At 43.3% G+C, this 144,179-nt stretch overlaps 2 protein-coding genes across 4 annotated transcripts; both read left to right on the top strand.

The window, feature by feature from the left end:
- Window positions 1–49,367: 49,367 nt before the first annotated feature.
- On the top strand, window positions 49,368–101,842 carry ankfn1b (ankyrin repeat and fibronectin type III domain containing 1b). Of its 3 annotated transcripts, XM_085360664.1 has the most exons (21): window positions 49,368–49,408; window positions 67,173–67,295; window positions 81,961–82,180; window positions 82,417–82,624; window positions 85,822–86,019; window positions 86,778–86,891; window positions 87,437–87,534; window positions 88,241–88,331; window positions 91,872–91,979; window positions 94,070–94,169; window positions 94,697–94,829; window positions 94,924–95,043; window positions 95,142–95,357; window positions 97,721–97,887; window positions 98,015–98,165; window positions 99,760–99,928; window positions 100,064–100,230; window positions 100,381–100,588; window positions 100,725–101,013; window positions 101,059–101,449; window positions 101,534–101,842. In XM_085360664.1, exons 3-21 carry the CDS (start codon window positions 81,977–81,979, stop codon window positions 101,840–101,842), a joined length of 3,441 nt encoding a protein of 1,146 aa, XP_085216790.1. In that variant the 5' UTR covers window positions 49,368–49,408; window positions 67,173–67,295; window positions 81,961–81,976. The 3 variants fall into 3 exon arrangements, with proteins under 3 accessions (XP_085216790.1, XP_085216789.1, XP_085216787.1); XM_085360663.1 differs by having other exon boundaries at window positions 100,725–101,449; XM_085360661.1 differs by having other exon boundaries at window positions 100,725–101,454; window positions 101,533–101,842.
- Window positions 101,843–125,002: 23,160 nt separating this feature from the next.
- On the top strand, window positions 125,003–126,997 carry nog2 (noggin 2). Its single transcript, XM_085360660.1, has one exon. It carries the CDS (start codon window positions 126,328–126,330, stop codon window positions 126,985–126,987), a length of 660 nt encoding a protein of 219 aa, XP_085216786.1. The 5' UTR covers window positions 125,003–126,327; the 3' UTR covers window positions 126,988–126,997.
- Window positions 126,998–144,179: the final 17,182 nt, after the last annotated feature.

Genomic DNA, 144,179 nt, shown 5'->3' with positions numbered 1-144,179 from the left:
AGTCGACATTCAAACAAGAGCTTTGAATGTCCTTCAAGAAGCCTGGAGACCTATTCCTGAAGACTACTTAAAGAAATGACAAAAAATGTTACATAAGAGATTTTAGGCTCTGTAATAATAAAGGTGGTCATACCAAATATTGATGTTCAAGCATGTTTGAATTATTTTTGCCTTATATACTGTGTGCATACAGTGTAAATTTGCACGTTTTAATAAATCAGTGCACCTATTTCCCATTTTCCTTGCAGAATATACAGAAACAAGGTGTAGCTCAACAGTTTTTGCACACTGCTCTATTTAATACTAGTCTCATTGATAACATTCCCCAATGTTTGTGTCTCTGTGCGTCTGCCTTCTGTGTTCATTCTTCTGGAGACCACAAGGTGGCATCACGATCCCACAGAATAGAGTTCCTGCCTGACAGGCTGTCTCTCCTTCATCTCGCTGCTGTGTTCACTGCCTGTGTGACTGAACTGTTACCTGGGTGGTGCTTGAGGTTTCTCTCTGGTGACTCATTCATCCTGAGATGACTAACACACAGACACCACAGTGGACTGCCATCGGGGCCAAGCTTTGGCTGCGGACAGTCTACTAGCATTCATTATCTATGGAGACTTTTATTGGAATGCACAGCAGCAGGCAGAAAGGGGGAAGGAGAAGCCAAGCTCTTGGCCACTTTGTGTCAATGAAACAGTGCTGTTTTTGTGTGCTCAGCATTCCCGCGCTGAGCGCCGATTTGACAATCAGGGGCGCTTACCGGTGTCTCACCGAGCCGAGCCCCACAAAGCGACTGTCTGGCTCATGAGCTTGTGCTTGCACGGCGAGCCTCTCTCACCCTCCGTCTTTCCTGTCACTCTCCCCCGCAATGCAGATGTGGGACGGGTTAAAGCAGTAAAACGATTAATGACTGCAAACAAACAACGGCAGCCGCAGCAAAATGGGTTTTGTGGAGTGTCTCTTAATGTAAACTGATTTCAACACATCATTTTTAATTACCTGCATTAGTGGCTGGAGTCTGGAACATTCGTAGTCTGCTTGGTTACACTTGGCTTTTTATTTTGGTACACACTCATACGCTATTACTCAGATGCCCGTGCACACTCACGTCTACACATATAATTCATCCCCATTTTCAGGCATACCCTCCTCTTTACAGCATCAACTGTTGCTCTTTCCATCCACTTTCATGCACTTGAGCATGGCCAAAGATCAGAACCACAGTATGGCTGTTTTACCTACAAACATAAGCAAAAAACATCCTGTTATTTGAATATGCCGGACTTCTTTTTGGTGAAATACCTGTGTAAAGAACCTCTCTCATCCCCATCTCCATCTCTCTTTGGTTCTTTTTGCACTCAGACCCGGGATTTCGGTTCCTTATTGACATCGGAGCTCTTGCAGCGGATTACTGTGGAGTCTGTAGTTCACTAATGATGATGTATGATAATCTCCTTTGTCCCCCCCCCCCCCATTTTTTTCCCTTCCTTTCTCCCATGCGCCTATTTAAACCCTCTAAGCTATCAAACATCCTAACCACTGGCTGTATTTTAGGCATTGTGCTTACCAGATTTGAAATCTCTTGTTCTGTTTTCCCCGGCCTTCACCGCTGCAGAAACAGACACTGAAGTTTGTGTCTTTCCTTAATCCCCAACCTCCCGCAGCCCTACAGCAGGATGGTGGCGTGATGTTGCCCAGCCTTTAACTCTGCATCAGGTTAACCTGTGGCCTGACTCTCCAGTTGCCAGTAGGTATCAATGACCTGGATGCAGGGAATGGGGTGTGGTCTTGAACACCTCCCGACTTACTACCACTTGATTATGTTCTCCTTAAACATTTTACACTGAGAGATTTTCCCCTTAAAATCCCCCTTAGCCTACCATGCACAGCATTAAATACCGTATGCTCTGTATATTTTTATTCTAACACTTCCATGCTTACGTTGTGTAAAATATTATAACCATGGACACTGCGCTCTGGGAAGTTTTTTGGATTTCCCCCTCACTCAGCTTGACATTTAAACATTTTCTGACTCCCCGAACGTGTAGCCGTGCTTACTGGATGGTAAAACATAATTCAAGAGATTATGCCCGCTCCCACCCAAGTTGTTTATTATTACTGCAGGATACGAGTAGTTCTGCAGTCGTGCCCTCTCGTTCAATACCTTTTCCATTCAGAGCGAGAAGAGAAATTGCATCAGGTTTTTTTTTTTTTGGGGGGGGGGGCGTGTGTTCTCACAGGGCTATATGGAAAAGCCTCTCAGCAGCTGTTCATCTGTTATGGTGATGGGGCTCTTGGCAAACCCTTTTCCAAACAGAGGCCCACACACTGGCTGTGTAAAGGCATTTCACATGCCTGCGAGCTTGCAGACTTAGACCCCCTGGAGCCATCTGAGCGCACTCCACCCAGCTTTGGAGGCTTTGTTCAGTAAAGCATCAATCGAGGATACCTGTTTTGATGTCGACCGGGTCTCTGCCTTGTCTTTCTAGATTATTCTCAAAAGTCAGTCAGTACTCTTCATATGCTTTGGGCATTAAGAGCCTGTACTATTTGGGTACTGTTTGAGCAGGTCATGTGAGGACCATGAAATCAGCGTATAAGAGATTTGCTGCTGTGTCGATCTATCTTTCCTATACACAGGTCATAGGGCTGTCTTGTGTTTTCTAGCTGGCCGTTGTGAAAAACTAGTGTTTGCACTAGTGTTTTGTTATAGGGGGAGAATGGACAGACTTAAATAAAGCAAACACATGAAGGATGCCTGGCAGCCCCTACAGGAACTAACATATATGTATGCATATGCATGGGCGAGGATGACATGCATCAAGATAGCTAATCAGCTCAGAAATTTGTCAAACACACAAACTTCTAAACTGGTTCGTTGCTCTGCAAGAAACCTTTCACCATACAGCGCCTGCCGTCACACATTCCTCTGTCAGTGTCAGTGTACAGCTCTCCAGCTCTCGTAATTAAACTCAAAAAGATAAAAAAAAAAGGTGGTACGACCTCGAGTCCTGATCAGCGATTGCACTTTACAAGTTAAAAAGAATCCCAGTGGACACAACAACTGGCTGTGGACCCAACCAGCCGCTCGTAGCTGTTATAATCGCCTAATTGCCCGACCCTATAAGGTAATCTACCACATCTACTCCAGCCTGACTCTCAGTATGGTCGTATTGGCTCTCTTGCTGCTTTTGAATGTCTTGTTTGAAGTTGTTTTTAATGGTCAGCTAATTTTCTGTATGTGTTTGCAACAATTTTGCCTGCGTCTTCCTCTTCCCCCCGCAATGTTTATTTGCACTGTGCCCACTGTATTTTTCAAGTAATCCTGCACAAAACAAACTACCCCTTCACCTCCACCCCTCCCCCCGCTCCTCCTTTGCATATTCCATCTCATCTGACCTCCTTAATAACTGACATCGGTCTTCTTCCCTCTGTCGCTCCTTTTCCGCACCTATCACTTATACCACACTTGTCTTAGTTTTGCCTTCTTCCCCTCTGACTCTCTTTTCCATCTGTGTCTCTGTGACCTGCTCTTTCCTCGCCTTGACCCCTCCTTTTTATTGGTCTCCCGCTGTTGCACCTACCGAGAGCCAACCACCTGTCAAGCTGATCCCTGCCTGATGAGGTCAACCTTAAGTGGGCCTGAGCCAGGGCCAGAACCCAGGTTTTGAGTGGTTCTCAGGGTCTAGGGCCCTCCGGCACAAAAGCGGGGCCAAAAGCATTTCTTTGAGAGCACCAAAAAAAAATCTCCTGTCTCCTCGTCTCCCTTTCTCTGGGCCTCCCTCGCTCCCTTCATCTCCTCCTTCCCTCCCCTCTGCCCCCGTCCAGACTCTCTGTCTGCACTGACACCGCCTTTAATAAGGGGGAGCGGGGCGCACTGTTTATTTGTGTGGTGCGAGGTTAAAAACTTCCCCCTTAATTGACATTCCGGTAACACTTTCCAATAATGGGGCGAGCAATTTCCTTGAAATTGATGTGTGTCCACCGCAAGGAAAAACACCGCTTCTAGCTTTCACTCACCCATGGATGACCTACACTTGCGCCACATCTTTGTCCCTGTGTGTGTGTGTCTATGTGTGTGCGTGTGCTTGTGTCAGCGTGAGAAATTGCACGAATGGCCTTTGGCTGGCAACGGCAACGTGTTTGTGTTTGTAAAAAAAAAAAAGAAAGAAAGAAAAAGGGAAAAGAAGGCGAGTACCATCATAGCACGCCTGTCTTCTGCTGGTATGTGCTTGTCGGGGTGTTCATGAATATGAATGGCTGCATATTTTGCCTGCGTAATATGCGCATGTAAGAATATGCATATCTGTGTTCTGTTTGTTTTTCCTGTTTATTGCGTCTTTGCTTTTTATTTCTCTGCCCGGCGAGATGGCTGTAAATCAGATATTTTTATTTAACCCGCACACTGATGAAAACAAAAACACATTTACGGTAGATGGCCTATTTTCCTCTCCGCTCTGTTAATGCCCGTCTATGAGTATGCAAACATAAACATCTCCCTCTATTGCATCCTTGGCCTAAACGGTGACCACTGGTTAGGACTTGTGGTCTAATGACGGTTGGTGTTAAATGTGTTTGCGTGCATGTGTGTGTGTGTGTGTTAGGCGGCGAAATAGAGCGCGTAAGGGACAGTATGTGTCAATAAGTTGATGTGTAAGTGCGAGTGTATGTGTGTGTGTGTGTCTGTGTGTGGCTTCAGGCAGACGCTGGCTGGTTCCTGGCCTTGTCATTCTGTCTCCCACACACTCTCTGATGTGGTTTGAGGCTGCGGCTTTCACTGTGGAGGGGGATCGCCACCGCACACACTCACACTGTTCTCACATGTCTGTGGAAACACACATTGCGCACTGGTATGCAGTCACATTCTCAGAAATGCCGACACACATACCGAGCAAACGCACCAGCGTACGCACACATGCGTGCGGCTCGGCCCTTAAACGATGTAACAAAACGACGCCGGGCCTGCCAAAGCGTCTGAATGGACACCGGAGCGCATTCATAGATTAACACACACACACACACACACAGCTCTAGACGCCATCCGTGGTGCTGGTGGGCTCTCACAATAAGCGGTTGGTTAAATAATATCAAAGACAGATGTTGGCTCTGGTCCCATCATACTTTGTGTGTGTGTTTTTATCGTGTGTCTGTGATTGAGAAACAGGAGGGGAAGCGCTGATCTGCAGATCCCTGGGAACACGTTTCTTTTTGCGTATGTAGGTATTCATTGGTGGCATTAAAAAATGTTTGGGAAAATACAGACATAGAATTCATCTGGACAGTTCTTCTTGTTGAGGGACTGGGGTGCATGAGGGTTGCAAAGTGGTTTGCAGATACTCAGCAACTGTGGGCAAGCTAAATTGAACTTTACTGTATCACATTTTTTCCCCTGGTGTATTTGGCTAGCTAGATATGAAGGATTTCGCACAGAATGCTTTCATTTCTCCAATAAAAGGTGCGCTGCGTGGGTAAAATGGTAAGAATCGGTTAAAGAAAATACACCTTAACAGGAAAGGGTGTGACAGCAGAGTGCACTGTGAAGGGAAAGAATCCATCCGTCCATCCATCCCTCCGACTTCTTTCGCTTATCCAATTCAGGGACGGGAGGGGGGGGGGGGTACCAAGTGCCTTGGGGTGAGAGGTGGGGTAAACGTCACTGTTATGGCGAGCGATGTCAGTGATGTCACACAGTGACGTGACACCATCGCTTTTCTCAGATTTGTACAGCTTTATTTAAGGACAAATTGTTTTCCGCAGCAAGTCATTTTTAATTTTAGTTAAAGTGAAATCTAAAGTTTCAAACCAGAAATCTTTCAATTTTTTCAGTGTACACAGCTACAACATGTAAAGCACAGTCTGCAATACTGTGCACAGGACCGACGCAGAAAACCATAAAGCAGCTTAAACTCTCACAGTCTCACATTCTCCTCTCGAAATGTTCTCCTTGAACTCTGTGTTTTGGCTCGTGTCATCACATCGCATCAGTTTTTCTCGAGTGTTTGCCTTAAACTGTGTCTCAGAATGAAGGATGATAGATTGAGTTGTCAAGTTAGGTTGACAAAAAAAACCACACAAAAAGTTGCTGCCTGCCAAGGTTGGGACCAGCAGTTGGAGCTGCTGACCTTAGTGTTGAAAACGTGTGTTTTACCTCCTAACCCACCCCTGCACCAGTGAGTCTTTGCACTCAGTGTTTCTATGTTAAAGTCTATTTTATTTTACTCACAATGAGAGCAAAACAGTGTGAAATGGCAAGAACAAAAACGCAGAAATGTGTTAATGTGATGCACAAAAGATTCTTAAAAGTGGCAAGGTATGGTTTACAGTAACCAGTAATGCACAGGTTTAAAGTCAAAGAATTATATCAGCTGTTTTTCTAAGAAAAAAAATCTGCACACACGTACTGCAGAAAGGAAGTTCTGCTTTCCCCTCACTCTCACATTTAAACACACTCTCACCTTCACTTACACACACATATATAGATAGTGAGCCTGAATATAAACTCTGTTACTGACCCCTCCTGGTTGCGTGATGAATTGGATATTTGGATTGACCCGTATACATCTGTACTAATCTTAAACAAATATCTCCTCGACAAGTGAAATATGTCGTGTATCATTTGAAGGGAGGGCGAGGAGCAGTGCAGGGATCCCAAAAAAAGATCCTCGGTTCTGTGTAGTTTGACAGAACAGTTTATATTTCTTTATTTTTTTATGCATGGTAATAGTTCCTTGGCTTCAAAAGCAGAAACCCGTGGATTGAACATGCCTTGTGTCAACAAACCAGTCGCAATGGTACAAAAGGCAGGTTGGATTTACGGATTTATGCTTTTAATAACAAATTGTGACCCTTGTACCAGTTCTGGTGAGCCTGTACCTACTGCTACCCCAGATTAGTGCTCTTGGTTGGCAGGTGTGGATGTTCTCTGGAACTGAAACTTACTGAATCACTGGTACTCTCCTAAAACAATTGAGTTCCCTCAAATCCTAACAGGCTTTTTCCCATAGCCCTCTTCTGTTCTTCCACCCTTCACCTTGTCTCTCTAAGGGGATTCCTGGTTATCAATAATGGCCTCTGCCACTCCCACAGCTGTTTCTGTCTCTTAGAGGGCCTCTTGAGGGGCCCTGCCGTCCCTTATTTTCTGCAAGCCTGTCTCTTTAAGGTGGTGTTTGTTTATGCCGAGGCTTAGCTCAGTGAGACCTGTGCAGGCTCAGTGCTGGGCTCCTTTCATAGGGGCTCCATTTTGTTCTTAATAAAATGGCACTCAGTGGCCGGGGGACTGGCAGGCACCCAGCTCCCTAGGAAACCAAAGAATGCTGGCCTTCATTTAGCGACAAACAGCCACTGCCTGAGGAGGGTAGTTCTCCACTCTTGCTCCTCAATACTACTGCTGCTGAGGCCTGTGTATGTGTGTGAGTGTGTGTCAATATGGAATGGGGTCACGGTTGAAGGAGTCAGGTATGGCGACTCCTCTCATAGCTCGTCTCCTGTTGACGTTTGCTTATACCATTCTGTCCTTTCTGTCCCTGTCTTGGCTGGCCACTTGAAAACACACAGCACCTCTTCTCCACGTCCGCCGCTCCTCTCGCCCCCACGCTCTCTCTCCATCACTTGTGTGAATGTGAATGGTGGGAACAGAGCAGCCATTAAGATGCATATTTAGAAGGGTTTACCCCTCCCCCCCCCCCCCATCTCCCATACGCTCTCATAACACACACATACACATACTGTAAGTCACTAAGAGCGCCTGTCATCGGAGACACACACACATATCACTGCACACATGGACTCGTACACACTGAGGCATGTTTTTTTGGGCAACTTGGCTGGAGTTTTCATCCACTTCTACTGTCAGTGGTTTTCTTAAACATGTCAGAGATACTGATAATTTTGCCAAGAAGCAGCAAACCATCGCGAGAGTAGCAAAAGCTGCAGTTCCCCGAGTGGCCGCTAGAGGCTGGGCCCCAAAATGCGAGTCATTGACTGTGATGTTACGCTGCCATCTTTCTCCACAGCGGTTGTGACCTCATTCCTGATGCACCCCACCCCAAGCTTGCAACTGGCACTCGGGGCTACCGTGGTTCAGGGGTTGGGAAGCTCGTCTTAACCGGAAGGTTGCTGGTTCAATCCCCAGCTCTGTCTGTCCTGGTCATTGTGTGCTTGGGCAAGACACTTCACCTACTGCTTACTGGTGATGGCCAGAGGGGCCCTGTCAGTCTGCCCCAGAGCAGCTGTGGCTACAACTGTGGTTTGCCTCCACCAGTGTGTGAATGTTCCGCTGATATATCTGCCAACATTAGCTGTTTGCTAATATATCGATATAACATTTGTAACAGCCAGTAAGTGAAATTTTTAAAAAGTAAAGAAGAGAGCAGAGAAACACCCTTCTACCATCCTATGAATGTTAATGTTCCATAGTGTGTCCACCAGAGGACACTCTTTTGGCAGCACACTGTTGCAACGCCACAAACAGCATAAACAGCATAAACAAGTAATCCATGACTAATTTTGATATATTTATGATCACTAAATACTGGTGTCAGTATTAGCCTTAACAATACAAAATCAGTCAGGCTTGCTTTGATATTAATTGCACTGTTATCATGAATTAGTTGCTAGTACAGTGGAACCCCGACTTATGAAATGAATTCGTTCCCGAGGCTCTTTCGTAAGTCGAAAATTTTCGTAAGTCCAAGCACCCATCGCGCCTTTTGAGTGAACAATAGGCTATAGGCTAATTGCTAACTGCAACAACAATACGTCGTTCAAGTGGAACAGCAAAGCGCAAGTACGAAAGCCAAGGGTTTCTCACATGATTCGGAAGGCATTGTGGGCATTCTGGGCATTCTGGGCTCAGCCAATCAGAGCCAGCGGATTTCGTTACGCGGGCATTTTGCCATAACACGGGCAGAAATATTGCCGTTAAGTGCCTTCGTAACTTGAATTTTTCGTTAAATGGGGTATTCGTAAGTCGGGGTTCCACTGTATTTGATTTATATGGTACATATAAAGCGGTGTCCATGTGATGCATCTATAAGATGTTGGGATGCACCTTGCACGCTGATAATGGGGCATTCCTCTGTATTTGGACACTTGTGACTCCAAAGAAAACAACAAAATAGAGACAGTCAAAATGCTACAGCTGAAGCTTTCAGTCTGACTACAATCATCTTTTATATACAGTGTATATTTCTTAACTTTACTGGACTTGAACGGAAAAGGGAAAACCCAGATTATGATCACAGGCCAGTAGAAATACTGGCTTGTCAGTAGCAAGGTTTTAAGTACTAAACGATATCTTGGCACAGAAAAAGAGGTTAAAAAAATCAATAACCTAACATGTGACATATACATGTGTGTCTGGCAGATTGGGTGCCTTTTAGTGATCTGATAACCAAGTTCTCTGAGCCACACTATCAACTAGACAGGTGAAGAAATACCAGACGAAAAACAGTTGGCTCCTGAAATGGTAACAAAACACTGAGTGAGCGAAGCTAAGGAAATATGTCGAAAAATATATAAAACTGATTGACAAGCACAGTAACTGGTGCGTTTGACATTTCTTACCGACTCCTTTTTCGTTTCATTAAGTGAAATGAAAAAGGAGCAGACTGGCATTTATAGAAGCAGAAGAAACAAAGTGGGAAACATGATGAAGAGCGAGGTGAAGATGATGCATGCGACTGCCTGAGTGCCGAATCAAAATAAGAGCAGGAGAATGCTGAGAAAGAACAGAGGATGAGATAGAAGCCTGGGAAAAAGGAGCGAGGAAGGCAGCAGAGGACTCTGTTTTGTGTTTTGTCTCCTAATGCGATGCATATGAAACGCCTCGGAAACAATGAGTCACCCCAGAAAGGGACTGTCGCCTCTATCGGGCCCTGGCAGGCTCTCTGTACAAGATTATGCCGAAGCTCGCCATTTAACCTCTGACTTTTCCTTGTCGTGTATTTTCACTGTATTGCCTGCCTATCTTTGCTGATGTTCGGCAGAGTGATTTAATGTAAAAGTATTTTTTCTTGCACACATGCAAGAAAAACTTGCACATTATCAAGATGTAGATTAAGAGTGTGAGGAAAGATGGAGGGAACAACAATGACGTGTAGGTGAGCGAGGGGAAGTCGGACAAAGAGAAAGATACTTGTAAACCCATCGTATGGAGCTTTCTGTTCGATCTCCCTCCTTCAGCTGCTGTGTTCTTTCAAAATAAACCCTTTCAAATCAAATCCTCTCTCCCCCTTATTGTCCCACCCATGCATCCACATAGAGATACAAAGAGACACAGTCGATCCCTGTCAAGTTTTCACTCCTTGTCCCCCAGTCTGGCAGTGTTTTCATCCATCAGACTGGCTGATAGACAGTGAAATCCTTGTTTTTCCCCCCTTTCTCATCTAAAACTGACACACAGTGTTCCAGCATTACAAATTAATCGCTTACTGTTAGCCCTGTGTGATGTCTTTATTGGTACACAGGGCTAGCTGTCGCTGTGCTGATTGATTGGAAGGCCTAGCTGCTGCTGGTGTAGTCGGTTATGTAGGGAGGTGCAGCAATCAAGAGCAAGCAGCAGTGCGCAGGCAGTTGCCTTTTCCATGGGGCCAATTAGAGGGGAGATTTCCTAGCAGATTGCTGTAGCTCTGTCTGTGTCTGGGGCTGTGCTTTGGTTTGATCCCATGAAATTAGCCTGAAACAATAGGCCGAGCTATCCACTCTGCCTTTAGCTGCACTCTGTCAGATCTGTATATTGCTCAGTGTCTTTTTATTTCCACCCCTTAGTTCAGTATTTTTTATTTAATTCTTTTTTTTTACCTGTACCTTTTTGTTTTTCTTTTTTTTTTTTTTTACAGCCACCTTTCTGTTTTCTCCATTTGCCATTCACACTTTATCTCCACTCTCCTCTCCTTCACTCTTTTATCCCCCTTTTTGATAAGATCATCTTTGACTAAAGGGAGGCATGGAGAGGTAGTAAAGAGAGTCAACAGTTTTTATTAAAGGTCACATCTCCTCCTCCGTTTAGAGCGCAAAAATAATGATTATAATGAAGTATTCATGAAATATGCTACAGCTAGTGCAAGGGACACAAGACAGAGAAAACAGGACCCAAAGTGAAGTGAATTTGCAGAGACATTGATACCAAAGACCAGGGTAGCCTGTTTTTACAGACTTGGAAAGACCTTTTGTAATCAATGAACTATAGAATTCATGCCCATGGTTGCTTCTGTATAAGCAGATATCTTCACGTAGTAATACAGTACTGTACAAAAGCCTTGAACCAGATTTTTTTAAGCTTCCTTTCATGGTACCCAAATTTCTGGTTATTTTTCAAGTGTCCTAAATCAGTAGTTCTCCAGCCTTTCTTAAGGTCTTTCATGGATTGGCCTCCCCAGTGTCAAGGTCTGCGGAGGCAGACCGTGCGGAAAGGTGTGTGGTGGACCCAGGTGCGAACACAAACGAGGATGCGGGAGTGGATTCCAACCAAAACGAGCCTTTTATTATGGCTGAAAAACTCATGGAAAAGAACAACAAAGTAACTGAGGGAAAACCTGAACATAGACTGGGAAACTATGACTCTAATGAGATTTAGACTGCAAAATACAAACTATGGCTGGGATACTATGACAAGGGGTAGGGGAGATAACACAGACAACGCGAGACAGACTGTATGAAACACAGAGACTAAATACACATGAGGGATGATCAGGGGAAGTGGCCACACATGGGAACACAGCTGACACACATGAACTTAACGACAGGACAGAAGGAGTGAAACTGAATACACTGACCGTGAATACAGACTTTCAAAGTAAAACAGGAAACATGGAGATTAGACAAGACACATGAACCGGGGAGACGTAGTACAGGGGAGATGACATAACCACACGAAGGGCAAGGGAGACTTAATACACGGGTAGTATGTACAAATGGCTGGACTGCCTTAGTGACCCTAAACAAAGAATAAACATCAAAATAGGCTAAAACACAAAACACTGGGTCGCACGACCCAGGACCATGACAATACCCCCCCCTCAAGGGCTGGCTCCTGACAGCCCAAAACCGAGAAACCAAACAAAAACAGAAAAACCCCACCCAGGGCGGGAGGCGGGGGACCAGGACGGAGGGACCAGAACAGGAAAAAAAAACGAACAACAGAACACACAGGAGCACAAGACCAAAGTCAAAACAAAGTTCAGGGGGCCGACCCAGAGCCCACAGGCACAAGAGTACACGGGTCACATGGTCGGGGGGCCGACCAGGCGGGCGGCACAGGTGACAGAGCCGGTCCGGAGGCCGGCCGCGCGGAAGGCAGCGGCGGCGACGAAGGCGATGACGGAGCAGTTCAGGAGGCCGGCCGCGCGGAAGGCAGCGGCGGCGACGAAGGCGATGACGGAGCAGTTCAGGGGGCCGGCCGCGTGGAAGGCAGCGGCGGCTCCCAAGTGTCAGGCGTACCGGCCGAGGCTTGGAGGGCACAGGACCAGGCGACGCTGAAGCGGAGGCTGGCCCAGGCGACGCTGAAGCAGAGGCTGGCCCAGGCGACGCTGAAGCAGAGGCTGGCCCAGGCGACGCTGAAGCAGAGGCTGGCCCAGGCGACGCTGAAGCAGAGGCTGGCCCAGGCGACGCAGAAGCACCGGCTGGCCCAGGCGTAGCAGAAGCACCGGCTGGCCCAGGCGTAGCAGAAGCACCGGCTGGCCCAGGCGTAGCAGAAGCACCGGCTGGACCAGGCGTAGCAGAAGCACCGGCTGGACCAGGCGTAGCAGAAGCACCGGCTGGACCAGGCGTAGCAGAAGCACCGGCTGGACCAGGCGTAGCAGAAGCACCGGCTGGACCAGGCGAGGACGAAGACTCGGATGAAGCTGGACCAGACGAAGCACAGGCTGAAGCAGGACCAGGCGACGACGAGGCGGCCGCAGGTGGCAGCTGGACAGGCTCCTCGGGCCCTCCAGCTGACGAGGCATGAGGCTGAACGGGCCCCTCGGACCCTCCAGCGGAGACAGGAGGCTGAACGGGCCCCTCGGACCCTCCAGCGGAGACAGGAGGCTGGATGGGCTCCTCGGGCCCTCCAGCTGACGAGGCATGAGGCTGAACGGGCCCCTCGGACCCTCCAGCGGAGACGGGAGGCTGAACGGGCCCCTCGGACCCTCCAGCGGAGACAGGAGGCTGGATGGGCTCCTCGGGCCCTCCAGCTGACGAGGCATGAGGCTGAACGGGCCCCTCGGACCCTCCAGCGGAGACAGGAGGCTGGATGGGCTCCTCGGGCCCTCCAGCTGACGAGGCATGAGGCTGAACGGGCCCCTCGGACCCTCCAGCGGAGACGGGTGGCTGAACGGGCCCCTCGGACCCTCCAGCTAACGTGACGTGAAGCGATGGTGTCGCCGCAGGGTGCCGGATAGGCACACCTGGGAGTCCAACAGCAGATGCAGGACAAACAGTTATGTAGGCCCCTGGCTGGACTAGGAGCTGAGGAAACACAGGCTGCTGAGGCACAAACCCAGAGAGAGAGAAAACAGGTAGAAAACAGTCTATAGGGCTTAACATCTTGGCATGAAAAACCGTGAAGTGAACAGTGGTAGGGACCACCAGTTCAGAGCCAGCAATCATTAGGTTCCCAGAGTCTGCATCAGTCCAAGGTGGCTCGCAGGTTACTGGCCCAGTCTCAGTAATCCTAGGAGAGGCCAACATAAGCTGGTTGGACTTAACCGATGGTAGTGTGCGGCTCAGAGGAGCTGGTTCAACCATACGGAAAACAAGAATTGCCACTCGATCCACAAAAACAAGGCTTAGATCATCAGGAGCTAACTCCTGAAAAAACAGTAAACACACAGGTATGGACCTAACCAATGTCACCGTGGTAGCATGACTGTGGTGTGTTGGATGGATGTGTTTGTTGGAACCTGCACCCGCAGTGATCTGTGGCGTCAGAGTGATGACTATATTGAGTGGAGAGACAGATACAGGCAAAACGGTACGTAAACCATTAACTGAAGCAGGTGACACTTCAGGCTGAGAGTGAGTGGTTACAACATTGTTCGAGGCTAAAATCTTATCCAGTGATGAGTTCACAGAGACAGGAGAAAACGGTGTCACATTAACCCTGATCTCAGCCTCCATCTCCTGAGTGGAGGTACTGGTGCTGGAGCAAAACAGTTCAGAATCACCCTGTGTATGACCTTCAGGAAGACAGAATTCATATTGTGACGTTACACAGTCCAGGTTACCATGATCAGCATTTATGTTTTCATCTTGACAGGTTAGAGTGAGTTCATGATCGGCGTTCACCGTTTTCAGTTCATTAAACACAAGAGTAGCAGGGAAAACAGGATCACTAGTCATGTTACACTTTAATCCATGATTTGCCAACTCTGCAATATCCTTGCTTACTGTGGCTTCAGAGGGCCCCGGAGTTGAGAAAACACAGTTCTTGAGGTCAGGCTCAGAAACAGATAGCTCAGACTTGGATGGAACCTTAGACATGGTAAAAGACACAAAAGGAAACACCTTCACCCCACTACTCACACTATTACCCTGAGAATCAGTGGAAGTCTCTTTCAGTCTATGTGTAGATTTTGTGGTCCCTGCAGGATTGAGTGAAGCAGTCATGATCGGCTGAGAAGGACTGTCCCTAGCCTGTGGCTTGGTGAATAGCTCATTGCTAGCCATATCACCGGCTAAGTCTGTAGTTACTTCACATGCCGCCCGCTCAGAGGAAACTTGGCTTGACAGAACAGGTTCACTCACCTCCGAGCATCGGGTGATGCGGTGACGACGCGAACGCCGTTTTTTCTTGGCCGTGGGCCCCGTTAACGTGGAAAGTGGGGCCTCCTGCGGTGACGCAGAGGCTGAGGAGGCGAGTGTTGGCGGAGCGTCAGGCGGGAGCTCCTGGCAACTCCGGGGGCCCCCAAAGGCCAGGCGTGTCCCGCGGAAAATCTCACCGTAGTGAGGAGCGAGCCCTGGCTTCCCCCGTAGCTCCTCCTCCAGTTGCGCGCATGCGGCGCTCTGCCGCTCCTCGAGGTCGAAATCCATTACCTCCACAGCCTCCTCGTGTCGTTCAGTGGAGGGCGAGACATGCCGTAGCGATGAGCGACGGCGACGTGAACGCCGCTTCCGTCTTGAAGTGGACGCGGATGGAACTTGGTTTTCTGTGGCGACTGGCTCCTCGTCTTCCGACCACATCCGCGCCAGAAAGGAAGCGGGAGAAGAGTAGTCCGATCGAGGCAGCGAGGACGGGCGGCCGGTCCGAGGCGGGGCGGCTGGCGGAAGCTCCTCCTCGGAGATAAGCCAGGGCTTCCAGCGTAGCTCATCCTCCCGATACGCTCGCAACACCTGCTGCCGCTCCTCCTCACCGAAGTCAACAGCCTCGGGCATCTCCGTGCAGGCAGGCGGTGGCGAAGATGCGGAAGCTGATGAAGTGTGAGCCAATGGTGTGTCCGTGGTGAGCCTCACCGTTCCGACTCTGACCGCCACTGGCTCATGAGGCGGCGGGGCAACGGCGCGATGGCACGGCTCTGGTGAAGGTGCACGCCCACCGGGCCGCTGCTGCTGCGGACGGAGTCGGAGAGCGGAGACGAGAAGGTCGCTGACGAGGGGGTGCAGCGTCTCCCATAACCAGGGGAACACAGACACGCACACCCCTACCTGGCGGGCGAACTCCTCCCGTTCCTCCTCACTGGAACAGTGCAGCCACTTGTCGCATAGCGACTCCACTGTCCGGACAATCTCCAGTCTTTGTGTCGCTGGGTCCGGCATGCTCGCGTCGTACTGTCAAGGTCTGCGGAGGCAGACCGTGCGGAAAGGTGTGTGGTGGACCCAGGTGCGAACACAAACGAGGATGCGGGAGTGGATTCCAACCAAAACGAGCCTTTTATTATGGCTGAAAAACTCATGGAAAAGAACAACAAAGTAACTGAGGGAAAACCTGAACATAGACTGGGAAACTATGACTCTAATGAGATTTAGACTGCAAAATACAAACTATGGCTGGGATACTATGACAAGGGGTAGGGGAGATAACACAGACAACGCGAGACAGACTGTATGAAACACAGAGACTAAATACACATGAGGGATGATCAGGGGAAGTGGCCACACATGGGAACACAGCTGACACACATGAACTTAACGACAGGACAGAAGGAGTGAAACTGAATACACTGACCGTGAATACAGACTTTCAAAGTAAAACAGGAAACATGGAGATTAGACAAGACACATGAACCGGGGAGACGTAGTACAGGGGAGATGACATAACCACACGAAGGGCAAGGGAGACTTAATACACGGGTAGTATGTACAAATGGCTGGACTGCCTTAGTGACCCTAAACAAAGAATAAACATCAAAATAGGCTAAAACACAAAACACTGGGTCGCACGACCCAGGACCATGACACCCAGAGTCCAGACTTCAACTTTAGTGAGGGCTCATCTTTACAGAGAACAAAACAAAGTTCATTAAGCATCCAAATAAGAACTTTCAAAGTTTGCTAAGAAGCCTGGAGAACTGTTCCTGAAGACTACTTAAAGAAATTACAACAAAGCTGCCTAAGAGAGTTCAGACTCTGTTGAAGATTAAAGGCGGCCATACCAAATGTTGACTCTCAAGTTCATTAAAAGGCAATATTTTTGCCGTATGTACTTTATTTCCATTAATGTTTGTACAAGTTTCAATAAATTGCTGCACCTACTTCCCATTTTTCTAGGGTTGGTTTGAACCTTTTGCACAATACTATAACCAGGCATAGCATATAAATCAGATGGATAAACATGCTAGATAGAGTCTTCTGTTGTTGTCCCCTTCACTCCAGATTCATCTGGAGCTGTAAAGTGGGCCCTACTATGACTGTTGACTGCTCCCAGCGCTTTGTAAGAATGAAGTGCAGAGAAAACGTTTCCCTATGGAGATCAATTAATGCCATCTTACCCCTCTTACCCCTTAATGGGTAGCATGTGTACTCTACATATGTACTACCCGACACAACACTGCTTGTTTTACTCTTACTTAATGTGAGTCTGCACAGAAAGTTGCATTTAAGTTCTTTATTTATATGAATTGCAATTTTTCTTAATCCATAGAGTACCTGGACATCTCCTAGATATGGTGCACTGAAGCTGCCACTTCATATGGCACCCATGGTTTTCCTTCTTTGGTAGCTCATTCAGGCTGCAGACAGTACGCAGCTCAAGAGGGCAGATGGATGTGCAGTAAACAACGAAAAAACAACAGGGAGAGGAGGTGAGAAAAAAATCTGTGACAGGCAAGACAGAGAAGAGCACTGGGATGAAGGAGGATATGGACAGGATGAAGTGAAAAGGAAAGAGGGATTTGGGCTGTGAAATGAAAGATGGGGTGGGATGAACCAGGGTGGTCCGTGCGAGCATGTGAGACCCAGAAAATAAGATGCCGTAAGAATATCTGAGATGTGAAGAGTTCTTTCCTGAGTGGAAACAGTATTCTCTGTTGATTTGTTCGGAGGGGTGGTACAGAATAAATTTCCACACTTTGCACCTCTTGTAGACGGCCCCCAATGGAAAGGTTAAATTGACGGAGACCTGGCTATTTTCTGACGACTGACTTGGTGGCAAACTCTTGAATATCGCCTGTACAATCAGTGAAAGCATTTATGCTGAATATGCTGAAAAAATAATAATAATAGTAATTCTGTAGTAAGGTTGACCACTCTGTGAAGCTGCATGAAACAAAAAGTGGCTTTTGGGGGGGTTGGATGCTTAAAAACCCCCCGTCATCTAGATGATGAATTAGCTGTTAAATCTTTTTTTTCCTCGATGACCTTGTGAGTTGTTGAATTCCTCTGGTTTATTGCGCATTTCAGTGGCGATGCCAAGCCTTTAAAGTCCTACTAATGACCTAACACACACATTTAATGTATGCTGGACACTGAAACACACACACTTTTTTTCTGTGCACCCACATATGTCCTCATTATATTTCTTCACACTAACTCACAGGCTACCAAGTCAGGCGCATTTCCCCATCAAAGGAGTTCCTACATATACACATTACATTATACCCACACATGCTCTCCCCCTCCCTCTGGTTTTTCCTTTATCTTTTTTTTCACCGGGGGCTTTTATAGAAGATCAGAGTAACAGCAGATACCTACATCCATTAGGGCTTTCCAGTCACTCAACAGCAGTATTGTGATACAGGAGGGCAGGGAAAGGGACACACTTGTCGCTCAGTGGCAGCCTAAGGGAGCACCGCTTCCATCTTGACAGATATCTTTCTCTCTAATGTCCCCAGGGGAGGCCTACCTACCCCCTCAGTGACTGATGCACAGAGAGGCAACAGGGGTGATCTCTTGAGAGACTGTATCCAAAAATAAAGATGTAGGTGTATGGCTGCGTCTTTGTGCGTGTCTTTCTTGTGTGCGAGCACTGCACGGATCGGTGACTCGCGTTTGGAATTTTGTTGATGCCACACTCAGCTTGGTCCCTGAGAAACATTCACGCTTAGTTTATTTTTCCAACACAACAAACTAAATAACCTGTTTGTGATGATTGGATGATAGAAGAGATGAAATTCTTGTGTTTTTCCAGGAGCAACAACAACAACAACAAAAAAGACATAATAGTTACATCCTGCGGAATGTTCCTTTATGATGTTTCGTTTTTCTTTTCAACGTTGTGGTTTTTTTGCTCAGTGCTGTGCAAAAATCCGAAGTTCTTCTTATTTCATTATATTTTGGTAGGAACACGGGAAATAGAATCCAGAGATTTATTGAAACCTCTGCAAACATGCATGGAAAAACATCAAATAAGGCAAAAACAGAGTTTGTTAAATTCTCATTTGCTTGAAATTCTGTATTTGTGTTGACCTCCTTTATTCTTCAACACATCCTGAACCCTCTTAGGCAGATCTATAGTCCTCAACGCTCCAGAAGGATGTTAAAAGCTCTTCTTTGGATGTTGGCAGCCTTTAGTTCTGTTCTCTGAAGGTAGTGCGTTTGGGATCATTTTCATATAGAAAAATAACCTGTTACAAGTCAGAAGCTTTTCACATGGTATCACATGGTGGATCAAAATCTGATGGAACTCTTGATCAAGACCCCCAACACTACTGGATCACTTGTAATCCCAACCCTTGACAGAGCCTCCACCATGTTTTACACATGGTTGTAGACGATCCATGCCACCTGCTGCCACAGATTTTCCATCCAGTTCTTGTTCACTGTGGCATACCTCAGCATTTTCTCCGTGTTTGCCTTCCTTAAGAAGGGATTTTTGACAACCAATCTTGCACTGAGAACATTTCTGATGAGGCTTTAGTGGACAATAAATTTCTCAGCTGAAGACCCAGGCGTTGTTCACCTGCTGTAGATAGATTTGTAAGCCTGCCACTTCTTGTTTTTGGACACGATTCATATCATACTGAGATGTTATGCGTTGACACAACACAGATTCATCCCTTGAGTTATTTGACTTTTTATGCTTGAGGGATTCATGTGATAAGTGACGAGGCTTAACAAACAAAAAACATTCTTCTGAAAATGATCAAGTACAGGGACTGGACTGAAAATGTGTCAAATATTAAGAGGGATAATGAGGGACGGGAAAAAGTTTTGCACGCTAATGTGTCAATAGGTCTGTACTAATCAAGAGTCAGCAAGTGTAATGTAAAAACAACCTGTTTCACCTGAAAAATGCACCTCTGCTACTTTATGAAGAACCTTTTTACTGGCTATAATTCTGATGTGGTAGCAGTGTCATGGGTCATGAAATGCCATGTAGAAGAGTTTAGTGATATCTTTCTCGTTGCCCCACCCCAGGTTTACCTCATTTATACAGTTAGTTACATATAGGTGGTACACTGTGTTTAAAAAAAAGGAGTGGGTCGAGGAGGAGAGGTGAGACGTATGGGGGAAAAATTCTTTAAAATGCACCTTGCAGCCATGCAGTGATATTTCTCACAGAGATTCCGATGACAATACAACAGGATGCAACCCCAGTCTGAACAAACAGAGCAGGAGAAGATTCTCTGGCCTCTTGTGCTCCAATTTGCTGGCTGACTGCAGAAAGACAACACTGTCTCTTTAATGTGGGGAGGGTCAGAGGTCACTGTATTGCATTTGTAAGGTCAGCAGTTGAGGTCACGCTCAGCTCTGGGCCTTCCTGCTGCAGACAGCTGGGTCATGCCACCTACATAGAGCCCAATTATCCCTGCCAGCTAATAACTCTTCAGCTCGTTCCATTGCACCGCACACACACACACACACACACACACACACACACAAAATTGCCTGTTATACAATGAATGTCTTTCGATGTTCCAGTGTATGTGTATGTATACACAGAAATCCCTAAACAAAAGGGAGAGCGAAAAAACAAACCAGTTGAAGACAATTAAAAGCAGAACAACACGCTTCAAAACAATTTGAGGCAAAAGGGGAAAAAACTATCTTGGCACGGACATAATCATCAGAGAAACAGCACTGATGTGAGAGAGCCAAGCACTGTAAAGCACATTGCAGAGAGAGCCAGTGTCAAATATAATTTAATTGCTCCGTCTGAAGTGAATGATGTGCTTCTTTTAAATTATACTCAGCGACACAGTAAGTGACAGTGGCCCTCAGTTTGACCCAGCTCCAGTGAAATGTATGTGCACTTTGCAGGAGTGTCAAGAGGTTTTCATCACAGGCCTGGAAAGTCCATCTCACCCTGTGCCAGAGGGACCAAACATCATGTCATATCCATAACCGGAGAGCAAAAGCAAACTTCCAGATAGACACAGTATATCACTATTACCTAAATTTTCTGCAGGTGGAAAAAAAGCCCAAGCCTCATTGCATTATAGATCCATTCTGTCTGAGAAGCCTGCCTACCTTTCTATTTATGTCTTAAGTGATGTGACTGTCCTGCCAAACCACTTTTATGGCAAGCAGATGACATTCTTATTTAGTTTACCCAGGGCTTTATATGCAGTGAATAGAAATTGCTGAGTTTTAGACAGAGCAGTCTACTGAACAGACACAGACTTAGCGTAACCGACCGCGCTGCCAAACCCACATGTAAGGAAAAATACAGAATGCAAGAGAGACAGAGTGGGCCAGAGAGATGAGATATTTTGAGGTGTATCCTGGCTGTCTGGCTCTAGCTAATGCCCTCTTCAGTGAGGTGGAATGGCACATAAGCTCCCATTAATACGGGAATGAGTTGAATTTAGCTCCGTCTGCCTGCATGGCTGGTCTGGCCAGCCCCCCTGGCTTTCCATGAAGTGTGGGGTGCAACACTTACTGAAAAGCTCTATGCTGTGCTCCGGCATGCCACACCCTCCTGACACCCCCAGCGCTTTCCTTTGTTCTCTAACTATAGCCGTAGCCACGCCAAGGCCCCCTGACTTAAATATTCCACTATAAAACAAGTGATAATGAACATTAAAGCGCCGAGCGCTGGTAGTTGACTGAGCCACTAAGCGCATACTGCCTTGTGCACATACGTACACACGCAAAGAGTTGCAGGCATGGGCGCACATACGGCTATGTTACATTAGATGCAAAATGCACACGTGTAACCCCACTCCCTCCTTCTTCTTTTTTTTTTTTTTTTTCGCATGTGCGCTCCGACAGTAGAATCAAAAAGGAAAGTGAAGAGAGAGTGGATGAGAGGTGTAGAGACCTGGGAGTGGAAAATGATTGATCCGTTTTAAAGGTCCTATAAATCCACTAGCAGATGCGGGTATAAATGGGGGGTGTGCATGTCTTTCCTACCTGGCAACCCATCTCAGCATCACAACAGGGATATTTATACTGTCCATCCTACAGTAAGACCTTGACAAAGCCTCTTAGCATACACTCGTGTGAGGCTTGCTTGGTTTTGTTAGCTGGTGTGAAGTCGCTGGTAAAAAAAAAAAAAAATGAACGTGCAGATTCATGAATGTTACTATTATGGTCTGTGCATGTCTGAGCGTGTGTATGGCTATTGATGAGCAGTGAGAGCTTTTACAGTAAACTGCATGTAACTGACTGTGGAGCGTCTGTACTAATGGAGGCTCCATGTAAAGGTTGCCTGTCTCTGGAGCTCCCTGGAGTGCCCAGGCAGCCAGGCACCTTTGACCAGGGCTAGGCCCCCTCAGGCCTTCACATACACACACACACACACCTCTCTGTGCCCCCCCACCCCCCTCCTACTCTCCCTTGGGTGAGATGAGCCCACCAAGGCCTCTCTCCTGGAGCAGTTCCCCCCATGAAGCCTAGGCTCTCCACCTCTCTCACCAACCACTCCACACAGACGTGGCCAAAAGCCAGGGGACGCCACTGTCTGGATCAGGGGGTTGAGGCCGGTGGAAGATATGTGTGTGTAAGTGTGCACATGCCTGTATATGCGCCCGTGTGAGTGTGTTTTTGTGCGTTTGTGTATATCTGCAGAGGGTGGTGGTAGTGGTGTTGGTGGTGTTGGGGAGGGGGGGTCTATCCCCAGACACAAGTTGCTCAGTTTTTTGGAGAGTCTCTGGCCCACCCAAGAGGAAAGAGTAGGAGGAGAAGGTGGTGGGGGGAGGGGACCGCGGCCTTGGGGGAACAAAGCCTTATTTCAAACTTGCCGAAAACAGGGGTCTTTATGCTGTGATGCTGGGGCCCCCCTCCTATGTAGGGAGATGTTATCGCAAAGATGCAATATCCACCTCGGCATAGGGCCGGGGGGGTGGGTGCATAGGCCTCCAGTGTTACACTAAGTACCCTGGGGCACTGACCTCACTAATGAAGTCTCCCTTGGCTGCTGCCTGCTGCTACCCACTACTGTACCCTCCTTTGTCTTTCACATGGAGATCTCTCACTCTATTTGTCTGTCTGCCTTTCTGTCAGCCTCCCTGGCTGGCTGTTAACAACAGCTGCATGTGTGCGTGTGTGTATGTGTGTGTGTATGTGTGTGTGTGTGTGAGAAAGAGAGAGAGACCAATGATCATACTTTTTCTACATTGATAGTTCTAGTTCATATGCAGCTTATTGTTAGGGTGTTCTGTTGGTGGTGTTGGTTTTGTGTGCTCTCTCTGAATCATTTTGTGATCCTTCTCTTTCTTCTTTCTGCCATCCCTGCATCCATCCATCCCTGCATCCATCCATCCCTGCATCCATCCATCCCTGCATCCATCCATCCATCTGCACGACTGTTTCCATAGCTTACTTTGAAGTGTCTCCCTGATTTACTGTCCGACTGTCTCTTATAGTCCTTTTGACTTTGAAGTTTTCGGTTATCTAACTATCGAAACCTCCTCTTTTTAAGCTCTCTCTGACTTTTATATGTGGCCTCGAGTTAGCGTTTAAATATGTTACACCAGGCTCCTCAGGGAATGCACAAGTGGGAAAAGGGAAATTTGATTTTGCAAGATGGGGATCGGGAGAAAAGCACAATTAAAGTGGACAACCCGCATTCCTGTGTGGAGCCAGTGGCCTGGGGATAGGATTTGCTGAGTTTTCCTGACAGCTTGGAAATCCCACCACTCCACGGCTTGATCCTCGTCTTAGCTTGCATCTTCTGCCCCAACCCAAAATTTAAAGAGGGAAAATGATAATAATTTAGATGGGAGAAAGAAGAAGGCTGTGAGGAGTGTGTGTGTGTGTGTGAGTGAGCTGACACTGAGGGCTTGTGAGCTATAAAAGCAGATGACAAATTGATTTTACTGTAAAAACATGTCGCTTATATTTGCAAGCAAAGTCTTTATTTAACACCAGGGGAATAGAGACAGTACACATTCATGTCCTGCCCACAGTGGAAGAAAAAACAATTCATGGCTTTCCACTGACTTTGTGTTTCATGATGGTGCCTTCTTGTCATTTCTGTCTCCTAGCAAAAAGCTGATGATGTATTGCCAACAGACTAAGTGACCCACACTAAGTTTTTCTAAACGTCTGAAATGAAAAACTGAGCTGTCAAGGAGATAAAAGGGGATAGTGGCAAAAAAGACATGAAGTGGCTAGAATAGAAACACAGGGATCCCCACACTTAGTATGCCTAGCTGTGCAGCACTGCTTCTGCTGAAAAGTGTAATACTGATAAATATGCAGTATTGTCCATCCCATCCATCTTCTTCCACTTCTCCAATTTCTGTGAATAGAGTAATGTTTTCGCAGTACGACACACCGTCCACTGTCTGTATAGTTTGAGGCCCTGACTTTTTCTGCGAATAGTGTTCTAGAGCTCAACCAGCAGCTTCTTTCGGTTGCTCCCTAATTTACAGCAGATGCTTCCACAGATTTGATTTTGCAAAATTGTGCCCGTCCTTGGTGCACCCCCTAAGGGGCGCGTTATACCCGACATGCGGCGTCTCGCGAATGGCACCGACGACATAGTTGACGGCCACTTCTGCAGGTCGTGCAGCTCTTGAGTTTTGTAATCTGCCGTGTTGTGCTGCTGTAGCCGCAGTTGAGTTTACGGCATTATTGTGCGTTTGTGTCTGATTTTTTCCACCATTAAGCTCAGAGATTCAGAGACTACAGAGAGGGTGATGTTGCAACACTATGAAAAGATGAAACTTTGTGGAAAGGACTGTGGAAAAAAAACAACAACAAAAGCTCGGCAATGTCTTTGCCTCTGATTTTGACTTCTCATTTATCAGCACTGATGTAGAGGTTTGGTCTGAGTGCAGCTGAAACCAGGGTAGTAATGGTGACACAAATGGAAGCGTCTATGCGATGAAGTTACAAAGCCGGTGCTTGAGGGATTTGTGTCTCTTTCTGGTGTCAAACATGGGATTTTTCCTGTTTAAACACTACATTGTAGTGCCATGTTTTTAGAGCTCAAGGAACTTAACCTGTTTGGTGAAAGGTAAACACAATGCAGTTTTTTAAAATTAATTGGATCTTTTACTCTGGTGAATTTCATGCAGTTATTGCCCGTTTAAAACGGTGTCTGCATCATTCACACCCGTTGAATGACTCCATCACTGAAGGAGTGCGGCACTCCTTTGAGGCACTGAGAAAAGAGAGCATATCTTTTTGCAATTCCATAATGCCCAGACCCTGGAGAGCCAATGTGGAAAGTTTGCTTTAGCACCCGCTGGGTTAGAAGATGAAAGAGATTTGGAATGACAAGGGTCTATGTTCGGGGGATGGGGGGGAGCTCTGAGCATGGTGGGGCTTATATCTCTTTATCCCGTCTGGCGTGCTGCGGATGGGCTCGACCTACATCAGCTGTCCACTTTTCTCCAGCTGCCCGTCACCGTGCAATCCAAAGCTGGCCTGTCTGCCCATGGATTACCTGGGCGAACAAGTGTACCCCTTCATCCCCCTTGTGCTCTGAATATACATCTCACCCTACCCTGCTTAAAAAGCCCTCACCTGAGCACCCCTGCATGGCCACTTGGGTTCAGTTATAAAAAGATGAAGGGGAGCTTGGGAGTGGTGGAGCAGGGCTAAGGCATTGGCAGAGAGGGACTGCTGCAGTGGTGTTTATGGGGGCTAGCCAGGATTAGTTGGCGGCTGGTGGTTATTGATTCAATTTGAGATGCTTTTTTATCTGCAAGCCGCTTAAGGCCGGTGCACATGCTAGCTTCCTCCATTGGGCCCTAATCCCTGCTGGTTATAAAAGGAATATGCCTTTGGTGTTGGAGGAGATGCTCTGAATGCCTGCGTTGCAGCAGAGTAGGCATCTGTCATGTGTGTGCTTGGTTGAGCCGGCACTGGGATCAGGGGGGCTCGGCATCTTGGCTACAGGTTTTAGCTAGTGCTGAGAGCTAGAGTAGAGCGCGAGCTGGTGTACTGTTGGTATGCACTCATAAGTTGTACTGCTGTAGAATAACTTTCAGTGTTTTGTGATTAAAATCAAACTGAGACTTTTCAGGTATAACTCCGTACAAGATGAAATGTGCCAAACTTGTCAGTCTAGCTGCAAAAGGACAAATTGCCCGATATGATTACAAGAGTGAGAGAATGAGAGAAAATGAGTGACAGGCACCAGAAGAGAGTCATGGGCAGAGACCAGAGGTTAATGAGTAGACCAACAGAGACTGATGGATGATGAAAGAGTGATTCAGCTCTATTTCTCATCCCCTCCCTCTCCGGCGTGTTTATTCTGAGATTGTCATTTGTCATTGGTGGAGGTCCTTTCTTTCCTTCCTGCGACAGCCAGCTCCAAATCATGCGCAGACAGATGGAGGGGCCAGCAAACTCAAATAGAGGTGGAGACAGGGAGGGCGGGGGGAGAAAACCAAGGCCAGCATCCAACGTTTGATGTGTCTCCCCCGGGCCTCATCCGCTCTGTCACCCCTCCTGGATGGTGCTGACAGATGGAACTTCGAGGCACTAACCCGCTGGGGACAGTGACACAGAAGTATGAAACAGAAGGAGAGATGAGTGTGAAAGATGAATGACTTAATGAATGGAAGCTGGTGTATGAAATGATGTAAAAGGCGAGAGAATCTCACCGTTTCAGCCTTTCAGCGCACAGGAAGTATGACTCAGATTTCATAAACGGAAGTGAACATTGTGTTAATCGGCAACACGTCGTCACTTTTAGGAGACGCTGACAAGAAAAATATAATCAAACACATAGGAGTCATGTTGCTATTGACGACCCCATAGTCATCTAATGAAAATGCACACTTAAAATGTTGTTACACTTTTTAATAAAGACTCAGTTTTAGTAAAGGATAAGGAATCACTGGACTAACTAGTTGGGCTTTGCCTTCTCAGTTGTTCAGTCTTATTGCAGACAGTGTAAGTAGCCAAAGAGGAGCTCCAGCAGCTGAAATCTGCTACTACAGTGTCAGCTGAAAGTTCTACAGGTAACCACTAGAGGCTGACAAACTGCTGTGAACAGCCACAGCTTTACCGCAACTGCTGTGCTGCAGTACCACACAAATTAACTGCAAACAATAAACTAATACACACAGTATCAATTAACTGCAGTGTATTGTAAACCACACACCAGCAGGATATAACGAAGAAAGCCAGAGTGCTTTCTTTTATCTCCACTCTAAATGAACTGTATCTGTCTGCTTGCTGCTCTCCTCTACACCTGCCACATTTACTAAAAGTCAAGAGCTGAGATACATTCACACATACAGCACAAGTGTATGTTACATACAGTATGTGCAGCTTTATAATGTTAAAGGTATGCTGTTAATGACTTGATATCATGGATGTCTCAATAGTGATGATGTAGCGTTTCCTCGGTAGCGACCTGAAGATAGAACTCACTCAGTTTTCTCCTTCTATTCAAGTCTGTGCTGCCAAACTCTGAATGAAGCCTGGATGAGAGAAGTCTGAAAGGATAGGGCCGGCTACATGGAAGACACTCTCTCATTTCCAGTTACCTGGGTTAAGGAAACTTTTGCATTTTCTCTGTAGCTTAAAGTAGTCAAGCCAGCAAGATGTGAAACTGATCATCATCAAGTGTGAGCACCTCTATAAAAACTACACATACATTTTGGCAGTTTGCTGGTCTGAAGCATTCAGGTGTTTGTTAACACAATGCCAAGGGGGAAAGACGTCAGCAAACAGTTCTAAAATAATTTCCCAAAGATTTGAAGTCCAGCATTCTGCAGCAATAGAAATTATGGAGCTCTGTGCCAATCTTCCCAGGAGTCGACGTCCCAACACATTCACTGTGCAGTGCTCAGAAAAAGTGCAAAAAACACAAAAAGCCCAAGATCTGCATCTCAGACTCTACAGACCTGAGTCGTCATGTTAAATGATGAGACTGAACAAGTATGGCTTGTTTGGAAGGGTTGCCAGGAGAAAGCCTCTTGTCTCTAAAAATAACATTGCAGCACACCTCAAGTTTGCGAAGTTGCATTTGAGCAACTTGAGTTCTGGAATAATGTCCTTTGGAGAGACGAGATCAATGTGACTGATGGATAAAGTCAAGCATTACTTCAAGCTATTACTGTTAAAGGTGGTTCTACAAGCTATTGAATCATAGGGCGTACTTAACCATTCATCCACCGCTTCTGTATTTTGGTGTAGTCCTAATAAGAAGTACATTTGTCTTTATTAGGTCCTGATTTGTAAAAGAAGGTGTAGTGTCTTTCTTTTATTATAGCTCCATCAAATAAGGTCTGTGATTCATGTCAGGTTAGCTCGTTTTCATGTCTGTTCAAATCATCATTTTTCTTTTACTTTGTGTAAATTTGATCTGTGAGACAAAATTCTGTTTCATCACATGTTTTCTCTTTGTTGCTGGTTACAATTTGCACATTTGGGAATCAGATAATAAGATGAGCTGAGCTTAACTTGCGAGTATTACGACATTCCAAAGTTTAGCAGTTGCAAAAGTTTTGGGGCGATGTGTTTAACCAAGAAAGCGAGATTGTAAAATCTGAATTCCTGAATGTTGTATACATAGTGTGGTCAAGTTTAGCCCTGTGTTAGAGTTCATTCTCCCACATTTGTGTTATATTGGTCTGGACATGATTGCTGCTGCTGCGAGCACTGTAAAATGTGGAGCACTTATAACACTTGTCATTGCAACCTCATTTCACAAGTTGCGTGCGATGGAGACACACATGTTTGTGTGTCACATCCACTGTGACACGCTTGACAATAAGCACAAGTGTTCTGCATGCTTGCAAGCTGGAGTCCAGGAGCAGTGTTTTTTTGTACTATACAGTATGATTTGCATCTGTTTTTCTTCTTTCCCGTTTGTCTCATTGACCTAGTAGTATGTTCTTATATGACCTCAGGGTTTTCACTGGCTTTCATCTTTCACACATTCTCTCTCATGTCTCCCCTATGCCTTCTTTCTTTCTATTAAGCCATGCATGTTTAAAACAGGACAATTTTCCATATTCATACTCAGCTAGACCCTTCTCTAGCCTATAAACATTCTTTGTTTTGGAAGTAATGGACCAGACCTGAAATCTCTGACATCCCTTGTAATGGGAAAATCTCCCACCCAGTGTATTAAGTCTTTTTGGTATATTTTCATTTTCAAAAATGCACGCACGCACATGTATGCTATACTCAGCCTTACAAATGGCTCCAGATTATTCAAGTAAGACAAATTTATTTGTATAGTACATTTTAACAAAGCAATTAAATGTGCTTTATATAAAGAATGTCAAAGTCAAATCTAAAAGCAACGTAAAACTTGGAATATAGTACAATGCAGAGCAAGGAGTAACTAAACAATGGAATTTATTGCAAACAGTGAGGTCTTCTACCTTGATTAAGCTGCATAAGCCTTGTTTCAAATATGTGGCACATAAAACACTGAGGTGCCACTTCTCCATCTTTACTTTTAATTCAAGTCATCTACAGGTGGCAGTAATGTGCCAAGATATGTAGCAATATGCCATTAAAGGTTGGAAAGAAGAAGACTGGACGCAGGTAAACCCTACAAAGATTTGTTATGGTGTGAGAAAAAGTGTGTGTTGAGTGGTTCATTTTGGTGGGAAAACACTGTGCTGCTGGGTTAGCTGTGACAATAAGTCCTTGTAATTGCTGTAAGGATTAACGATGTCTGTACTGAAACATTAGTTTCTGTTTAGAAAGCATGCAGAGAAGAATTTTTCCATGTTTTTCTCAAAGCGTGCTCAAGAATTTGGGATGTAATCAAGCAAACGTTGTTGATTGACTCTAAAAACGTGTGACAAAAGAGTGAAAGAGGGACTAGTGCCTGTTCAGTTCCTTGACTTATATGCATGTAGCCTGCTCTCTTACCCAGGCAGCATTTGATAAGTAGTGCTAAAACGATGATGCAAGAGCAGGCCCGGATACCCCTCTACCTCCTCCCCTCTTTCACCCTCCTTTCCTCGCCTCAGTCTTTCCTCTTCCAACAGCCACCCCCACTCCCTCCTCTTGAACTGACATGGTACCCATCAGGCCAGGGACCAGGCTGGGATTCTGAGGTGGCGCCCAGACTCGGATTATTTACAAGAGCTGTAGCTCTGCAGAGACTGTGGTAATTTGTTTTTTCTTTCAAACGATTCAAAGGCATGTTATGGAGAACACAGAATATCTCAGGCCCAATTGTCTCTCCAAGTGCTTCTCTTCAGTTTTTCTGTTGCTCTCTTGATCTGTTTTTGCAAAGCAGGAAGACTCGTAACACTGACACACTGGATCACTCTCGTGCTCATAATCATAGATACTTTTAAACCACACTCAAACACCTAAGAGGATTAGGATTGCACTTTTTGGAAGTTTACTTGGAATAGGTTGATGAGACTGCCAGGGCTTGTCTGGCCACCCTGGGCCACCCTTGTGGTGCACCAGAAAAGCTTCTGGCCTTTTGTGACAAAGCAAAATGTTTTCCAGACTCTGCGACTACTGGGCAAGACACCTGAGCCAGGCTGTATAAATGCTTTAGCAGGGGATGGTAAGCGTGGTATGGTAGTTGAGATCTCATGGATGTGATCCGGCACATGCCATGTTCCACATGCCCAGAATAGCTGGCCATTCACGGATGTCTCCGTACACACAGATACTGTATAGTAGAGGCCATCAGATGGCAAGAAAAACAAATAACTGAAGGGAAGGGGATAAGTAGATCAGACTTAGGAGGGAGATGGTTGTTGCGATTTCAGGCTAAACTGTTAGCTGGGGGTTGTTTCTGGGGATATGTGGCTGTGTGGAGTCAGCAGGGGTCGGGTTTGCTGTCTTAGGTATCAGCATCCGGACACTAATGCCAAACCAGCACAAACTGCAGAAACGATTAGATGTAAGAGATGGGAGGGGGGTGGGGGTGGGGTTGGACAGATCTCCAGTAAGGTTCCTGATCTTGCACGGTTACTGTTGCCCCTCGGAGTGATGAAGGCTTTCCCAAAATGGATGCGATAAGGGGGGAGCTGGAGTATGAAACAGCAAAGAGGAAATGGAAAAGATTAGTGTCAGTCATTGGTGGGAAAGGGGGGAGGTTGTGACGACATGGAAATCCCAGCTTGTTGTTATTCTGGCCCATGTGGCCCACTGATTGGCAGAAAGACCTCAGAGTCCAGGCTGACTGCCTCCTGCCTGGCATCGGGCTGGGATACAAGGAATGAACCTGTCACTGACTCCTGCTTGTAAACAAACCAAATACTGTGGGAAAGATGAGGTGTGAAGCAGAGGATGCTGCTGTCTCCATGCCCTGTCTCTCCCTCTCGCTCCCCCTTTTGGTCTCGCTCATCAACCCCCCGACCTTTTCCTCTTGTGTCAGCGAGAAATCAAACACCACCCCCTTCCTTCGTTGATGTCCTGAGCCTCTGAACTTCCTGAAAACCGTGTGCCATTTTATTTGTTTGCCACGTGTACACGGTCACAGACCCACTTATGGACACAAAAGAGCCCAGTCGCTGGCTGCCAGTTGTTGTCATACATGTTGTGGATATTAATAACCAACAAAGTTTCTATAGTTACAACATTTCTTGGGGTGGGGTGGGGGTGTTTGCACGTTTTCTTCCCTGGTGGGGATAAATATAGACTTCAGCCCTGGTTTAGCGTGTTTGACTTTCTGCTGGTTTACTCTCTTAACATCCAGCTAGTGTCCCAGAATAGGCGATATTGCGGGTCTCTATGGCAACCACCGGGATTGCACATGAGAGATAGAGAACATGGCCGTCAGCAACTAGGGAGGCAGACAGGCAGACATTTTTAACCTTGACATTTTTGGAGCGATATCATTACATCTTAGTCCAAGACTTCCCATTGCCAGCTGAGCCGTGAAACCCGCTCTCAATGTTCTTTCCAGTTTTTGAATACTTGACTCCCCCCCCCCTCCCCCTCCCCCCGCCCTCCCTCTCCCCCTCCTCATCCTCTTCTTCTCAACAGGTCTCACAATCGCAGTCTGTCACTCTTAATAAATGCTGGAAACCAAGTGCTGATTGTGTGCTGGAGAATCTCGAAATGACTAAGCAGTGGCTGGGTCGCAAAGGCTCTCTGGAGAGGCCCCGGGGTGAGGGAATGGAGCTGGAAGGAGGAGCTGGCCCCCGAGACGCCTGCAAGCCGTCGGGATACACACTTGCCCGGCCACAAAAATGAGCCTCTGGCCAGTGTTGGCCGCCCGTCTGGCTCTGCGCAAACACACACTCACTGACGCGCGCGCAGTGGAAAAGTGCGACTCGAGATATCAGCATGTAGAGAGGAAGAACGCTGATGGGAGAATTTGGGAATAAAAGGGTAGAAATAGAGTACTGGAGTAAATTCATTCATATTTCTTCCCCCCCCTCCCCGCCTCACACTTCGGGTACGAGCAAGCCAAACCTCACGGGTGAATCAGTGTTCCTCGTAAACAAGCCGCAAGCACACAATGGCGCCGCTCACTCTAGAGAGTCGGAGAGAAAGAAAGGAGCGCAATGAGAAAATGAAAGGAGAAACAGAAAGAAGGCATGCCAACCTCCAGACGGAGGGGAACATACAACTCCAAACAAACAGCAACTCAGAGCATGCAAGTCCAGGACGTTATCTTGCCTTGTTAAAAAAACATAACTAAAGTGGATGCAGACTACAATTTAAATGGGTTCTTCCTCTGACTGTCCTGTACTTACCCTCCGAGTTTTAAGAAATGCTGGCAGGTTGTTTTTGTGTTTTTGTTTTTATTTTTTTGCATAACTGCGTACCAACAGAAAAACAGCAGTGCAACCATCCATCATTGGAAAACACCAACTAAGTAAAGAAGTCATGTGGGATAATAAAGTCAAGGCTTGAATGCATATCATGTCAAATGCGATCTGTCTTTTGTCCGTGGCAGTCAGCTTCAATTTCACATTGTCTCTCGTGTCTCGGCAAAACCCCAGTTCTTCTTCTTCTTTTTTTAATTTGCAGCCTGGTTAATCTGCAGCAACATTTCCAAAACGATTGGAAGGCTTTGTAAAATGCTATTAGAAATGTAATGCAACACCTTGCAAAGGCTCATTTGGACAAGAGCGGGTTTGCCGCTGTGCTGCATTATCCCTTCCTTTATCAGCACTCTAAGCATTAGGGAACTGACTAATTGCTGCAGTTTTGAAATAATTTTAGCTGCTTCGGAGATAAGGAAGAGCAGTTTAGCACCTGTTCTGCTCTATAGCCATGCTGTTGTAATATTTATTGATCACAATGTGCCATTGCTAGTAGAAGCAAGGCTTTTCCATGGGGGCTTTCTGTACTCCCATCCAAGTTTCATGTGGATGGCAGTATATGATCTCCACACTCTGTATATATGGTACATAATCAGTGAGGTCTTTACACATATTATCACAGATGTTGACTTTTGATGTTTGACTTTATTTTTTCTTCAGACATTATGGATTATTAATATTGATATTGTAAGGTAATACAGAGAAAACCTCCAACAATCAAATTAACCCCTATGAGCTGTCGTTGCATTTGGCAACAAAACATCCTTTTAACAGGACGAAACATCAGGCTGAACCAGGCTCAGGGAGGGGTGGTTATCTGCTGTGACCGCTTGGGGTGAGAGAAGGAAGACAGGATAAAAGACATGCTGTGGAAGAGAGCCAGAGATTAATAATAACTAATTATTAAATGCAGAGAGGTGTATAAACCGTGTTAGTGAAAAGAGGTGAGTGGAGAAGAAACACTCTGGGAAACTTGCAGCGGCCTAGGCTTTTTGCAGCATAATTAATGGAGGACTTCAGGGTCACCTGATCCATCCTAACTATGTGCTTTCTCAAAATGGAACACTTCAAGCCAAATCCAAAGCAGAGGGGGGTGTCTGTTTCCTGAATCCAAGCTGGGTGCGGGTTCCACAGAAAGCTGAAGGCTTTGCCTCCCATTCTGGATTCACCATGGAGGCAATAAAGTAAAACATTAAGTTCAATATAAGTGAGCTCAGGTCCGAAGAGGCTGACAATGATGTGTTTTTTTAGTTTTTTCTTTGATTGGTAAATCTTTAACTTACAGAAAGTGTAAAATCTTTGTGGGTTTTTTCTCTGGAAAGGTTCTATGTGCAAGCTAATCTCGTTGGTTAATGAAACATGCAACATATAATTGATGAGGCAGACCAAAATCAGACCCCTTCTTGCCTGCAGACAAAGATACATGTTTCTTATCATCGTATTTTAGTGCTCAAGCTCTACCATGATTGCACACAAAAGCAACAGGACCCTCTTAGAACTAATGTATTCAGATTACAGGCAATTATGGCTTATTACCATTTTGTGGGGGAAGTGGGGCTCATTTGCAGTATTTGTTCGGTGGTTGTCTAATACCGGGAAAGGGAGGGGAGCCGGGCATTTCCCCTCCGTGCAAGCTGTGATGCTGCAAGAGAAGCATGTAGCATGGCTCAGATATTAATGACTCATTTCCCCCTCACCTGGAAGACGAAAGTAGAGCTAATCCAGATACTTCAGTGCTAATAGCCCCACTAAATCACTTTTGCATTCACTTTGTGGCTTGTTGTCTTTTTGGAGGATATGGAAAAATCAATCCATGGTGCCGTGCTCAGACATTTTCTCACGTTTGAACCTATTTTCGATCCTATCTCTTTGTTGCTAGTCTGTTGACACTCTGGTTACACATCTACATTTTTGTTCTGGTTGGTAATGACAGGAGTATTCACTTCTCGTCACCAAACACAACACCGGGACCTTTTGCACCACTTTCATGTTGCACGGCTTGCATTCCATGTTTCCCCGCTCCAATTATACACACAGGCTCAAAGAGACCCCCTTTTCTTTCGCGCTCTCCCATTTGATCATTTTTTCTTTTTTTTTGTTTAACACCACGATCCTGCAAGCAATCATAATGCAGTTTGTCTCTGAAGTGGCAACTGGTGGAGCTAAAGGAGGCAAATATTTAGATTCGAAGCTGTCACGGCTGAGTGCTGTTTACAAGAAATGCTGTCATCTCAGATACTCCGACTTGTGAAATCGTCAAAACTGCTGAACGAGCAAATGTGAAATTGTCGTGCTTTTGGGGATGAGCTTTATTACTCGCTGGGCTAAGGAGAAACAGATTCTAATCAATGCCACTGTAATGCAATTGACTGAAGAGCCAAAACAGCCTAAGCTTGGGTGGCTTTTGGAAAAAACTGGGTATCGAGAGGTTTCGCCTCAACTGTCTTCTTCTGGTGAGAGAATGGTTGTTAATGGTCGCCTCGCTGACTTGCCAGAAAAAAAGGTGCCAAATGACAGCCACTTACTGGCTAATACACCATGCTGTCAAACTTAGCATCCTTCCTGTGAAACCATTCGCCACAAGAAATGTGAAGCATGAAAGGGTCACTGTGCAGAGCGCTGGTCCTTTCCTCTGGACTCGCCGTTTCTGCCTCTACGCGATGGAGTCCACCGCGGTATATTTAGGCGTACGGTTTGGGACAGGAAGAGGGGGAAGCGCTGAGGTTATTTGATTGCTTCATTATGGTCATATATATGGCCATATATTTATGTATACTTTGTTATGTATGTTATTACATGTACACCAGTGAGTGTTTGTTTGTTTGTTTGTCTGCGTATGTTTGTGCATGCACGTCTGTGTGTGTGCGTGTGCGTGCGTGTGTGACTCAGTCAAAAAGGCTCAGTGTTTAGACCACCCTGAGAGCTGGGCTGAGTGACAGCATGGGCCTCAAGACTCTTGCAACACACACACACACTCACAAAGGCGCACACACTCCGGCACATACAGTGCTCAAACACACACGTCAGCGAGCTCATTTTTCAACGTGTTTTCTAGTCTATTAATGGTCTCATGACCAAATACATATCGCGCTCCAAAGCAAACATGCTGTATTAAAATTGAATAAATCACTCTGGGGTCAGGAGGGAACACAAACTTACTGCTGTTAGCACTGTGCCACCTAGCAGCATCGCAGCAGATGCTGCCCGTTAGGCTGTGCCTGCAGTTTATAGTGTAATGCTGGACAGCACATTTCTGAATCGGTGATTATAAAGAAGAAAGCCAGGTTCTTTCCATCTGTGAATTTGAATGATTACATAAATACAACGATGACATGAATGCTAAATGAAAACTAATTGTTAGTTATTTTCAGACCATTTTGACCAAAATTTCCCATTAGTCACCTGCCCTTTCTCTCTCTTTTTTTTTTTCTTTTTTTTTTGCATATCAGAGATGGAGGCATGAGTCCAAGTACGCACCACAATGAAGTGCCCTTTTTGCTCACAGTGTGTGTTTAGGCCTCCAGTCAAAATCGGGTCCTGCTGTGATGTTGTCATTCATATCAAAGCCTTTTTTATCCTTCTTAACAGCTAATTAGTAGCTGTTGGACCTGGTGTCTGTGGGCCAACCCCCTGCTATGCTGAATACAAACACTACATAGACTGGTGATGTCACAAGGGGGGGTGTAAATTCATTTTACAATGCATCAACATGGATAAAGTACATTTAATTAAATGTACAGTGGGAGAAATTATTATTTAAAACCCTGCCTGTGAATTTCTAAGTTTGCAAACTTAGACTTCTATAATTTTTTTTCAGTAGTTTCATTTTAATGAGCACTTTCTGCCGAGACCACTTTGGTTCAATGGTAAACTTAATACAGGCTGCCTTCTTGAGATTTCAATCCATTACAGTGTAGTGGGTGTCTGAAGGCAGCTGGGACTGTGGTCATCCCGTGTAGTTTTGGGCTGGCCCACCAACTTTCTCATAGTCATCATCATCCCATAAGGAAAGATCTTGGAGGGCCGCTGATGGGCATTTGATATTTCTTCCCTCTCTGAATAATCACACCAACAGTTGTCACTTTCTCACTAAGCTTCTTCCTGATGGTGTTGTAGCTCATTCCAGCCTTGTGCAGGTGGTGGAGGTTGGAATGGAAGAAACTGGTTCTGTGGACAGGTGTACTTTGTACACATTGTTGTGATCAGGAGTATCTGTAATTATTGATTGATTGCAATCAGCCAATCTGCGGGAGGCATAATTCTGGCTGGGTTGCAGAGGATTAAATGTTCATTTCACTCAATGACATGAAAATCAGCTTATTATGTTTATCTAATGTGCTTTTTCTGTCTCTCTGCATTAACATGAAACTACCATAAAAATAAGCAACCGTTCATTTCTTTGAGAGCAAATTCACAGATTCAGCAAGGGGTCCAATAATTATTTCTCCCCTTGTTGGTGAAAGCAGTGAGTTTCTTTTCCTTCTATCAAAATCTAAGAAGTCTTTTTGTCCACTTAAGCAAAGACCACTAAAGAATATGCCTCCTTTGTATTCGCAGTGAGCCTTCAAGTTGGAACACACATATTCAAGAGTATCAGCATGTTTTCATATGTCATGTTTAATGCAGGTGGCACAGTGGTTTGGACTTTTGTCTCACGGCAAAAAGGTTCCACATTGTCACCTGCTGGCCAGCTGGAGTTCTTCTGTGTGGAGTTTGCATCCTCTGCATAGTCCCTGGATTCTCCAGCTTCCTCCCCCAGTCCAAAGACATGCTTGTTAGATTAACTGATAGTCTCAGATTGGCTGTATGTTTAAACGTGAGTAAGCGTGGCTGTCTGTCTCTATGTGTTAGCCCTGCAATGGTTGACCATTCTGATCAGGGTGTACCCCACCTCTCATGCAGTGATTCATAGTGATAGCCCTCCCCCATAACCATAAACTGGATAGTTAAGAAAATGCTTTCTCCTGATCTTTGCATTGATGATATGAAGTCTTGTGCTCATTATAGAAACTGCCAGCAACCTAAACCGCATTCATTTGTACGCAGTGTAATCTTACCCACAACTTATCCCATACAGCTTTCATCCATTTACTCTATGTTAGCATGCATGCTTTGACAACGCTCAAATGTCATATCAGATGTAACAAACTAAAATCAAACTTGTCAGGCAGAGTTGCAAGTTGTCCAAATTTCTATGAGACTTGTTGCTGTGAGGTGGTGACTTCAGGACACTGTACCCTCGTGATGCCTTATCCTTTGAATTTCTGAAAGGAATGTGGAAAAAGGCTGGAAATGTCGATGAACTTACTGGAATAAGTATAGTCCCTGTATGCCTGAATCATCAACTGTCATGGATCTCTGATAACTACAAATTGTCAAGAGAAAGTTTAGTTAAAAACATTTGATCAGTCAAATCGTCCACGATTGCCGTAAAATTACAGTAGAGGTTAGCCTTCTGCTAAGCAGTGAGTGTTTATATTACATTGACCAGTAAAGCTGTACTTAAACTGTCCTGTAATTTTCATCAGTGCATCAATGCTTTAGATTATTTTTGATTGATGTGTGATTCAGTCTAAGAAAGAACTAAGAAGAGTTCAGCAGAATTTGCAGTTTGCGGTAGCAGAAAAGGAAGGCAGTAGATACGTTGGCTTGCTGGTTGGCCAGCAGACTGAATAAGGACATCAAAGAGGACGACGCCAGCATTCATGATTAAAAGCAGGGGCCACAGTAATGTCTGGATGGGCCATTTAAAACTAATGAGGGAAAATAAATAGAGCCATTGCCATTGGCATGAGTAAGTGGAATGTGCGAAGTGCATGTGTGTGACCATGCAGTGTGTTTTCTGTATATACATACGGATGGATGACAAAGAAAAACTGACTCCACAGTGTTGTGCTTGAGCGAGTTGGGTCCTGCTGTCCCCTTACAACAAAGGGTCAAATTTGTTTGGAGTGATTACTTTTATCCTTTGATGAAGTTTTTCCGTCATAAAGGAAGTGGACTTGTTTGGGATGGCCTTATCACAGTCCATTGGGCACACAGGAGGGTCCCTGAATGGTTTGATAAGTATGGAAATGATGTGAATCATTTGTTCGGGCCTTTGGAGTCACATCTATCATATCTTAGCCAGAAATGAACACAGATAGGAAAAATCGTGACCAGTGTTAGAGCGCACTCTCCATCTCTATCATTGAGGACCACGTAAGAGTATTTTTCTGTTCCGGTGGCTTCGCTAAGACACAGACTGTTGTTTCTTCTTTTCATTTGTCACCCATTTGTGTGAGCACCAAGGTTTGAAGGACAAGTTTGTGGATGTTAAATCACAGATGTGACCAAGCGCTTCACTTTGGGCTAAAGTTTCTGTGGCACGGCTTCCCAACAACTTCAAAGGAATCGCCTAGAATCTGAGACGAAATGCTGACAACTAATGTCGGCCCGACTGATGCGTGTCATTGCCTGTAAGATCTGTTTTTCACCTCAGAGATGATCCGTGCAGATTGTTATCGTCACAATAGTTTAATCAGAATTGACTCACCCCTTATTGCTGCGCCTGCTTTGCTACTGTGTGTGGTACGCTCGGAGCGACGTAGGCAGGAGGCATTTCGTTTTTGTGAATGAGTCATTGTACTTTGGATCATTTGTCCTATCTTCATGTTCCTGTGATGCATCCAACCAGAGCACGCGCACAGAGTGAGGCGTATGACAGTAAGTGGAAGTGAAGCACTGATATGGGCACATCAGGGTAGGGAGAATACGTGGGTCCGACAACAAAGCTGGTTCATCAAAGGTGAAGGCTATTGTTACCAGTGTCTACGTCAGGGGTGACGTCAGTGCTCAACGTGTTGCGGACATTTATTAGTCATCATAATTGGTTATATTTACTTTCAAGAAGCAAAGAAATAACTAGGAACTCCTGCGCTTTGTTCATATTTTTCTTTGATTTGAAAATACTTCATTTTTCTCTGCTGCTTGTGTTTCTTTGACTGCATTTTTCGCTTTCTTCTACAATAATTTATATTTGCCTTTCTTCTCATTTTCTAATTTGCAGTCCTCTTCATCTTTGTCTCCTTTTTTTTCCCCTTGTTGTCATCTTTTCCATGTTCAAAGGCATAGGCACAGGCTCCTAAAACAAGCCATAATTTTCTTTGTTGATAATCCAAGTGCTTGGCTGGGTGATAGTACAAAAAAAGCCAACCCATCTTAACGGATTCCAGGCCGCTTTCACAATGTGACTTCTTTTTTTTTTTTTATTATTACAAGTTGCATTTAGCGTCAGAGTTGAGTTATTTCTCAATGCAATGCTCTTCCAACATCTAATGGACAATTATCTATGGAGGAGAAGTTAATGGGTGTCTCATTTCACAAAGTCCTCAGTTATTTATGTCAATGAGCACCATTGTGTGGAAACGTGGCAGACCCGTGCTAACCGCTCGACTTGTTTAGATTTTCTCTATGGAATCCCACACCCATTGTAAGCCAGCAATAACCACAAGACTAATGTGTGTGTGTGTGTGTGTGTGTCTGCATGTCAGTGTTTGAGTGCTTTTCAATGTGCGAGTTGAGCGTGTGCATATGACAGTGTAAAGATCGGTGTAACACAAATGCATGCACATGATGAAAGTGTGTACTGACAGACAAATCTTCATACACGTGCTCACACACACACACATTGGCCACCCCAGTACACACAAACCCATATAAACAGACATCCTGCCTCCCACATACACCACACACACACTCACCACAGACACTTACATAAGCAGAACTGTAGACCTACCACCACATACTCAGACACCCCCCCCCCCCCCCCATCCCCCACCCTCAGCATCTCCCCCCCATACACACACACACAGTACCAACGACCCACTACCAACATCAACACCATAAGGCTCGGGCTTGATGACATCATGGCCTGGATGACAGCACGTCTTCCAGCCCTATTAGTCTGATTGTAGGTGGCTCCGCCGCAATGATTTATGGGTAAATATCCATAGTCTCTGCTGTGTTGATTTATGAGCCATGTTTTGGTCCCTTTGGTCCCCCGACCACAAGATCTGGGAGGGGGAATCCTATACAAATAATGACATTATAAAACTGGAGACAGTGAGGTAAAAGGGGGAGAAGACCCAGCCTGTCACTCGCTCATCACCCGGTATGGCTGACGTGCTCTGATTGGTCAGGGAAATCAGAAATCACAACACCCATGTGCAACAACAGCAGTGATTTTGCACCATGTTTCCCCATCTGCACATGCGTACCTTTCCAACTAGCTTTTCATGTCAGTTCTGTCCATTTGTTCTGCTGTTAATACATCTGCCTGTCCGGTGACATCTGTTTCCCTTCCCTTTTTATTTCTGTCATAGAAGTGTCTGAGTTTTTTAAGAGCCCTAATAATTCTGTCTAACAGCACAGTGGAAAATGATTAGCACAAGAAGGAACGCACTCTCTGCATCCTCACCCTTGCATTCGACTGAGTATATTTTTCTTTGTATTTTGTTAACAGACCTGTAAATTATTTGAACTGTTTTGGTTTATGAGACGCTTATTTAAACCTCAAAACACCTGTCGAGTGTTGCAGAACAGAAAGTGTATTTTTGTACCCTTGTCTGGTTATAATGAGACCAAAAATTTTGACCTTTTTTTCTCAGTTTTACCGCACATTGCTTCTTTTTCCTACCTGACAATTTCTATCTAAGCTGTTTCCTTTCGTTTTAAACTCAACCTCTTTTTCACCTTCTTGACCTTTTTTCCCCCCTAGCCAAACACAATGTGTAGGAGGCTCCCGGCTGCTAATGGACTGGGAGCCTCTAATTGGGTTGCGCTTTGTTGCCATAGCATGCAGAATTTTTATCCTCCGAATCTGCCAACTGATCACGCACAAAAAGCACAGCAGTTACAGCTCTACATGTCCTAAAAGTCACAGCTTGGCTAATTTGAAGGCCAATTATTGGTTGTTGGACACAGCGTTGGAAGTGAAACTGTTTGTGCATTTTTTTTATTCATTTGGCACTGTGAAATGTTCCAAGTGATAAAGCTGCAGTAATGAATGTCTTTCTACTTTCTCTAGACAGATTAGAGTGCTTTTATCACTCCATCAGCAGCAAAATATATCGTACAGCAAATCGAATCAACTTTTAAACACACATTTCAACAAATCCAGCAGAAATACTCCAAATTTAGGTCTGACTAATTACTATTTGACGTATTTTCTTCAAACTGTCACTGGGAGGCTTGCGGGGGCATGTAGTGTGTCGCCAAGTCAGCTGTCACACTTTCTCCCACAAGGTTGCACAGGAGTGATTTACTAAAGGGCTACCAGGAACCCACTGAGAGCCCTTAAAGGATGTTGCTAAATGTGAGTTTGGAGGCGTAGAAGTATGACAGCGAGAGGTGTGCACATTTGCATTTGCGTGTATTGTGTGTGTGAGCTATTGTTAGAAAAGCCTCACTTGACTGGCAGGTGTTTGGACAACCTGCTACGGCCCCCTCAGTTTTGCGAGCGGGTTGCTTGCCTCTCCTCTAGTCTCAGAGGCTGAAATTGGCAGGTGGATTTTATTTTTTGGAGTAAAACAAGATGGGGTGGAGGGGGTGGAGGGACACAATGGGAAATGGAAGGATAAAAAAAGAAAGTGTGACAGTATTTCCTGCGTGGCCTTTCAGAACATTGGCAATATGGTTGACTTTTCCAACAGCTATGAGTAATGTCCACTATTCAGCTCGGGTGGCAGAATGCTTACATTGCTCACCTAGACAATGAGGTGGCAGAGATTTGTGTGTGCCCACAGCCACAGGCACTGAAAACACACAGTGAGTCAGAGTACACCATGCACACACGCACATATATGCTCTGTCTCCTACATTTACATTTATATGGCGTTTAATTTCTCTCATGAGCGAGGCAAACAATAAAAAATTATCATGAGCAAATATCACGAACACACGAGCAAGGATTTACTGCCACTTGCACAACCCTCGCACACATGTAGAGATTAGCAGCCAAGCTCACAAGTTTTCTGCTGGGTGAATGCAAAAAGCCATGCAGGGTCTGTAACCAAGTCCACTCTTTTTGAAGGTATACTGTGCTTGCACAAATTGGGGGTGAGAAAACTCACCCCCTTTGTGTTGTCCTGTCATACATGATCTCATATTTGTTATGATAAATTTATCTTAAAGCTAGAATTATTAATGAGAGTGTGCATCTGGAATTAGAAGTGTAAATGTGGGTAAACAAGCTGCTTAAGCAGAAATGTCTTAGAATTTCCCAGAGAATCCTCCAGCTTTTGACAATTATTCATGATCAGTAATCCACAGGTAGCTGCCGCTTAATGCTTCACAAGAAACAACAAAAGAAAAAGTCCCAACTGATATCTAATCTTTAAGACCGAAATGGATATTTGATGATTTAAGAATGCACGCTTGTGGCGTTCCAACAGGTTAATTTGTAGAGTGCCCTCTAGTGGTCAAACTATACATTATCAACATTCATAACATAGTTGAAGGGTGTTTCTCCTGTCCTTTTATTACTCTTTGAATTTTTGTAAAAATAGATAGCTCAGCAAATGGATAAAAGTTGTCTGATAATATGGACAAACTGATACTCTGAATGGATAATTTGGGATATATCCATCAATTTTTCTATCACTCATCCATTCAGGGTTGCATGGGGCCTGGAATTTGCCCCAGATGGGGTGCAGGCTGGGTACAGCCAATTCTGAATCACAAATTAACTTAGCATGGATGTCATTGGACTGTACACGGTCGACAACAAGCCACCAGGTTTAAACCCAGGACTTTGTTGCTATGAGGAAACAGTACTGAGCCACTGAACCATCTTGTCCTCAAGTCCCCATCTTCCAAAATTATTTTAAATTTTTGTAGCTAAAGTTATAAATCAATGCTGTATGACCATTCTGGCATTGAAAGCAACCATTCATTGTTTTCAGTCTAATAACTGTCTAAAGTCAGACTGATGTGGAGGCAGAGGTTTATCCCATCCAACACTCACCAAGCAAAAAATCTTGTGAGTCTGGTTGGTGCTTTACAGATTCATCCAGCCTATTTTGCAAATAGTGGCGAATAACACTTGCATGCACCTTTACGTACACACAAAAACTTAACCAAAACAGCTAAGGACAAGGTAGATTTTATTACTGTACTGACTTATATTAACATCAACCAGAGATAAGTCTTAAGCATGGTGGGGGCGTTTGCTATAGTATTTTGTTTAGACATGCAGGTTTCCATGTCTCTAAAGCCATTTCCATGCAAGATCTTTGGACAATGTCGAGTTTAAGACATAGCAGGAAATGGTTTACTTCCATGTGATTGGTCCTAGGGACCTGCCCGGAGGAGCACAGAACACATGATGCCCGCTTGCTCACTGTGACTCCATTGGGTTATTATCTTCGCCATTCTCGCATCAGTGCAAATTAGTGCCATGGGCAATCACTTTGTATTTTGTACCAGAGAGCTGGTAAAGATTCCATCAGACGTCTGTTCTCACATTCACCCACATCCGGTGGGTAATTTCTGAAAGTTCAGGCCTGTAATGCATGTTTAAAGATGGCTAAATAGTCTTGAACAATTCCTTTGAACTCTGGGTCAAGAAGTCACCACTGTGTGTCCTGCAGACGTCATACATGATGCATTGCCAGACACATTTCCCCCCAAAATCTGAAGAAAAAAACAAAAATCCAATCTAACAACAGAAGAACGTCATCATTATTTAAGGAATACTATATATGTTCTTTTAGAGAATAACCTACATCTGTAATAGAGACCAAACAAATAACTTAATATTTAAGTTATACGTGCTTTTCTGTAGTCCTGCTGGTTACGGTGAGTGACTTACAATTGATTCTTTAGAATAAAAGCCAAAGGACTCATTTTAAATCAATAATGATAATGTAACAGTGATGACACACAGTAAATGAGGCTTTCCAGTTAGTGGGGTTCGGTGAGTTACTAGAGTATCATCCCTGCAGGGAATGCCTTGAGAGTATTACAAGCCAGTAAGTTCAGTGTGAGTCAGTGGCATGTGGGAAACACCAGTTCTTAGTTTAAGCAATAAAGGAAGCTATGATTCTCAACCCTGACTCAGAAACATTATTTGTCAGAAACATGATTAAATATATTTTTAATCATGTGTAGTGGTGACAAACTACGATAGATAGATAGATAGATAGATAGATAGATTAAAAGACAGGTCCTGATTTTTGTTAACAAGGCAGAACAGTAGCACCACGCTGTGATAGAGATAGGCTAGATAACATATTGCAAACAGAAAAACAATTGATTTAAATAGTTTATCAGCTTTAGAAACCTGTGTACTTCAAAAGCAAGATTTAGGTTGGGTTGGGGTAAAGTACTCAGACAGATAACAAACTAATTGCTGTTGACCTGAGCTCTCAGTTGTCCTTTCAAACATAATGCAGTGCTATATGAAAAGAACAATGTCTTAATAAAACAGAAAAAAAGGGTGAGGAAATGTGCACACAGGAATTCTCTAAAATCCGTTGTCCATGTAGAGTATTTACAGCAAATCCTCTGAGTGCGCTGCTGCTCCAGGTTGCACTCAGTGGCCGCTAAAAGAAAACAAGGAAGTGCACCTGCTATGTGAGATCTCCTCTCCTTGTGCATATCTCTCAACTACCTCCCGTCCTGCAAATCGTCCATCCTTCTCTTTAGGCTACGCTGTGTCATGAGCATTTACCCCCCCAACCACCACCACCTATTCTCTCACTCCCCCCCCCCCTCCCTTCCATCCTCCCCTTCACACTGTGTGCCGAATTGGAGAAGCTTATCGCCTAGCAACTACAATTAAAGTACAACAAGTCAGTGGTGGTAGCAGCCACCACTGGAGCAAGCTTCGCAAACCTTACGTGTGACCAAAAGCTTCAGACAGCAAGACAGGAAAACAGAGAGAGTTGAACACCGAGGGGGAGAAACAGAGCTAAAGAGTTGAAGTTGAACAGGTGAACAGCAATCGGAGTCGGCGCAGTGAGGACCTCGGGTTTTGTAGAAGAAGTGAGAAGCAACACAGGGAGAGAGTGGGAATAGCGTTCTCCGACTGGGTTTACTGGGTTGGACTCAGCAGGTATGTCAGTGTCTCTGTGTGTGTTTGCAAATAGTGCATACAGATTTTGCAAATATAGTTTGCCAGCTGCCTGTGCATTTTTACTTTATGTGTAGTTCATGTTTCACTCTTTTTTTTGTTTTGCTAATGAGGAAATATTTAGAGATAAACATGTCTGTGCTTTTAAAACATTTAGAATATGGTGTGAATGTGATTTACCAGCAGAAACCAGGGGGTGCTGGGTACTGTAAAGGTATGTGCTCACACACCTTCCTATTCAAACACGCTGCTGAGATATTGATTTTTTTTTTTAACTGGTTGCTTGTTTTGTATTTATTGCTATCAGACTCCTGACCGCTCCGTGTGGTCTCTTTCATATCAGTAATTACAGCACCTTTATGCACAGCTGACAGGAAAAGCCAGATGAATTTTTTCCATACATTCCAGAAATAGTCAGCAGTTGTCAGGTGCGATGCACGCTGCTCATGTTGATGTAGGCTGAAGGTTTGGTAAAGGAGTGGTGATTATAACTCATCCTGTATTTTACCTCAGCTGACTGCTGGTGATGCTTTCTGTGGCTACAGGGAGAAAGAGGTGAGCAGGTGCAGACTGAGCGACTGATTGTTTGACTGATTTTATTTGTTCGGTTTTTTTTCTTATGCTAGATTTCAGGTACTGAAAGTAAAACTAATGAGCAGCCAAGATAAAACAATAAAAGTGTAATAGGGACAGATGCTGTAATGGCTCAAATACGAGGGATGATCCTTCTTCTCTTACTTTCGGTGTGCTTGAAAATTGATTTGAAGATTTAAAAGAGGCAATCTAATGTTAAAAATAGGAATATGAGTGTAAAATACTAATATTGTGTAATGCTGTAGTGATATTCGTGTGCAGACAATTTAGCTGCGAGTCATTAATGTTCTAAGGTTCTAAAATAGCCCTCCTTCACCCCCTGCAGAGCTGTCTTTCAAATGATGCACACCCACCTGCCCTCATCCCTCTTGGGAGAGTGGTACTACCTGAAGGCACTGTGGGCGAGCTGGCAGGTGAAAGGTTAATCACTCTGTGTGGTGTATCCTGTCCCCTCCATCAGGATGAAACTTGTATGCAAACATGTATGCACAGAGAGGCTGGTCAAAATGTCATAGCAGTGAGCACATAAAAGCACACACACTCATATCCACACACTCTGAGCGCCAGAGTAGAAAAGTCACTGGCTGGTCAAAATGTCATCTCACACTGCTTACATGAAAGCACACACTCACACACTCACTCACACACTCACACACTCACACACACACACACACACACACACACACACACACACACACACACACACACACACACACACACACACACACACACTCCAAAAAAGAAAGAGAAAAACACTTCTGTGATGTTCAGGTTGAGATTAAAAGGAAGGGGATGCTTTTTTCAAACGTTTGCATCTTTTTGAGCTTCAAAAAGCAAACTGATTGTTTGTGTTGTTTGCATTTAAGACAGTTCAGATAAAATGTAAAATGACCATTATTTTTCGGCACAGCCTCTGAAAGCTCCTAGCTTTCTTTTAATGTCTTTAAGTAGTCTTCAGGAATAGTTCTCCAGGCTTCTTGAAGGCTCTTCTTTGGATGTTTCTGCCTTTTGTTCTGTTCTGTGTGAAGATGATCTCACACTGCTTCAATAATGTGGAGGTCCGGGCTCTGGGGAGGCTAATCCATGACTGATGGTGTTTGTGTTGCATTAGGAGTGTGTCTGAAACCACTGTAATGCTGAAAAATGAAGCCGCTGCCAATCAGACACTCCAGATTGTATTGCAGGGTGGATTGCTGATTCAAACCAAAAATATGATTTGGATTCATCACTTCATAAGACCTGAGTTTCAGAGGAGTTTTTGTTTGGAATATGTGAGCCTTTTCTCCCTCTATCCTGTCCTTAAGAATGTCTTCTTAACAGCCATCTTTACTATTTCTGATGAGGCTTTGACTAATAGTAGATTGCTCAACTGAAGGGCCAGATGTCTTAGGTTTCTGTGTGCATTTTATTCCCTATTTAATAATAACATGACTTTCAGATACTGGTTATCTGCTGTAGATGTCAGACTGTTACTGAGTTTATGTAGATTCGACTAAAGATGTGTCAAATGTGTAGACGCAACACTTATTTGTCCATTTGATTTGGTGCTTTTTTATGCCCAGGTGATTCATAAGTCAGTGTTGAGTGGATTAACAAACAATAAGTCCTGAGAAAATGGTCAGGTACAAAGACCAGACTGAAAATGAGTGAAAAAACAGCCAAATTTCAAAGTAAATCTTTGGTAAAACTTCAAAAAGCCTGGAGAACTGTTGCTCAAGACCACCTTAAAAAATTGCAAGAAAGTCTGGCTCTTTAAAAGCAAAACATAAAGAACTGACAAGTGTCTCAAGATGCACAGTAAAATGTTCTTCCTATAGGTGAACTTACACACTTACAGTCTTTTGGTATTCTTGAAAATGTTAGAGTGAGCCTTGTACCCATTGTTATGTTTAATATTGTAGTGTATTAACCTGCTAGCATTAGCTTTAAGTGGATCTTGGATATTAGAGCAATTTTAAAGCTCATGGTCTTGTAATCCATTGAGCATCGGAGGGTTTTTTTTTAATTCCCAGAAGACAGAAACATTTCCTTGTAGTCCCCTGTGATTATACCACAGAGAATAGATGGGTCAAATTGAAATGCAGTGGGTTTAAGTGTGTTGACTGACAGTATTTGTTTGGTCGGCTCCCTCAGGGCGTTCAGATTCCCCACTTTTTTCTCCACAGTGCTTTTAACATTTAAGAGTCCAGATTAGTATCTTTCCCAAAGGTAAATATGCAAAATAGCAACAAAATTTCACTCCAAAATTGTCTACAGCTTAAGGCCAGTTGTTTGTGTTTGTGTGCCGGTATTTCTGTGTATGCGCTGTCTCAGCATGCATCTCCTTTGAGCGCAATACACCTCAGAAGGATGCAGACAGCAGGGTTTATAGACGTCCGCTATAGATGTGTTTTGTGTCATTGTGTGTGGCTTTGCCAGAGGGATGCATTCAAACATCCCCCGTTGAGGCAAGCCGGCGGGGTGTATTCGTTTTGCCGTTCGAGTTTCTAAACTCGGTTGACTTCATCATCGGGAAAATGGCTTTTAAACTCGCTCCCTCTACGTTTATTCTCCCTCGCTTCCTTTAAAACGACCGTGCGCGCCACCTTGCATGAAGACGCCACGGTTTGATGAATGCGTGCAAATAAAGCAAATCCATGGGATAAGTGTTTGTAATTTTATCCAGAGAGCTTATTGTTTTTCATTGGAGGCCAGGTCGTTACTGACGTAATTGGCACTTACTGGATGTTGATGATCATTTGATTGGTGTTGCCTAGAAGGTAGTTGGATCACTTCAAGTCTAATAATCGAAACTCAGTTAAGAGAACAGAAAAGATAGCTCAACGTGTGACTTGATTGGGAATAACTAACCAACTGATGCTTTGGTTGATTTTCATGCTTTTTTTAACTAATAATATTAATTAATTAATTATTAATTTCTACTGTATTATTACTGCTATTACCAGAAAGTCTCCGCTGTTGAGCAGGTGGTTGCCAACTGTGTACAGAGCCTTTTTGATGTAACCCTTTATGCCTCCAGTGCAGACAAACCTCCACTAATGTAACAAATCAGTCTTCATGAAGTTTATTAGGTTTAGAACCTCTGAACCATCCCATTGTTTCACAGCATGTACAGGAGACTTCTCTTTGAATCCTTAAAGACGGGAAATCCTTGAAAGCATTTCTGATCTCTCTTTTTCTTTAATTATTTCCAGAGTCTGGGCTCAGCTGACCGAAAGGAGAATCAGAATAAGAAGTAAGTCCCTTCATTTACTTCACCTTTACCTGTCTGCACACCATTCCCTCGCATCCTTGTGTTACAGATTTCACTTCCTAGATTTAGTTCTTGAAATCAGCACTACTGGTTTGGACACGTCTAACCACGAACGCACATTCTGCCGTATGCTGCCGTAAAAATAGAACTTGGTACAATGTGTTACATAACTGACTCTGTCTTAATTCCCAAGTGTGGTAAGAACAACATTAGACAGCTGAGTTTTTACTCGTTTAAGGTAATCAGCGTTACTAGACAGTTTCATCAGATTCATTAAGGTGCCAGTAAATCCCTTCATGTCTGTGCGTGACCAGTAATCCATTCCACAACAATATTAATTCTCAGTCACTCCAGTTTTTCAGTGTTGTACTCTTTGGATTTTCCAGAATTTAGAGAGGGACAAAAAAATTGCTAAATAAATGTAATTTACAAGAAGGAGAACATCAGACTACATAAACTGTAGAGCTTCACGTCACCCATTTTCAGTAAGTAAACACAGGGAGCGTTATCAGCCACAGGTTCTGCACATATTAGCATGCATCGAATGCAATCACTACTATGTATCTTTGCATTTGCCAGTGCATATACCTTCACATAGAAACACATGTGTTTATGCACTTCTGAAGTTACATATGAAACACATAAATATCAGTCAGTATTTGATAAAGAAGTCTACTCAAATATATCTTCTACATTTTTTAGGCTATTTTTTCCATAAATGATACTTTTGTATCATATTTTCCACTTCAGTAGATTTTGAGGTGTGATTTAATTCAGCGGTCCCCGACCTTTTTTGCGCCATGGACCGGTTTAAGCTCGACAATATTTTCACGGACCGGCCTTTAAGGTGTCGCGGATAAATACAACAAAATAAAACTAGTACCGGTACCGAAAAAAAAGAAGATTTATTCATAACGCAAGTGAAAAGACCCAGGAAAACCGAGTTAACGATAAAAACGATAAAAACGATAACAAAATAACGCTGAAAACCGATAAAAACCCTGAAAATCATACATTTCACACCTGGGCCTCAACTCTCGCGGCCCGGTACCAAACGACTCACGGACTGGTACCAGTCCGAGGCCCAGGGGTTGGGGACCGCTGATTTAATTCATTATAGATTTTATGCATACTGTTTGTCATATCTGGTGTTTGTTACATGCCGGTTGTGCCGGCGCTGTGAGCACTCAGTGTGCCGGAGTTGGAGGCATCTGTTGCCAGGAGACAAGCAGCTGTATTCAAGAGACGCATCAGCATGGCCATCGCTGGATGTCAAGTGACAGAAGTCTGGCCTAGGCTAAGGGAAAGAGAGCTGCTTGATTTCTACTCTACCGCACACTGATTTGTGACAAACAAGCGAATAAGCGGAAGTGATGATAGAGCAGAGTACACGGGGAACATCATGGGCACAGACATCAACATCATGAAATACATGTTTCTGTGCTAAATCTGATCATTAACCTGAGGCACAAACAATAACATCGATAACAACGATAATATCTTAAAACCTCTTTTTCTATAGTTAATTAAACACCATAAAGGACCACATGACCAGTCATCTCATGTAGATCTTTTGCTAATGTTCTTTCGATCTGCTGTGCTTGTGAAGGGAAGCTTATTGATGTTGCATCACTCAAAACTTATTTTTATGTGCTTTAGCTGGTAATCGCTGCATCATTTACAAGTGATTGAGATCCCTTCTGCAAAGCTTAATACCAGATGTACCAAAATGTCTCACATTACATTAATTTTTATATCTGCTTTCCACAAACTCTGAGGCATGGAGGTTTCTGCCCAAAGCAGAAAAAAATAAAAGTGGTAAAAGTATATTTAATGGCCAATTAGCTGTTATTGCTTTGGTTATTTGCCTTTTTAGTTTTTGGCATTGAAATTGCCAACCATATTAATTGGTTTAGGTCTTATCTGGACATACGCAGGTATGAGTTTTGGTGTTTTGTTTTCATATAATTGGCATTTTAGGTCCCTGAAAACAGAGCTTTTGACAGACCCCTAGATCTGCTACTGCATGGAAAGCAAAACAAATATTTCATCTTGTGGTGTTAGACTTGTGCACCTTATTTGGTATCTGATTTTGCACTATGTTGTTGTTTGTAGGCTTCTTATTGTCCAATAAGCTTTGTGAAAGCTTGTACTATAAATAGTTTTCAAAAATTTGGTTTTATGTAGCTTGTCTATGCTCCCCGTACTGTACACAGACGGCAGGGTGGAATAATAAGGGATCTGAGTTGTGGCATCATAGAGGCTGGGAGACACTTCTGTCCCTTCATGGTGAGAAGAATTTAGAGAGAATTTGATTAGATTAATTCTTCATGGGAGCACGTCATGCAATTGTTCTCATATGTAGGTGATGTAGGAATAACTTATGATGAGAAGAAAAAAAAAATACATATATATATATATATATATATATATATATATATATATATATATGTATATATATATATATATGTATATATATATACATATATATATATATATATATACATATATATGTATATATATATATATATATATATATATGTATATATATATATATATATATATATATGTGTATATATATATATATATATATATGTATATATATATATATATATATATATGTATATATGTACATATATATATATATATACACTTCAGAGTGAAACACTTAACAGGTCATGATTTCAATGATCTCACGATCCACCGCAGTGTGCCCTACATGCTGTAAAGACCTCGGCCGTCACGTCTTTCCATTCCCCCTTTTAGCATTAGTTGGAAAAAAGAAAAGCAAAAAACATAACGAGCAAACTCAGAGTCCACAGATATGGAGTGAATATCCACCGCACGACTCAATCTCATCTCCCAAAGCAATCCAAAGCAAATTCTAGCAGAAACACAATAAGGCATGAGGGTTCCCGCTGACTGACCGACGTGAAACACATTCCTTCATTTTTCCAGGGTTTTTTTTCTTTTCGCCTCATTCTTTTTTCTTTTTTTCAGGTTTCTGAAATCCCCAAGTAAATACATACTGAGGATTATTTACAATAGTGGTAATGGTGGTAAGAGTGGGAGCTAACTCAGCGGGCTGGAGGAGACTGCTGCTGGCTGACTGTCTGAGCTCGGGACTATTTGTACAGTTGATCCAGTGCGAATATGTGCGCGCACATGTTTTGCCTGCGTGTTTGTACCTACAGTATTTATCCAGTGTTGTTTCATTACATGAAAAGGGCACGCTGTTAGCAGAATTTACACTACTGCGTGTTTGCGTGTTGTATTTGATGTGGTTTGGCTGCAGTGAGGTTGGGTTGTTTGAGAACTTCCCAACAACAGGCTGCCAGGCCAAGGAATGGAGCGGGGAGAGACAGCCATTGTTGTTGGTAAAGCATCGAGGCTGTAATTGTGTATTTGCATGTAGGTGAGTGTGCAAAGTAAAGAAAGAGAAAGATAATGCGAAGGGAGAGTCGTTAAGGGAGAGCATGATTTAGAGTACTTGAACATTGCTGTTCTACGGAGCAGAGCCTTTTCCATTCTAACTTTCAATACAAAAGCACGAACTCACATAAAAACACTCCATCCCTGCAACCACACCAGCTAAGGGAGTTCTTAGGGAAAATTTCTTTCTGTCATGTTGCACAACAAGGCCTTTACCAAACCTCTCCAACCAGTATTGAAACCACACATCAAAATTTGATCAGCTTTCCCAAAAACATCTCAACACTTTGGATTCTCATAGTTTGCTGGCTTACAACTGCAACCATCATTTCAGGATTAAGCTTTTTCTTCTTCTTCTTCTTCTTTGCTACAAATAGGCCAATGCAGCATTTTAACTCTGATCACAAATACAAGGTCACTCAAAGACCATCAAGTTTTTTTTTTCCTCTCAACAGGCGACTTCTGGATTAATTAAGAAACCAAACCGAACTGCATTTCTTACGTTTCTGTTTTCCTATTATGGAAGAATTTCCCTTTGTTGACCTATGACTGAAGGAAAGTAGGATGAAATCCATTCTCCATCTCACCTCTTCCCAGAATGGAAACCATGGTGACCATGATGAAAGCCCCTGTTTTCAGGAATCCCTCATAATTTAGCTGCTGACAAGAAGTAATGTTTTTAGACCAGTTAAGTATTTAGAAGACATTAAAAACCTCCTCAATGACAGTAATTTGAGTTCCCATGAGTGCATGGGTATGCAAAAGACTGCAGGACTTGCATAATTATCCTCAAATTGTGACAGTTTCTTAAAATGGCACTCTAGTTTGTGATCTACGTGTAGAGTACTGTGCAAATGTCTTGAACTACCCCACCCTCCATGTTTTTACATTTTGCATTCAAGAAAGCAGACTTTTAAGTATATTTTTAAGTGGCCTTGAGCAACAGTTCTCCAGGCTTCCTGAAGCTCTGTCAGAGTTTTTCTTTGGACATTGGCTGCTTTTTCACTCATTGTCACTCATTTTCTGTCATGATTTATGTCGTTCGAGGACCCAGAGAGGCAGAGCTCCAACAACAAAAGGCAAGTCGTTTATTTAGGCTGTAGCAAGGTCCAGTAAACTAAATAGCAGAACTCCACAGCAAGTCCAAAAGCAAGGCAACAGCATCCGCATGAGATCACAGAGGGGAAACACACGGGGTAAGATTACAGACAAATCGACAAAAGACAAGGGGAGACAGGACAGTTTATACGTGGAAGGCTAAATGATGAGTGGAATCAGCTGTGAGAAATGAGACATGTGAGAATAATCACAAAAAGGTAAGACAATGAGACAGAAGGGGAGTAAAACTAAAGCCAAAACACAGGAAGCGAAGGATTACCGAAGTGTAGCAGGAACAACAACAGAAAGGGGAAACCCAGAGGGGAATAATATCTCCACGAATGTTAAACATTAAGTAGATCAACATGACAAGGAGTAAATGCTTATGATGCTCAGGAAGGAATATAAATCAAAATAAAAACCTTAAATAACCCTAAGAATCTAAACACGAGGATTAACATGGGGACCATGATATGGTCTTTGTGCCTGACCATTTTCACAGGAAAGCTGTTTTTTTGTTAAGCCACTTAATGCTGACCTATGAATCATTCAAGCATTAAAGAACAATCAGGTCATGGTATGAATCACTGTTGTGTCTACATATAACAGACAAAGAGCCCGTTTTAAATTGTGTCGTTGGGTGCTTTGTTGCTGACTGTCACAAAAACACATAATTTCTTCCCATTTCTTTAGATCAATATTTGAAAAATACCACACATAACACAGGTCGAGAGGGACAAATTTGTATTTTAGCACCTACAAGGTGATTCCCAAAGAGCTGTTAGCTGAAAACTTGGCATATCTTTGTATGGTGTGCAGTGTCCTTAAAAAAAAACCAGACAAACATATCCAATAAAGACCTGATACAGGATCTGAGAGATCCAAATGGCCCGAGGGGACCCGTCTACTGTTTGCTGAAGCCTCATCAGAAATGGTCTCTGATGAGACTGAATAGTGGCTGTACAAAAGCCTTTCTTATGGAAGTGAGGCAGGAAGAAAAGGCTGAGGGATACCAGGTTAGACAAGAACTGGACTGAAAATTGGTGGCAACAGGTGGAGAGATGAATCCACATTTGAATTTCTTGATTCAAATCATCATCATTGTCATTGTTATGTATGGATGAGGTCAGTAGAGCGGTACGACAGAGTGTGTCTAAAACCATTTGTAAACACAGTGGAGGCTTTGTTATGGTATAGAGCTTATTTCAGCCAGTGGCTGTGGCAATCTTCATTTTGCACCATGCAATAACATCTAAATGGTCTCTATCAGTCATGGATTAGTCTCCCCAAAGACCGGAGCTCAACATTATCGAAGCAGTGTGGGATTATCTTAACAGAAAACAGAACAAAAGGCAGCCAGCATCCAAAGAAGAGCTTTGAATGTTCTTCAAGAACCCTGGAGAACTATTCTTGAAATGCCTTAAAGAAACGTCAAGAAAGCTTAAATACGAGATTTCAATCTGTGTTGCAGAATAAAAGTAGCTGTACTAAAATTTTCCACCCCGACTGCATGAATACAGCCAAAATGATCAATGTGATAACAATTATTCATCACAATAATTCACAGATTTCAGTGAAAAAAACTGTTTCACATACAAAATACTCATTTCACATCTTCCTATAGCTACAAATCTTTGCATCAGAACAAAACTGGTCCTAGTATGTTGCACATCTCACAAACATTAAAAAAATGTAATCAACAGTCCACTGCTTTCACTTTCACAGTTTTCTACAGACCTCTTAATTAAAAGCGATTTGCAGTCAAATAAAAGTGTAAATGCATCTTCTAGAAACAAAAAATAGTCCTTCACACCATGCGTTCTACGTGCGTGATGTTCAAGGTTTGTCTAGTTGTAGATGTTAATATGCATATTTTCCCAGCTTCTATATCTAGCTCTTGCTACAGTGTGTTAACTATTTACCAGATATTCAACTAAATAAATTTATTTTGTAAGTGGAGACTGGAGGAAAAAGTAACTTTGGTAAATTTTGCCTAAATATTTAATCTTTGGTTCTCACAAGTATAGAATTGCTATAAACACACAAACACATGTCTCTCCCTCTTCGAGGTTTCCTTATCCCTTCCAGCATAAATAATCCTCTCAGTCTGCTGGCTCAACCCTGATTGGAATCTCGACGCCATGCTCAATTGTGGGTGGATAGGGAAAAGTGGGATGCCGTGAGCTTGTGTGTCAGTGTTAGGCCTTAAACATGATACTAGCGGGGTGTCCATCTCCAGCAGGCTAGGCCTAGAAATCTTCAATTTACTGTAATTTGTAAAGACACCAAGTCTGAAATACATAGACACTCTGTATATTCACGCTTTTCCAAACCCTCACTTAATTAGTCAACTAGTCAGACATGAGGCTCTGCAGACCCGCAGCAGTGCTCCAGTACTGAATGTAACAGCACAGGGGGTTAAGATACAGGCTCCACAAAGTTTTATCAGCTTTTCTGTGTCTCACAGGAGGCCAGCTGGACTATTATGTGGAGTTTTATATGAAGATTAAGAGGATAATTGTAAGATTCTGTGCAGCATTATTAGTGGGTCATGTAAACTGATGAGGGTGGCGTCAGTAATGAGGCTTACAGGTTATAAATCAGATGAAACCAGCTGCCGAGACATGTAAATATTATTATGGTACTGTATGTATTTCCTTGATTGTGTCTCACTAATGACTGACTGGGTCAGTGCCTTGGCTCACGTTGGATTCGGGACACCTGTAACTGGCACAGACATCTGGGGTATTATGAGGTTCGGCTGAGTGTTACCATGTCTACCCAACGTGATAGCCATTTAGCCCAGATCAGTTTCCCCCAAATTATATTCACAATTATCTCATCCCACCTAACCGAGTGCGGGTGGAAAGTGAAAACTGTCTGTGGTACTGTTTGCTTTGCCCGTCCTTTCTCAGTGGCATGGTATTCCAACTACAGACTCTAATAATTTGCTGGCTTCCATGTGCTTGTCAGCTCAACTCAACATTAATTCTACTGCAAATCCATCATCTGTATATCTGGCTGTGTTGAGTCAGCCTTATGCCACACATCAAACAGAGAGGGGGGACACAGAGGGAATGGTATCAAACCCAACACCACAGGGAGCCAACCGAAGTGAAAAGCAGCGCTGGATTCCTCCCTCATTTTTGTCTCCCTGACGAGTTCTGTATGTGCCGACTCTGCGGAAAACAGGAGCGAGAGAGCAAAGTAATAAAAGAGAGACGTTTGAAAAAAAGAAGAAGAAGAAGATGAAACGATGACTGTGACTCAGAGATGTGCAAATGAAGGAATGGAGGGAAAAAAGCCAAGATGGAAATATCTCTGTTTATCGCAGTGGGTGGATGGGCAACATATGAGAAGATGCACGTAGGACGATAACAGAGTCCCTTCCTTTGGCACGTAGCGTTGTGATTAGATCATTAGGATTTATTTGTCAAGGCAGTGAACTGACTCCTAAAGGCCTCCTCTCTCCTTTGGAACATGTGGGTGCTCGAAGAATTATGCTTCCAAACTACATATCGCTGTTTTGACTCCCTTGTATAATTCTGACGCATTTATTTAGACAGTTTTATGATGACAACGAAAAGCTATCCAAATTGTATCAGGCAATATTCAAAAAGTTTCTGTGTTATTGCTTCTTATTTATTGACCATCGCAGCTACCAATGGTTGAGCATTACACTCAGACAATATAACCAAAGGGAAAGCTTGTTAGCTTGAAGAAATATCAGTATTTTATTAGTGAGACTTCAGTCCAAGTGAAATAAAAGCAGCCCCGACCATGTTAGAGAGACATGCACACAGACTTGGGTTTGGATGGGGATGGTGAGTGGAATACAAGGCGTTCTTTGAGCACATTTTAATTAGCAATGTTCATAGCTTGGCTGTGTTCTTTTATGATTGGACCACTGAAAGCCTTTTTGTTTGCCTAATGAAACACATTGAGGGGTACGTTCATCAATTAAACTATGTTTGTGTACGTGTACGCACTCGCTTATGAGCATTTGAGCTTGCATGCACTTCTTTTGCCTGTATCTCTTGTACTGGTCGGGGGGGCTACATTCTTTTTTGGCGTATTAGTGTTCCATTGGCAGGGATAAGAAGCCATAGCGGGAGACACAGATGAAAGCAATCCTAGCGCTTTGTTTTCCCTACTTTCCAAAATAGTTGTTTTAGGTAGGGAGCCATTGCCCATAATTGCTCCAACAGGGTCAGGTATTTGTCTGTCATGCTCATGATTTACTGTAGTGTCTGTGCCTTAGTAATCTGACATAAGATCAGTGGTTAAGGGCAGTGTAACCTCAGACAGACCACATAGATTGTGTAATGCATAGCATTCTGCTGGTTTCAATGGGATCCCTTTATAAACACATCTCACACAAAACCCTCTTTATGATTTGAGAAGCTATGCAGAGCATGCTTGTCACAATATTTCCCAAATCAGATCTATCAAATATGTAAATAAAACGTGTGGACGGATACAAAAAAACAGTATTTAAGAATAATCTTACCAGAGACATTACACGGATGGAGACATTTCAACACATTTTAGGACAAAAAAGGTCTGTGGAAGAATTCCTAATGGCAAAAATGGCACCAAAGAGTCAGTCAACACCTGAAGCAGGAAATGTGTGAGACAGAGCCATTGTTGCATTGACTGACTGGTGCAAGGGCACAGGCTTATGATAGTAAAAATGTAGTTTTCTGGTCTTAGCATATCCATAGCATGGGATGAGGCAGATTGAGTTGATAAGTTGAATAAAATTACTTTGATAACCTTAAGTCACCAAATTGTTTGGGTGAGGGGATATTGTATCGCTTCCTGATGTGGTGCAGTTATTGATAAACTGAGCTTATTTTGGCTTCTCCCTTCTTCACAAGGGGTTGCAACAGCAGATGGATGTGCATATTTGATTTGGCACAAGCTTATACACCGGATGACCTTCCTACCGCAGCCCTTCCAGGGATTTCAGTCTCCTTCTGGTCCTGAACCGGGATTTTTTTGCATGTTAGGCAAATGTATTGACCATGTGTTAAAACATGTTGACACTATTAATGAATTCACCCTTAATTTGACTTTCTAGAGTGGTGACTTAATGACTCATCAAGGTGGTGCTTATCAAGTAAATAAGGGTAAATTGAACTGACCTGCAGGCAAAGCTCAAAAAGAGGGAAAGCAGAACAGAGAACTAATTTGCTGTACTGATATATCACTGAAGATACATCCACTAAGACCACAGTGCGGTTTATAAATTTGAGCATTTTTAGAGTTATTTTTTCTTATGTACCACCAGTTATTGCCTTGCAATGTGTCAGTTATTTGGACTTTAAAGTTATGGCATGCTTCTTTTTTATTTAGAGAGGGTACATAGGCAAGAGATTTCTAGAAGGAGTTTGATTTTACATTCTTTAGAGGATTCAGATATGTTATGTAAAATCTAAAATTCAAATAGAAAAAACCCCCCAGTAAAATCATGTTCTCTTTTGGGGATTTTTTTGCAACTTTCGGCCAACCAGCTTGGGAACTTGGTCAATCGGGTTTGTTTATGTTTATTAATAATTTATAAAGATGTATTTTTAACCATTAAAAGTAATAAAATAGGTTAATAGTGTCTGCACTGTAACTCTACAATGTTAAACACATTTAAGCTTCATTGATTTTTAGAATTCCATATAGTCTTAACTCTGCTCTCGAATAGTGGGTTACTGAGGCTGTAAGCGGGGGTCAAAGTGCACCGTCTGTAGCTTTGTGTACTCTGAGTGAGAACAATTAGTTCTTTAGCAGAGCTTCTGCACATGAATACCTCTGAACGGTTAATTGCTGCCATGGCAACAGAACAAGAGCTGAAAAGTGGCATTAGGTGAGTTGTTTGCAAGAAAGCAATCTGTCGCAGTGACACTATGAATGTGTGTGTAACGGCTGGAGGTGTGCATGTAATCGCAGGTCAACATTTTCTCAGTATCATCACACAAGCCATTCAGTGCTGACAAAAGCACTTTTGTGCTACAGGATTGGGAAAACTTACTGGTGAGTGGATAATCTAAGTCACATTGGAGTGAGGCAGTGGTAGGCTTTCAAATAGGAGGAATATATTATTGGAATGGTTGTCACTGTTGTAGTTATTGAGATTTTTGTGGTAAAAGCAGTTGGGAACGCAGACAAACTGGGAGACTGGACTTTTAGTTCCAACAATGTTGCTTCTTAAAAAAGTTGTCTTTGCTCCTACTGGTAGCTGTTTCATCTCAAAATTGAGATTTCTTTAATCAGATTGCATCACCAATGTTTTTTTTCCACCTGTACTTAATTTTATTGAGATTAGATCACTAGCAGCTACAGTATGTAGCTGCTAGTTTCTTCCTATGTACAGGTAGCCACTTGAGGCCAGGGTCTGTACTATCTTAGTAAAAAAAAAAAATGCTAACATTAGCCAGTTAATGCTTAAAGAACCACCAAGACTAGAATTTTGTCAGCATTTGAGCTTTAAAATTCTCTATATGTAAGCAGTTTAAATAGAAAACTGGGTGCTACGTTATTACGGTTCATTCTGCATCGAGTATCTGGATTTTATAGAAATCCATCACAAAGCTGTTGAAACATTTCGGGCCCATAGTGAACTAGAGGGAAAGCAACAGATAACTGAAAGTGATTAGAACACAATGTCTTCGAGCTATGCATGGCTGTACAAAAATTAATGTCAATCCATCAATATGGGAACCACATGTTATTAGGACTCATCCTCAGGGTAAGGATATCTATAGTGAAGCTTAAAACAATCCATCCGGTAGTTGGCAAGAGATTTCATTAATATGCAAGAATTTGAACCTAATGTTTTGTGCTAGAAGAAAAGTCAGGGCATTACCAAATTCTTTAGGCTTTATTTTCTTATAACCACAAGTCTCTTTACATTTTCGAGGCCATCCGTCAAACAGTTGATGAGATGTTTCAGCAACTGTCTGGTAAAGACTCTAATCCCAGAAGGCTTTGGAAAAAGTGAAGGAGGGCATAGATTTTTGGACTTTTAACTGTATTTTCATAAGATTTACAACTTTTCCTACTGATAATTTTCTGATAACTGATAACCTCCTATGTGGAATTTAAAAAAAAACTTACTGAATTACAGAACAGTCTGGGCAATGAGCTACCAGAACATTTTTAATGCACTGATTTCTTATACGTTAACCCCAAAGAGTCACGCTGATAGTTTTCTTTGATTTACTAGCACAGTATAAAAGAGATGTACTGTAGCTCAAGAATTAAATGTGTAGTTAAATTTTGCAATAACAGAAAAAGACAACTTCACTGGTTTGACCCACTTAAAATCAAAGGGGCCGCATGTGGTCTACAAGCTAAACTGATTTTGACACCCCTGCATTGCAGGTAAAAGATATAAAGTAAAACAGTATATGGGTTGGTATGTATAAAGATAAAATGGATTCCTCCACCTTCACCTGCTGCACAACAGATTCACATAAAATCTAAAAAATAATAACGAAAGAATTCATATGAATATACATATATGGATGCAATCAAAGACAACAGTAGAAAAGAAAGCATCCACTGCAGGGGATCCTGTCAGCGCACACATGGTTTTTGCTCAGAGAGTGTTCTGTATCCATGCTTTACGGAGGCTGAAATAACTCAGTTAGCTCCTCCAAGAAGTTTTTTTTGGTTGCGTGCGTGTCATTAGACAACTTTTGAATGAGTTCTGATCAAAGTTTGTCGGGGTGTAGAGTGGAGTCATGCTAACAATCCAGTAATATTCGGCTCATATCCAAGAAGTTCTTCAAAGTCAACTTAGTGCTTTATTGTTTGAAAACTGACAAAAAGACTTAAAAACTAGAAACTATGATTCTTACAATTGTGGTGCATATTGTCAACATATAGAGAGTATTGTATAAAGATTTTAGAAATGTCATATTTGACCTCTGACTTTTCCTTCAAGGTAAATTGTCACTTTGATCTGACGGTCAAAGTTCTTAAATTGCTATATAGAGCTATTAAAACAGTTTCTTATTGCCATGTTATTTTATTATCACTTTTTTATGTACAGTACAGTCACAGGTTATAACCTTTTGAATACACAACAGTTTGAATGCATGTACGATGTTCCTGAATAACTTTTTTTTTAAATAAAAGAAGTATTTAAACAGATTTACTAAACAATTAAATGAATGCTACACGTTCATACTGCACTACCAGATTCTTAAACTCCAAAAGAATAGAACAGAACAACTTAAAAGTACATTTTGCCCAAAGAATGAGCTGCTTTGGCGGAGTGCTTGTTGTTTTTCTATGTTCTATGTTTCAAGCAAAAGAGGACTGACACACAGGTATGACGCCATTCAGAAGTTTTCAAAGAGGACAGGGAAGCTCAGCAAGTGCATTTGCGTCATCTCGTTCCTTTGTCTGCATTTTCATGGTCGTGGTATAGATTAAAAATGTCATCGGTTGCGTGTGGATAACCCACCCTCCTCCAGTGTCAATTTTGTAATGAAAAATGATCAATCAAATCATTGATTTTTCTAACTGTAATCAACACCAGGAAAATGAAAGAGAAAATGTAATTCTGATGAGAGGATAATCGACCGGGATATCCTGGGCCTCCAAGGGGATTGCATCATCGCAATATGCCTTCTGTGGTGATGTTATCAGGGACAGCTGCATGGGGTGGAGCCAGCATTGACGCTCTCAGGGAGCCAAGGGGCAGCCAGTTGCCAGCAGATCCCCCTCCACTCAGACCCACCTGCTTCGCATGTGCAGTTTTCCTGTAAACCCCTCAAAGGGATTCCCTGAGTCCTCTTCTGTGTCCACTGGTCCCCGTGTCTTTGAAGTCATGATCCTATGTGTTTTCATGGCATTGAAGTTTTTATCCTACGGTCAGTACATGTCATGCATTTGATCCAAAGGTTTGTTTGAAGTTTTTACACTGAATTCTTTATGTAAATCACCAAATAAACGTATTAGATCCATAAAAAGTAAATCACTCATTAACAACCGATGATGAGCCAAACCCCTCGCTCCTGAAATCTATTCATAAATCAGAATTTTACAGACTAGTCAAGTCCACACTTTATGAAAACAGACATCAGCGTCAGTTGTTGGCAGTAGCCTGTGTGCTAATTTAATTAAAAGCCCTTGAAGAAGAAGAAGAAGCCCAGCCTAGCTTAATGCCGTCAATTAGGGGTTTCTCTGCCATATGACTAAAATCCCACACCCCATTTGTGTGATTCATACAGGAAAATATGTCTCTTTGTCTTAGAGGTCAACCAGCTCTTTGGAGATGTTGGCGTTGGGTCAGGAAACAGTAGTTGAGGGTGTAGGAGTGGGAACACAGGCAGTAAGGCTTGTTGTTATTCTACTAGATAAGCCATAGCATGAGGTCATTTTGAACAAGAACTGCATTTTCATCTCAGCTTATGGCAGCTGGTCTGAAGAGAAATAACTTGCACAGCATCAGAGCAAATTTTCAGAAGTTGTCTTTAATCAAAAAGAAATGTTTTGCAATTACGAAGGAAAACTTTCTTTGTTGGTTAATGGTGCCTGTCCTGGATGTGGACTGGTTGGAATGAGGGGGAAAATAACACTGGTAATTAATTAGTCGCATTAGATGTTTGTCTTCATGTCTTTTTAAAGGCACAATGTGTAGAAAATGGTGTAGGAGAAGAGGTTGAAGAAATTACCCCTTTAATCAGCCCTGAGATGCAGAAATCACTTTCATCTTGGTGTTCATATACTTGAGTTTTAACATTGACATCAGTGTAGAAGACACTGCCAAAGCACAGAAATCTGATCTGCGGGTTAACGTTGGCTTGCAGAGGAGACCGGGCCTCTAGTTTTCGGCATTGCCTAATGGAAGGAAATGTCAAAAAGAGAGTGGGAAGGAGTGTTAAGTGTAGCAAGAGAGTGGTTGTCCATGTTAAGCCAAAAAAAAGCCTTAATCATCCATCTTATCTGTTGGCCATGCCGCTCTCCAGTAGTTCCTTTTCATTTTGTTCACTGGTTAAGATGTAAAAGTGATAAATATGTCTATACTGAGGGCAGAATAGACATAAGGTTGTCTCTCAACCCTGACTGGTATACACTATATTGCCAGACGTGTTCACTCACCCATCCAAATCACTGAATTCAGATGTTCCACTCACTTCCATGACCACGGGGGTAAAAAGTCAAGCACATAGGCATGCAGATTGCTTCTACGAACATTTGTGAAAGAACGAGTCGCGCTCAGGAGCTCGGTGAATTCCACTGTGGAATGCCACCTGTGCGACAGTCCAGTTGTAAAATTTCCTCTTTACAAAATATTCCACAGTCAACTGTTAGTGGTATTATAAAAAAGTGGAAGTGATTGGAAACAACAGTAACTAGGATTGTAGGCCATGCAAAATCACAGAATGGGATCAGGTAATGTCCAGGTTCATAGTGGCCAACGTTCTGCAGAGTCTATCGCTACAGACCGCCAAACTTCATGCGGCCTTCGTTCCAATGAAAAGAACTCGTAATGCTTCAGCATGCCAACGCATTTTGGACAATTTTATGCTCCCAACTTTGTTGGAGAGGTTTGGGGATGCCCCCTTACTGTTCCAACATGACTGAACACCAGTGCACAAAGCAAAGGTCCATAATGACATGGATGGGCAAGTTTGTTGTGAAAGAACTTGACTGACCTGCACAGAGTCCTGACCTCAATGAATTGGAGTGGAAAATTGTGGTCCAGACCTTCTTATTCAGCATCAGTGTCTGATCTCACAAATGCTCTTCCAGGAAAATGCTCAAAAATTCCCATAAACACACTCCTAAACATTGGTTATATGTCAAGCATGGGTCAACATCATATTAAACCATATAGATTAAGAATAGAATGTCACTCAAGTTCATATGCATGTGAAGGCAGACAAGTGGATACTTCTGTCAATATAGTGTATAAAGGCGGGGGTCGGGCAATTAGCTTTGTTTGCCGAAATATTGGCATTAGCATTTATAACAGCCGATGACAATATTTGTAAAAACTAAAGAAGTGATAGGTGAAACACCCTTCAACCATTTTATGAGTGTTGAGGTTACATAGTTTGTCCACCAGAGTGCACACTGCAACTTCCCTATTTGTCAACAAGAACACCAAAAGCAACAACAGTCAGACAAAGAATAACTGATTCTTAAACAACTTGTTACAATAAAGTCATGCATTACTTATGAAACTGCGTAGTCATGTTATCTAAGTAATGACTTATAAATATATAATACACATAACACGTATCAAATAATAATTCACATAAAACATGTTAGATAAATCTGTTTATGTTTCGTGTGTCTAAAAGAAAGAAAAGTTGCACTATTTGATTTAAATCACCAAACTATTAGATTTGGTCTTGAAATCTTATATCGGTAAAATTCTAGTTGTCTCAGTTTGAAATCTAATTTGAGTTTTATGTTACTACTGGCTGGTTAGCATGTTAACAACAGTGTCACTGTATTTCATTTATTTTTAAATTGCTGTTGTGTTTTTAAACTAAAAGTCTTTCTTATTATAACTTTAAAAAAAGAAGAAAGAAATCAGAAGAAGAAGTCAGAGAGGCAGGTTATCTTGTAATGTTTCACTGAATTGAATTTTCAAGCTCACATCAGTCTTTCATTTGCAGCAATGGGGAATATGTAAAGGTCTGTGATGCAACAAAGGTCTGGATCCAAATTTCATGTTTTTAAGTAATCATTCTCTTAGATCTGAGTCCTCCCTCATAGATGCATTACACTTGTCAGGATACACTCAGACCTTCTGTCTCCTTTGTACAACAAAGCAGTCTCCTGGGCAAAATCATACAAATTACTCATTCAAAAGCCTCTCAGACGTCTTCATCAAAAGTAAAAAATTAATAAAAATACACGTGATCTTATGCCATTCAAGCAGTTTAATTAGGTGGAACGGGGTGAATCACCACACTCTCATTCATCCATATCACGTCTCACTTTTCAGCAATCTGGTAATGCCATGAACTGTTGTATATGCTTTTATTAATCTTTTCTTTTATCAAAGCCTTATGCTCACAGTAATTTCTGAAGCATCTCACATAAATCCACAAGAGTGATGGCAGATGCAAGTCTTGTTTTTGAGTGGCAAGAAGCGCCTCTGTCATCTGCACAAATCTTGATCTAACCATTCATGTAGTTTGTCTCCAACAGAGCTCACCATGGAGACTAAAATGCTTTTTGGCTCAGGTTGAGAGGAGATCTATGTACGTGTGTGAATATGTATGAGCCATTATTATTGTTTTACCATTTCATAATGAAATGGAAAAAGCATGTGTGTGAGATTGGGAAAGGGGATAATCCTGCACAACGCCTGGGCATCATCTATGTAATCCTGTCTCATCTGTATTTTTTTTTCTGCAGGGTTTTGAATTGCCTTAAAATTATCTTTGGATCGTTGTCCACTTTGGCCATGTTGATCTAAAAGTTTGCTTAATAATTGTTGAGAATTTTTACATGACGTGCTCCTCCAGCGGTGTTCCTCTACAAGCCTGGCTCTTTGATAGAGAATAATATTACATTTTGATTAGTCCCCAGTGTTACCACAGCAATATTGCAATGCTGAGTCTCATCAAATGTGTCCGGGCTGGAATGGAATATTACATTTCCTGTTTTTAATTTTGAGTAAAAAGTTGAACTGGGACATTGGCAGCCCAGTAGAGGATATTAAAATGTGTTTGACTTTTTTTTCGTGTGGAAAAAGATTTCGAGAAAATGAGGCAGGAAGTATGCGGCTTTCCCTGAAACCTAATGTTTCCTCTGGGAGCTGAAGCATTGTTACGCTGTTTGTCAACTTCGTGGACTACATTCCCACTGAGTATTGTGCGCTTTCTGCAAAACTAGTTTAGTCTGAGGCATGAGTGAATCGATCTTTCTCAGATATTCATGCTCTCTGCCAGTATTTAACCTCTGCTGAACACTTTTTGGCAAACCAGCTATATGTCAGTCCCTGTGCTTGTTTCTTATTAGCCATTTTTTATATTAAGTGCTGAGTAAAAGGTGTTGTTAACAGTGAAGCACCAGGGCAAGCTGACCCTGGCAGTATATTAAGTGCTTCTGAACTTCTGTGTAAGAATGTATAATACATGTCAAAGAAGAGAAAAGATTTCTTAAGACTTGCCAAGCAAGTAGGCCAAGATCTTTGTCTAAATCAGTCCTACTAAGTCTTATTCTTTGTAATTTTTCTGTTGCCCAGGTCAGAGTCGGGAATCTCCAAATTTACTCATCGTCTATCCCTCAAAGAGCGACCAGCGAAGGCAGAGAAGACTTCATCAGAAAGGCCTCCATCCTACAGGAGACGATCTCTTAGTGTCGACTGGTAAGACCGTCTCGCAATTTCTGAACTCACATGCTTTCACTAAAAGTCAAAGGCTGTACTTCTGTTTTTTTCATCTTCTGTTAAAAATTATGAAAAATTGCAAGAAGCAGTAGCAAAAGGTCTAAACACGTATCACACTGCAAAGAATATTTAGTAAAGTGAAATATTAAGTGTTGTTACGGGTATAATTTTGAATAAAAATAACATGTAAGAAAAGAGAGACAACTGCAATGAGTCATGTCTGTTTACAAAGTCAAGTCTCAGGTTGATGAAAACTGGGGGGGGGGGGGGGGGGGCTGGGGTGGGAGCAAAGGGTGGGCAAAGTGGTGATAGGGTCCTGTTCTGTCTCTGCGTCTGGGTTTCGTTGAAGAGCGCCAAGATGCTCCAGTGGCGCCGGCTCATCTTGCTCTTGTAAAGCTCCAGTCTTCAGGCACCCGATGAAAGGAGTTTGAAAGCTTTCCATTGCGAGGCTGCCTTCCAGTCCCCACCCATGGGAATCCTTCCCAGTCTCCCCTCTTGTTGCCTGGCTTACACTCATTTATCTGCCCATTGATCCTGCCTTTCGTCCATCTGACATGCCTCCTGAGTTTCCTGCTATGTATTCTTGGCTCTTCCTTTGTGCTTTCCCTACATTTGGGAGCACAGGCACAGGTTTAAGAGGACCTTACACTTCCTTTGCACTCAATTTTGTCAAGTAAGAAAATCCCCAATCACCAGATTTTTCTAGGTCGATGATTACTGTGCAGGGACTACAGTAGCTATTCGGCAGTTACTTTACATTTTGTGGAGTTACAGGTGTGTTAAATTTCTGAGGTCCTATCGAATCGTGCTAGGGCCTGGTGTGAGGTCTTACGAGGTCTTTTGTTGGCCTTATGAGACCAACTGTGTGGTCTCGGACTAGTATTGCGATGTGTGGTCCGCCAGCAGAAATGTGGTGTTAAGTGAATGAGCGTTAGAGTGTATGTGCAGTGTGAGGTCTTTTACTTTAACAGCTCCATGTTTTTCTTCCATGCTGCTTGAGAAGGGACCTGGCCTTTAAAGTTCAGGCCCTGATTGATGTGGTCTGGTTTTAATGAAACTCAGTGGGTAGATTGGACATGCTCATTTACAAGAGGGATGAGGGGGGGCTTGACTACAGCTGGATTTTGACTTTTTGCGGGCCCTGCCACTGTTACAGGAGTGTGACTGGCCTTTTGTGACATCATAAATAAGGGGTCCCCAGGGGGAGAGATTCAAGGTTGAGGCCTGAGTCATGCTACAGGGAGGTGAAACAAGGTTGGTCCAACTTTGACAGGGCCAAAAAAGCGTCTCTGGAATGCATAGTGATCAACAGACTCCAAAGGAAAACATGTGTGTCAGTCAGTTGCATATTTGAAAGTGTTCAACATTTACAGCACTTCCTGTAGTCTAAACAATCTGTCTTGCTTTAATCATTGTTAATGAGAACTTCTCAGGGATAAATGTCATCACAAAAATATTCATGATTAAGCAGTGTACTTGTTAAGTATGTGATGTTATGTGGTTTCATGCCATGTTGCCTAGCGTAGTTCGCAGTGATGAGTTGCAATTACTCATGAACGTTCTTCCATATATACAGTACTGTGCAAAATTCTTGAGTCACCCCTCATGTCTTTGTAATTTGCTTTGAAGAAACCAGGCTTGGTCTGGTCTGTAGTTCTCCAGGCTTTCTGAAGATCTTTCAAAGCTTTTCTTTGGGCATTGGCTACTTTTTCCACTTATTTTCAGTCCATTTCTTATACCCAACAATTTTTAGATGATTTTGAGGTTTTTTGCTAAGCCACTTAACACAGACCTATGAATTATTTAAGGATTAAAGAAGACACTCAGTTCAAGGGTTGAACCTTTGTTCTGTCTATACCAGAGGTGAGTTCATTACCAAGCCTCTGGAGAACTTCAAGACATGTTGAGGAGGTAATTTAGCCATTTAAATCAGCTGTGTTGGATCAAAGACGCATCTAAAACCCACAGGACACCGGCCCTCGAGGCCTGGACTTGCCCACCTCTGGTCTATACAAACACAGAAATCTAAATATATTTTGGCATAGCATGGAATGTGTCCCAAAAATGTAATGAAACTGGATAATTGTGAGCCAAAAGAAGAAATTGCAACCCTTAAAAGCTATCTAAAGCCGATGAACACGATGGAGTCATGTGCTTGAGAAATAGGATAAAGAGAACTGAGAGAGGGCTTAAGAGATGCCCCTTCAGCTAATCAGTTAACTGCTCATTAGAAATAGTCTTAAGTGGAAGGGTGGCTGTCAAAAAGCAATTCTTGAGGAAGTGAAAACAGGGAAAAAAGTCTGAATTAAATAAGAAAAATCAGCAGGTGTGATGGAGTGATAAATCCAAATGTGAAACTTTTGGCTCAAATCCTTGTCACTGTGGATGGAGAAAGCCAGGACAGAGGTACAGCAATGAGCGTCTAAAGTGAGGACTCCGACATGGTTTAAGGATGCAGTTCAGCCAGTAGTGTTGGAGAGCTTGTCAAAACTGATGGAATTATGAATGCCAAAAACATACCATCACATTTTAATACACCACTCAATTTAATTCAATTCAGTTTAATTTATGGAGCACCAAATCACACCAGTCACTTCCAGTACAGTCTAGAAAGAGTGTGATTGGCAACAGCTTCATTTTTCAGAATGACTATGACCCCAAACACACTGCCAATGCAGTAAAAGCATGCCAGAATAGAAAAACACACAATGGAGCACTATCCGTCATGGACTGGCCTCCCCAGAGCCTGAACCTCAATATTATTGAGACAGTGTGGGATCATCTTGACAGAGATCAAAACAAAAGGCAGAAACATCCAAAGAAGAGCTTTGAATGTCCTTCAGGACGCCTGGAGAACTATTCCTGAAGACTACTTAAAGAAATTACCCCAATATCTGCGTAATAGAGTTCAGGCTGTGTTGAAGAATACAGATGGCCATACAAAATAATGACTTGCCAGCTCGTTTATATTTTTTATTTCAATGTATGTGTGCACTTTACAATTTTCCACTTTTCTTAGAAAAATAAAGGTTAGGGTGAAAAGGACAGGGTTAGATGGTGGGAGTTGATCTGCTATGATGAACCCTAAAGGGATCAGCTAAACGAAGAGAGGAGGGGAAGCTTAAGAATTTAGCATAGTACTGTATAATTTTCGGACAGTAAGGCGTTTTGTATGTTTTGCATGCTGATCTTCCAGTAGAGCTCAGCAGTCTGTAATTGTTTTCCATTTTTCCAAGCCTTACTAATCAGTGAAGAATCTTGTGTGTTCTTAACCAGACGCAGTAAAACAAATTCCCTGGAATGTGTGTCCCCGTAATCAATGTGTAATATGTAGGATTTTATCCACAAAAATATGCTCTTAAATTAAGGTTTCATTATGTTTTTCTGCTCATTGCCCCCTGCTTTCACTCAAAATAAAACTTCTAACTATAAAGTGAAACAAAGGTTGTATAAAACACCAAGCTGGAAAGCAGCCAGCAGCACTCTGGAGTAAGGCTGACTCAGGTGGCTTAAAGCTTTACTATCTTATTTAGTGGGCCATTGCCATTTATGTCGATTCACGTCAGATACCCAAACAAACTGCGACTATTAAGGGAATTCTGAGCCAAGGCAGCCCATATACAAGCTTGAAACGGGAGCCGTTTTGTAGCTTAAAGTCTGTAAAGGCTGGCAGAGCCTTGGGAAAATGCAATAGTAAAAGATAATGGCAGTGTTATTGTTATTGGTAATCATAGTAAATGGCCTCTGGGGATGTGGTTGGAGAAAATAGTGGAAGGAGGGTGGAGAGTGAGAGTTTTAAGAAGTGTTAAAGGCAAAATAAGAGGGTAGCTGTTACAATTTATGATTGCCAAAGATTGATTTGATCTTCTTTTACTAGTCACTGCAAATACAATGGAAATCAGAATATTTAATTAAAACGGTGGCTTTGGGGAAATCTGTTATTTAGATAAAAAGACTGCTTTTCGTTATTTAAAAAATGTATACGGTTGCAATGGTTACAATATTAAACATGAACAAAGTTTCATGTAATGAGATCAGCATTCAAACTCAGGCTTCAGACCTCTGAGATCGCATGGGGGTGTCTTGATTAGCACTGGTGTGCGTATTTGCTATCTTGTTTTTTGTGTATTACGTGAACACAGGAGACATCTGGTAGAGTCTGAGAGTTAATACTGGAGCTGTAAAGGGATACTGCTTCTGATGCAACACTAGGCCGGCAAGTAAGTCTTCATTACTTTATTCTCTAATAGTGACAGAGAGGCAGTTCTAACCCTTCACCAAAACCCTTGAGTGCAATAGAGAAACAGCCATGTCTATCAGCCAAGCAGTTTTTATTTCCCAAAACATTTCCCCTGCAGTACTCGTGGCGAGGAAACTCTATACATAAGTACTTAAACATCCACGTTTGGTAATCAAACTATATCCACTTCACAAATTAAAGTTGGAAAAGGAAGGAGCGCAGTTGGTACGACACCAGAAAGTGTTTGATTGTCTTGTGTTTTTAGTCAGCGTGCGCTAGAAGGCTTAAATTCTCTCAATCCCCCGAAGGCCCTCCGCTCTGCCTGGTGCCACCGTGTCTTCAGGAATCACTCCAAGCTGACGGCACTCTGAGGATGACGTCTGAACTTTGATGTTAGGAGAGAAACTGGCCTGCCCTATCCCTCGGTCAATATATTAACTCAAATATCTCCTTCTTATTCATGCTCACACACATACATGAGCAAACACATATTGTAATACTTAGCGCTGTTTTGGGTGTGTAGGGGTGAATGGGAGCTACCAAGTGTTAATCCTTATGAAATGTGTACAAAGGGAATAAAAAAAGAGTACTAAGAAATCACCAAAGTCTTAGTGGTAAAAGGAGGACAATGCTCAGGGGGCCCGGGTGTAAAGTGGTTTTGGACATTGTGCCACTTGCCGCATTTGGTTCTAATTTGATTTATTATTCCTCGCTTTTTCCTTTTTATTTTCGTTCTCTCTGTAAATTTTTCTCCTTTCTTCTGTAGCCGAGAGCTGTCAGTTCAAACGAAACGGACTAATGAGGAGGTTATAAATGCCTGTGATTTTTCTCTTTAGAAATTTTGATCGGAACATGTTAAAGATCTGTTAAAAATCACTGCTGAGTGGGGTGGACTCCTGCTTCTGTTGGAATGTGTGACACTTTATTCCTGCTCTGTGACTGAATTAAATTGTTTTAAACACTGAAAAGCTTTTGACACGTGGAAACTAATTATGCTAAACCCTGTGTGGACTGCACACATATAGTTGAAGCTATTATAGAGCCTAGAGTCAAGCTAAAACAAAGCTAAGTACGCCCTTAAGCTGCGTCCCACAAAGTGATTTGCAGAGAGAGCGAGAAATGTTGAGCAACTTCAAGTGACTATGGGCAAAAGAACCACTGGAGAGGTGGGACCTGAGTAAGACGGTTCAGAGAAGCTTCCACATGAGCGATTGAAGTGACTACTAATGAAAATGTGAGATACTGTTAATTGACATACAAACTGTTACCTAGGCAACTAAAGCCTGAAGTGTTTGCAAGTGACCAGCCATCAGCATCAAAGTAAAGCTTAACACAGGTTTACTGCCTCCGCAGGAGTTAAGAGTAGCAGCCATCAGATGACTTGGTTAATTGATCATCAGCACCTTTATAAAAGTAAAGGTTTTGCCAGTTTGTAGGGATCTTAAAGAAGTGGTGATTGCTGCCCATTAATCTGAGAAAGATTATAGAAGTCCATCATTCTGCAGTGAGGACTCCACAAATTCACCCCAAGGTTAGACCATCCAATCCTCAGAGAAATCCCCCAGAAAACAAACAGCTACATGTCAGACTCCAGGCCTCACTTAGCATGTTAACTTTCATGACGGTACAATTAGAAAACAGCTGAGCAAGTGTGGCTTGTTTGACAGGGTTGCCAGGAGAAAGCTTCTTCTGTTTAAAAAGAACATGGCAGCACAGCTTGGGTTTGAAAAGTTGTAACTGAACAAACCACAAGACTTCTGGAACAACGGCATTTAGAAAGATGAGACCAAAGTGGAGATGTTCGGCCATAATGCAGAGGCTAATCTGCAATAGAATGGCTGACAAAAGAAAAGAATCATGGTTACAGTTGCCCAGTCAAAGTCCAGATAGTTTTCCTTTCTTTTTTTTAAGATGGCAGCAAAAAATATATACTATTTGCTCTAGCATAAAAAAAAATCAATAAGGGGAAACAAGTTGAAAAAAGGCGAGTGACTTTTGTACACTATTTTTAATGCGTGAAAGAATTTTCTCTGAATATTGAGCCGCAAGGTTCATTTGTTGAGGTTGAGTTGTTGGTGGGATGAGACTACAGATTCTGGTCCACATGCAGGTGCAGAATTTCTGCTAGCTCTGCTTTTGAATAAGTCCAAGGTTGCTTACACATTCATGCTCATACATAAACACGGACACAAAGCACGTGAAAGAAAAAGACACGCTTGCAAAAAAATGCACTTGAGCAGATTAACAATGTTGTGTCAAATACATATAAACATATATGTCCAGCCTCAGCCGTGCGTGCACCAGCAGCACACTCATACACAATCCCGACTGGATGCTGTGGGCTGCGCTAAGGGAGATTTATGAGGCTGGCTCCCTCTTGTCCTGTGTGTCTCGGACTTGATACTCTAGTTTCCACTCCAAACCTCAACTCAGCACGCAGGCACAGAAAGACTGGAGTAGGGATGGAGTGTAATGGGAAGGAGGGAGTGAGACTTAAACGGTGAAGTTGGGAAAGTCAGAGAAGACTGAAATAGGTAAGAAGAGAAGGAGAGAGAAGAAAACTGGAGAGAGGTTGACTGATTGAGACTGAAGTAGATGAAAAGACAGATTGAAAAGATGATGGAAAGAGACAGCAAGAGAGAGTGGTGAAAAGATCTAAAAACTAGACTGAGAGCTTGGATAGAGCGCGAGAGAAATGTGTAGCGTCAGTGTGTTGGTTTCTCCTTGTGCATACGTGTGCAGAGAGTTAGAGTATAATCACGCATGGTTAATAAAATTATGCAATCAGCCAAGTCTTGAGGAACTATACCCCCTCATTTAAAGTAGTCTTGGAAAATAATTTGCACTCTGAAAATCAGGAAAGAGTCGAATTTACTTACAAATCAGTGGATTTGTTCTTAGCTCTTTTTTCTCCTTTTCATTTTCCAGCTCTCACTCAGCTAGCAGTAGCCAAGTTTATCTCACATCATCAGATTTTTGTCTCCGTTAAATGATCAACAATGTTTATATTGTTATTTAATAATGTTCCTGCTATGCACAGTTTAGTGTTCCACCTCCAGAGAAAACCCCAACAATCAGACAACCCCCTATGAGCAAGCGCTTGGTGACTGTGGGAAGGAAAAACTCCCTTTTAACAGGAAGAAAACTCTGGCAGAACCAGGCTCAGGGATGCGCATCTGTTGTGACTGGTTGGAGGTGAGGTGAGGAAGACAGGAGAGAGGACACACTGTGGAATGTGAATGATGCGGCTTGTGGCATCGTGGCGTTGTTTCACAACCAAACTCGCTGTTTCACACAAACATGTTGTGCCTCCTCTATCAGCACACTGTGTAGTCATGGAAATGTCTTTGCATGTGGTTGTGTGTGTGTGTGCGTGCGTACAGTGCAGCGTTTAATATTTTTGTTTGTTTTCGCATATGGCCAGGTCTTTCTCGGAAATGAGAGTTAAATTTCTTTCACCTGGATAAATAAAGGATAATAATAATATATGTGTGATTTTCTCAAACAGACACACACAGACACTCACAATGATGTCATTCGTGTTTCCATCCTCTCTATCATTCATCTGTCCATCCAGTTTGGACAGTGCACATGTGTGTGAGAATGTGTGTTATCATTTTTTACAAAGCATCTATCACAGTAAGAATGGTCTCCCCACCCATCCGACCACCTCCCTCCATCCCTAGCCCAGATAAATAGCCGTGGGACTTTAAACATGGCGCCCGACCGGCGTGTGACTGAGAGAATGAGCCAACTGGTGGCTTCAGTCGCCGAGGGTCTCCCCCCCCCCCCATCTGCCCAGAGCCTCTCTCTGGCTGGGTGGGTGGCATATGGTGGCCCAGGCAGGAACCCCATTGGTGTCACACACAAACACACACACTCAGACACACACATGCATACTGAGAGACATACAGAAGGTCTGGAGCCACCCAGGCTGGACCCACGATCGCCGTGGGAGACACAGTGTCACCAAGCCTCTGACAGGGGAGGGGGTTTTGTGTATGTTTGTGTGTGGGTGATCCCACCTTGCAAGTCCACCCCCATTCCCTCCTGAGAACGTCGGCCACCGCCCGCCACATCACATCCCCATGGTGACTCCGCTGTTGTCTCTGCTCATCAAAATTAGAGAGATTTACCTCTGCGTACACACACACACACATAACACATGCGCACACACAGAGCCAACAGGTGGCAGGCCTTGCTCGGCACAGCAGGCCCACTTCAAAGGTTAAACATACAGCAGACCGCCTAGCCCTTCTCTGCCACTCTCCCAAGGGAGGAGAAGAGAAAGCGAGGAAAAAAGAGTGGAAAAAGCAGAAATGAGAAAAAGAAAATGAGGGAGGATGAAGCACGGTTTTGTGGCAGCTTAATAAATATGCACACATGTGAAAGTAAGTTACATGTGGTGAATTGTTTTTCTGCTCAGTAATTGTTTGACTGTTACACCAGACGTGTATCAGTTGGCGGCACAGACTTGGGCTCATCACAGTCAAGTTTCCCGGATTTTATCTCCGTGCGAGATAGGTTACAAGAATGCAGCCCTGACTCACTCAGAGCTAACAATACCAAATAAATACCACTTTACAAGAACAGTGATATATGAGGTAGCGCCTCTAGATTATGAAAACGGGAAAGTTGAAGCTGCAGTGTTATTCTAATGTAAACAACAGAATCCGCAGCAGAATCCAGACTCAGTGTTGCTGTCTGCAGCCCTTCATTAAACACAGCAATGTTTACTCTGCACTTATCAGTGCTGTTTGTCATCTCAATGACTTCATTCTAATATACTACAAATCTTGGGTGCGCTGCTTACAGGCCACTTGACCTCTTTTTGAATGCATATCAGGAATGATATTCCACCCACATTTGACTCTGCCTTAAGAATTACTGTAAAAAAAAGTGTTTTATTTTTAATGGATGCACACACTTGATACATCCCTCAGTAAATCCTCACACACAGACTCTGACCCAAAAGAGTCGTAGACTTGTTCTGATCGTCTCTGCAAAATCATGCGGTATGCACGAGGGGCTGCATGTGGCTGAGTGTTGCAGTGGCCTCATGTTGCCTATAAGCTGATAAGAGCCAAGGCAATTCTAGCAATACTCCCCTCGTCCTCCCAATCCGCCCACCCACCCTCCCTCCCACCCAACCCCACTTTCTCTCTCACTCTCTCTCTCGCTCTCCCTCTAGCAGCCTGGCTGCTTCCAGCCTGTCTGGTGCCAAGACTCAGATTTCAGAATTTCCTTCTACAAGCCACATTTAGAGCAGCCAGCGTACTCTGTGTATGTGTGTGTTTGCGCGTGTGAGCGAGCGCACGAGTTTGTGTGACTTTCTCCTTTCGCCCGTATACCTCCCTCACTCCCCGCCACCTTGTTTTCCCCAAGCGCCGTCCTTCTGCTGCTGCTTATTGCCATTTCTGCATCTTTCTCTACCCATCCATCCGCCTCCAGTTATTTTGTCGAGACAATCACCTTATACACGTCGAGTAATATGTAGTAATTTCAGTTAGAAGTACACCGCCAAACAGGAATCACATTAATGTGCTCTCGTAGGAGTTGACTAGCCATAGTAAGGAGTTTGAGCGAGTGGCATTGGAGACTGAAGGTGAAGACACTGGGACTGGATGGCCTTGATGGGTTGAGTGGGAAAAGGGGGCGAGAGAAGTGGGAGAGGGTGTGGATGGAGATAGAGAGGGATGTTAAGGTGATTTTAAGAAAGAAAGGAAAACAAATGACTGTTTGCTCCTTAGGTAGCATACTGGGCCTCTTTTAAGGGCAAACCTTTTAAACAGCACTGTCCATATCTATTTGTACTGTTCTCTTTGCTTTACTGCAATTATGTAGTCTGCTCCTCACTGTCAATAGATCCTCCTTTGTGCTGCTGTAGCTAATTTGAGCAGCACTCTCTGTAATGTCCTTTTCTGGCACGTATGTACGCACATGCATACTTTGCAATAGCAAATTGTGGTTATATAAAGAGATTTTCCACTGTTTCCAGTTTATCTTGACATTATCTGTGTTTATAGGAATACAAAGCAGTGGCCAACAACATTTTTCTTCTTGCATTCTCGTTCCTATTTGTCCTAACTATTTGTGCATTACCTCGTTACAAACATCCGAGCAACTGTTTTGAATTTTTCCCCGAGTTACTTGCGCAGCTAATGGCAAAAACGTGTTACTATGTGACAAGAAGAGGAGGTAAACTAATTGTGTGTGAAAGACGGGGAAACAAAGGAAGAGAGGGGAACAGCAAAAATGTGTCGGAATCAAAGCTGGTGAGGGAGAGGGAACGTGTTTTCATTCCCAAATCTCACAAGACTGAACCACCAGAACAAGAACAGCTGTTGTGGCTGCGGGTAGATTGATTGCTAGAAAATACATTATTATTATTATTATTATTGAGAGGATGGGTGAATCTGTCACCCCCGGTTGGATGGATTCATTGAAGTTGCTGTTTATCCATTCTGCTACCAGGTTCAGTGAAACGCCCTTCTGCACACAAATGCTGGTATTTGCGTGTTTACGGTTGGCTCCCAAATGCTTTAACTGACAATTATTTACCATTTCTTTAAATAATAGTTTTTCCCATCTTGACTTTCGGTCAAACAGTAAGTGAATGTCTAGACTCCGTGTCCCTGTGTTTGTGAAGTTTCTGTTTACATGTGACTCACTGACTGGAGGCCCAAGCTGTTTTTGATATGGTTTGATAAAGCGGATGCTGCATGTACGTGTGTTTGCAACTTGGGGGTGTTAATTTTTTTTGTGGGCCTAATAGATGTTCACAGCAGCATGCTCGGTGTATTTGATGTGGCACTGATCAAGAGCCAAGCGTGGAGCTTGGCTTTTAGGTTGAGACTTTTGGTTTCCCAGAACAACTGCTTCCTGCTTCCCAAAAACTGGTAAAACAGTAGGAAATTGTGTGCAATAGTCGCTGTCTGGATTTGTTCAAGTTCAAGTAGGTTCAAGCATGGTTATTTGTGTGTTGTGAGTCTGAGTTTGCACATCTGGTTCTTCATGTTTATTGTCGGAGAAACTGTTCTCTTGGGCCATACTGCCGGGCCCTAGAGGTCTTTAAGGTGCGGACATGCCTGGCATTTACCACTTTATAACAGAAACAGCATCAGTGTGAATTTCACCAACTTTAACTGTCAGTTTTTCAGTTTTAATATGCTACTCGTTGTTTTAATGATTTTTTTCAGCATTTATCTGAGCTGCCCAAACACGTGCATTCATGTTCAGTCAACACTAAGGTCACTGATAGACAGGTCATCAGTATTCAGTATGATTAAACTACTGTGCAAAAGTCTCAAAATAGCCCATATAATTTAATCAACTTTGAAAAGATCTCCAACACCACTGGCTGAGCCCTAAACTATGACTGAGCCTCTACCGTGTTTACACATGGCTTTAGGCCTTCACTTTTGTACCTCTCTCCTGCCTTCCTTCATATAGACTCGTGACAGATTTAACCAGAAATTTCTGTTCTTGTGTAGTTTGGCATACCTTAGCCCAGCCAATTCCAGACCTCGAGGGCCGGTGTCCTGCAGGTTTTAGATCTCACCCTGGGTGTACACACCTGAATCAGTTCATTACCAGGCCTCTGGAGAACTTCAAGACAGGTTGAGGAGGTAATTTAGCCATTTAAATCAGCTGCAATGGAAAAAGGACACATCTAAAACCTGCAGGACACCGGCCCTCGATGCCCTATTCCCTGCTTCCCTTTCCTAAGAGTGGCTTTTTTACAGCCACCCTTCCACTGTGAAGATTAGATGGGTCTTCTGAAGAACCAGATGCATTTCTCAGGCCCTATGTCAGATCTTTGATAACTTTGTTTCATCAAGTACAAATTATGCTTTTTTCCACTAGGTTGTCTGTTATGTGGGACACAACCCTGGTTCATCCCTTGGGTTAGGTCAGTGTTAAGTAGCTGTCTGAGGGGAAAAAAACATGAAAATGGTCAGGCAGGAGGACTGGACTGAAAATGAGTGAAAAAGCAGCCAATGTCCAAAGAAAAACGTTGAAAGACTGTCAGAAAGCCTTACAACAAAGTCTGGCTCCTTGAAATGAGAGATGGCTCAAGACTTTTGCACAGTACTATAGTTTCTCCAAGGGTGTTCGTACATACATTCATCATAGATTCTGTTTCTGTGACGCTTAATTGTTAGGATTTGATTTGATTTATTTATAATTTTTAAATGGCTCCATTCATTATACGTTTCATCTCTCTCTCTCTCTAGTGTGGGCGCTGTGTCATTGGGGAATGACATCCCCATTTCATGTGTAGGATGCAACATCCCTTTGAAAGCACAGGGCACACACACAGAGCGCATTACACACACCCTAATGTCGTCAGAGAGTGATGGGGCACCATCCTGCCGACAGAAAAAAGTCGGCTGTTCCATCTCAGGCAAATAACAATAAGCCTGGAGCTGGATTCCAATGGGCTTTCTCTTTGAAATGGGATACCAGCACACGCATTACAAATATATCTCTTGTTTTATCTTCCGGGCCAGGCCCATGGAAAAATTATTCCAAATACCTGCCGCGCTTTATCTGGAACCCTGGAATAGGTTAGACCCAGCCGGGAACACGAGGATGTCTAAAATAAGGCCTCTATTACGGGATGGAGTGGAGATGGATGGGACGGAGCGGGAAGGGACGGGGATCGGGGGTATTTTAGGTGTATTGGCCATGTGAAAAAGGCCTTGTTGCGGGGGCTTGGACCCGCTTTAAAGTCTACAATGCAGGCCGCTGTCAGCTGTTGTACGAACTACGTGTGTTGGGGGAGGGTTAGTGTGTGTATGTATGCACACTCATTTGGGCTCACACGTCCATTGTGGAGCGGGAGTATAAATAACATTTTTCCTACAGATGTTCTCACCTTTGCAAATCTGTTCTTGGCATGTGTCAAGATGGCCCAAACTAACAGCTTTATTTACAGTAGTGTCTTCAACCAGTACCATTTTCTTTTTAACAACATCACCAGTATTTATCTGATGATGTTTCTCAGTGTGGCTGCCAACAAGTGAGCATTTTTTGAGGTAACCAAGCAAGGCAACAGTTAAATTTCTCATCTACTTACTAAGTTTTTGCTTAGTTGTTATCTTACACCTCACATGGAAACCTACTTGTTTATTTAATAATCAGCGTGGACAATTAGCGGATAATTAGTTGTTTATAAACATGCGGGATTAAGTGTTGAATCATGGTGATGACAGTGTGGAGAGAATTTGGGAAATACTGGGAAATATAAACAGTACGGGGATAAAGAGTAAGAGTGAAACAGCAATAGAAAGAAGGGTAGGCGTTAGACGGAGTGGGGAGGAGATGATTAGAGGAGGAACAAGTTCATAAGATATCGGGAGAGGTGTACTAAACAAGAGCTAGGGCTGCTGAAAAGGCGTCCTTGAGGAATTCAGTTATCTCTCTGCTTCTCTTTGGTGGGACCCGACACAGAGTTTATCACCAGCGCCCGGAGAGTCCTGATGACATTTCCTTCAGCAGCTGAGTGTGTGAGAGCGCTACATGCCAGACTCTCCCCAGAAACACACTGCCGTCCACATAGTTCCCATGGCAAAATGGAGAGGGAACAGTATAATCTTCATACCAGTCATGCCAAGAAACCATCAGCAAGAGATGATGATCTTTTTGACTAACGTATGATATTGCAGAGCAGCGTTGGCAAACCGGCTACCAAGGCTGGCATTGCCAGTTTAGGATGACTGTGCACCACCTGCGAGTAAGAGCTGATAATGTCAGCATGGTGCCCATCTGGCAAATCAGTGTAATGTATCACCATGCTTTCGATCGTTGGTGTTTTAGCCCCCACTCCCACTGGGTAATATAACAGAGCTTAGCGTTAATTAGGCCGCAAAGTGAAGCTCGGCATCAGCTTCTGAGTTGATAGACAAATCTCGTACAAAGTGCACTAATTACGTTGCTTTAGCACTGCCCACAGATGTGTGTCTGCAAGCCAATTTGCAACCCTCATTCTAAGCAATCAGTGTTGCATGCATTGCCACTGATGTGACCTATCTTCTGTATGGGGGTCTCGCCGGTCCTTCTGCCGGCTGTGCAGTTTATGTGCTGGTTTCTATAAGCAGAAACTGATTTTATAAAGTAGAATCTCGATAAACCTGTAAGTGTAAACTAAAATGCTTGTTTCTGCTTCCCTTGTATTTTGTTCCTCTATTGCTATAGCAGCTGGTCATGACTTCAGTGACCTTTCCCAAAGATGTAAGATATTATGGTAGACTTGAGAAGCGAACACATAGTGAATTTTGTACTCAGCACCTTTTCTTTCCCCTCTTTCTCCTACAGCGTGATGTATCGTACCAGATGTCAGATTCTGTTTCTTACTCCCACCTATCACTCATGTCTCCCATGCATCCATCTTTCCCATAGGGCTGACTCGGCCAAAATGACGCAGCCCATGAGAGGGGACCAGGCCCACCAGCCAGTCTCGGCTCGCAAGTCTGCCAGCTTGTCCTCACCGAGCGCTGCTCGCCGCCTTTACCGCAATTTGTCTGGAAAGTTCCGCGTGGGCACCAACCCCCCTGCTCTGGAGGACAGTGTGGTGTCAGGACGGGGAGGAGACAAGGAGAGGCTCCGCAAAACCACCATAGTAAGTCAGAGAGCGAGGGAGAGGGAAAAAATAATAAGCCCAGGAACATTGTAATCTAAAAATAGTCGGGGAAAACACGTAGACTTGAATAGTCTCAGGTATTGGCGTTGCACACCCAAATATCTATTTACTGTATAGCAACACAGAAAGCATGAAGAAAAATGGCGTTTTCCATGTTTGCACTGCAAAGAACTTTCCTATTCATTTTTATTCATTCCTAACATTCATTATTACAGTTTCAGAGTAACGAAGCTCTTTTTGAGGCAGTGGAACATCAAGAGTTGGACCTGGTACAGCTCCTTCTCTCACAGTACAGTCTGGAGGAGCTGGATCTCAACACTCCTAACAGCGAGGGGCTCCTGCCCCTTGATATCGCCATCATGACCAATAATGTGCCCATGGCTAAGCTTCTGCTGCGAGCCGGTGCCAAGGAGAGCCCCCACTGTGAGTAGAGAAGCAGAGCGTACCTGCTGGTAGTGATGGTTTAAGCTCACGATAATGTTAACAAAACAAATAAAGTTTCATCTTTTCATAGTGTTATAATACTGCATAAACACATGCGCGTGCAGTCTGGTGCTCACTGAAATTAAAGTTGCAGGAATTAACCTACAAAACAAATGTATAAATTTAGTATTTTTAAACGGTGGGAAGAGAAAACCTGTGCATTATTTTCCACGTGATCTTTTTATGAAATAAGAAGAATGTTTTTCTTTTGTTGGAATAGGATCTAAACACACACACACACACACACATGTGAAAACAAGAATTAGACAGTTACAGTTAGAATATGAGCATAAACCTGTCTTGGACTTGGCGTTTCCCCAGCTTGAACTCAAGCCTTCCTCTTTGCCTGCGTGCACTTGAACTGAGCACTCACTTCTGTGTACTCAAAACAAATCGAGACGCTGCTGCAGAGGCAATTGTCATTAGGTTTTGTGTCTTTGCCTCGAGCAGACAGCTTATCATGACGGTTTTAATTAGTTCTGGAGGCTTAATTTGTGCTCTGCTCCCACACTGGAGACTGGAAATTACAAGCGCCACTTCAGTAAGAGCTTTGAAGTCAGGGGAGCGCTTCTCCCAGGGAAATGATCAGAAGTCAGCGACACTCTGAAAGTGGGATTTCCCTCTGTTACACCGGGGGAAAGCAATATACTGCTGCTTTCTAATCAGCTTTGCTGATTTTGGATTGCAGCAAGCTTAGAAACTACCATAAAGGTGTGAATGATGAGAGATTGTGTTCTTTTCTCTCTTTCGATCTCAGTGCATTCATCGCTGTGCTGTAGTTTCGGTCTTTTCTCTCCCTGAACCTCTGCGGGTACCTCTGGCTCCAAAACCGTGTGTTTCTCATCTTCTGTTACAGACACAACCAACCTGTTATCGTTTCTCAAATGTCTTCCGTGTCCTCTCATGCCAAGTAGCCAAGGCAGAGGGTGGCGTTTGATTAAGGGAGAACTGTTGTATTGAACCAGCAATATCAGCGTCATGTAAATCAACTGCAGGTGTTAAAACATTACACAGTCTCCTTTCATTCACACCAGTAATGGATTTATCCTCACTCTACTGACAGTTTCACACATCTATTTCTGCTTTCTGCTGCCAGTGAAAACATATTAGAGGCAACAGAGGGGCAGCCATTGTGATGCAATATTAGTCATCTGCGTAAGCACTTTTAATTGTTTGTGATCTGGTGAGCCGCCGCCGCCTTCCTCTGTTAATGATTACAACTCGCCAGTAAGGCTCCTAGGCTGTTTGTGTTTGTACTTACACTTACACACACACACAAACACACACTTCATTTTTTTCAAGAACCGAGCCAGACGTCTTATAAAGGTATCATTAAATTGAAAACACTTGAATGGAAAGTGGTGTTTACTAAAGTTTAGTGTTTGATTGTGCTCTCTCTCCAGAACCCCAATAACTCACGAGACAGCGGGCCGTGCGCGCTGTCCGCAAAAAGACATAAATAGAGAAACAAACGAAGCAAACGACGGGACATAATGAAAGTCAAAGCTTTGTTTTTTCGAGAACATGCTCAAAACGCCAACTGAGGATAATTGACGCAATAGATGATGCAGACTTTTCCTTGAACTTTAAAAGGAATTGATTATGGCGCTTATTGTTATTGCCATGCTTGACTACACAGTGTGTGGTTACCAGAGAGACAAGGACAGGCAAAGACAAACACGCTCTCAAAAGCAACTTCATCTTCACACTATTAATCCCTTAGTGGCTCTCAACAAGACAAAGCCTTAATGTGAAATAAGGACAAATCAAGACACACATACACATTCATGACAGCTTCTGGGCCTTTTTCTAAGCCCAGAGGAGCTGGAATTATAAATCAACGTGAACCAATATTGTTATTATTATTATTTTGATTGTTTCCATCCAAGCTATAGTCCATGTCCAAGGATCCTCAGTAATAATTCTGTCCTAACCTAATTCGACCCTGACCTTCACGTAATCCCTTTAAAAAAAATAAAAGCAAAGAACTGCCTTCAAGTTTTCACATGAGTGTCTGCAGAGTACGACAGAGGTGACACCCAGAAGAGACGCTCAAGGTTGAAAAAGAGAAGCTCCCAGCCACCGAGGAGACACAGAGAGAGCCGCAGAATTAAACACCCAGATGGACATTTTGACACGGAGCTTTAAACTTACTGTCAACAGTGGAATCTAACGCTCAACAGTGGAATCTACAATGAACAAACACAGACCACACAGACTAAACATAGACACACACCGGTCCCAAACACTCCAAGAAATGACCAGCCGCTTGCAGGAGGAGTACAGTATCTCGCTGTCCTCTTTGACCTTTAGCAGCTTTACGTCACTTGTCCTGTAATTTGATTTGTACGATCTACAGCGATGCATTTGCAAATCGGAGCACCGTTGATCTCTGCGTTAACACCACCGGTCACTATGAGCGACCGCTCGGCCCTGGGTTACAGCTCGTCTGCTCTAGCGATGCCTTTGAAACCCCTCTCCCCTTTTTGGAAAGTATCTTCTGGTCCTAGCAGCCTGTGGCGTTATTATAGTTTTAGTTGACTTTTTTCCGCACATTTGCAGAAAAATAGCTTTTACAATGGCGCTTTAAAGCGATGCCCATGCACGTTCCCACCGTTTTGTTTTCCCCTCTAACCGCACATGAAGAGCACTCCTCCCTCTCTCACCCCTCTCACTTTCATTGCCCCATTTTTGGTGTCATTTTCGAGGTGATGTCATTGCCCAAAAGAGAGACTGCTTAATTATATTAAATGCTGTTTATTGTGGAATCTGCCGCAGTATTTTGGGCAAACAAAGGCATTAAAAAAAGGGAGCAAGAGAGCGGCCTTCATAAGAAATTTGCACCGTTGCGGGCGACAGATGGGTTTCTAGCGCTATCTAAGCCTGCGCATCGTCCAATCTCTTAATAAAATACAGTGTAAATAATTTAGAACATGTTTTTCTTCATGGAAACATTCACATATCAAATAATAATAATAATAATACCCAAACATGAGAATGATCTCTATCCCCTGTTCGTGGGACAGAGATCATGTATTTGGTTTGGCAATAAAAGAGTCTCGTGTGATAAAATGCTTCTTGTTTTGATACTAAAATTATCTGCTGACATTCCCCCTCTCACTGTGTTTCCCTCTTAGTTGTGAGTCTGGAGGGCCGAGCGGTTCATTTGGCCACTCTGGTGCAGGAGGCCGAGCAGCGAGTGTTGGAGCTACAGCCCCAGGTGCGGAATGAGGGTCCCGGTGAGCGGGAGGGATCTGACCGTGAGCGCCAGCTAAAAGCTTGGGAGTGGAGGCTCCGGCTCTTCCGACGCATGCAGACAGGCTTTGAGCATGCCAGTAAGGCTTCAAGTTGATTTAGATTTTTTTTTTTTTCACATGCTAACCAGCCGATAAAAGTTAGCCGCCTGAATCACTCCTGCAGTCCAGCAGTCATCTTTGGTTTTCTTTTTGTTTGTTTGTTTTTTTGCACCCCTTTTCCCCCTCTGCTGTCATTCTGTCTGGGCTGACTTAATGGCTTCCACACTGGGAAGCCGAACACACAACTATGTGGCATGTATGTGTGTGCACAAACATAACACGCCTGTATTCCTGCTTTAATTTGTTATAGGCATTTCGTGACACGCTTAGTGGCAGACAGCTAACCCGCCCCCCTCTTCAGAAAGCAGACACTCCTCCCTTGTACCCACACCAATGTGCATTTTGATGTAAAAAAGATCTTTTCCCGCCTTTTAATTCTACATTACTCATGTAATTTGATGGGCATGTGTGAATGCACGTGAAAGTAATAAAGCACAGGTTGAAGGTTAATGTCTGTGCTGTTATATCCACAGTGAGAATCTGTGACATACTTGTGTTAAGCTTATATCGGTTTGTGAAGATTATAGGGTAAAGATGAAGCTGCGCTGCCTTTAAATGCTTTGATTTTACCATCATACACAATTTCACTGCATATCAAACCCTCTCAAACTGAGTGAGTGCACTGTGCACAGATCAAAACATGTAAAAGATCCCATTACAGTAATCTGACTGTTGTGTATTCTTGTGTGTACTCTGCTTATTTACCCGGCCTTCTCTCTGGTCCTCTGTCTCTCCAGGTCCTCCAGATGCTCCCAGTGTAGTTTCCCTGTCTGTCAGCAGCAGCACCAGTCTAAAAGTTGACTTCCAGGAACCTCTTTGTGTCAACTCTGCTGTGGTTACCAAATACAAAGGTCGGCCGTCACACCAGACCAGCCACTTCATTTAGAACAAACCACTCAGTATTACAATATGTAGAGTTACAAGTGGACATATTAGGTTCATTTCCAGCTCCAAGCTTTTTATTCTTGGACTATTGGAGAGTAGCTTTGCATGGCCCACAGTTCAAAATCCTTATTTAATCTCTACTTGGCCTGTTTGCCTGAAACAAGCTGTTGTTGCTTCTCTCCCTTAAAGGACACAGCTTTCTTCTGATTGGCAGTCCATTGGGTAAAATGGACAGTGGGTGGGACATTTGTCCCTGAGATGACAATATTAAGGACATCCGCTCTCTTTGACATCATAAAGCTCCAACAGCCTGAAGCTTTTGGCTCATAGGGGTTTTCTTGTGCATGCATTATTATTCTAAACCCATAGTGGGCGTGTTCAGTGTAAGCATTCATTACTGTAAAAGCATATTAATTAAAGAAAACAAGGAAAAGCAATGTAATTCTACTGTAAAGTAATGACTAGTGTTTGATAACTAATGAAAAATGTTTGTGTTTGTGTATGTTTGAAGTGAGCTGGAGCGGTAATCCTTCGTTTAGTCCTCTGCTGGGTGAGATGATAGTGGATGATGCCACTCAACTCGAGTGCAACATTACTGGACTAACATCTGTAAGTTTCTGCCGGCACATTGTTGTTGTTTTTCTTCATGCACATTTCCATGAGCTGAAGCACTTACAGATTCCTTCCAACTTACAGATAAAATGTTCCAATCACATTTTATCACCATAGTTTAAGCAGCACTATGCTGCAGGTTCTCCAGCTGTAGCTTGTAGAATAGCTTGTAGCTATTCTCTCACAGGAAGGGCCCTGGTATTGTTACACACAGCCCTGGACCCTTCTTTACTGTATATGTTAAGCGTCACACCAAACCCTATTCCCTCCTGACCACCCGTAAGCGATATTTGCAGGCAGCTGCCAAAATGATAAAAAAGAGCAGCTTGGTAGCCTGCCACCTGATTTATGGGTGGCATTTTTTAAACGGACATGGAGACAAATGGACACTCCACTGGTTGTTAGTTATTATGTGAGGGAAGACCCATCCCCCATTTAAGACCCCCACTACCAGCTAAAGCTCACTCCTGTCAAAAAAGAACAGGGGTCAAGGCAAGGCCAGTGAGTTTTGGCGGCTGGTGTGATTGATCTGGCTGAGAAAGGAGAGGCAGGGGCTCGCCGTCTGCACGCTGGGAGACAGAGATGCACTGAGCTCCACACATGCACATGTATGCAGATGGTCATTTACAGAAACACTTCCTTTTCGGTTGTTGCCACACGCAAGCAGATTCTGTCGTAAGTGTCCTATCTGCTCTCCTCCCAGGGGACCTATTACTACGTGCAGGTGTCAGCGTACAACATGAAGGGCTGGGGACCTTGGAAAATTTCCACACCGGCCTGTGCTGCACCTTCCAGTAAGTTGTCTATTTTCTTTGTATAAATATGAGTATTTTAAAGCCTGTGTCTAAATTTTACACAAAGCTAAACATAAAGCTCCAAATTTAGGGTGATTTCAAAACGTGCCCCTTGCTCTACAAGGTTTTGGCTCACCTCACTAAATTAATAACTGTGGTGTGTGTGTGTATGTTTGTCTTGCATAAGTGATTTGTTTCGTAGTCTTACACATAAAATGACCCGGGCATCGCCTAATTTTGTTAATTGAATTTGTCACGCTGGTGTCATTCCAATTTTGCTGTGCCATCACTAGAGGGATGACAGCTGGACTCTCCTCCAGCTCTGCCAGGGCGGCTGGGCGGGTTGTGGGACCCTCACTGCGGATGTTAGTGAGTGTAACAGTAGCCTCAGGATGCTGCTTGGGCCCAGCTGCCAGGAGAAGCCACCCGGGTTCAGCCAAGAAATTAACCGTGGAGTCATGTGCAACAGCTGAGCTGTTGACCGCTCCAGCTCTGACCCTCTTTCTCCCTTTCCTTCAGTCCATCTGTCTCTTTCTTTAGTTTGTGTGAAATTTTTACGTTTCCATGTTTTTGAGATTTGTGAAAGGACTCTTCTGACTGTTGCAGATGCAAAATGCACCTTTTGTAAGAGCGTGAGCATAGGTAGCATTGCTGTGGGCACACTGGCACGCTCGTGGCACATCTGGAGAACACATGAACATGTTTGTCCTCATCAGCACACAGTGTTTTTCAGCAAGTTTGTGAAACTAGGCTTCCCCCTCTCCTTTTTTTTTCTACTGTCCCACCGCTCTCCCTCCCCTCTCCCAGAGCTAATTTCGATGTTGCGTGTTTGTGTTTTCCATTTGGGCCTACCACTGGAAATATTTGTATGTCTGTGCTGTAGCGCGCGGCGCAGCCCCAACAGTGGGGGCCTTATACCGGGCCGTGGACGCCCATTAAAGGGCCCGCTTGTCTTGTCGGGACAGGCACCTTTCCGGGAATAGACCTCACCGTGTTTCAGCCCCATGCACCCCCCGGGGGGCTCCAGGAGAGGGAGTGGGGGGTGGGTTGGAGTTGATGTTGGTTGGGGGTGGGTTATCGTTGACACATCCTCTGGTTCTAATGCATAAGGGAGAAGGATTTCTGCAGAGCTGGTCATCTATGAGCAGAGAAGGCCAAGTGTGTGTTTGTAATACAGTGTACTGTAAGTAGGTGTTTTTGTGTAAGTGTGCCTCCATCACAGGGAAAGACGAAACACGAAAAGACAGAGGAATGAGAATATTTAGCGTTTTGGGGGTACAATTAAGTTTGTGGTACATTAACGTTCCTCAGATGCTGTCAAGGTGGCAGGAGCACTACGTCAGAATCTCTGTGCACATGTTCAGTCCTGAACCCAAAATCAGTGGTGCTCAGGGGATCTGCCTGTCCAGCAGAGAATGTGACTATATGGGTCTGATCTTACCTGGATATTAATGTCACATCAAGTATAATTTATACAAAATAAGTGCTGTTTTTAATAAAATGTAAATTGCTGAGAGTTTATTAATTACCTGTAATTTTATCATTCCATAACTGATAACGGTCCACTATTAAAACAGTCTACTATCAGCTTAGTTTCCTTCTTCTCACTAGCCTCTGGTTATAAAAGCCAGTGAGCTTTCAAACACAAAATATGAAGTAGCTGACAACCCTAAAACTCAATTATATACCAGTTTAGTTTGTAATAATAATAATATGTCAGCTCATTTCTGCTAATTTTCTTACTAATTTTTCTTTTATGTTAAGCACATTCAGCTTATGTGTCCAATATAGACAAAATGGCCATTGCCATTCGAGCAGCTCAAGTAAGGTGGTACTATAAGCCAGGGGTGTCAAATGTAAGGCCTGGTGGTCAGAATCGGCCCAGCAACGGCTCCAATCCACCCCACTTGACAGCTTTGTAAAGTACGGAGAGCAGATATTTTTTGGGACTTTTACCTGTCTTTTTATAAGTTTTACAGGTTTTCCTGCTGATAAAGACCTCCCCCACAGCCATTCATACTACACTGATATAGTTGATTAATAGGTAAACAGTTAAATGACAGAAACATTCCTGTTTTTCAGTGTCCAAAATAGAATTAAAAAAAGACCATTTTCATAAATCAACAATAATTTTGTTTCATTAAAAAAACTTGCTGAACATTAATCTTTGTACCACGTTTCATGACAGTACAATTGACAGTTTTGCACTAATTAAAAAAAAAAAAACGTGAAATAAGATGTTAGCCTGAGTGGCATAGTGTTGGAGTGGTTACCATTTGGTGTTGCTATTATACTGTAGGCTTTTTTTTTCTCTCAGTGAAGTTTGCAAGTTCTTCGATTGCCTGAATAAGTTGCTGGTGGTTCTACCTTGCCTGTAGGTATATTGATTGTCTCTCCGTGTTAACCCTGAGATGGACTTATAAGCTGTCCAGGGAGCATCCAGCCTGCTTTTTGACCAGGCTTCAGCACCCTGTGACCCAACTGGGGTAAACAGTCAAGGTGATGGATGGACGGATGGACGGAGAGACGGATAGATGGACTTAAAACCACATAATGTCGCCATAGGGCCATAAATATTTGTATAAATTTTGATCATGGTACAACTAAAAATGCTAAAAAAAAAGCTAACTCTAGACCAATGTGTGTAAACGAACCAGTACCCTAATTTCGTCATGTTGGTTTCCGCTAAAAACACCTATTATGTATGAGCTCTGTGAGTCTTGATAAATATACACTCACTGGCCACTTTGTCAGTTACACCATGACATCCTTTTGGCTTCAGACCTGTCACATAGATTCAATAAGGAGCTGTAAGCATTTCTCAGAGATTTTGGTGACATGACAGCATCACGCAGTTGCTACAGCTGTCTCGGCTGTACACCCTTGATGCAAATCTTCAGTTCTACCACACCCAAAAGCTGCTCTATTGGACTGAGATCTGGAGACTGTGGAGGCCCTTTAAGTATAGCGAAATCATTGTCATGTTAAAGAATCTAGTTGATTTGAACTTAGTGACACAGCTGGAGACAGCTATCAGAAAATGAGTACCCTGTGGTCATAGAGGGATGGACATGGTCAGCAACAATAATCTGGTAGACTGTGGTGTTTAAAAGTTCAGTTGGTACTAAGATGCCCAAAGCGTGACAAGAAGATGTCTCCCACCCCATTACTCCAACAGCAGCATCATAACCCAAGGATAAAAGGCAGGTTGGATCCATGCTTTCAGAACTCAACGGACTGGGAAACATTTTTCAAATCTTCTCTGGGAATCATAGCTTCAATTTCTTGTTCTTAGTTGACAGGGGTGTTCTTCTGTCATCAAGATCCAGTGTATTGTTCAAACAGAGATGCTCTTCTGCATACATTGGTTGTAACAAGTGGTTATTTGAGTAACTGTTGCCTTCCTATTAGTTTGAACTTCAGCAGGTCGTCTACATGCCTAAATCCATAGATTTGCCACTACATGATTGGCTGATTAGATAATTGCAGTAACAAGTTGTTGTATAACAGTTTTTCTTTCTTTATTTCATCTCCCTGAAGGTTGGAGGGACATTGATGGCCGCGCTCCTCGTCAGAGAGGACAGAAGGAGTCATTGGACCAGCTACTTGGGCAGATAAAAGAAGCTCACCGCCACTGTGTCTGCCATGGTATCAACAACTTTTTGACCAATTCGAAGGGGCTGTTTCCCCCCAGAAAGACTAAAAACTAATATGAGAGCTTGAAGTATTTGAAGCCCAACCAAATTTCAAAGGTGTTTTAAACTTAACCTTAAGATCAGTGTTTAATACTGGCACGACTTCATGTTTCATGAGCATTCTTTTTCCTGCGCAAAGAAACACAACGATGCAGAGTTGAAATCACAGGTGTAACAGGTTGCTGTGTTTCATCTCAGCATGACAGACACTTTACAATCTCAGGCCGTACATATTAAGGTGACACGTCGCCTCAAAAATAATACCCTCCCGTCTGTCTCGGCAACCCCTCCCCATCCCTCACGAGTCTTTCCATGACTCAGCCGTTTCTCGGTTGAATACCTCTCCCTCTCTGTGACAAAATGCAGATCAGCTTCTCTCACACTCAAGCTGTTTATATCCCTAAACACTGCTGGCTGTAAGCTGGTCCCATAAGTGTCAAAACCTATCCACACTGCCTCTTTTTACATGACGGCAAACTGCACTTAGCCTTGAGAAAGTTGTCCCTCTTTTTCTCTCACACCCACACGCCCAAACACACTCACCCACTTACTATTGTCCACTGTGGCTAGACCATATTTGCAACAGGGCAAGATGCAATATAATAGCCGGTATTGAGTGGCTCTTGGTTCTTCAGACGGTGGCTGATTGAGTTTGAGAGTTCAGACACGGTAGTCGAGGTGGCGTGTCCTGGGGTCATGTTTGTTATTCCTGTAAGAGACAAGTCCCGGGCTGGAGTCTGGAGAGGGCATAAATTAACACTGACTACTGCTGCCTCCCCCTCTCGCCCCCTGCAGCCCACCAGTCGCCCTGTCTACTGTCCTCACATATATACACACACATAAAGATAGACAGGCTCACACACGGGTACGCGTGTACACGAGCAGACGCAAATATTCAAGTACATGCTCTCGCTTTCAACTCTTGACTCCCCTACATGTCCATGTACGCACCCCCCCGCCATCGCAGCCCGGCTCAAAGCCCACACCACCTTCTCCCTCTTGTCCAAACACTATTAATTAAACTGTGAAAGAAGTCTTGACTAACCCAGGCACCCCAGCAGTCAGCCCTTCTTGTCTCTCTTACTCAGTGTCAAAGAGCGACTGAGGCCTGGCAAGGCTGGAGCTGAACAGAGTCGCGAGTGGAGCGAAATTTGGGGAGGTGAGAAGGGTCGAATGGTGCTTTTTTTTCTGGTTACTACACCTCAACTCATCCACCTGAAGAGAAAATTAGTTCTTCTTGGGCCCTGAATGGGGAGGTTTATTGACTTTAAGTGGCTTGGGGCTGGAGTTACCTCACCTGTGGGGAGCTGGGCAGGGGGGGTCTGTAAAGGGTTTTGGGACTCATGGTTTCTAATGAGTGGGGAGGTGCGTTATCTCACCAACAAGCACCCTTACAAACGCACACATATAGATATGCATTCACCTCTCTCGCTCTGGCCTCCAACCCCCTCCTGGTCCACTAAAAATAAACACGTCCCCACAGACTTGACTGACCTCCCCTGTAGGTGAGCGGCGAAGGCTTAAGACACATACAGACGTACACACACACAAATTACGACAGCTCCTTGACTCTGCGCGTATGGCTGTTGCTCGAGGCTTGCCATGCTCCAGCAGCTATAGCGTGTACAGGTAAACACACACAGACACACACACATGTACACACAGCTCCTCTGGGACCTGAGAGTAAGCAGTTCCCTTTAGGCCCATACTCTGCTGCTGGCAGCCAGCTTGACTGTCAAATGGTACCGCACCACTGGAGAGCATGTCAAGAAATATTCCACTCTGACCGCGATGTTGGATGTGTCAGGTTTGTTGTCAGTTAGGTAACTCTGGTAACAGCCTGCCACTGGGCGTAGTTAGGACAGGAGTAGACACCAGTTTAGAGAGAAATCCAGTCAGAGTCACGGCTCTATTGTGTCTGGTATGCTATTTGTGATTTTAAGCATCAAGGGCATTGGAATAGTTATTCAGGTAATCTGACTCTGTTGTTGCTATGGAATTAGCTTAATCCTTTCTGTTTTTTTCCTGTGTTTTTTCACACAGAGCAATGCAAAGCTCCACCACAAAGCAGGAAGCACTCAGTGTCCAAGAGCCTGCGGCACCTTTTCCAGCCCACCAACAAATTTGTCAAAAGTTTGAAAAGGTAGAAGAGAGTTTATCCTTGAACCGTGGCGTAAAAATTAGAGCACTCCATGTCCTAGGCTTTTAACTATATGTTTAACAAATCTGGTGTGTAATTTGTCATTTTATTTTTACACTCTCCCGCCAGATTTTTAGTTCAGGTTTATTTATATAGCACCAAATCACCGCAACAGTCACCTCAAGGTCCTTTATACTGCAAGGTAAACACCCTAGAGTAATAGAGAGAAAATCCCAACAATCAAACTACCTACTATGAGCAAGCACTTGGTGACAGGGATAAGGAAAACCCCCTTTTAACAGGAAGAAACCTCCGGCAGAACCAGGCTCAGGGAGGGGCGGCCGTCTGCTGTGACCGTTTATAGGGTTGAGGGGAGGAAGACAGGATAAAAGACACGCTGTGGAAGATACCTTTTTACGATGTACATTTACATAAAACAGCAAAGTACTGATTCTAGTGTTTTTTGACATTTAAACATTCAGAGCTGTATTAAATACTCATACACACATTTTTTCTGCGTTTCCTTCCAGAGGTCTCTATCTGGCGTCCATATTCTACAGAGACGACAACGTGTTGGTGACTCCAGAGGAGCAGATTCCTATTGTGGAGATTGAAGATTCGTATTCAAGCTCACTGATGCAGGACTTTCTATGGTTTACTAAGGTGCATGGACCACAGTTTAACTTGACAGTCACATATCTATGCATTTGCACAAATGATTACAATGCCCCTTATTATGATTCCTATCCCGCAACAGGTGTCCTATCTATGGGAGGAAATTTCGTGGCTGCAGCAGTGCCTCGGTCCTTCCCAGACGTCGTGTTCATGCACTCTGCAGACTCGCCTCAAGATGCTGCAGGCCGTCTCCCATCTACAGGTAGTCTAATAGTTTTATGAGTAAATTATGGCGGCTGTGATCATATGAGCTCAGTGTGAAACATTTTAGGAAATATTATCTGATGTTTTTTTTATCAGGGAGCACTGGGAACCCAGGATCTTGGTCAGGTATATTTTGAGCCGATCAAAGACAAGCATGGTAACGCCCTGTTGGTGCTGCTGAAGGACATGAATGCGTCTCCCAACCTTGACGGGGTACGCTGGACGCAGCTTTGTAAACTGCAGCTCCAACGAAAATCTATATCATCCCCCGAAGAGCCCACTGCGCTGGACATGCTCCTCATCACACTTCATGTGAGTCCGGCAGGTCTTAAGATATTACTGTGTAATTGTAACATGTAATTGGCTCGCACAGAAATATAAAAAAAAAAAATCAACAAGCGGTTTTCAAACAGAAACCAAAACTCAGAAATAACACAAAACCATGGGACCATGACAGCAGGCATCTTTGTAGACAGTATCTGCATGTGAATGTGCAGAATCGGGACATACAAGATGAAATTTTACACAATCTTACCTCTCATGTCAGTGTGTTGTGTGTTGTCCAGATATCCACTCTCTTCAAAACAAGCTGATTGGCTCCCATATTGTAGAGAAGTGGGCTGGCAGTGATTAGGAGTTACCTCAGTTTTGTACATTGGGCTATTTTTTGCTTTTGTTTTGGTCAAAGAACGCTTCCACAGCAGTTTATGTTGCATTTATGTTACCCGAGGATGTGGCCAGATCAAAGCACGTCGAATAAAGGGCTTTGTCGACAACAAAATGCCCCGAAACATGTATTTAGTGGAATCGCTGAGGCTCTCATTCACAGAAAACCAAACACAGCCTGACAGACATGAGGCACCGAGGCAGGAACAATAGGACTTTAAATTGAAATCTGCTTCCAATTACAAGTTCTGTTTGTGCAGACACCCTTTATTTAGACAAACATTAATCACCGTGACTCTGCTCTTCCATTTGTCACTGTCATTATTAGGCCATTCAGCATACTGAGCAGACTTGTCATCAGATTAATTAAAATGCCAAACGTCAGGTCAATCTGTGACAGCTCAACATGTAAACGTAACCATCTTGAAGTCGCTTCACGTTTTAAAGCCGCTTATTCAGCAAGTAGCAGTTTAAACTTTCAGCATGTTGAAGACGATGATGATCTAACCGTGTAACTGTTGTTATTTAGTGTTATATAACTAATTCAGTGTGGATGTTTAGTTCAGCAAAAAAAACCAACCAAAAAACAATCTGGAAGTAAACCACAACTTGATTTTGTCTATATAACCTAGTAAACCTGATGCCATTGTTGCAATGCTGTTTGGCCTCTAAAGCACACTGGTTTTGTCCTGTGGTTCCAAAACAATAGCGAAGATTCCCTTTGGCAAAACCACAGCTCACTGAAATATTTGTTTTGTGGCCAGTTATGAACAAATTATATGATGAAATGCGAAAAAATGTGCTGATGGGCTATTCTGCAGGACTGACTTCCACTTTAAACACGCTGGAACAACATGAAAAGCATCCAAGACTAACTGAACAGCGAAACATAAAAACAGGACTACTGAATGAGAGGATGCTTACGGAGAAAAAATTAAAAGCACAGCCATCATGTAATTCACCCCGTTCAACACTTACTTTCATAGAGTTAAAAATTACTTCTATAAAGAAAAAGGTACTGAATTCCACAGTTTTAGTTCAGTTTGGGTGGAAATTCCACCATACAATGCTGCTATTTTTACCCCCTGCATACCTTTAGGTCATGCAGTGTGACAACAGTGTTACGGCCATGCTACTTTTGGAACAGGAACAGTCCAGAGTCTGGTAGAGGTTTTTTTCCAGTTGCAGAGCACCAAATCACAGAGATGAACTGATGATGATTTATCCTAGCACTGTCAGTGAACATAAGTGGACACCAGACACTGAAGGTAAAAATGGTGTTTAGCCATAACATGTGCCTGGTTCTTTTTTGCTCTAAAAACAAAACCACAGCTTATACGTAGTTCGGCCAACCATTTGAGTTTGTAAACAGCTAACAGTAACACCGGACTGATTAAATACATTTGGTACCTTAATTGTGGCAGACTATGTCTAAAAATGTACTAAAATACAAAACTCACTGATGCATATTCCCAGCAGGGAGGTCAAGTAAAGACTGGCCAGTTCTAGTCAATGCTAGTTGACAGAAGTTAGAAGATACACATTTAATGGCAAATGGCTTGATAATGATTGCTATCAGCTTGTCATGAGGAAGGAAGTCAAGTGCTAAGCTCTGGTTGATGAGGCCATTACCTCATTTCCCATTAAAGAACTGAGGAGAACCATTGAGGAGAATGGCGCTCAAGAAGGATGTGGCTGGTCAGAGCTTGCCAGCTAACTTTGTCTTAGATGGCCCACTCAGGCAAGGTATACGGCTGAAGGATGTTATGCCAGTTACATTGAAATACCAGCTGAAGATGTGGAAGGATTCCCAAAACAGTGAGCATTTGGGCTACCTTGCCCACAAGGCTATCACGAATACGCCCCTTAGTCTAGTTTCTTTTAATAAAAGACATGCAGACTGCATTACGTCTTAAATTTACTCTGTATTTCCATCTTGTGTATGTTTGTTTTAGTGGTATTAAAATGCAATGAAAAGTCTTAAGGGACACCCTGTCTGCTGTTTCTAGGAGAAGCTGGCGTACCACAGGCGTAGCAGGAAGCTTTTGTCTCCAGGCTTATATCTGGGCTACCTGAAGTTGTGTACATCGGTGGAGCAGATAAGAGCACTGGTGCCCCAGAAACTCCCCAACGTGCTCTGTCATACCAAAATTCGAGACAACAGCAATGTGTCCAGGTTGGGATCACGCATTACCTAATGTGTAATTGAATTGCAGTCCTGCTGGTTAGGCTGATAAATTTCAAAAGCAAGAACTAAACTAAACTAGCAAAACAATAAAGGAGTTGTTTCTGTGATATTCCAGAGAGGAGTGGCAGTGGCTTCAGGCCCTCAGCTCTCTGGAGGAGTCACTGGAAATGGACCATGATGTACAGAGTGCTCCCCATCGCCTCCTACAGGACCTGCGTAATGCCATCAAGGACCTGATAGCTCACATCAACATTCCTGGCAATCAGGTCAGAACAAGACAACTGTATCTATTTAGTGAGTGAGTCCACAATTTGTTTAGTAAAAGTGATTTTGACTGATGCGTAGAACCTGGGGAAGCATACAGCGAGTCAGGCAGCAGCAGAAGCAGAAAGCTCTTTAAAATGACTCCAGTGGAAATTGAGGCAGCGCTGGTTAGACCACTAATTCTACATGATTTCTCTAAAAGAACATGGTTTGAATTCCTGCACAATGGCAGTCATTGTCCATTTGACTTTTCCCACCAACTGTTCAAATGGAGGAGCGCCAGCACCATAAACTTCACTGCTATTAAAAGTTACATGACTATGAAGATAAATATGCACTGTGTTGATACATACACACTGTCACAATCTTGAGCCGCCTCCTATTTCTTTGTATTTTGCTAGAAAAATGGAACATTGAATGACACTCAAAGCTCTTCTTTGCATTTTGGCTACTTTTTGTTCCATTCTGTCAAGATGACCCCACACATCACCAGACACATCACTGGTTTATCCCTTTACTTTGGTGATTTTTTTTAATGCTTGAATGATCCACAAGTCAGTGTTAAGTGGCTTAACAAACAAAACAAAATTCCTCTGAAAATGGTCAGGACTAAAAATGAGTGAAAAAGCAGCCAATGTCCAAAAAATGTTTGAAAGACCTTCAGGAAGCTTGAAGGACTATTGCTCAAAGTCTTTTATTTAACTGTTATAAGAATGAAGAACTGGAGACTTAAAGGTATGAATCACTCATGTAGGGAAATCTTTGTAAATCAGTTTAAAGTGTAAGTGTAAGAGTGTGATAAGGTAACCCCCAATGAGGTCGCTTTTTGTTATACAAGGTTTTTTATTGGTTCCTAATTCTGCTATTAAAATACTGAAACGTATAAAATTGATTTAAATAGCACTCTATGATCCATACTCTGTAAATCTTAATAAACTTGGGCTCAATTACTTGATCTTTACTGTGTTTATCAAAGGAAAGTAGAAATGACTCTTAGAATATCAACCAATTATTACAACCTCCCAGTTGTAGGATTTCTTTAAGATACAGAGAGAATCTAATTGGATGAGGGTACAGCGACCTTGAATATTGACCTCCAGAACCAACACAGCAAAGTGTTTACCCCCAACGGGTTGTGGCAGATAGCTATCCCTGAACGTGGTTCTGCCGGAGGTTTCTTCTTGTTAAAAGGGAGTTTTTCTTTCCCACTGTCGCCAAAATGCTTGCTCATATGGGGTCCTATGATTGTTGGGTTTCTCTGTAATATCATAGGGTTTACTTTACAATATTAAGCACTTAAGGCAACTGTTATGTAAATAGAACCGAACTGCATTGAACATTTTGCCAAATTTAATTTTCTGTCCGTGAGACTTAATGTTCACAGACAGGATGTCAAACAACCTGAAAACAATTCCTCTGCCACAAAGTTCTTGTACACAAACAACACTGCATATATATTCAAATGAAAGCTTAAGATTTAAATATAAATATCTGTATTATGTCACATTTTTACAGTCCTAAAGGACTTCAACTAAGCGTACATCGATACCTGTGGAGCCAGAGACCCACAGAGATCACCTGTCTCTTTGTGTTTAGGCACAGGACTTCCGTATCTACAGCCAGGAAGTGTTGGAGTTTGGGGAGAAAGTGTGTTTCCTCCTCCTCCTGCCACCTTCAGATGAAGTCTGCACGGCTCCCGGTCAGAATAATCCATACTCCCCGCGCTCCGGCTTCCTCACACTGCCGCTGCAGATCTTTGAATTGGGTTAGTTTATAAAATTTTATGCAGTATTATATAAAAGAAATATTTGAAAAACTGCTGTTACTATATGTGTTTCTCTATTTCAGAAGATTTTATATTTCTGCTTTTGGGTCTTATTGGATTTCTTTTCTTCCTCAGTGCACTTTAATGCCTATTGCCCCAGTTTCATCGGCCAGTACTGCAGGGTGTCCGCCTTGCTGGAGCTGGAGTCCCTCATGTCTCAGCAGGCACTACGGGAGGCCTTCTCTGAAGCTGAGCTCCTCGTTGCCAAGAAGAAACACCAACAAGTTCAGGAACACATGCAGGTATGACATACTGTCAGCATGTCAGCTATTTGTGATTTATCCGAGCCTGTAGCATAGTCTAGGTGTAAATATCCCATTATGATGGACAATCCCAGAGTAGCACAGTATTAGACGTCACTGTAACTTATGATCTTAATAACTTTCCCAAAGCAAATGGAGGAGGTGTGGCGGGATGTGAGATGGATTATGGATGCCTTGCAGTACGCCCGCTACAAGCAGCCGACAGGAGGCATCTCTGTAAGCTGGATAATTGACTTCTCTAAAGAGGTGATGCCTGACAAGCCTCCCTCTACCTCATCTCAGCCAGACTTCATGCCCTCTCCTATGCCTTCACCCGAACGATGCCGTAAGCACTCAGGTCAGAAAGACGTCTGATTCGTGTGGTTCCAAAAGATATTTTTTGTACATGAGCAATTTTTTTTATACCAGAAAATGTGATATTGTGGAATTATTGTACTCATTTATAAATTTCTTTCTTTTCTTGCACCCTTTAGATTTTGCTGGACTCTCAGATGAGGAAGGCTCCTCTGAAGTTTTCCTCACTACCGACAGTGACTATGACTCCAGTCGTGCCCAGAGCCCCCGAGAGCTGGACCTGTTGCCCCCTTCACCTCTCTCGTCCTCTGCGCCCCTGGAGCCCCGTGGTTTCCTGCGCATCGACGGGGGCGGCTCAGGAGGAGGAATGCATCTCAGCGGGGGTGGACGTGGAGGGGGAGCTCTGCGGGATTCCACACCAGACGTCCTCCAAGCATCAGAGCCGCAGCACGGGAGGGAAGGAGAGAGGTGTGGAGGAGGTGGAGGCTTTCGATGTGGAGGAGAAAGGCGAAGGGGGGCTCCGGAGCTGTTTGACAGTGACTTCATCTTGCCCAGCAGGCAGATTGAGCTTTTGCACATCACAGAGAAGAGGCAGGCCTTCTGCGTGAGGACCAGCAGTCTGGAGTTCCCTTCCGCCCACCAGCAGCCTTACTCCTACCACACTACTTGCCCTTCACCTTCCACCTCACCGCAGCGAAGATGGCACCGGCCCTCATCAGTAGACCGCTGCTGTTCCGCTGAGCGCTGCCTGTCACGGCTTCCGCCGGCACGCACATTATCAGAAGACAGCGGCACTCAGAGACTCGCCTCACCATCACCTGCTGCTCTCAGGAAAGGCTGTCATGCCACACTCAGAGTCTACCCGCAGTACCGCACAGGTCTGCCAAAGGAGACCAGCGTCAAGGTATTGATTCATTTTCCAGGGATTTTCACTCAGAGCGCCTTGTGTTTGTTTTGGCAAACGCTAATATCTCCTCCTACATTTCAGCTTTGTGTAACTCCAGGCACATCCGCACGGGAGATGGTCCAGCTGGTGGTGCAGGAGATGAACGTCGTGTCCCGGCGCATGATGGGAAGCAGTGAAAACGGTGACGAACAGGAGCAGTGTGTTTACTACAGTCCTGAACAGCTGAAGCACTTCGGCCTCGTGCTGGTTGTGGACGACAGAGAGAAGTGGTTACAGGACGACTTCTGTCCCCTGGAGCTTCAAAACCCCTGGCTGAGGGGCAAACTGTGTGTTCGTATTAAGGAGTATTCGCCACTAGCCCTCAAACACAGCCGGGCCACCACAGTGTGATACTTCCCAGAAGTGAGAGGGGCAAATCTTAAGAGTTCACCCCGTGCCGAGATTCTGTTTTGATAAACGTACTGAACTGTCACGCTGTCTGCAGGCTCCTAAACTCTACAATTTTTTCCCTCTCACTGTGTTGATACTGTCTTCGGCTGCAGCTATATCATGTTGTCATATTTTCTGCTGTGTTCTGGTTATCTGAAATGCTACTCCGAGAATCTGTTTCCATGAAATCTGTTCTCCCATACGTAGAACCTTTCTTTTTTTGTTGATGAACATCAGAGACCCTCATATGGACACCAAATGAACAATAACAGTAGAACAAAGAGAAACTATTTTTTTTGTGCTGTCAGAAGTCATTGGGTAAAAGATTGTGATGCTGAGCGAGATTAATGGAGCGTCTCTTTGACTTTTGGCGTGATTGAGGCCAGCAGATAGAGCCGTGCGAGCTGCCAAAATGACATGGGCAGCATCAGCGCCTCCCAGCCACACGCGGACACGGCTTTTCCTATGAACCCTCTTATTGTGCTGTTGGCTCCAGCCGTCCGGCCCCATGTTCCCAGGATGTGGGCTCTGGACTTAGCCCAGGAGGCAGGAAGGAAGGGGAGAAGTACAGAGGTGGCTGGCGTCTCTGCTCGGGGATGCAATGGACCCGACGATTTGGCCCGTCAACTTGTCACTCAACTGCTCTTGGCCACTGTACTGTCTAGCAGCAAGCAGCCAAGGAATTGAGAGCATGATAGAGAGTGAGAGTGAGGGGAAAAAAAGAGTGAATAGGAAGGAGGGTGGAGGTTACATCACATAAACCCCAGCACTAACTCCGGTGCTCCTTTTCTCCCTTTTGCAGCAACAAGTCTGCTGTGTAGTAGACTTAGTCACAGTGTAGCTAACCGATATGATCATCTTGTGGAGAAACACAAAATAAAACCAGCTGATTTGGGTTTTCAAAACAGAGAAAAAACAAGCAATACTTTTTACTCTCTCCTTTTTTTTTGTTATTCTAATTGATGGAGAAAAAAAAGCATGCAAACCTTCCAGATTTGTGCCGAGTACATTTCAAGTACTGTAGTCATGCTGTGCTCAGAGTTAACTAGTTCAGTGTTTTGTTGTGTTTGATTCAGTGGTGTTCCCAGATGCAACAGAAAACGGTGCACTTCAGTCTAGAACAAGTTATCCCAAAGGGTTGTTAAGAGGCCCACCATTTGTAAGATGCACACTACACAGTATATCCCAAACCATGTCTGACTCTGCTTTAAACTGTGTTACACATGAAACGACTCCAGCAAAGGGACTCGTTTGTTTTTTTTTACATTTCTACAAAGCGAGACTCGTGGCCAACTGATCGAGCCATTCGTATTTGTATTAATAGGAGGCTTTAAGGTTATGTGTTGGTCCTACACACAGTTTATCAGACCACCATCTGCATGTTGTTGCAGTTTCCTGTCACCAGGGGGCAGTGTCAAAAATCTGTGGAACACCTGGTCCACGGACTACTCATAGACAGTATAAAAGATGGAAACAGCTACCATAACATCACATTTTAACCTCAAAGACCACTCTACTCAAATTGAGCACTTTTTTACTTTACTTACTATACTTTTTATTAAATCATTCACCCAGTACTATTATTCAGTGCCTAAGCACTAAAATTCACATGCACGCTCACACTCTGATGTATTAATCGAGGGAAACTTGGAGTTCAGTATTTTGCCCAAAAATGCTTCTCCATGCAGACTGCAGGAGCTGGAGATCGCGCGACGAGTTTTGTCTCCTGCCACCATTGCCATGGGTCTGCCACCAGGTGTGATTGGTGACTGCTAAGCACTCGTCAATAAAAAGTCCATCGCCAATAAACATACCCTGGGTATATTCATTTCTGAAACACCGTACCACCAAGATTTACAAAATGAACTCTAACCAAAATCAGTGACTGAGACCATAAAGTCAGCTGGAAAGTGTTTACAGAGGTCAAGTCAAGTCAGAGAGTTGTCCCAGACTCCTCTATGGGACCAGAAGTCTTTTTGCAACCACAGGTAACACCCCCTGGTGGCAGTTAGAAAGAATGAAGGTTTAAAGGACTTTATCTTAGTTTTACTTATTAATACCAGAAACTACCTCCATCTTTTATGCTGTCTATAAGACTACTCCATCAGCTTGGTACACCAGCCAGTTTTGGGTAAGACTGACACTATAACCTATGAAGAGCTGAAATGAAATAGAGTGCCCACTTTTCAGCTGCTCAGTATTCACTCTATATCCCCATTGGGCTGTACACTGTTGGGTTTTAGAGGATAGCACACTCTGGTGGACTGCATAAGCTGCATGCCCAAAATTCTTCACTCTGCGTAGCCAAATACCTACGCAAATGGATACAGACACGGGACCATGAATTCTGCATTGAACAGCTGCTCTCAACTTAATTCAAGCGTATAGTGGTATTCCCATCTGTTCTTGCACTGTAATTCTGGTTGATCAGGTACAATCTCCCACAAAATTTGCGTAACACTTTGTGGGACTACATCACGCAACACCAATTGGGTCTTCAGCTAGCCAACACAAGGTAGCTTGGTAGTCACATCATGGAGTCATAGACTAATGTTACAATATTGAGATCAGACCCAGGTCTGCAACCACTTGGAGTCAGTCGCCATCTTTGATGATGTCAAAGATGTAAAATTGCAATAAGATAAAGTCATTAGGAATCTATACGGAATCTATTAGTAACAACACAGTGATTTACTGCGATAAATTGACAAAATTCGCATATCTGTTACATGTAGATGCACAAAAATTCTAATTAAACAGAAATTAACATCAGCTACTTCCATTCAGAGTTCAGCCAGAATCTCATAGACAAAAAGAAAAAATCAGATTCCTTCACAAACAATAATGTTGTTGATGCTGGTTGGCAATTCAACTACAAAATGACACACGTGCTTGGTGACGCGTCACAGGCAAATTGCACTCACTGACTGACTCGCATTGATGACAACGCATTGATGGTCTGTCTTTGTTTATAAATTACATGCCAGCTAGTTGCAAACCTTTGACAATCTGTATGAGAGTGACTACAGTGAGTCTGAGTCAGACACCAACTGTTTGGAGACAAGTTGCCTCCACCAGGTGACCAGGTGTGCAACCTAGCCTGCAATCAAGCATTGTCACTGCAAACAAAAACAAAAAAAAAGAAAACAATCAGCACAATCACTCGGTAGCCACTGATTTTTTTATTTTATTTACAAGGAGGTTACCATCCTATTTTTACTCTAGTGTGACTGAATCACGCTGCACATAAGACAACTTTGACATCAAAAGTAAATTTGGGTTTGGCAAAGCGCTCAGTTAAATAAAACAACTGATGCCAAGCGCACATTCTTCCTCTCGGTCTTGCAGTTAAAAAGTAATGGCTGGCTTGTTATGACTTATACTCGTGCACATAGCAAAGCTGTTGACTCACTGGTTTTTGAAGATGCCCACATCAGAAACATTTTCACATCTCAGTTAAATTTAAAAAATCATCTGCTTCACTCAGCTTACTGTATAACTTCTAATACTGGCTTCTGCTGTATGTTGGTAAACTGCACCAAAGAAGCAGTTCAAGTATGGGAATTTGTATATTGTTGCTTTGACTGTAATTACCACTTGTGGCCACAGAGGTCACTGTTGCCTATCCTCGGCAAATGTTACATAATGTTCTTAAATCTACTCTACCTCCAAAATATAACATCAAAAATATTCCTTCAAACTTCTTATCAATCAGAACTTAAAAGCCAGAATGGAGATTTCTTCATTCTAAATTATACATTACAATTTCAGCCTTATTTCCTGTAGAAAGCGTTTGGGACTTTGAGAATCCCATACAGGTACAAAACACCATCTCTTCTTCTTTTTTTTAAAATTATAATTCCATTTGTTGTAACTCGGAGATGCTACCAGCAATAATGCTAGCAATCTTGCTATACATAAAGCTCCATCGAGAAATTCCCCACGACACATAAATTGTCTCAGCAAAGGCAATTCTCATGGAGACCTGTATTTTTCTTATTAACCCCTGTTCATTCTTAATGAATTGGGCCTCTTACCAATCTACACTTTCTTCTTTTTTTTTTAGATAAACTACTGAAACACTTGAAAGACAGCAGTCTGTGCATAGTTTACAGTATCTCATTCTAACAGGAAGTTTTTCCCCCCTCTCAGCTATTTTCAGCCTATGATAAATAGGTTTCCTCTTCTAAAATGTCAGCCAAGCTCAGCAACGTCTTACCGTCACAGTGACCTGCAGAATTTTCAAATGTAGCACCAGAAAGGTCCAAAGGAGGAGAGTTTGATGAAGTCGGTGGACCTGGCCTCAGTTACTGTAGCATTCCAGGTTCACAAGATGCCATTGAAGCTTTCACAGAGGGAGCCAACAGTGGTGTCTTTCAAAGTGTTTACAGACTCAACTTACTTTCCGTACTCCTTTTGTTTACTTGTAACTACTGTATAAAGATGTCTTAAGACAAACTGTTGTTCTAATAAGTTGTAATTGGTTTTACTGATGGCTTGAACTCTTGTGTTAGCGCCTAGATGTCTTCTTTATTCGAACTGTTTAAAGCCGTTTTTACGAGGGCCATCTGCAAAAACAAATCACACAGCCAGAAACTGAACTATGTATATAGACGAACGAGACCAGTGTGGATGAATGTACTGTATCGGCCCTAAATGTGAAAGTAAATGTAAGACGGGTTATCATAACAGAGGTCAAAGATCAGAGAAGTAGCAGGCTGGTTGTTGTTTTTCTTTCTTTCTTTTCAGAAAAAATTCCCTTTCCAGTCCAAAAAAAAAAAAAAAAAGAGTTAGGCACCATGTTTACAAGGAGTTGGCAGATGCATCAGGCAAAGTCATGAAGGAGACATCACGTCACTTTTTTAAAATCTATTTTTATTGAACAATAAATGAATATTACAAAATGAAAGCCTCGGTTGTTTTTGTGGTTTCTTCTCTTGTTATTGCCGCACACAAGTGTAGGAAGCCTCTGACCTTCATGTGTGTCCCACTGAGCAATAACAACTTCTTTTATGTGATATTACCTTTTTACACTTCCTGTTTCACAGATTGTCCACTCTACAAATGAACTGCACTAGTTTGTGAAAGCTGAAAACTCTGTCAGCGTCACTGACATTTTTAGCTAGAAGGACCAAGCAAGCTTGTATTTCAAGTGTGTGTAGATCTGATTCTGTGGGGCTTATTCTTTTAGTTTGAAGTTTCAGCCACATGCATGATACATTCCCAAAAGCCATTCATTCATCTGATATGAATGAGGGTGACAAATAGAGGGCTCTTGTTGCTATATTGAAATGACCTCACCGTTCTTTGCCACCCAGTTGATGAAAACTGAATGGTGGGCAGCTGCACTCTGAATCTTAGCCTATAAGTGGAGAGGGAAGAGCCATATAAGGCAAACAGAGTAAACTCTCCATGGATGAACACTCATATATTATATAATCCAAATTCAAGCGCAAGCATCACGTTTTGAATTAAATTAAAACAAATCCAGCGACAGATATGTCTTTTATGAAAAAGAAGTATTCTCTGTGAAGAAAGACTGTAAGAAAAATTCATTCGGCTGCCCTAGAGAAGACTCACAAATTTCATACACCCATTTACAAGCATAAGCTTTATAGTAGTGATGCATTTCAGAATAGATGTCCCCTGTAACAATAGCATTTCCTGATGGGAGCCAACTACACCCTAGCACAAGACAGGAACAGTAACACCTCAAGAAACATGGCTAAAGTGCTGTTTTGGGCTCCAAATTTCCAGTTTGATTGAACGACCAAGAGTTGTGCAAGAGGACCAATCCACCAAGGGTCTACCCCACAACCAATAGGAACCAAAGGATTGTACGACAGAGCAGTGGTAGATAATGGGAACTAGAAATGTTGGGAAGGTGGATTTAATGTGTTCTTAAAGTCTGTCAAATGCCACTCAAATGTTGAGTCAGAAATCAAGGTCCTTAAGTAGGTCCTTAACCCATCAAGTATCTGCTCCTTCGTGCAAGAAGGAACAGGATGAGCCCTGCCAGAGCTACGAAATGATCTCTGCCACTGGTGTGAATGCCTCTGACCAAGCAATCAGAAACAGACTTCATGACGGGTACCTGAGTACCCGACATCCTCTAGTGGGCCCTGTGCTCACTGCCTTGCACTGTGGACCCTAATTGGCATTTGCCATAGAATTGGCAGGTCCACTGGACCTGTGCCTTTACAGATGAGAACAGGTTCACGCTGAGCATGTGACAAACATGAAAGCGTCTTGGGAAGCCGTGGAGAATTATGTGTCCTGCAACATCATTCACAATGAGTTTGTTGTTGGGTCAGTGAGGCATATCCATGGAGGATGCACAGGCCCCTACAGGCAACTGCAACCTGACTGCCATTATGTATCAGGTTGAAATTCTTGTACCCATTGTCAGCCCCTATATAATGGTGCAGTGGGTCCTGGGTTCCTCCTGGTGCACAATAATGCTGGGCCGCATTTGGTAAAAGTATACAGGCCTGGAGGATAAAGGAATTGATACCACTGACTGCCCCCCATGTCTGCCTGATCGATCTATCTATCTATCTATCTATCTATCTATCTATCTATCTATCTATCTATCTATCTATCTATCTATCTATCTATCTATCTATCTATCTATCTATCTATCTATCTATCTATCTATCTATCTATCTATCTATCTATCTATCTATCTAAACCTTAAAGCCCATCTGCATGGCAGTAAAATATGCATTTATACATGCACACTGATTAATCTTGTGTGTTTTCATACAGTGTATTAATATGTGCAGCTGAACCATGGTTGAATTCTGGCTGGCCAGGCTGCTTTCAGCAGGCTCAAATCACAGCACTCCCTTGCTAACGCCATGTGTTTTTTCAGCCCTTGAGCAAATAAAATGCTGCATGCTTTGCTGTCAACAGATCCTACAAACACTAATGTGGAGATGGACGCACAAACCCACACCGATGCACAACACACACAGAGCAAAGACTCAGGAATCTTGAGATGTGTAGATGTGTAACTGTGCATGTATGTGCATGTATGTAGCAGATTTACACTATATTATGACAAATCCATACACACTTTCCCAAGCACTTTATTACACCTATATCGTGCTATAATTCACCCTTGCCAGCACGCTACGCCTTTAAGAGCAGCCCCTTACCGTTTATTGACAGTAACTTAAGAATTGTGCTGGAATTCTGACACCTCCTAATTTTAAACCTTCTGACTCCAGGAAGACACGAGCTAAATATAACCCCTGGCGTATATCTGAATAACTACAAAAAACCCCAAACATTCCAAAAACACCTTGAATAGTGCCTATTCATGCTCATAAAAGAGACTGAATGTGCAATGCGCTCAGCACAGGCCCAGTGACTCATCAAAATATAAGCATCCACATGTGGCGATGTGAAGCTATGTATCTAGGGGGAATCATTTGATAGGTGATTTCATCAGCACTTTAGCTGGCACAGAAGTAGGACTCTGTTAAGCTTGTGTACTGGAAGTTGAAGAGTTCAAACAGCTAATTGCATGTGAGTCCCTGCTCCTGTTCTGTGCGGCTAAAAGAGGTCCACCTAAAAAACAGCATCCAGTGTATTTTGATGGTGTGCAGACTGTGGACTTTAATCTGCTCTGACTCTTAACCCATCCTGAGGTCGTTGGGGATTAAGCTTGGACTACACCTCAGCCTGACAACTACACATAAACACGCAGGCTTTACATGAAGTACAAGTGGGCGTACCAGTCCAACAAGTCAGTTAATTTCTCACTGTCTGCAAATGTGACATTGAATATATACAAAAGTGTCTGAGCTTGAAAATAATAGAAATTCTAACTGCAAGTATTTGAAATGCACGCTGCTGCACTGGCATCCGTCTTTCATCTTCATGTTCCTTTTCTACCCCGACTGATAAATGGTAAATGGTAAATGGCCGGCATTTGTATAGCGCTTTTCTAGTCCATGATCACCTGTTCCACCCTCCACCCCCACCCCTTTTCACCCTTTCCCTCATCCACAACCACCCCCTGCCATGCCCTGCCTACCACCAGCTGATTTCAGCCCGGCACTTACTGGCAGATCAGCAGTGGCATATATGCGTGTGCATGATGCCATGTGTGTGTGTTCTTGTGTTGTGTATGCGTGCAGTGGGTGGGAAAAGTGAAGCCTACTACTGCATCATTCATTTCTCTCCCTCCCTCCCTCCCTCCCCAGGGCCCATAAACCTTTAAAGCACCTATAAAACACTTGGCGAGGCCTTTTTGAAGTTTTTATGAAGATCTGGCTTTATTGTTCCCAAGAGATGAGCCCCGCTCCGCTGGCGCCTCGGAGCTTTTTGGAAGTGCCAGTGAATTCGGGGGGGCTGGGTGGTAGCAGAGGAGGGAGTCCCAGGAAAAGAAGGGCTGGGAACAGGGATGGGCATTGCGGAGCCTGCCCGCTGTGCATATGTGTGTGTGTGCTTGTGTGTCAGGGAGGCAGATGAGCTACACAGGCATTGTGAACAGCAGTGGTGACAACTTTATCTTGAGGTATTGAGTCGGGATAGATTTTAGATTTAAGACACATCAGATCAAACACGCATTAAGAAAGCTTTAATAAAAGCATGTGCGTGTGTGCATGTGTTGCAGCATGTGCGTGCCTGTGCATGGCAGACGATGGGGCCAGCAGGTTGCGTTCTTGTTGTTTGAAGTGGGGCTCTGTTGTTCTCATAGAGTTAAATGAATGGAGCCGGACCCCCCTCCATCTGTCTGATCCAGCGGCATCGGCCCTCCCTCCCAAATCCCTGCTCCGACGCCCGACGCACTGGCCCCCTCAAAGGAACAGTTGGCAAACGGACGGCCCATTAAACAGGCAAGGGCGACGGGCCCTCACCTCTAAGCAGCACTTGTACGAGCCGAAAGTGTGTCTGACAAAGGCAGAGATAGAGAGAGAGTGCAGGGAAAGGAGAGAATAGCAAAGAATTTGTGTGTGCACATTTTGTGTTTTTTTTAACCTCCGAAGTGTCACTGCAGGATTGCGTACGTGTGTGTGTGTGTGTGTGTGTGTGTGTGTGTGTGTGTGTGTGTGTGTCAGTCACAAGTCAGTGGCCATGACATTAGGCATGCAGGTGGCTTTGATTGAGCTCACTGCAGCTCTCGGTGTCACAAAGGTTTGTATTCTCTCCTTTTAACAAAGTCATGACAGGAGAATATCTTATTTTCTTCTTATGCTCTCAGACATCTGACTCCAATTCAGTTCTTTCTCTACAAAGAAAAAGTTGTAATTGTGTTAACACCGTTTTCAAGGAGCTTGAAATGATAAACAATTTCCCATATTAACCACGGATTGTAGATGGAATATGGATGTATCCACCACAAATGTCACTAACTTATTTTTAGGCTGAGCTGTCATCTGTATAGATACATCACACAGACACAAACATCCTAATTAGTGCTAATTAAAAAACACATGCAGTTTCACTGACCCAAAACTGCAGCACAAACTCTGTGGACAGGCCAAACAAACAAACAAAAAAACAAAAAAACAAAAAACACGTATTTTTTAGTTGAGTTCAGCAAAATTGCTCCAAATGGCACCAAAATCATGAGAAGTCCAGTTCAGTGATTACAGCTAGCTATTTTGTCTAATTTTGCTACTTTAAGCATAAATAACTGTAAGCCTTAATTATATTTTGAAGGAATGGATGGATTATCATCATCTGGTTGTAAATATGTTTAAATTTGGGCGTTTTTAACACTGGAGTCTATGGGACTGACTCATTTTTTAGAGCCAGTCTCAAGTGGACATTTAAGGAACTGCAGTTTTTTTTAGCACTTTGCTCAGATTCAGTTTTCAGTCCAGGAGACTGCTCATCAAGTAGTGGTTATTATTGTAATTACTTGGTCATTAACTAGTTAACTAGTTAATAATATGGCTACATTAAAGGAAAAAGGGTCACATCTTAATATAAAACTTCCGGTCACACGAGAAGAAGAAAAAAAGAAAATTCATTAAGCATTCACCCTCAGTCATTAACTGCACAGACCTGAAGCAATTTGTTTGTCTTCCAAGCGTTCGTCTCCCTGGGGAAAATCACAGCTTAGGTTTTCTCCGAGTTGCCAGAAGGTTGGTACGAGGAAAGCCAACACTGTGGACAGAAACAAAAAGAAATGCAGACACTGGTGAGAGCAGGAAGGGGCAGCAAAAGAATCTGTCAAGACGTATTCTGTGCTCCGTTCAAAACCCTATGTCTGGACCTGAAAGCAATATATTTCCTATCAGTCTTGGTTACTGAAAAAAGAAGGTCCGCAGAATTAAAGATATATCGAAAGAAAGAAAGAAAGAAAGAAAGAAAGAAAGAAAGAAAGAAAGAAAGAAAGAAAGAAAGAAAGAAAGAAAGAGTAAATATTAGGATTTAGAAGCAAGAACAATCCTTGAACTCTACAGTGAGTTAATCTTTGACTCTCCAAACATTTGTTCTGGTGGCACCCAATGACCCAAAAACTTACTAAAACTTTTTAGATTGGCGTTCCTTTAATTTGTAGCCCGTTTGTGCATCCATATTGACCACCTCTCCAGCCGCCTTTGTGCAAAGGATGATGTCATGCTTTCTGAAAACACAGGGTGGGGGAGTGGTGGGTTGTCAAGGGGGTTTAGGGGGGGGATTCCTTTGGTCCTTTCAAGTTTGCGGGGGAGCATTGGGCTGCTGCAGGATAGACAGTATGAGGGCAAGAGGCTCAACGTTGCCACCCCTCTGATTCCACCCCACCCCAGCAAGCAGTCACATTAGGCACGCTCCGGCCATGCCATCAAAGGCCCAGCTCACACACTCACCAATGCGCTTGCATCTGTACGCACACACACACACAAACGCATGCCTGCAAGCAGTTGCTTTTAAACTGCATGCACGGAGCCACAGACACAAGTCAAATGAGCATGTTCGCACTCGGCCTGAAACCGAACGCGTGCCTAAAAATAACAACACACATGTATATACGCACAAAAGACACACACACTCGCATACTAGCAGATCAAACATGCACACACTTCAATCATGCTTTCTCCCCACTCCCACCCCGGCTGTGTTATTGTTTTGAAAATATGATTGCGGTGACGGATGGGGTGGGGAGAGGAGAGGGCTCTGGCAAGGGGCGAGTGGCAGGGCCCCTCTATTGTCTCTGACCAGTGTGAGCCTGTGTCCATAGCTATAGAAACTGGGGCCACACTGGGAAGGCATGCTTTCATCTCCACCACAGGCTCACCGCTGGCAATAAGGGGTCAAATAAATCCCCCTGGATGCAGTGTGTATGCGTTTGGGAAGGGGGTTTGGAAGGGGGGGGGGCGCAAATATGCACACACACACTCTGAAAATGTTTACCTGAGCTATCTGCCATTCACACTTAGACACATTGTGGTTTCTGGAGATGCGTCAACTTTAATTTTTGTGCTTGTGTGTGTGTGTGTGTGTGTGTGTGTGTTTTCCCCCCGCCTTCCACAGTGATTAAAGAATCGCATTTCAAAAGCATCAAAGAATCAGCATTTTTAGACATTTAAGCGGTTTCAAATGTTTCCACTGCAAACTGTCACTGACACGTTTTTTGATTCAACGTTCAAAGGAATAAAATGACTTCCCGTGGAATGTCACCTCTGAGCACTTTCATCTCCTTTTTTGTCCGATGCCTGGCACGAAACCCTCGTCTCACCACAACAGAGGCAGCCTTGGGTTAATGCGCACTAACCACGCAGCACATGTAACACAGCATCACGATGTTGATCATTAGGATTTGCGATGTCTTGTGACATTCCTCGTCACTGACGCGGTTGCTGGAACACACAGACTGTACACGCAAACAAAGACACGCACAATTTACAGACGGCCTCTCCGACACGCTTCTTTGGGTGCTGTTATCAGTACGCTCACGCAAAAATAATAGAGCTGTGCGGCACGCACCTCCATCTCAGCTTCACTTCAAGGCCTGGTTGAGAACCAGAACCTTACATTAATGTCAACCGACCAAACATTAAACAAAAAGCTGATATTCACCTCTATTCCAGTCTATAATCTGTGCTATACATGTAAAACCAGCTCCGCAAATTTCCAACAAAAAACTAAAACCTCTCGGCCTAATGTTGGAACAAACAGTAGAAGCACATATGATTTGCAGATGACGCCTTCAAATTATCCAACATGACTTCACTTTCACATCTAAATAACCGACTTTTATTCAAGCAACCCTTAAAGTAGAAATGTAGGCTGACTCCAAGAGAGCAGCAAGTTAGAAATGGCTGACAGTGACACCACCATGGACACTGTGTCAGGTAATAGTGACTGGAGCTGACCGATTGCTGGTTTCTTTGCCTTTCTAACATGCTCCAAGCAATAAGCATGCAGTCCACAAAAATAAAAACCGTCAGTGCTCATTAAAAATAAATACAATTAATTTCTGATACGTGGACAGAGAAGCAGCATTGCTCTTATCAGGCACAAGCATTCTCCACTGCAACCACTGAACATCCAGGGTATGGACATTGAGGCTGTGGACAGCTACAGGTACCTTGGTGTTCATCTGAACAACAGACTGGACTGGACTCATAACTCAGACGCCCTCTACAGGAAAGGGCAGAGCAGGCTGTACCTGCTGCGGAGACTCAGGTCGTTTGGGGTGGAGGGCCCACTCCTGAAGACCTTCTATGACTCTGTGGTGGCTTCTGCTATCTTTTATGGTGTGGTCTGCTGGGGCGGCAGCATCTCTGCTGGGGACAGGAAGAGACTGAACAGGGTGATCCGAAGGGCCAGCTCTGTTCTAGGATGCCCTCTGGACCCAGTGGAGGTGGTGAGTGACAGGAGAATGGCGGCTAAGCTGTCATCCCTGTTGGACAACGTCTCCCACCCCATGCAGCAGACTGTGACAGCACTGAGCAGCTCCTTCAGTGGGAGACTGCGGCACCCACGGTGTGGGACGGAGGGATTTCGCAGGTCTTTCCTCCCCACTGCTGTCAGACTCCACAACAAAGACTTTAACTGAACAAGCACACACATCCACACATGTGCAATAACACTAAGTGCAATAATCTTTTCTGGCATCGTTGTATTTTTACTCAGTTGTATATAGCATTCGTATTCTATTTTTATCTTATTGTATATTTTTATTCTATTTTATTCTACTGTATATAGTATATTATTTTATTCTATTCTGTACAGCTGTGTACTGTATTTATTCTTATTGTATTCTAATTTTTGCGTCATAACTTTTGCACTGTCCACTTCCTGCTGTGACAAAACAAATTTCCCACGTGTGGGACTAATAAAGGTTATCTTATCTTATCTTATCTTATCACCTGTGTGAGCGAGGAGGAGAGGAGAAGACAGGAAAGGAGAGGTCAGCAGCACCACCACCACATGCCACAGACAGACTGACGATACTTCTACTGGGCTCCATGCCGGAGACCTGGCTGTAATTACACCACGCACGCACGCACACTCACACATACACACACATTCACGATGCACACGCTGTTAACAGACAGACGCTGAGAGGTGCCCGGCTCCTGAATTCTGTCTCGCTCTCTCTCTGTCTCATTACACTTTTACATTCACAATTACATCCTCCATCGAACACCTTAACAGTCTCAGAATTATACTGGCAAGAAGCTTGAGAAAAGCAGCATTAGACAGATACCTGTGTGTTATATCAACTGCAAATTTAAAAACGTAGGTTGTTTCAAGTAGTGGATGAACTGCAGGGCCTAGTATATGAAAAGCAATGACTATTTTGAGGTACAAATCATGCAAACATAAAATAGTTCCACTTTAAGGTTAAGGAATTTAGTTAGTTTATAACTAAAGTTTGTAAAACTTAACTACAGCTTATAATCGTTTTGTTTTTTTTAAAGGAAATGCTGGACAGGACTACTAAAGAATGGTACTTGGGTCGCTCAGGCCCAGTGTTTAGTCCGTTTTACTTGAACCCTGGTTTGTTTCTCCCCCTGGTGCGGTTCACTTGTGCAGATGTGAACACAGTAATCACACTAGGGTGCAGACCAGTAAACAACTGCACAGATACACTTTAAATGAGTTGGTCTCGGTCCTGTTTGTGATGAACTACAGAGTGGTTCACGTATGGTGTGAACCCTAAAAAACGTCCACGTATGTTTGTATTCTGGGATGCAGTAAGGTACTATGTGCAAAATTGTGCAAAGGTCTGTGCAGGCTAGCAACTTGCCGTGAAATTAATTCTCTGTGTTCTCCAGTAGTGCAGCACCCAGTACCTTATTCCTGTATTTACCTTTGTCACTCTCACCCCACACACATCTGGCCAATGAGCGGACTAAACATTCTCACGTGGTTTGTAGTGGCAGGTTTTGGTTTGCTTGGAGTTCACTTGTATTTTTTTCTGTGTGAAAAGAAACCAAATCATGGAGAAAGGCTACAAGTTTACAAACTCATCAATTGATTCAAACCACAGTAAACGGAGTAAATTTTCCTTTCACGTTCCTCTGACGTCTTTCTCTTTTGCTAACACATTGTAGCCTTTTTCACTCAAAATGTGTTTATACACCTCTTTGCATTTAATCATTAATTATTATTATATCTGGCTCTCTTCCACAGCATGTCTTTTGTCCTGTCTTCCTTCTCCAACCGGTCGCAGCAGATGGCCGCCCCTCCCTGAGCCTGGTTTGCTGGAGGTTTCTTCCTGTTAAAAGGGAGTTCTTCCTTCCCACTGTCACCAAAGCGCTTCCTCATAGGGGTCGTATGATTCTTGGGGTTTTCTCTGTTGTATTATTGTAGGGTTTATACAATATAAAGCTCCCTGATGTGACTGTTGTTGTGATTTGGTGCTGTGTAAATAAAACTGAATTGAATTGAGTAGGTGTGAAAACGGCCATGTGGTTCCTACTTCCTGTAAAAGGGAACTTCCCACTGTTTCCAAGTGCATGATCATAGACAATTGCCTGAACGTTGAGGTTTCTTTCTATTATTATAGGGTCTTAACATTACTATATAAAATGAATTGACCTCTACGATAATATTTTATACTTCGATATTAAATTCCTGTAATACAAATGAATATTAGCACATGAATTACAAGGTATGAAGTCATTTGAATCTAATTCTCTGGAAAAAATAGACTGATGTGGCCTTCAACTCATCCCAAAGATATTTACGGGTTTGAGATCAGCGCTCTGCACATGCCACGACGTTCTTCTTTGCCAAAATTGTTGAAGTCACTGTTTGCTGTGGCACTTTGAATTTAAGGGTGTCTTGATCTGGACATGTAATAAAGAGTAGACTTAAACAAGCATGACCTGTCATCAGGCCAAATTCAAGTTTAAGTAAGGTCAGCAAGGTTATTGGCACAACTGCGGTCCTGTTTGGCTATCAAGCAGACACCAGCACAGATCCATAGTATCCGTAGCTCTTTATGGATCTACTTTTTCTCCCTTTCTCTTTCCCTTCACGTCCCTCTGACTTGTGAAAGTTATTGGAGTGTAAATGCATTTAACAGCTTCTGCCTCCTGCTCAGTGTATGGAGGGAGATATCTTTTCTTCTGATTCCTCTTTCATAGTGAAACTAGTTTTAAGGTTAACTGAGCCAGAAAAGTGTGAGTTGAAGAATTAAAGAACAAGAATCTCACACCATTTTTACACTAACTTCAGTTCTAGCATGTTGATATAGAAAGTTTTTCCTACCTAAAGTTGGCTTCATTGCGTCAGTTTTTTAAATGATTTTTGTGGGAATCTGCTGTCTGTAGCTACTCCTTCACTAATGTTTATTTCAGCGGGCAGTCAATTAGGAAAAGATTCTTATTTACAGTGAAAGGTGGGTGGGTGGATCTTGAATCCTTGATTAAGACATTAAGAGTGTTTCGGCTTTAGCTCTAATGAGGTCGAAGTGAATTTTACTGATGTGCTGTTCTTCTACCACACCAATTTAATATCTCATAACTCTGGCACTTCGTTACTCTCACTTTTCATGCCTACCTGCCTCTCTCAAGCCTAATTCTGTTCCCCCCTAAGGTGACAGAAAAAGGGCAGACGCTCCTGTTTACACATGGCTCCAGGGGCTTGTGGCTGCTGATTAGCAAACCAGTGTGAGTCAACATTTGGTACATCTTTTGCACAAACGAGCTTACTGAGTGCACACTTGGGCTGTTGTCAGACACCATCCCTCTCCGTCCAGTTCCCAACCAAGCGGGCAACCCCCCAAGCAGAAGTGTTGCGCGCTCACACACCAGCGAGACATTTCCCAAAGCCTTCCCAGTCCTCCTGGCATCTGGGCAGGCCGTCACCCTTGTACCTTCCTGCGTGTTCCACAAGCACACTAGAGGACCAAAGGGCACCAGGATCCCAGCACTACCACTCGGAGAACTGCCCAAAAGAGAGCGGGTCATGACACCGATGCGCTCCGTCACGTCCGTGCAATGGGACGCCCTCACTCTGAAGCCCGTCACAGACTGGTGGAGACGCCATCGTAGAATTTCCCTCCCTTTGTTTTTGTTACCCAGTGCCAGTCCATGGAAGTATCTTGGCTCTAGACTCAACAGAACACACATGCTGCGGAGAGAGTCGGGCAAGGGAACATCTGTTGTGGTCAGTGGCTGTGGGCAAACTGTTTCATTTCGACAAGATGGCCTGTGGCAACACAATGGCTTAGTGGTCGGGAGAATGAACGAATTGCCAGTTACTTGTGGTCAGGGTTTACCTAAGTTGGACAGAGCTTCTGAAAGACATGTGGTTACATGAAATTACTCTTTAGTTAGTGATAAAAAAAAGGGGGTAATGGCACATTTTGAAACACAATTGTTTTTCAAAATGTAATCTTTTCAAGTGGGACAGCAGAATTTGAAATACCCAAATTGTTTTCATTTAAAGTCTTTATTCCATTGTAGTTGCTTCTCCATTTCTCTTCTCATGTAAATCGAGACCGTTAACAAGCATCCAGGGGGTGATCGATAGAGTGTGCCAACAACGATTTCACTGATGGAAAAGGAGATTAGAATAACAGATTAAAGCTTTAGCATTCACAGAGATTGAAAATACATTATTTAAGTGTCGAAACAAACTGTGCTGTACTACACTGTTGCGGCTCTCATATCTCTGCCATGGCATCCGATTCACACACCACTTGACACACCATTGAGTCTTGACATTTCGTATATCCTACTTATTTTCCCCTCGCTTTCTTTATTCATCTCTCTGTCTTGCACTCTCTCTCTCTCTCAGTCTTTCCTTCTCTCCAGGCTGTTGGCGGCTGGCCAATGATGTCATCCTGCCATAGGGAAGACCAGGGGGAACGCCCTCCTGGCGTTTGGAATGCGCTGTTTTTTCCTGTTGTTTTCCGGAAGGTGGCGATCAATTTAATTCCGCCCTCATCACTCCCTGATCTGAGGGGGGCCGAGGAGGCAAGAAGGGAGGGTGGGACAGTGGGAGAGCCAGAGGAGGAGGATATGACAGAGGAAGGATGGGGGCACTCTTGGGGTTTTCCAAAAGGGGATGCATCAAATATAAAAGGAGAGGGATAGATGAAGACCATGGGATGCTTCAAACTGTTGAGATCCTCTTTTTGTTTCAATTTTACACGATGTGAATACGGGTAATCACCCTGGAATTTTGTGAGGGCACGCCAAAGCCAATTAAAAGCTGCCAGGCGTCATTACAGGAAAATAGCGATTCATGAAGAAAAATGGGAATGACTTACGGAAACCAACAATGCTTATTTCCAAGTGACCCAGCTAGGCCATTACAAACGCCGAAACAAGCACATAATAGTTAAATACATGTTTTTATTCACTGCTTAACTGCAGCTACTTTATAATAATAAAGTCTTTCTTGAAAGAGGTATTTTTTAAAAGTCATCTGTAGCAATAATACTCAAACTTTTCATGGATGGTGAAAACTCAGAGGTGGAGTTTGTAGGATTTGATGTAGATGTGAGGTCACCGAATTCAAACTATAGTAACCCTTCTCCATATAGATCTGAAGGGTTTGCTCTAAGCTAATAAAAACAGAATAATGATGATAATGAGTAATTATAAACTCAATAAAAAGCATAACTGTGAAAACACTATATTCAGTTATTGTGAACAGGTCCTTCATAGAAACTTAGCTTTTAATTTCTTTTAGCAGCATGAAACGTGTTGCTTAGAAGACCTTATGCCTCATTCACCCATTCATAAAAGCACTATTTCTATGCAGAAGTGCTCTCTAACATTTACAAATATTCATACTCCAATGGATGCATTGGAGATCAACTTGGGGTTAGTATCTTGCCCAAGGAGTTCTGGAGGCAGACTGGAGCAGGCAGAGGTTGAACCACCAACCTTCTGATTAGTAGATGCTGAGCTACAGCTGCCCCAACTGGGCGATCTCCTTATTTTCATTGTTGCGCCGAAACAAACACGTTTTCAGGTCGTGTGAAAAATGTTGGCAAGTTCGTTAAAGATTACACAGATGCCACACTGAGGTCCAGTGTTTTTTCTCTTATAATAAGCTGTTTTTTTTAAGTTACCATGACATTTGATCAAATCATTATGACTTGTAATCACAAATACTTTGGTCTATGACTACTTTAAAAGCGAATGACATTATTATCAGACTGTGATTATGTGGCTGTTGGCTCCATTTACTATGTTGGTAAGAAAAAAGGAAGCTAAGTTCTTTATCGGGCCCAGCAGGGGGCGACTGCTCTATGTAATACTGCACAGAAGTCTAATATTCTCTCTTGATTTATGAGGTTGGTAAAGGTTCTGAGGTCTTTGATCAACTTGTGATCAGCTGCTGTCTTCAGAGGTGTTTTGTGTAAAGATGGCAATAAAATGGAAAAACTCGGTATCACACCAAAATGTGTAATAGACATGCAGGTCCACCGTGTCCATTTCATGCTTGCATTTCCAGAATATGAAATGGACATGCATGCAGAAGTTGCATTACCAGCAGGGGGAGATAATATATTTAAAGCAAAAAAGTCGGTAGTATCCAAAAAACGTATGGCGTACATTCCAGGTTCCTTAATTGTCAGAAACAATTAAGCTGGGCAGCTAATATGTATGTCAATGTAAATATGTTAATAATGTTTGTAATAGACATGCCGGTGTCTATTACATGCTGTGCCATGACATCGGATTGAATGGAAATAAGACAGAGTTAATTTGCTATCTGTACGCAGATAGCAGAGCGGTTGCAGCCTGTCAGAAGACAGGTTGCCTCCCACCAGGCGACCTGTGCAATCACCTTGAGATTGAACATGGTTGCTCAGAGGTCGAGGGTGTTGCACGCTCAACTAATCCGTGACAAATTGGTCACAACAGCTGCTTGTAATTGGTCACCAAATGTAAAAATATTTAAGTTTGCCTATTCTTGTTCTAGTATTTTGCATTAGTGAGCGGCAACCTTGTCTCTTCCAAAGAAGCGGGATTCCACCAGCCAATGGGTGACATCACAGCTGAAAACCAGCATTGTGTTTGTTATTGCTGGAGCTTAATTTTTCCTCAATAGGAACACTGCATTCAACAAAGTAAAAGAAGATTCATTTTTCCAATTTCATTTCACTTTCCGATCATAGGATTGTTTTTTTAGGATTAGCTGTCAATACGACAGAAATGTGACTTCAGCTTTCAGGCCCCGTCCTTTGCATGTGCACCGCCATATGAAATCTTCATAAAAAGGAAAACTCAGGTATTGAACAGCTTCGGTAATGAGTGACTGAACACGTACAAAAACCTAAAGAAAAACATTCATATTCACAGTGCTTGTGCCACAGTAAAGTTTCCTGGCTTAGCTCAAGTTCTTCAGTCTCAGAGTTCAAAGTGGGCCCCGCAATCACATCACAAAGCCAATGAGCTGTCTACAATATGATCACCATTAATCACAGCTTTTGATCACGCGTGGAGCAGCATTTTCTCCATCGCGACTGGAATGCCGTAATAGACACAAAGGATGCGGGGCCCTGCTCAGATTGACTTCAGACTGAACAACAGCGTGGCGCGGCGCTCTTTCAATAACAAGCCTTACACTTAGTTCAGCTTTCTTTTCTTCTCTTAGAGGAAAAGGGGGAAAAATATCACTTTGATGCTGTTTACTGGATATTTTTGCAAAAATAACTTTATGATGAATTTTAGGGGAGAGGGAAAAAAATATAGCAGAAGGGAGGCGGGGAGGGGGGCTTCAAAAGTAGTGTTAACGGGAGACAGATTTTTGACATGCTTCCCAAGCCATCTGCTTTCAGTTAAAGCTCGGAGACAGAGTCGAATATGGGGGAGAAGGAAGAGGGGAGTAAGCCTGGAGAAGATGACAGGGCAGTGGGGAATAAAGGGATATGCAATATTGACAAGCAATGGTGAAAGCTATGTATTTGCATTGTGAGCATTTCTGTGTATGCTGCTGCAAGGCAGGTCTCGCAAGTCTAAGGACATAATATGTCACATCAAGCACTTTTAAAATGACTTTCCAACACATTAGACGTTGTTCTAATCTCAACGTTTCTGCAAATATTTATCTGAAATACTGATAAATGCTTCTACTGATTTGACAGCTCAAAAAACAAAATGTTCAGGCTCTGGTTGGTTCTGAAATCTGTCAGACTGCCAAAGTCCCATCAGAGAGTGTTCTGCTGTAGATGCCACAACACAAAATGAATTATGAGACGTTCTCCGGGCATATCTTTTTATTTGATGGGGTGTGGCCTCTGGGATTTGTTCTATCTCTGCCACTCAAGCCACAGATAGCCACAGCAGCTTGCCAAATTCCATGACTTTCCTTAACTAATCTTCTGACAGGTAATATTTTGTCGTCTTAGTTTGTGAGTTTCTTATGTTTAGTCTCCCCCCTCTCTCTCCTCTCCAATCTGTCCATCTCCATCCACCCATCTGTGCCATTCTACCAGTCCTCAGTGGGCACAGTCGGCCAGTCTGGCCTGGGCTGCCCCTTGCTGTGCCCCTGCAGTGCATAAGCTCCTGTCTGGACTTTGGGTAAAGGCCTTTGTATGGAGCTGTAGGTGTGTTAGTGTGTGTAAGTGTTTGTGGTGAGCTATGTGTGGGAGTGTATGTCTGTATAGCATTCATAGCAGAAAAAGGAGAAGGGAGTCAAATCTATGTCTTAGGGCACCCCCGCTGCCCCAGCACCCCTTCACATGCGCCCTATTGAGGCCTAAGGGAGCGTGAACAATCACTGCACAACCAAAGGACTAAGTCCCCTTGTTATACAAGGCCAATTTTCAGCACCAGACCCCCTCCCCGCTCTCTCCTCCATAGTTTGACCCGCTCCTCAGAGGTTGACGGGCTTCGTTAAAGCGAGCCGGGGTCCTTTAACGCCGTTATTTAATTAGCCATTCCACAGCAAACTGTCATCCAGCACTAAAACTACCCTCTCACCCCCACCCTTACCCCATTGGTGAATCCATCTTCTTCATCACCACCACCCCTCTGCCATCTCCCCCACTCACCACCACCACACATGCTCAGCATCACCTCGACCCTTCCCCACTGTGTCCACCGGTCCCCTCCTCTCTTCTTTCCCTGTCTTTATCTCCAGTAATTAGCCAGTAAATGGGGGTTGACTCATTGCTGGGTTTCTAGAGTATTTGGGCGTGGGACTCAGGAAGTGTTTCTCCCGGCATGGGGTTTCTCTCTCAGTCCAGCACACCAAGAGCTGTGGAGGAAGACAATGGGAATAGCCGGTACTACAGTAGCCGGCTCAGCCTCACTGTCCCTGCAGCCCACTGAGTTCTGTCTACACCGGCACCCTAATCATTAACCAGATTATGACTCTGTGTGTCTGGATAGATGTTAGGAGGGGGTCAGAGGGAATTTACTCACAGGATGCCAAAGACTGCTGGCAACTTTTTCCATCTGGTTAGACCTGGATAATGAAGTTGAAGAACTGTGCAAGACACTGAAATTACAGCACTTCTTGTGATAAAAATGATTCCATCTCACAACTGTGGAATTTTTTATATTATACTCTTAGTGAGTATGATTCCAGTTAACTACTTCATTTGCCCTCAGTGGAGTCTTTTAGAAGTTTGATTACAGAGCTGCTGAGCAATTTCACTTGAGCTGCACCCTAACTACGAGTGAACATTCTTTCCCCATGGACTCAAACATGAGTAGTCAAACTGTGAGGGCGAGTCTGGGGAGCCCCTGGCTTCATGTCCTCACCATGCTAGTTCACCGCCCTCTAGTGACTACTACAAAAGACAAGCACAATCACAGCCCATCCAGACTGCGTAGGTAAATGAAACCAAGAGTCAGGTTTAAATTCAGAGCAAGCGCGTGCTGATGGAGTTTGACCAGCTTTTGATGCAAAGTTTAATTTCAAAGCATGTTTACATTTTCTTTTTTTTTTTAAAGTCTATTAAAGTTTTGAAAATGTTTAAATGTTCATTGGAATGGAGATCGACTCCTGAATCAGTTTAGTGCGTCTACCGAACATGTTTAAGCGATTTGACTATCAATAAATTTCACTTGTTTGTGTAAGTTCTAATTTGGATTATGGGAAAATAAACATAGTTTAATAGTAAGAAGAAAAAAACGTTCTGTTGATTTTCCCCTAATGACTGCTTAGCATGGGAAAGGTACCGCTTAGTTATCCACGGCCATTTATAGCCCCTTAATTATGCGCCTATTTTGTGACCCCCGAGTTCAACGGGCCAATTCCTGTGTAGACCCAAATCCCGATGAACAAAGGTGGAATGTGATGCCCCTTTTCCGCAGACAAGCTACCAAACGTTTCCCATCATTTTCATGGTAAAGTTCACGAAACTCTTTTACACTTCAGCCGAGTATTGACAGCGCATTGAACCTATTAGTGCATCAGAGACACTCTGCTGATGAAAACCGCAGGAGAAGCAGCTGCTGTTATACTTACAGTGTGTAAGAAAGAGAGAGGGGTTAAAAAAAATATCTTGTATTATCCTGTGTGTCTGGGAATATTGCTCTTAAATGCGATTAAAAAAGGCTGGTGCTTTAGGACCCAGTTGATCCTCATTGTGGCTGATATTTTCCACGTTGTGAGGGGAGGGTTGGGGGGGGGGCTGTCAATCATAGTGAAAGTGGCCAGGGTGGGCAGGCCCCTCTGACACTTTGTACCGTCGGAGGGGGATATTTAACTTGGGACTGAGCACCACTCGCTACAGACACACTCACACACAGTGTGCCTAAGCAAAGAAATGCTCCAGCGCCAAGTCTCTCACACTCCTGAAGTAGGAGCGACTTAGTAGCTGCTGTACCCAGTTATCAAAGGAGGAGAGAGGCTCCCTAAGGAATTGACCGCTTTCATAGACCGGGGAACAAAAAAGCAGATTATGGACTCTCTCGTCATGCACCGACATTGCGATTAGAAGATTTTTTCTTTTTGAAATTAATATTATTTGAATGTATTTATTATTATTTTTTATTTTGTTGCTGGTGTTGTGAAGATTCAGCGATGCCACACTGAGAGGATCTCTGACCCAACCACGTTTTCTGTCTTTACGCAGTTTGCATTTCACGTGCAGTGAGGCTGCATTTCGCTGGAAAGCTGTGTTTTCATCGTTCTTCTTCTACTTCTACTACTTACACGCAAAAGCCAGAGTTCTGTGGGAATATTACAAGCGAGACTTTTACATGTAAAACCGAGCTGCTCTGCGATTTGGAACATCCTCTGGGAAGATAAGCGGCTGTTGCGTCCTGAAAAAAAAACTGAGATTGTGCCACACGGCTCCTCCAAGTTTTCTGTCATTTTCAGGGAAAGTGCGCTGGAATACCGCAGGAGACTGGCTGCAGAGACTACCCCACTCCCCGCCCCCCTCTCCTCGGTCCGTGGACTGTGCGCTCTGGGACCTTGTCAAACCTGAGAGCGCCAGGCGACGTTAAGAGAAGCCACGTTTCTAAAAGCCGTGCGTAAAAATAACATTGGCCAAGGCTGGCAATCGCTGCCGGGCGCGTGACATTTAAAACTTGGTGAAGTGCTCTTTTGTGCGCCCTTCTCTCCCGGGAGCTCCGGATCTATTCTGTCCCTTTCAGAAAACACTTCAGTCCATGCAGCTCTCGCCTCGGCCGCTGTCATCCAGTGCAGACAGTTTCGTCGTGGCTTCGAGTCCTCGGGGTAACCATGACAACCGAGAGAAACCCGAAGTGAATCTGAGGAGCGGGGTGAAGCAGGAGAGAGCGTGAATAGGCGCTCGAGTTTTCCCTTTTTTCTTTTCTTTTTTTTTGACTCAACTCTTTCTGCAGAGAGCGGGGTAGCCCGCTTCCATGCTGCACATTTGCATCAGCGGGTAAATTGCAAAGTTGAAGGAGCCCTAAAAAGCAAAGCACTCCGCTCCATGTCATTCAAACCCGACGTGGTCTATTAAAAGTATCGCCTTGCTGGTGACTGAACTTCTACTATTTATGAAGCCCCGGGCTGGTGACTCCACAGAACACAGTAACCGGGAAAAGAACTGAGTATTATTCACGCGAGAAGAGCCCGTGCGTTGAACAAGAGGAATTATGGGCTTCTCTCAAACGCTGTTCGTTTACGCGCTGGTTTGCGTTCACCTCGGAGTTTCCCAGCATTACCTTCGCCTCCGCCCTTCGCCCAGCGATCACTTCCGCCCTTCGCCCAGCGATCACCTCCCCGTGCCCGACCTGAAGGAGGACCCGGACCCGGAGTACGACCCCCGGGAGCAGGACTTGGTCGAGAGGACTCTGCGGAAAAGACTCGGCAGTAACTTTGACCCCAATTTCATGTCCATCAGCCCCCCCATGCTGGTGAACTTCTCCGCGCCAGATAACCAGGTGAAGCTGCAGGGGCCCATGCCCAACGATATTAAAAAGCTGGACCTCACAGAGACCCCCTATGGAAAGCGGCTAAAAGTGGGCAAGAAAGCCCGTAGGAAATTCCTGCAGTGGCTGTGGACCTATACGCACTGCCCGGTTGTGTACACCTGGAAAGATTTGGGTGTGAGGTTCTGGCCACGTTACATGAAAGAGGGAAACTGTTTCTCTGAGCGCTCGTGCTCCTTCCCCGAGGGGATGTCTTGCAAACCCGTCAAGTCAATCACCAAGGTTTTCCTCCGGTGGTATTGTCAAGGCTTTCTAAAACAGAAATACTGTACGTGGATACAGGTGCAATACCCAATCATCTCAGAGTGCAAGTGTTCGTGCTGATTCTCTCTAAGGAAGGAAGTAGTAGTAGTGGTGGTGGTGGCGGCGGTGGTGGTGGTCGACGGGGGAGTGGACTGGAAATACGGTTTCTATTGCACTGTTAACTCTCTACAGAGGTGGGCACCATAGCAAATCTATTTTTTTATATAGCATTTTAAGTGAAATACCAACATTGTACATATTTAAGAAAAATGCAGCTATTTTTTCTAATTGAACCAGGACCATATTTTATTCTCAACCCTGACATTTTTTTTCGGAGGGGAACACGAGCACTTCGTGAGGAAGGAGCATTTTGTTTTGTTGATATTTTTAAGAGACATTGAAAATGGATTGCATATGCTACACTTCTCCAAGAGGTGACCTTTTTCTTCTTCTTCTTCAACTGAACATTGATGCTGACTGTTATTTCACTGCGATGCTGCCTAGAGTTTTTGTATATTAATATCAATAATAATTAAATTGTAAAAAAAGAAGAAGAAAAGTTGAGGTTAAAGATATATATAAAGGCGTGAACTCAGCTTTTTTTTTTGGAATACATAGTATTGTAGGAATAAACAAATCTGTACGTTTTATTTATTATTTTAACGATTTGTGAGTATAGAGCATAAGGACAGAGAATAGCAGAGTATACCAGAATAAAAAAATATGGGAGATGTCTACTTGAATATTTCTAAAAATGACAAAAAAATAAATAAATAAATACAAAAAACCCAACATATCAGTGTACATGTTATGGTTACACGTTTTAGCAATAAAGTCCATCTTTTCAACATGTGTTAGTGTCAACCCATGCTTACACCACTGTGTATATCCAAAGGGGCGTGTACACTGTAAAAACAAAAAGCTATCTAAAAATGTCTCATTAAGCTGTAAAAATCTTTCCTTGCCACAGAGATACGTTTCACTGGTTTCCATTCGGGGTGACTGAAGAGATTTCACATATCAGAGCGATGACGCTGAAGTATTCTTGCAATATTCGTGTGTTTTTCAACCGGAAACCCCTGAAACTGTACCTCGCTTTATTAAAATAATAAAGGGTGAAAAGACTTTTGCAAATGACATATTTTTTTACAGTGTAGACGGCTGGGCTCCGAAGTGGAGTGGAGTTACAAACTACTATAAAGTTTCGGTGACTTTGTGTGGACTGTCTGACGCTCCACGCCGTCACAGCGATTTTAGAAAAGGCTGATTTACTACGCTGCTTAATGCGCAACGCATACCTCAAGCGCCTCCACAGACCTGGCATTCATTTGTCTCAACCGGAGAGCGCGCGAGAGAGAGGGAGAGCGAGGGGGAGAGGCCACGCACACGCATTCATCTCCAACTCGCTCATGCGCTTCGAGGTGTTAACATAATGGCTAAAATATGATTCAGACTTTTCAAACAGTGTCAGATGATGAAATCGCAAGAGCAGACGCGCAAAGCCTCCAGTGTCTGGGGTCTCTCTGTGTTTTTTACTCTGGAAGCTCCACACAAGTTCCAATGAGGTATTTGTATAGAGGTGGACTGGAGCAGACAGGCGCCTATTCAAGTCTGACCGCCCTGGAGAGAGCGAGGGAGAGAGAGAGAGAGAGAAAGAAAGAGAGAGAGAACACAAAGCCCATAAAACAATGGTCAACTGTTTTTGACGTTAGCAGACTATTAATTGGAGAGCCTGGGCATGCTGTCTGCAAGTTAAAGAGATATGGGCAATTAAACGCGCTGGAGACGCGCAGGGAGGGAAGGGGGGGCAACGAAGTCCCGTGAAATCAAAGAGCTGAGTAATTTTCTGTAAGTAGGGTTTTCTAAATTGTGTTTATATTATTGGTCTAAATACAATCAACGAGTTCAACAGAGCTATGACTAAACGTCTGAAAGCGGAGTGTTTCCACTGAGCGCATTTTGTGTGCCTTTAAGCCATTTGTGTGTTTTCTTGCGGCCAGAGCCGCATTTGACACTTGCCGCCCGGTTATTGTGACAGAACCGCTTAGGGGGGGATTTGGTAAGCAGAGGGGAAGAACGGCAGCATGCCAGCGAAGGAGGAAGAGAAGGAGCGGGAGGGGAGGGGAGCAGGGGCTGCTTTCCTTACTGTCAGCTTCTTTCTTGATGATGTCTCGGGGTTTTTAGAAACTGCGTCTCTGACTCGACGGCGCCACTCAGCCGCCCCCTCTCGACTGCGCAGAATGAGGCACTTTGGGAAACAGTAACCCTTTCAGGCTCTGCCCGGAGAGTATTTTAGAAGCGTGTGAAAGGCAATACGCCGCCCTGGCTCCAGCCAGTTAGGTGCGCACCTTTTAGAAACAGACCTTGCCAGCTAGTCAGATCACTGGTTCTCAAAGTGGGGTCCGGGGAGCTCCATGTGGCCTTTGTGGGGATTCCAGGGGGGATTGGGTGCTTAAAATGTCAAGAAAGTGCTTCATTGACAAGAAACAACAACATTCAATTGCAATTACGCACATTTTGGCACTCTGACCATGATCACAACCGCCAGATTTCTGCACTCTTCTTCAGTGGCAGGTTTACGACTTTGTTTGGAGATTTAAACTGAACAGAAATGTTCAGTTTGATAACTGATAACTGTCCTGAAGTTGTCATTTAATTAGATAAGCTCACATATCTCCTCGCTCAATCTGTCCGCCTGAAGTGTCAAATCCAGTCCACATCCACTAACTTTATCCCATTCTACAAATAGAAACCTTTTCAATACAGAGTTAATATAGAAGCGTCTGATGCAGCCGTATGTTAAAAGTGGACCTGTGTTCTTTTTCTTACACCCAAGGGGGGAAACAGTCCTAAAATGGGTAACTGTGCTGTCTTTACTTCTCCCCCCAAACTACGAGCTGGACTACAAACGGCTTTACATGCCCTGATCAAATGTGTCCATTTTGTTTTTAAAATCAATAAATCAGAAAATTTCATCATGAAATTGGGTTTGTAAATTTATAACCCTTTTATTGGCTATGAACAGACTTTTGACTGACATCTTATGCTGGAGGAAATCAGAAAAAAGAAAAACCCTTCCCATCAACACACTCATCATCACATTGTCCTTAAAAATGTCAAGACTCGTGTGGCCTCACCCCATCAGATGCTCAGCATCATCATCGTCTGACAGCGCCCGTCTCCACATTCGTCAGCACCGACCTCCTGCGAAGTGAGCTACAATAATAAATATGGTTTGGTAGATATGTGCACACTCCGTACATATCTACAGCCTCACGTGAATGTAAAAGAACTCCCATATTTGCTGGCTGTAAAGAAAATTAAATGAAAGCCTGGAGGCAATTAGGATGGGGATGATGGGGGAGTAGGTGGGAGGAGGGAGTGACATGCTTAGTGTTAAAGATGATGAGTCTGTGTCTGCCTGATGATAGTCAATTATTCTGATGGATTGTGGTCAGATTGGGAGTGACTGTGTGTGTGGGTGGGTGGCAAAGGGTTTGAAGTGACACATCCTTACCTGTGTGGACACATCTTTATAGAAGAATATGTGTGCAAGTGAGTGTGCATGCTGATTGCATGTATGCATAAAATCTTCCACAGGCACATGCACAACTCCAGTGTGTGTGTGTGTGTGTGTGTGTGTGTGTGTGTGTGTGTGTGTGTGCAGTGGGCTGACAGACAGACAGAGATGGAGACGAGGGTCTGTGGCTGTGAGTAAGGCCCAAACCTCATAGTTGTAAAAGCCAGTGAGTCAGCACTGGTGAGGTTATTGATGATGACAGGGTATTAGATTGAGCACTGGGAGGAGGGAGGGCACACACACACACACACACACACACACACACACACACACACACACACACACACACACACACACTTTCACCGCAGATGATACCCAGAATTCCATCACACCATCATCCATGGCTTGCGGTGTGTGATGGTATGTGTGTGTATAGGTGTCAAGCATTTGTTCATGTTGTACACGAGTTCTGTCTGGTAAGTGTGCCTGCAGAGCGTGTGTGAGAGAGAAGAGCAGAAGCTACTGTGACAGTGGGTTTTCCAGGTCCCCGTTTCTCTCAAATGCCTGAAATGGATGTCTGTGTTTTCATATGTGCTGCCAGTTTAAGATGGGAAGTCTTCAAGGAACTCACAGATGCCTCTCAGCAAACCTCTGCCGGGCTGATCCAGCTTTTATGATGCCAGGCATCCATCGCCGCGAGAGCTCGAAAACCTGACCTGGAGTCAGTAGCAGTGGGCATAGAATTCATAACATGCCATTGCATCAACACAGTGGCCCATCTTTGCAGACAAACAACAGGTGACTGTAGTCAAATAACAGGTGTTTGTAATCAAACTCCAGCCATTGCCAGCAAGTGGTGCTTATGGTAATTAAGCAGAAAGCTGGGAGATGAGCACAGTGCTACTAAGAGTCATGAATGCATTCATTAATACAGGTCTGCAGACTCTGAAAACTGGATTGCTGCTAGTTTTGGTCTGGATGTGAGGTTCAACTGCATAGCTTCAAATCAGAAGAGTGCAAATGCCTTCTTTTGTTAAAAACCATCCTCTTACAGCAGTGGCTCCCAGACTTTTTCATCTAACATACCTCACAGGCACGTCAGATAGACTCAAGAAGCCCCTCATCAGTACCACTTACCACGCTTACTTGAACTAAGCTCCAGTTGTATCTACACTTCTTCCAGCTTACCTTTCACTCCTAGTGATGGCATTCAGCTCACCCAGGGTTAGTGAACTTTATCAACTGTTTATTCATACTGTTTCCTTATTATGCCAATCATTCATTCATTTACTTATATTACTGATCAATGGAACATCTATTCATTATGCTTAGTGACAACTCTCACGAGCTGTGGCCAACAGTGTCAGCTAAACCTCTACCAAATATTCCTCTCTATTTATTCAAAGTGTTCAACTAGTTTTTCAAATGTTTAGACAATCCATGCATTTCTCTAATTTTATGTGTTTATTTCTCATTTCTGCTGATTAGCACACCTTCAGTTAATAACTTCCTGCTTATTCATAGATATATCTAGTGTTTAACTAATGGCTCAGTCACTAGAGTCAAAATAGGACAGTGACCTCCTTGAGAACAGGGAAAAAAATCAACGGTTGCGCTGTGTTTGCATTGAATTTTTGTATTTTTTATTGTTTGTTTGCTTTTGGAGATTATTGTACTATGATGCAACAACTAAATGGTTGCCCAGGGGTTGAGCGTGCAGCACCCTTAACCTCTGGCCGTCGACTGTCGACTGCAAGGTGATTACAGCGCTCATGTGATGGGAGGCAACCTGTCTCCAAACAGTTGTCGTCTGACTCCGACTGGCTGCAATCATTCTCAGACAGATTGGTGAGTGTTTGAAAATAATTGCCGTCTAATTTATAAATGCAAACAGGTTGCAATCAACCTGCATGAGTCAGTGAGTGGAACTTATCTGCAGCCTGTCCCTTTAATATGGGGGACTCTACTCAACTGGTTGAAAAGTGGTGCTATTCTGGTTATGTTTCTTATTTAAAAGCATGGTTACTGAGCGCTTATGTCTTTTTTTTCTAGTTAAAAATTGGCATCCTGCAGCATGTATGTCAGTATTTGTGGAGGAGTTTCTGAATTTCCGTTTCAAATCTATGTGATTCTGGCTGGACTCTGGATGTAAGTAATTAATCTGGATTTCTGTGCATGTAGACAGAAACAGTTAAATATTATAAACAGCAATTGGAGCGGTAATTGCCAGCTTGACCCCCATTGGAAAGTGAAATGATAGCAGACTGAAGAAGAAGACAGCAACAGATAAATAGTGGTTGGAAACTTGCTCCCCATCTTCAAAGCAAACATTTCAAAAGAAACAAGAGCAGAAGTTAAAGTTGATTGCAATAATTTTGGTCATGTTCTGGTCTCCAACCATTGTTTTCCTTGTGTGACTGCAGCATAACATTTACTGTAACATTAGCATTTATCTCTTAATTTAACTAACTTTAAACACTTCTGCTCAGTTCCCCTCACTTTTTAATGAAGTTGTATTTCTGTTGTGGTTTAGCTGGACTAATCTTTCCATATAACCTCTGCTTTCTGTACTCTCCCTGAACCCAACTGCTCCTATTAATCACATATTACTATTAGTTTCCATTTCTAATCTGTGCATGTGAGTAATGTGAAGACTATAAGAGAACTTGTGTCTATTTTATGTGATTTGTATCCTTAAATGCACCGCAGGCAAACACATGCAGTGAGATCCTGGTCATTCTATATGCTTTCTCGCTGCTACCATTTTAATCAGTGTCAGAGTCACATTTCTGTAGTCACGCTTGCTGACTTACAGTTTAACTCTTGTTAGATGTAACAGATATTTTAAGCTCAAAGTAAGGCCTAAAAATAGAGCTATGGGTGGTGTGGCGTTCTCAGGGCTGGGAATAGTGCATATTCTAAGCTCTGTTTCCATGGTTACTTGTGCCTTTATCGCCAATAAAGGTCTCAAATTCAGAAAATAGTCCCTTTGCATCAGTGTATACATTCTTATTCATTAAAAAAACTCAGTTAATTTGCCTTTATTTCATTTTTTTTTCTCTTCCCACACACCACTCAGGGGAGAACAACAAGGAATAAAAAGCTCACATATATACACAACACACACTTTTCTATCACTCATCACCAGCACACACAAACACTCCAGTGTCCTCATACATAAACGGTTTCTGGTCATCGTAGCAACACACGCAGGTAAACTATCTTTAAATTGTTTACCTGACCACTCAGCCCAATCGCGATACCAATAACATGAAAACAAACACACACTTGAATTTTCCCCCAATTAAAATCTATATTTTCCATCTCCGCTCTGCTCCCTGATTGCTGCTTTACTCTCTTCGCTAACACAAACACGCACACACACATACACACCTCCCCCTCACAGCCTGTCCGGCGGCTGTCTCCCAGTACCCCTCTGTGCGCCTAGATGGCATGCTGAGAATGTTTACTTTTGCCACAGTGTGTATTTACAGAGCCTAATAGTTTTTTAGGCCGCAATGGCGCCTCACTTCGTAACATGTGTACAACCCACCTACTCCTTCGAACTCCTAAACAGACACACACACACATAGTCTCAGACTCACACAGAAAACATACAACACCCCCCTACACCGCCGCCGCCACCACCACCAAACAACAAATCAAACCTCTGGTATTTGGGGTTTGGCAGTGGTGCAAGCTCGAATGCAGGCAGGTGACACGATTAAGCAGCAGCAGCAGCATGCGATATTACCTCCTGTGTGATTGGAATGAATGAAAAAAAGGGGAAAACAAGCATCTGAGGGGAGCGTACTGTGACAGGCTGAACGAATGCATGGGGTTCTTGGAATGAACGGCCTCGTGGTGTTTTGAAGGATTGTGCGTGGTTTTGCGGGAACGCGAAAGATTAATGAATGTGTCCGAAGCACCGTGTGAGCAAGTTTGTGAGGCAGAGAGTGGATGAAGTTTACCTGGATAAGCAGATTATGCAGACAAGATGGATTTGAGACGACTCCTTCCTGGTTAAGAGATGGAGAAGCTATCAATAATAATGAATGAGCACATTCATGGACTTAAAAGGTAAACAAGTTGCAACAAGAGTTATAACAAGAGGAGACCGGGGGTAATCATACAGTAAGGCATCAGTTCATTCATTTTCTTAACCACCCGGACACTGGAGGACAGGCGGGGCGCCCCCTGAATGGTTCATCACAGGGCTAACTCAGAAAAAACAAACAGCCATTCACCTTTTTGCAGTGAGCCCACTGTACTGGAGCCACCCCGCCGTGTGCGGTATTTTATTTAATAAGACAACTGCAGTGTTATTACTGGGATGGCTGGTGTTATGTATTATATTAAAACACAACCACAAGATTCATCCCTTAATAATAGTTAACCCATAAGCGGTTACAAAAATGCTCTTTAATGCTGTGCACTGAACACAGTAACCCTGATAATTACACATGTTCAGACATGTGTATGTGTGTCTTTTAATGTTGTTTCTGTGTCACCTTAGTTTCCTGAAAGTCAAAAAAACGATGGTACTTTGCTTTCAAGTTACTTATTGACTGGAAACAAACTGGTATATGCAGCCCTCTCCAGTGGGCGATTAAACCATCTAAATGGCAATACCCAACTCATCTACAGCTCCTGTCTGGCACGTTATAAAGAACGATCCACCAACATATCACCAGATCATGGGGCAGTTTCTCTCCTGAGGCTGTAAGATGTCTGAAGTCATCCTCCAGCTTTGTTTAATGACTAAATTACTTCTCTTTTCTTTTTGTGGTTTTGGATCTTTTATTGTGTAGCAGTATGGGGCCCTACATAAGCAGACAATTAAATGATCTTGAATCTAGAAGCCTAAATTTGTCTATTCAGTTATGATCTATTAATATAAAATTAATGAGTCCTCAGCAGTCACCATACAATGAGGGAAGGGGGTTGTGTACAGAACAGGTATTAACTGTGGATTTTAAAACACTTAGGCCATTGTTTTATCTTCGTCCTTCCATTAGACAAAGAGCTTGAGGCAACCAAACAGGTGAAAATAAATAACTGGCTCTTTTTCCCCCCACTGGGCAACTATGCAAGACTCGGCCCGCCGAATCTGATGTCCTGACGCCTGTCTGTCTGTCTGTCGTATTCAGCTGAGGTGGTCTATTCAGGGTTAGGGACCAAGGGACACAGAAGCCCGAAGGGTGTGGACATGCATGTGTGTTGTTGGTCTCTCAGGGGGAGGGAGGTGGCACTGTGAACAGCAGAGAATGCCTGGTGATGGGTTACCAAAAACAGAGCACGAGGGGACAATAGGACCTGGGACATTCCTGACATAACCCCAACACACCAGGGAGGAAGTGGAAGGGGGGATTTATTGGTGTCAATGGCCCCTTGCCCCGAGAGGAGGAACGGGTGCCTCTTTTGTCCCCTCTGGCGTTGGAGATGGACTGAATCGAGACGCCTTGCAAAGAGAGGACGCCACTAAACACATACACACATAATCACCCCTTTGAAAGAAGAACCACCAATTAGGGAATGGACATATATGGCTATAGTGGTTTAGACTCAAAGAGGGAGGCTGTGTGTGTGTGTGTGTGTGTGTGTGTGTGTGTGTGTGTGTGTGTGTGTGTGTGTGTGTGTGTGTGTGTGTGCGTGTGTGCGTGCGAGTCTGTCTGCATGCACTTTTCAATAGGATCTGAATGTAAAGGGAGAGGCAAATAGGATGCTTTTCAGCACAAAGTGCACAAGGGCTGACCCCATGGGAACACCGCTACGAACTTGTTTGAATCAGAGAGCATTTAGTGGCATTTAGGAATGGTTCGAGTTACACTGAATGAGCCCACAAAGAACGGGACAATGTAATACTCTAGTAATTGGCTGGACAATTGTGTAGTATGTTTCACTTGAGAGAAATGAGTCTCTCCCTGAGTCAAATGAAACAACATCTTACTGTTTGCAGTGATTTTACAAAACAACAAAACATTAAGATGCTTTAAAAAAAAAAAGCATCTCTTGTTTTCCTATTTTAAAGATTTCCTTGTAAAATTCATGCCACCCATTATGCACTTTAATATTTCTCAACTGATGAGAAGAAGCATCGTTTTGGTAATGGGAGGGCTGGTTTTAAATTGCATTGTAATTACTGACCCACCCTGAGCCTCCTTAAAGCTTATGCAAACCATATTGAAGGTAAATACCTCTTTTGTGAACGGAAATGACTACGGAAAGCTGACCGCTGAGCCCTACAAAGAATAATGTTTCTCCATAGACACTTGAGACTTGAGCCGTGCAGGAAAAATCAATGACACACTCAATAAGGATTTAATTTAAGATGATTGATTTAGAAAATATGAATATAAAGTATCTGCTGGTCTGAAGCCAGTCAAAAATCACACATTTTAGGGTCTGATTCAAATATATGCTTTCATTTACACCACAAATGACTTTTTTTTTTCAGGCTTTATACCTGCAGGGTGGTAAATTGATGACAGAGAGCTACAGGTGGGCCTGAAATCCTCGGGTAGAAGCTTTTTATCCCAGGAGCTACAGCACACCTGGGATCAGTCTGGCAGCTTTTCTGTGCAGGCCTGCTGTTAATCTCCACTGTTTTTGACAGTATGGATTAGGCCTTGGTCAGTGGTCACCTATTTTAGCTTCAGAGAAACACGCTAAGCTAGATCAACACTGTCATCTAGTGGGGAAATGAGGAGCTATCTCTTCCAATAAAATGTGTGCAGTATAATAAGCTTGTAAAGCTGTATGACCACACTGTGGTTATCTGTGATAAGCAGTTAAGAAGCTGACCTTTTACTGTTTTACAAGCTTGAGGTCTGTATTACTGTCATGTTCACATAGCTGTACTGAAGTGTTTATTTTTTGGGGTTGTTAACTTGACCATATTTGCCATGGATTGCATGGGATTGCAATAATCAGATTACTGACTCAATGATTAAGGACGAACAAATACATAAAATAACCTATTCTCAGTTTAATATTGCAGTAAGTTGTCATTCAGACTGGTTTGCATGGAAAACTCCGCAATATAGCATGCATATCAGCTAAAATTAGCTAATTAAAAGTGGAAAAGGCATTAAATTATTTATGAGGTCTAGTTGTGTGCAGTAATGGAAGTTTTGAGATGATCCCATAAAAACCGTGCCAGCGTAGCCTGTACTTATACTTCTAATCTAATGTGGCTCAGGCTGGGAGAGCAGCATGTCATCAGGGATGATGATTAATATGTATTCAGATTCTGAACACATTTTAACGACCACAAAATCACTGTGATTTTCACTTTTGAAGCTAAGTCGCAATTCCGTGGCCTACATACTAAACTTAGAAGATAAAAACAAAGGATTGATCCTATCGCGCTGATATTGATGTGATACCAACACCAACACTGGTTGCCTGATACCACACAGGTCATAAAACACAATAAATTTCCAATTATCCTGATTTAGTGTCTTCGTGTTTTGCAGAAATTGCAACAATTCTTTCCATTTTATAAGCATATATTGAAAAGCTTGCACTGGAGGAAATACTAGAACACCTAAAGTTTTCCTGGAATCGATTGGAGCTTTATTAACCCATTATTTACCATCATATGCTTGACTTCAACCCTTACCATCATCCACTTCCAGCTCACTGCATTACAAATAATTGAGAAAGCATCTCTGTAGCCTTGGGTGGCATTGTTGTAGCTGTACAATTTATTAGCTAATCAGCAAGACAGTGCCAGATTCTGCTGCTCATGAATATCAGGGTGGAATGAAAACCAGAACATGGGCTTTCATTAGAGAGTTTTGACTCTTTCAGTCGTTCTACATCTTCAGAACACACATAGAGTTCAAATGGGAACTCCCAAGCACTTCCAGCTGGCAACACTTTGGGATAATGATGCTGGATTCCACACAAATGAAGGGTCTAAATACCACCAGAGAGGCACCTGAACCACCTCCTTAATGCACAGACATGCATACATGTATGACTTCCAAGTCATAGCTTCTCTCTGTGGGTTAATCACACATGCACTACATACCAAGTGGGAAAGCCAATTTCCCACCGTCAGTCCTGACAGTCACTGCTGTCAAATGTAAGCAGCTACCGCCCAAGAAATCCCACATCAGGTCAACAGCATCCCCCCACAGAGCACACATCCTTTGAGTCTTCAGCAGCGCAGATTGGGTTACAGCTGATTCCAAGCTGCGACCTCAAGGTATCCTCATTTAAAAACTCTCCGTGGTTGAGTCATCAGTGTGAGCTCGGAAGAGGCCACCTTCGGCGGCGTAACGTCAAAATGATGGATGGGACAATAATACTGATAGAAGAGCTATTGATAGCTCTCTATCCTTAATGTTGACATGTTGATATTCACACCCCAAGCACTGTGTCACATGGGCAAAGAGAGGGCCTGCACTCGTGCACACACAGTGGACAAGGACATGATGGTATTATACCCATTAATATCACTTCCGTTCCCACTTAGGTCTTCGGGTCTTGAAGTGACAGCTGAGCCCTGGGCAAGTGAATGTGTGAGATGTATACCACAATGCCGCCGTCTTGACTTCAGTTGAGCTGGCAGAGGGAAAGTAAACATGCGGGGTTCCCCAAGAGACTGCTGTTGTAATTGGGGGTGTGCTAAAATGGGCTCGAGTTGTTTATTTTTTTTATTTTTGACCCTAATTGCTCCACATTATTGTTTAACAACAGTTGAGATTGCTGGAAGTCTAGATAAGGGGCATAATCTGTTTAAGGTTCTGCTCCATTCACCTCCACGTGAGCTAATTATGCTTAATAATTTAAGTATTTAAAGGTTATATAGACAAATGTGAGCCAACACTTCCTGAGAGACTGAAAACTCAACCAAGCAACAACCTTTTGGGATAAAAAATGAAGTTAAAAGGCTTGATGCTAGCTTCAGGAGTAGCATGTTTTTATTTAACTCGCCTATTTAAACTGTATTAAGGCTTTGAGTGAAACTTGGGTGCTATGTTATCTTGTTCAGCACTACGTTTTGGCTAAGTTATTTCAGAGTGAAAACAGGACATCAACATCCTTGCAACTTGGAAAAATTGGTGGTTTTACTGTGTTTGCATTGAATATTCTCATATTTGGCAACCATTTACAAATAGATGCGATAGTTTTGATTGCAGTTGTCTAAGTTGATGCATCTTTTAGCAATAAGGGACTCATCTCAACTGGTTTTCAGCTGTTTGCATTGTGTATTCTGGTTATATTCCTACATTGCTATTTCATTTTGCATTTAAATTGACATCCTGTAGCATTTATGTCACTATTTATATAACTGAATCAAGTGTACAAGGTTATTGAGTATGTAGATGGCAACAGATTTGCAGTTTTTGCTTATTTATCGCAGATTCACTCCATTAACACAAACAGATTGCATCTAATTTGAAACTTGAGCTTATTCAATCAAGACTGACTGTGCGTTATCCTCATTTTATTTCCATCTTGATGCATGAAAGTCCATTTGCAGACAGCAACTGACTGCGAGTGGTTGCAGACCTGGATTCTACGGTGGCCCTGAGAGGTCAAATGCACTGCCTAATAGCACACATGTATCTATAGTATTATATGACTGATGCGATTAAAGCACATGTTATTTTATGTCTGTTCCTGCTCACAGTTCAGATGAATCCTCAGCTTCTTTTAAGTGCACCTGAGTGCAATCCTTCACATGCTTTGGTTTCTGTTACATCACATCATTGTCTCCCCAAAAGACGTTTTTGTGTTTCATTTTTTTCCATTTCCATTGTGTTTCATTCAACTTTTGCTGTGTTTCGTGTGCTTTTGTGGCATTTTTTCTATTTGCTGGTGTTTTCTTAAGTTGCTGTGCGTTAAACCTCTCAGAATCCCGTCTTAGAAACAACCATTTGAAAGGCAACTCGATCCGAAGTTCAAGTACACACGGTTGAGCTAATTTTAGTCGTGCTGCACTCTCCAACCAATTTGTGTCTGTAGCCTTAAAGATACTGACACAGTTTAAACACAGTCTAAACATTTACATCCTGTTTTTGCTCAGAAAATTAGCATCCCATTTATTGTCACAGTACAATACACATCCCAGTTATTAACCACTCTGGATAGAAAGAACTAATGTTAGCTGATAGCATCCTTCTTGTCCAAATATGGTCATTTCTTTTAACATTCTTGTTTAAAAAACAAACAAACAAACAAACAAAAACAATTGTAGAAACCAAAATGCCAAACTGAGGGTTTCAAAATATCAGCAAAAAATTGAGTGGGTGACATCAAAGTGCCTTTGTGCATCTTTAAAATACAGTCTGTGGGTTCTACAGATATTAAAATGTCAGCGACAGCTCATAAGTTCTGCATGTTAAAAAGTTTCTTACGCCCACATTTTCTTCTATAGGCCAGCAGGGGTGAACTCCTCAGGTCCTTAGTAAACAGTTTCCTATGTCCTATATTTAAATTTAAAGTATTAATAAATGCAACGTTATGTTCATTTTTATAAATTGTCATCTTCTTGTGTATCCAGCAGAATGATAAAGCTTTGTGGGGCCTAACTTGTGATTGATAACTTATAGTATGAGCAAAGAGTTCCCCTCTGTGCTCATGACGTCTGCTTTTAAAAACTAACAGTGAGAACGCTCACCTCAAGGATTAAAAAATAAGACTTTGCAAATCAGTCAGTGCTAACAGAGTGACTTTATCTGTGATTAAGTGCCAACAGAAGATTTCATTACATTCTGGTGAGTTTCCTTGTGTAGCTATAGTGAAAAAAAGATGGGAAAAGCAGTAAATGAAAAACAAATAATCCAAACAATCAAATAATATGGCAAAGTGATCTGTTTAATTCAACAACTTATCTGAACCTATAACACAGCAAAAAGAAATCCCGACATGAAATGATAGTATTTTTTCTTTGTGTATTTTACTTTATTTCAGCTGTGAGCTACAGACTTAAAAAAATGTGTCATCACGCTGAAATCTGTTTGATTAGTCAAAAACGTTAATAATGATGATCGGTACTGTGTTAGTTCATATATAACGCTGCTTACTTGGGTACCTGAACGAAACAGCCCTAATCTTAACAGTAACACTTGTTTTCATGCTAAGGCATACATGTCTCCACGGTGGCCACGCCAGCTGATCCAGTTATATCGTGGAAATGCTCTCTTGCTTACTGCCATACAAACAACCACGAATCTTTTTTTGTCTCAGAAAATCTGAGGCTGATAAAACGTCAACAAAGGTGCACCTGGTGGAAATCCACTCAACTCACCAGCTTAATTAGTGACATGACTGGGTATCATTTTCACGTTATCTTGCTCTGAGGCAATGCAGAGCCGCCACTAGAACCCCGTGATAAGGAAAATGTTCAGTACTATAGCGCCACCTAAGTGTGAGTTGCATTTATGTACTTTGGGGCAGATTTTTTTTTTTTTAAGGCACAGGTTATTAGTCTGACTGAGTATTACACGGTATTCGCCACAAGAGGGAGGCCCGTCTCCACTGAAAGCCAATTGGGGGTTTCCCCTCTGGATAAGGTAAGCATCTCTCCTTGCGCCCGACAGCAGGGGTGCCAAAAAATGAAGCGAGGAAACAGTCGGAGGCTGACATTTTCTCCAGGGTGTCCGCCACAGGGAACCTAGTGCCGAGAGCCCCCGGGCTTGGAACAGACAGACGGGGTTGTTTTGCAGACACAATCAGCAGACTGATCCAAGTGCAACAACTAAAGGACCGAGGAGAGCTCCCCGCTTGAATCCCATCTGACAGCAAGTGAGTGTGTTGCCTGTTGTTAGTCTTGCTTTCTTTCATTCTGTCTTTAACGCAGTCCAGCCTCTCCCACTTGTAACTGCAGAGATAATCTACCTAGATTACTGGCTGGATGGTGGAGCTCCTTTATTTCACAGGAATGCGTCAAAATTGTCCCCTCTCTCAAATAAAACGCGTGAACATGGACTGCACTGCCCCCGTGTAAACAGAAACGCTGGCAGCAAAATGCCCCTACTTGTTTTTTTTCCTCCTTTTAACAAACCAAAGAGTTTGAGTATTTTGTGTTTCGGACAGTTTGTTGGATCAATTGACGAAGGCCTGCTGTGTTTGTGTCAGCTTCTCTCCATTTGCTGCCCTACTTTCTCAAACGTTTAGCACTAAACTCAAGTATTTTAATTCAAAACACTGGAGAATATTTGAAGCGCCTGTATCGATGTTCAATCTGCAAATCTGAGAGATTTTAATAAGACTGGGATAGAAATGCATCCGAAATATTAAGATTTACTACAAGATCCCATTTAGAAGCTTAACTCTTGGAGAGTTATTTGGAAAGAGTGGAGACAAACCACCTGAGATTAAGAACTAAATTGCTCTTATATAAATAAAGTATTAATCGCTGAACAAAAGGAGTCAGATAAACCTTTGTGTTTTAAGTTTTCTGGAAGCAAATCGAAAAATCCCAATATTCTGTCTCCACTGCACGGCTCCCCTGTATGCTTGCCCTTGCTCGTCACTTTCATCAGACTTCATTAATTTTAGCCCACTTTCTGAGCCGTTTTCCCCTTTGTGTTTAAATCCATTAACTGATTTGAGTAATTTCCTTTTCCCCCCTCTCCGTGTCTCATTGTGTTCACTGATACTGTTAATTAGTATTGGCTGCAGGTGTGCTCCGTGGGCGTAGCGCACGCGCACGGGGTTGGGGGTTAATGCCTATTAATTTTAATTATCCGCGGCTTTGAATTCGTGTTTGAACGGTCTTTGTTTGAGATGAATTACTGGATGAAGGCAGGGCGGTTCCGGGCCCGGGCCAGGCCAAGCTGGGCCATGCTGTTCCCCCCAGAGGATGGTACAGTAAATCGCCTACAGGAGGAATGTTGATCAGCTTACAGCGGGCCAGGAGGTTCTCGGGATTTGATCGACCGCGATACTAATGACCGGCCTACCCACCGGTAGGCAGGCTGCACCTGCAATAACACGTAGAGCAACACGCGAGCTGTCGCCTATAAATTACCTGGAATTATGAAGTGAACTGCGGCCCGTCCTCGCGGTTCTGCCGGGCTGGTTTTACACGTGTGACAAGTTATCCTCTGTGCTTACATTAAATGAACTCTGCCCAAAAGTCCCGACACGGCCTATTTTTTTTGGCCGTTTTGTGATAAACGTCAGCGGCTCTAATTGCCGTTACCTACGTCTGCGATACCTGCTTTAATTCTCAAATCCCCGAAAATCCATTTGCTCCCCCAGTGCGCCTTTGGGCACGCGCTCCCCAGACGGGCTGTATAAAATTGCCAGCACTCATCACGACAGACCGCATGCTCTTTAAAGTCACATGAAGGCAGTTAATGAGTTAATGCGATGCTGTCATAGCCGAGGGCGCAGGTCCACATTTTCTCTGCCAGAACGAGCCTCTTTTTACACAAGCGCACAACAGGCAGTCCTGGTGTGTTTGATTCCATGTTACTATTATTAATAAAGGGGGGGAAAGTCGGTGCCTCGACGCAAATAAATCCCGCGTGTGCTGGACTATTATTGGGATTAATAAATCACAACATTCTGCATCTGCCTCTTGTTTGTTTGGCCCCCGCTAACCCCTGACTCTGTTTCAACAGGTTCAGCGTTGTGCGCTCATTACGACCTCCATATGGCTGCCTGTGAACACAGCCCGGCACGTAGCGTTCAGAGCAGGCAGCAGAGTAACTGCCGGTCCGTAAAGTGGCGGAGATGTATTTGTTGTAAAAGTGAGACCGTGGAATGAAATCAAATGATATAAGTA

Source organism: Diplotaxodon limnothrissa, linkage group LG8 (assembly GCF_057381915.1).
Source record: "Diplotaxodon limnothrissa isolate DT_005_m linkage group LG8, D_limnothrissa_male_GT1.1, whole genome shotgun sequence".
Taxonomy (NCBI): Eukaryota; Metazoa; Chordata; class Actinopteri; order Cichliformes; family Cichlidae; genus Diplotaxodon; species Diplotaxodon limnothrissa.
This window is presented reverse-complemented; position numbering and strand designations above follow the sequence as displayed.

What these genes read in the sequence shown, in the direction of transcription:
- ankfn1b (XM_085360661.1), top strand. Translation starts at nt 81,977, where the DNA reads ATGACGCAGCCCATGAGAGGGGACCAGGCCCACCAGCCAGTCTCGGCT. An exon ending in TGTGGTTACCAAATACAAAG is followed by an intron (nt 86,892 to 87,436) that starts GTCGGCCGTCAC and finishes GTATGTTTGAAG; the next exon opens with TGAGCTGGAGCGGTAATCCT. An exon ending in GGCCTGTGCTGCACCTTCCA is followed by an intron (nt 88,332 to 91,871) that starts GTAAGTTGTCTA and finishes ATCTCCCTGAAG; the next exon opens with GTTGGAGGGACATTGATGGC.
- nog2 (XM_085360660.1), top strand. Translation starts at nt 126,328, where the DNA reads ATGGGCTTCTCTCAAACGCTGTTCGTTTACGCGCTGGTTTGCGTTCAC.